At 36.1% G+C, this 144,179-nt stretch overlaps 1 protein-coding gene across 2 annotated transcripts; it reads right to left on the bottom strand.

Moving 5' to 3' along the window:
• Nucleotides 1–10,882: 10,882 nt before the first annotated feature.
• Nucleotides 10,883–72,011, bottom strand: LOC131064660 (peroxisomal membrane protein 11-5). Of its 2 annotated transcripts, none has more exons than XM_057998890.1 (8): nucleotides 71,695–72,011; nucleotides 35,492–35,725; nucleotides 34,865–34,939; nucleotides 34,673–34,747; nucleotides 11,810–11,890; nucleotides 11,605–11,694; nucleotides 11,260–11,433; nucleotides 10,883–11,134 (listed from the first exon to the last, which is right to left on the bottom strand). In XM_057998890.1, the coding sequence occupies exons 2-8, from the start codon at nucleotides 35,681–35,683 to the stop codon at nucleotides 11,099–11,101; spliced, it is 723 nt and encodes a 240-aa protein (XP_057854873.1). In that variant the 5' UTR covers nucleotides 35,684–35,725; nucleotides 71,695–72,011; the 3' UTR covers nucleotides 10,883–11,098. The 2 variants fall into 2 exon arrangements, with proteins under 2 accessions (XP_057854873.1, XP_057854872.1); XM_057998889.1 differs by having other exon boundaries at nucleotides 35,492–35,730.
• Nucleotides 72,012–144,179: the final 72,168 nt, after the last annotated feature.

Raw genomic sequence — 144,179 nt, forward strand, 5'->3', positions numbered from 1 at the left:
TACTAAGAGGGGGGGGTGAATTAGTATGCCAAAACACCTTGCACTAAAACACTTACACAGTCTAGAGATAAACCGGTAAAGCAGTCTGACAATCAAACCGATTATCACACATACAAACCAAAATGCGAATAAACCGTTCACCCACAAAAGCAATACAACCATAACACAAGATATTTGACGTGGAAACCCAACTGGGCAAAACCACGGTGAGATGGAACTCACAAGTCACTATCTGCAGAATAGAAACCAGACCGGTTAAGGTCTTACAATGTTCTTCACCAGAACAGATCCTGTTAGGAATCTCAATCTCTGTTAGGAGATAAGTTCGATTAAAGACTACCTTGTTAGAGGATTTTAGATTGACATGTGTGAACCACCTTGTTAGAGGATTTTACAAAGGCTTTGAGGCCTACCCAATTAAGGGCTACAAACTTGTCAAAGATGTGAGTAATCAACAAGTGTTTGATCTATCTACTAGCACAAACTGCTTGGTTAGATCCAATATTGCTCACAGCTAATGCATTCCAGCATTACTTTAGTCTTCTCTGTCTCACTCTTAGTTACAACTCGATCTTCTCTAATAAGATCGCTCTACTCTTCCACCTTAAACCCTAGCTCAACATAAACCCTATTCGCAGCTCCTTCAACCACCTGAAAACCCTAGACATGATGTCCTTTTAAAGGAATCTGATTTCATGTCGGTCCAATAGGATTACATTACAATTTCCTAGGTTCAGTGAATCTAGACATACTTAGTAACACGACACAAGAATCACCGTCAATGTGTCGGCACCGTCAAACAATCGGTGGATTGGTAACTCATCACAAAATGTCGGTTGGTAACTCATCATAGAGTGTTACCGGTTCATACAATATGTCAGTTGCCGGTTTGACAAAAATGTCGGTTGCCGGTTTGACAAAAATGAAGACTGGTAAGAATGTGTTGTGCCACTTTGCTTCCTCGTACCGCTTGTGATCTGCGAACCGCTTGGGGTCGACATGCCGCTTCAGACCGGGAAACACATTCTGCAAAATCACCACTAGTCAAAAGACTAGAGTACAACATACCAGTTGGAACAAATACCGGTTGAGCATGAGCTCATACATATAAAGGGGATCTCAATACAAGTGTGTGTCCATCAATGACAATCACAACATAAACATCAAAAATTCCAACAGAAAGGAGACCGGGTCCATCATGAGGAGGAGGGATAGGTCTAGCCTTAGGAGGAATATTTTGATGTTTAGGAGGAAGAGTTTTTCTATCTTTGGAAGGAAGAATGGAATCATCCATGGGAGAAGGAATATATTCTTCTTTAGCAAGAAGAATATATTTTTTCTTAGGAGAAAGGATACTGTTCTCTTTAGGAGATAGAATAGGTGCCTCTTTAGGAAGAAGATTATTTTGTTCCTTAGGAGGAAGAATAATCTTATCTTCAAGAAGGGGTATATGATCATCAAGAGGAATGCTAAGTGTTGGATTTATAGGTTTACTCAATGATAAAATCATTTTATTTTTCCAATTTTGATATGATCTAAAGAGAGCATCACTTCTAGGTTGAAGAGGCTTGAATCATTCGGACAAAAAATAATCAAGACAAATATCTCCATGCCTCATTGTAGGTTGAAATATGTTATGATTAACAGTTATTATTTCACCATTATGAGGAAATTTCAAACACTTATGAACAGTAAAAGCGATCACTTTCATGGAAGAGAGCCAAGGATGTCCTAACTTCACACTAAATTGATCGAATGTAGGAATGATAGCAAATTGAACATCTAATCATTTAGTGCCAACATTAATAGGAAGTAGTATCATATATATCAAAATGAATCCATCAAAAACTTTAACTATCACATCAGTATCATCATATATCACTTGATGTAATTGCAAAGTATAAAAAATTCTTCAGTTATCACATTAACCATGCAAGCAGGATCAATAAGCACTCCTCTAGTGGGTATACCTTTGATTTTCACACTTATGTATAATGGGTCATTGGGTGCCTTAATGGTCCCACTAGGATCAAATGCTATGCACAAATCCTGAGGAGGTTATTTTTAATCTACAAGTTTCACCACATTATTAGATTCAAGGGTCACATCATTGGGAGAGTAAGCAAGATGATCAATCTCAATCACATTAGTGGAATGGGATGGTAAAGGATCAGTAAAAATTTCAAGGTTCTGATTAGGAGGAGCTACGAATTTGTTTCCTTTATCATTCACACCTGCCACAGATACAGTGTTTTTATCAATCAAGTATTGAATCTTGCTTCTCAATGAAAAACACTTTTCAGTATCATGACCAAGCCAACGATGATATTGACAAAAAGATTTAGCATCAAAGTAAGGTGAAGTTGTCTTAGATGGATCAATTGGTTTAATTTGGGGAAGTTTTAACACATTCCTTTGTATTAACTGAGACATAATGCTATGCAAATATTCATTCAAAGGAGTAAACTCTTTTTCTCTTTTAAAGAATTTAGACAAATGAGGCATACCTGTAGTGGGTGCTACTTGAGTGTTGTTGTTGATGTCATTAAATTTGATGAATCCTTTGTTTGGTTTGAACTTCGCAAACAGTTGTTGAGCACTATCACCCTTATCACTCGAAGCCATGGAAGGAGATGGTTTTTCCAATTGACTCACAGTCAGTTGATAATTGTGAAGTACTGCGCATAACTGTGGAAAGGAAGTAAACTCAATTAAGAGTAGTTTATCTCTAATATCTTTTTGTAGATTAGCAATGAAAATATTTTGAATATCTTGATCAGGCACAGGAAAAGAAATCTAAGAATACAAATGCTTATATCTACCAATAAAATCAGTCACTTTTTCTTTAACTCCTTATTTACAATGCATCAAATCAGTCAAAGTAACTTTAGGACCAATATTATTGTGAAATTGTTGAATGAAAGCATTAGCCAGTTGTTGAAAAGAATTAATAGAATAAGGAGGCAAAGAACAATACCATTACAAAGTTCTAACCCTTAATGTTCTAGTAAACAATTTTGCTAACAACCTTTGATCATGAGCAAAGTCACTACACAAAGTTTGGAAAGTTTTAAGATGAGTTAAGGGATCGCCTTTTCCATTATAAAGTTCCAATGGAGAGACTTCTACATGTTTAGGAAGGACGACTCTAACAATGTCATTGGATAATGGGCTCATTACATCAAATGTGGGTACATTATACTTGGATTGATTCATAGAAGCTATTTGTTGTTGTAAGGAAGACATTGTTTGGGCTAGACTATTGATTGTCGCTTCGGTGGAAGGATTGAAATTAGACATGTTGGATTAAGAGGGTGGAGTAATATTGTTGAATGAAGAAAGAGATTGAGAATAAGGAGGTGGGACACTATGATAAGTAGGTAATGGAGATGATTGGGTAACACATGGAAGACTCATAGGAGGAATAAAGGAATTTTGATTGAAGGAGTTTCCCCCTTGACTAACATTTGTAGGTGGTGAATGTGATTGGGTAACAAGGGGAACACTCATGGCGGGAGAAATGAAAGAAGAGGTATTGCCCCCATGAGTAAAATTCGTAGGTATAACATTTTGTGTAGAGGTAGCCATGATATTTGATGTGAAAGTAGGAACACTAGTCATAGGAGTTGTCAAAGGAATGGAATGATTAACTTGACGAGGAGATTGTGTATAACCTAGGTTTTTGGCACAACTCTTCATAGGCATGATATTAGAATCTACAATATGAGAAATACCACGCAAGATATCAACACCATGTTTATCACTTTGAATCATTCTTTTTAATCCTTCAATCGATGGGACAGCTTCACTTTCCGGGTATTCTTGACTCATCCATTATTGAAGATTGTCAAATTGATTGTCCATGTTGGCCAATTGGTCAACGGATACTCTAGTAAGTGAATTCTCCTCATTATGAGAATTATCAAGAGGATAAATGGGAATATCTGTAGGATTAGAAGAACCACCAATATCCTCATTGAAAAAGCTAGTCAAATTAGGCTCTATTTCCTCAATAATTAAACCTTGGGCAGCCTTAATTCTACAACTTCTTCTAATAGGGATACTATAGGTAGGACTAATAGTAGTAAAACTCATCAACTAGGAAAAAGAGATTGGAAAGAATAATGAAATCTCCTAGGAATTTTGAATTTTAAATTAGGGCTATGTTAGAATAACCTCTTAATTTTAAAATTTTGACAGGAGGGAAAATCAAAATTCAAATTAGGGTTGTCCAAATCTAACCTCTTAATTAAAATTTTGAGAGTTTGAAATGTTGAAGTATTGAGGAAATCAATTTAATTTTAAAAATTAGGGTATATGTAGTTAATTACTTGATTTTAAAATTTAAATTAAAAATGGAAATGTTAAAATTTAGATTTGTTTTCAATCTTAGGGTGACCTAAAATCAACAAAATTTCATAAATCTCTATAATTGTGCAGTGAAATACAATCAAAATAGGCTCCTGAAATTTGAGCAGAAAGAGTTAGGACCAAGGTGGTAGCAGCACAATCCGAACACACGCTTCAACCAACTTTTTACCAAGTTTTCGGGGAAGCAAGATATTGTGATTTTAATTCAAATTCCAGAAGGAAGGGAACTGGAGATGTCTAGATATTCGAAAATAAGGCTTGAAGGTTGAAATAGGACACACTTAGGATGTTTGATAAAATGATTAATTGAAAGAAGAACAAAAAGGCACACTTAAGGGCCGACTTTTATGATGTTTAGAGGGACAACAAGAGACTTTAGATTTAAATGCTTAAAGGAAAATTTGAATTTGCACAAGATTAATTTTATTTTAAAAATTAGGGTTTGTTGCATAAACCGCTTAATTTAAAAAATTTAATTTGAAAATTTGAACGTCGCAAGGAGGGAAAATGAATTTTGAAATTGAAGCAAGGGCCCAAATCTGAAAATTAATTCAAGATCCGCACAATCCACAAGGTCAATTTTAAACTTAAAAATTAGGGTTTTGTGATTTAACCACTTAAATTGAAGAGTTCTCATATCTAAAACAATCAATCCAATTTAGATAAATGACAAGCTCAATTTTGAATCTAAAAATTAGGGTTTTTGTGAATTCAACCTCTAAATTTTTAAAAATTGCAAGGAAATTAAATTTGTAAATGAAATTTTGAATTTTAAATTGCATACACTCAGATGTGAAAACAAAAATCAGAATTAAGGGTGTAAGGAGTCAAGTTCACCAAAATGTAAAGTGGAAAATTGGGAGCTTAGCAAATTCTCCATGTGGGAAGTGTGGAAAATTCACTAAGCTTAATTTTCACTTGGAAGGGGGACTTTACATTCAAAAGAGGGGGATGAATCTACTAGATCCAATCCCAAAGGATGCAAGGACTGAATACTAAGTAGATTGGTTGTGTTTGGAATGCAATTGACCCTTTTTTGTAAGTTGATTAATTGAATTAAGGAGAAGTGTTGAAAATGAAGACAAAGTATGCGAAAACAACGAGCTACAGATTCGAGATTTAGTCATGCACCTAGATTTGAGAAGTTTGAGATGATTCGGAGCTGCTCTACGAAATTGGGCAAAAGTTGCAGGGATCGTGAGTTTGGACAGGGGCGCCCTCCACTTGGTCCTCTGAACTTTCCACATGTCGAAAAGGGTTTTTCAATCTCTACAAATAAAGCTTAATTCCAGAAGTATAGTTGCGCACCTATTTCCTACACACAGAAAGAAAGGGAAATGTGTTGGGAATAGGGGTTTTCCTTCAGGTCAAACCTCGGTTTTGGAATTAACCAAGTGATTGAAATAATTTAAATGAAATGACTGAAAGTAGAAATCCTCCTCTTCAAGGGGATGTTGAATTGCTTGAAAATCAAATGCTTATACCTCCTTGTGAATTTTTGCTTGCCTCCACATAGAATTATGATTTCATGAAGTAGAATGATGATCTCCTCTCCAATGCTTGAAATCTTGACTTTATTGCTGCTCCAAAGCTTGAAGGAAGACTCAAAATGCTCAATTTCTTTTGAATGCTTGAATGCTTGATGTAATTCCATGATGATGTCAAATGAGAGGAGAAATCCCTCTTATATACTTGCCAGTAGGATCAATTGATTGATTTTCTGACTTGAACCGACATAGGGATATTTTCTTGCTTCAAATTTGAGTTAGGTCAAAGAAATGGGATCAAGATGGGCCCCAATTAAGGGGTCCCAGAGTGCCACACCCTGCTCCTTCCCTATTTTGGGATAGGATCAAGGTGGCCCTGAGTTTATTAATGAATTGCAAGTTGGTTTTGATGTGCATGAGCATATTCAGGTCTCTAATCAAGTCGAGGGGCGCAAACTAAAGCGAAGACCCAAATGCAATAAAAAACTGTGAGGGTGCAATTTTAGGACATTACACCATTGTGGAGGAACCCAAGGAGATGGTTGGTCTGCTCAAGTCATCCAAAATTCAGTTTAATTATGAGAGAGTTAGGAGCCTGATGTTGAAAAAGAGAGGTCCAAGACATCAAGTGTATGCTTCAACTCTTCTTGAGAGTTTTGGATGAAAAATAGGCTATCATTAGCAAAGTGAGAGTTTAGAACAACTTCATTCCCGAGTAGAGAAATACCATGGATAAGATTTTGCCTTTTAGCATAATTCAAAAGATAAACAAGTGCATTTGTTGTGAGAACATAGAGGAATGGTGCTAAAGGACAACCTTGTCTTATGGATCGTTGCAAAGGAAATGTTTGTGTGATTGAGCCCTTAATAACAAGGCAACCATTACCATCAACAAAAAGAAGTTTTACATGTGATATGAGCTTGGGACCAAAGTGTAACCATTTGAGAATTTTAAATATGAACTGCCATCTAAGCCTATCATAGGCTTTATCAAAATCCATTTAGATGAGAAGGAAACATTGACTTGTTTGTTTGGCCCATTCAACAATCTCCCAAACAAGCACCAAATTGACTAAAATGAATCTCTCTCCTATAAATCTAGTTTTCTCTTTCCTTACAATTTCTTGCATTGTGCATTTGATTCTTTTAGCAATATAGATCTGGAAATAATCTTGTAGGAGGTATTAAGGAGAGTGATAGGTCTCCACCCTGAAATGTTGTTCTCATTTTTTCCTTTAGGGATTAATTTTATTAATCCTTTATTTATGGAAGGGCCCAAGGATGCTTTGGTTAAGGCTTCTTCATAGGCTTCATAGAAATAATCCCTAATAAATGACCATAATATTTTTTTAAAAAATACTAGTAAGCCATCAATACCAGGACTATTAGAATTAGCCTTATCTCTCAATTCAGCATCAAACTCTTTAAGGTTGAGCAATCGATTCAAGTAAAGTACTTGTTCTAGATCAATCTTGGTAGGGATTCAAGTGCCAATTGAATCTTCAATTATTTCTTGAAGTTGATCTCCTTCAACTGGTTCTAAAAAGAAAATAGATTTAATATCATTGGGGTTGTCATATTTATTCCCCTCTTGATCATCAATAGCCAATATTCTTTATTTGGAGTGTTTGGTCTTGAAATAGTTGAAAAAAAACTAGGTCCCTTTGTCTCCTTCTTTCATCCAATGCAACCTGGCCCTTAATTGAGCTCCTCTACCTTGATAAAATTCAAATCTTCTGATTTTTTTTCAGCATCAACAACATGATGTTGAAGAGAGTTATCAGTTGGTGTTGAAACAAGAAGGGCTCTATTTTTTCCCAATTGATGTCTTGATATTTTTTCCATTATAGATCTTTTTTTAGCCATTTTTTCCCCATAAGATATTAAGGATGTGCAATGGGTAACAACATCATCCACCATTGGATTGAGCTACCACTTTGGGTAGGTCTAGGCACGTCATTCCAAATTGAAATAAAAAAAGCAAGACAATCAAGTTGATTAAGGTGAGAAATGTTGAGCTTATATGGAAGACTAGAGGAGTGGGAAGAGCAAGGAGAGGTAGTAGCATCCACTTTAACAATTGGGAGGTAATCTAAGAGAGAGGTAGTAGCATCCACTTTAACAAGAGTATTTTGATAAGAGGGAATAATGAAAAGGGAATCATCTTCATAAAATTGATCAACCTAGCTAAGCTTTCGTAGTTCACCCTTTCTAGAATTAGACCATGTAAACCAATGGTGGGAATGAGAGTCTATCTTGTTTGAAATGGGGTCAGAAACCCCCATGGTATTCTTGGTTAGAATCAAAGCAACAAAGTCTTTTTGTGAGAGTTTGAGAGGCTTGAGCCAGCTTCTATCTTGGTGGTGTTCTACCATATTAAAATCACGTCCCCAAACCCACTCTGTCATAGGGAGGTTATTGACCATCCAATCTCATAATTTGGTTTGAGATAAGGAATCATTAGGGGCATAAATGAAAAAAACACCAATAGATCTTACTTGGAAAAGTAGTAAGCACCAAACACAATTATTTTTTTAATTAGATCCTTAAGCAATTATAAATTTAACTAGCCAAGGTGCAATTCCAAGCATAGCACCCCCACTTCCTTTATTATGAAGAGTAGCTTTGAACCAGCCATCTTTCCATAATGATTGAAGGAATAGTTGGAGGTGTGTCTCTCCAATTTTGACTTCCTGTAGGAAAATTGCATCCATATTATGGATTTGCAAAGCCTTCTTTAAATGAACCTTTCTAGTGGGATAGATAGACCCCTAAAATTTCATGAAATTACAGAAAACTTCATTGCACTTTAGGAAGAGAATCCATGTATTCTAAAACCATAACTTTAAACTGATTCCACCATAACGAATCTTACTACTAAATCATAAAAATTTCTCTAGAGAGGTCCTCAACAGGAGATCTAGAACGTTGTCTAAGAGGCCTGGAGAGGGAGACACGGCCCTAGAATTAGTAGATTGAGTTCCATGACTTAAATATTATATCTTTCCTTTCTTTTTTTGACCATCCTCCAACCTTCCTCAAGGATGACTTCCTCGTAAGAAGAATGTTTGTCTAAAGGGGAACTAGGTGTAGGAGAGTGAGGAGGAGAATTGGGTGGATTTGTCCCAAAAGAGGTATGAGAAAATGAGGGGGTGAAGGAGGGTATTTAAGGAGAAGGAGAAGGAGTAGGAGAGGGTTGAGTGGGAGGGGGATAAGAGGAGAAAACATTATTTGTGGAATGGTCACGAGAACGAGGCATAAGATTCGTGGATGAGGAAGAAAGGGAGGATGGGGTTGATGAAGTTTTGGGTTTACGACCAAGGCATTCTTGAATTCAATGTCCTTTGTGACAATAAAAGCAAGCATTGGGTTTGTTAAGGTAGGTAATGAGTTGAGAAAAGTTGAAGCCTAAACCAAAAAGTTGAAGGGAATCGGATAATGTTTGATTCAAGTCTACTTCAATTGAAGGGATCCAACCTAGCTACACATCAACATCCAATACTTTCCCTTCAACTTGAGCACCCAAACTTGGAAGATAAACATCACATTAAATGCAATCAATGATGGAATACCAAGAGATACCTACCTATTGCCTCTTTACTGGTGCCCACTTGGATAATAAATGATGGAAAACCAGGAGATAGATATTGCCTCTTTACAAGTGTCCACTTGGAGAATTCCAACAGTTACTTGTTTGTCCTCTTCACTGTCATTAACCATCATCCCATTGTAGGTGTCCATGTGAGAAAAATAATATTATATATTCATATCTATAAGTCACCTCTACTCTTGGTAGTGTAACCCATCACCCCTTATGAATGTATTTCAAAACAATAGTGAGAATAAATATTACAAATTCATATGTATTTCAAAATAATAGTGAGAATAAATATTACAAATTATTTTATGAATGTATTTTAAAACAATAGTGAGAATAAATATTACAAATTATTTTCCCTTAAAGTGTCTTAAGGACACTTTCCAAAAATGATGGAACCATGCAATATAACTTACGATTTACCTTAACCCTGACAAATATTTCATAAGTGGAAGTGGGGATTATCTTCCAGCCTCATGTAATATTAAAATTTGGAACATCCATTTTGAATGGAATGTAACCATCCCACATAAGTTGTTGAGGACCTATCTTTGGACGTATGCTTTCTCCACGTTGGTGTGAAACGGTTGTGGTTCCAATACAATTTATCTTTTGAAAATATTTATAAAATGAATATATAGCACGTTGGATTTGGACTTAAATTAATCTCTTGTAATAAACCATTTAATTTTTTATGATTATAATCTCTAGTTCTATTGTTTTTTTCATGCATATCCACTTCCATGGATATTACAAAAATTGTTTCATACATGGCTTATCTCACGGTCCTATTGTCATCCCAACATTGAACTTCCGTGAAGAACAAATTGTTTGAGTTGCGCACAGATAATGCCAGTGGAAATTCCCTGTAAGTGACTTCCTTGCCTTTAACTGACAATTAATACCGAAGTAAAAGCCTTATATTCAACATATTTCTACATGAAATGTATGCATAAATCAGACTGCATTTCCATAGGACAGACATTTGGCGCAAGAGAAGATTCTTCAACTTAGGAGATGTGACAAGATATCTTATGAACAGAGTCAAATATTCAAGTTTCCAACTCAGAACTACCCCTATAAAGTAACATTCTGACTAGGACATTAACAAAGAGTATCTTCAATGGTGGAAGGACAAGATGCTCTTAAAAAGCGGCCATTTATTCTGCATCAAGGAATTCACATGCAAATTTGGTTCTAGAATAGGAGAAAACATCGTTAATGAAGGCAATAAGAGAGGAGGTCTTTTGGTTTTGATGCATTGGCTTGCTTTATATTCTTTGGTAAAAATCTACATATGAAAGGTGAAAAAGGAAGGCTCGAAGACACTGAAAAATAGGCTCCTCCTAATCCTGCACTGATTAGAAAAATAAGAAAACAAATCCATGGTGGTTCCATCCCCAATCCATAGCACAGAAAAAAAATATTAAATAGAAGAATTCCAATGTCATTTTATTACATAAGAACTAGTACAACTTAAGCGTAGGTTTCTAAAACCAATTAGCAATGTCTCAAATAGCCATTTTATTACAGTCGAAGCATCTTATCATCATTAACCCAAACAGCCAGCCAACAATCTATCAAACTATGACAAACGAACTTCCCCAAATCCATGAATCCTAACGGTGCTTTCTTTTAGCCTTTAGGTTGTCTTTGCCTTTGCTGGGGGAGGCAGCAACTGCAAAACCAATGCCAGCTATCAGATAATCATGCAGCAGAAAATAGAACTGTCTCTAATGTTCATGAGACTGACAAAAATAGCCAAATTTCTTTCCAATATTATTATGTTGCGGGACACACTACCTGATAGCAAGAGATGAGAGAAGTAATAAATCCAAAGCCTCCTGTTACACGTGGTGTGACTTTCTTGGGTGCCAACTGAAGCAGACCAATTGCCACGATTATATCTATAGAAGCCTTTGCCAGACTTAACTTCCTGGTATTTGACTGCTTGAGCTGTAAAAGACGTTGCTCTTCCTGCATACCAACAGACCATAGAGTATTTAATGCACATTGAATTCACTTCTCTCACATGCCACCCTTTATCTGTCACATATCTTAATAATTTAACTGATTAAACATAGTCAGAATCTAGATACGTGTTATCTTCTTCAACATTTCTTCCGAATGATTGATTTAAATGCTTACCAATTTCGTTTCTTCACCACTATTTTTTACTTTTTTAAGCTCTTTCTCCAGCTTTTTGATAGCTATATTCAGACGACCAATCTCTGAAGTCTGATAACCTCTTGACAAACCAAAATTTAAATCAAATCACAAACTCCCAAATGGATTTATAAGAATAGAAAGAAACGATGGAAGAATACAAAGCTAAGTACTTGAAATAACCAACCTCTACCAATGTAGTGCAAACATTTGCACCAAGGAAACAGTAGAGAGAGATCTTTGAAATCAAATCTGTTCGTTCCTTGTTCTGGAAAAGAGTATCATTAAGATTGGAAACTCGGAAAAAAAAACCTACACTAATTAGCAATTATGTGTAACAAATTTTGAAGGTAGGCATATCAGAAACCATACATGCTGCTTCTTCCAACTAAGACAATTTTGGGGAGAGACGTGTATAAAATTGTAATTAATGATATCAGTAATACGGTATATTACCTATGCATGAGAAAGAAATTTAATGATTGGCTCAAAGGTGTAATTTCAACACAAGCAATACAAATACCATTTACATGGTTGACATTCAGTCCCTATCCAAGTACAATTAATCCTCGTTTTCTTTTTTCCTTTTATGAAAATGCAAACACGAATACTCTTGACTAAAGGGTTTTGCCCCTATGGCTATAAGGAATCATTTTCACATCAAATGGTAGTTACTTTTCTGAACTTGGAGACAGCCATATTAACATTACAGAAAAGTGAAATAAGTCTAGCTTGGTCAGGATTTAAATAATGTTAAGACTGATGTCAATATAATTTTACTAAAATCTTTGACTATGAACATTAAATCTGAACACTTAACATCACAAAAGATGGGTCGTGTAGATTGACTTGCCATTGAATACACAGTTGATTCCCAAGAAATAACATTGAAAATGATACACTACTGAAACACCAAAGACAAAAATTGTTAAAAAAAAAACACATCTTTAGTTAGTAGGTTAGTAGAGTTTTGAATTAATAAATAATTAGTTGGGAAGCTGCATTCCCATAGGTTAGTTGGTTAGTTGGTTGACAGGAAACAAAGGCTTTATAAGCCATTGAATTGTAATGCGAATTCATCCATTTGAATTCCAATCAAATTTATATATTTCAGTTTAATTTTTGCAGACAATGGTTTGATCACATTTTATCTATATGTTGGCTCTATTATTTTCAATTTTGTGCCAAAGCCATTTAATCTCTCTGTGCCTATGATAGCTTTGTGCCATGAAGATGTGTAGTGAAGAAATTGTACAAGGCGTAATGCTAAGAAGAAGTTTGAAGAGTCGATTAAATCTGCAATGGGAGGGCACAGCTTTTGGTAGAAGCATGTGAATTTGGAAGGAGAAGAAAATAAATGGTGCTATTATTTGCTGCTGCGTTAAAGTCTGGCATTTAAATCACATTCCAAATTGGTATTTAAATCATGTTTAAACCCTCTGTTCATACACAGTTTGGTGAAAGATTTTCATTACAGCTTTTGAAGAAGAATGCTGCGTGAATAATTGCAGAGGAGAATAAAAGCATATGGCACCTAGATTAACAGCAAAGTAAGTTGCTGTTTTTGTCTTTGTAAATTTAACATTCCCATTTTATTTCTTGCCGACACCATCTGTAGAATATTGGCATCAAGTGCAGAGGCCTTTTAAAGAAAGTGAATAAGAAAGGAGTAAGCTGAAGGCGTTTATAAAATGCAATGTCACTTGTGTATGTTTTTATCACAGTTGAGATATGATTATGGACTCGTGTGTTCATTCTCACATTCAACCTCATCATGAAATATGATTATTGCAGCAGTTATTTGAGCTTATGCTTATTTATCATGCCGAGCAGTAGTTATTAAGTCTTTTTTGAATCTTTCTTTTGAGACCAAGAAGAATTGCATAAGAAATACACCATTGAAAGGAGTTTATGGTTAAAGTGGGATGAATATTTTTTAAATAAGGGAGACATGTAGTAGAAGTTTTTCGAGGGCCATTTTGAAAAAAAAAAACGTGAAATTACATAACAGTAGACATTATGGTGTTTAACAATTTATGAGTTTTTTGAAGCTATTGTAAGTTGGTTTCTACAAGGTGTAAAAGGCAGATTTAGTGCTCAAGGCTTATGTAATTGTTCTTCATCCATATAACAAGACAGAGAATGGTCATCCAAAATACGTTAAATCTTTTTAGTGTAATGTATGCATTATCGGTTGAATCTGACATCCCTATTTTTATGTCACATTATGCTTGAACTTTTGGGGCCATCATTGCTACACCTGACAAGGCCTACCAATATTTGCATGTGACGTCAAATGGATACAGCATAAAGAAGATCATATCAGAGGTTGTAGAAACTGAAGGCAGGAGGACATCTATCATCCCAAGCTAGCTTCTCACTCAGGGATGATTCATTGCATAAGAAGCACCTTTTCTATTTGTGTTCCTTCAAGGAGCAAGTGGGGGCTAGGCTTTTCTTGTGGGTGCACTTGATGTATCTACATTGGTTGGGGTTTTGTATAGCAGAGGGGGGATTGTTTCACAGCACTGTTGGATGGATTTGACACTTTTGAAGGAGATATGGATCTCAGAGGAGAGTTGTTCTCTCAAGTGTAGCACTGAGGAGATATTTTGACACACTCGAAGCAGATGTGGACTTTTGGAGGAAAGTTGTTCTCTCATTGTGCAGGGAGGATGGGGACACTTTATGTTCTCTCATGTTGTGCAGAGAGTTAGCAGATTCTACAGTCAAGAGATTCATTCACAGAATCAGTTTGGTGTTCCCTGAGAGCGCAAGGAAGATTGGTGAAGGCACTTCATCAAAGTCTCCACAAGGGTTGTTGTGATCAACTCTTATAGTGTTTCGCCCTTTGTTTGGATTAATGTTATAAGGGGGGGTGGGGGGATGTTAGAAAATATTGCATCTTTAGTTAGTAGGTTAGTAGAGTTTTAAGTTGATAGATTAAGTAGTTGGGAAGTTGCATTCTCGTAGGTTAGTTGGTTAGTTAATTGTCAGGAAACAAAGGCTTTATAAGCCACTGAATTGTAATGTGAATTCATCCATTTGAATCCTGATCAAATTAATATATTTCAGTTTAATTTTTGCAGCAATGGTTTGATCACATTTTATCTATGTTGGCTTTATAGTTTTCAGTTAAAATGAAGAGCTGGGGAGCTCCAAAACTGAATGGCTCGTAAGGCACAATACTTGCTAGGGGTTATTTTACAAATGTGGTGGAAAGAAAAGCAGATTTAGTTGGGTTGTGTACTAATTTCATTTAACAAGACCTTTTTAAGGCCGTAAAAACGATTCTTGATCTGTTACTATGTTCTACAAGAACCTCTGTCAAACCCAAACCAATCTGGAGCAGGTATGGATCCGTATCCTCTTCCAACCTGGGTTTGTCCAAGGCTCTACATTGGGCTTGTGGATTCAGCCCAAGAATGTTCAGGCATACCTGGGCTGACTTGACAGGCCCAAGGCAAGTCCCAGGCCAAACCTAGGGAGAAACCACAAGAGGGCAAAAAATGCCATTTTTTAATCAAAGAAAGATCCTAACAGACAGAAATTCACAATCAACAATGAAGGGCGTCAGGTTACTACATAGCACATGCATTTGCAGCCAGTGGGAGTGCCACTACCACTACTTGTGGTTCTAATCATAGTAGCATCATATTCCAAATATTTGCGAATTAATCCCAGTAATCACCACTGTCTCATTAGTTGTGCCATTTCCTGAGCTTTTCAAAAAGTAGTTATGAGTTTTCTTTTTATGTATACCTTCCATTTTTTGTTTAGGGTTAAAGGCTAGAGCACTCTTTTCTTATTGAAAAAATTGGTCCAGTGCAATGAATATGAAAGCAGACTGAATATATTTATCAGAAGAATGCTCTATCTTTGTGTATGAAATCAGTCATTACCTCGTGATGACTGAATAGATTAATTAGAAGAATTCTCACTCTTAGTGAATGTGAAATCAGTCATTGCTGTGCTACTTTGCAACAATGTTTTTGATGTATTTGGCTACAAATTTTAGCTATAAAAACTCAGTGCTATTGATAGAATCTAAAGGAAATGCAAGTTTAGCTTATAAAATCTTTGGATGATCATCAATACAACCAAGACATTTGTTCAAATTCCTTGACAGATAATTTTTTGCAAATACGCCCTAGCCATCTATGGCAACAAATGGTGGAAAGAGTTAATACGTAATGGCTAATTAAAACCACAGCAGCACAATCTCAAATTTATACATGCCAATATATGTATCAACACAGGTAACAACTCTTAATGAAATGAAGCAATAGGATGCACAGAAAAACTTTGTTGGTAAACAGATTTGTAACTGCAGTTCTTTCTCTTAAACTGACCCTGTTCACCCGAAGAGCAATGACAAATGTTCCAACAGTTGGAGAGATTGCGGTGTAGCCACAATCTTCCTCTGCATTTGAGAGGGGCAGCTCCCTCGTATAATAGGATTTTTTGGATTTTTGTGTACTTTTAACCTGAAAGTAGATAAAGGAGAAAAGACAAAAATACTAGGAAAGATGACTAACGAAAACCCCAACAGTAGATATACAAATACCATTGAGATTCACGATGAAAAACGATTACAAAGGGGATTTTAAGCACAAGAAAAGTTTGGATATGCAAAAAAAAAATGAAAGAAAGATAATGAATCTCAACATACGAGGAAACAAGTTATCTTACCACATTCAAACCATGGTACCAGGGTATGATTGTGTTTCATCAATGTCTTTCGAATCAGAAACCAATGGATTTCATAAGCACACAAAGAGATTACCAACTTAACATACAATAAATCAGTAATAATAACTCAGTAACACATTTAGACATACGCACCAAATGCATTCCTTATTATCACTTTGAAAATATACAAGTTCAAAAAGCTTTGTGTACAAAATGTCAAGCCAAAAGTTCCTATACAATTTCTTTGAAAATTTCTGCAGAGTTTCCCCTTCTGTAAAAGTCCCCCCCCTTTTACATTACAAATAGCCTTGTGTTTATAGGCTTTAGAGGATAACTAACTCGATAACTTCTTTCTAACTATCTTTTTGAAAAACAAATGATTTGAAAATAATAAACCTTATTTGGTTAGGATTTTCGTCACTTTTGCGCAAATAAGGTCTATTTTCTAACTTTAAGTTATAATTGTTGAAATTATGTAGCTAGAATTGGATTCTACTTGGTTAAATTTTAATGTTGCCTTTGGCAATTAAAATTTAAATTAATTGTGATAACTTGTGCGATCAATTATAAAATTGGGCTGGGCCCAAATATATTGTAACTTGTAAAAGGGGAAAGCCCAATTTGGGCGATAAAGCAACTTAAATTCAATTTTATGTATTTTAAGCGGCAAAATATATAGCCGACTTGAGAAGATACAAGGCACAAGACTTGTATATAAACAAGACATGTTGATGCCTCTCATATACACATTCAATCAGCGAATTATTCTTCTGCCTTATGCAATCAAGACTTGTGCGAAATTGAGCGAATTCTAGGCAAATTTGTCATCCAAACTGTGCATTCACTAGCAGCGATTTGCCTTATCAATCTGCGCCTCGTCACTTGGAATTCGTGCCACTGCTACTCCTGCGAATTGCATCTTGAAGTCTCTGATTATACATAATTTGAATTGGGTAAAGTTTGTGAAGTTGCTGATCATTATCTACCCTTGATTGATTGCCAAAAAGGTTCTAGATCAGATAAGTTAATCTGAGCTGATTTGTATATGTAGAACTGCTGATAATAAAGAATTGATCTGGATCTTTAGTTGCTGGGTTTTTCCTCCAAGAGGGAGGTTTTTCCAAGGTATTTTGGTGTCTCTTGTGTTGTGTGTGTACTGTGTTTGCATTTCATTTAATTTCTGAGTTTACTTAATTCTGATCACTAAAATTAACATGGTATCAAAGCTTGGTTCGTAAATAGTTGTGATCAGATTTGTCAAACTTTTATTATCCTTCAGTCTAACCTATTGTTCAAAGTTTAGACTACATGGATTCTTCTCTTAGGGCTGAAGAGAGGTTGGGAGGTTCTGTGAATTACACCTCTTGGAAGGTTTGTATGATGATGGCATTAAATGATCTTGCTGAGTATGTCAGCAAGGATGCTAAAGAACCTACCGATGAAAAGGAAAAGGAAGAATGGCAGAAGGACTTTCAAGCTCGAAGGTTGATCATTGATTCCGTCAAAGATCATATTGTCATCTATCTCCAAGATGAAGTCCACTAGAGAAATGTTCAGCACATTAGAGAAGATGTACGAAGTCAACAACACTAGCCGCATTCTTGCCTTGAGGAATTAGCTCACTCACATCCGATTGGAGAAAAGGGAATCCATCACCTCCTACTTCATGAGGATGATTGATCTAAAGGATCAACTCTCGGTAGTTGGGAAAGAAGTTGAAGATAGCGATCTTACTTGACTAGCCTAAATGGTCTTCCTCCAGCTTGGGAACATTTCATTCAAGGAATCAGTGCTAGGATCGAGCTTCCCAAGTTTGAACGATTGAGGGGAGATTGCATCCAAGAAGAATCTCGGCTGGTTGCCAAGGGAGCAATTAGAAGCTCTCATGGAGTAGATCATCACATGCTTGCAGCCCAATCAGTCAAGAAGAAAGGTGGGAATTGGAAGAAAGGCAACTTCAAACGGAATAGAGATTTCAAACCTTCTGCAAGTCATGATTCAAGGAAGAAGCCAAGAGATCTCTCATGTATTCGTTGCTTCAGATGTGACAAGTTTGGTCACTATGCGAAGGAATGTCAAAATCAGCCTAAGAAAAGAGAAGCAAACCTGAATGAAGTTGCAAAACCAAAGGATCATGAAGACTTCCTCTTCATTTTTGCCTTATCAAGCAATGTGCCGACTGACAGCAACACTTGGTTAATAGATAGTGGCGCACCTAGGCACATCATGGCATACCGAGAACACCTCTCAAATTTGATAGAGAAAGAGTCTAACCTTCGTGTGGTAATTGGTGATGATGCTCGGTATTCAGTAAGAGGTTTCGGTAATACTTCTTTAAATTTAGATCCTGGTTTTTCTATGCATCTCAGTGATATCTTATTTGTACCTAGAATTAAAAGGAATCTTATCTCCATTTCTACATTAAAAGATAAGGGTTATCAAGTAGAATTCTCTGAGGGTAGAGTACTCGCATGGCATAAGAAATCTAGTTTTAAATTTGCTCGTGTTATTGGTAATAGATATGATAGTTTATACAAGCTTTCAGCTCGTACTATTCAAGCCCTCATTCATGAGGCTCTCAAGTCCAGCGAACTATGGCACAGAAGGCTTGGTCACCAACACTTTCAAGCACTTCCCTCACTTGAGAAGATGGTCAAAGGTATGCCTAAACTTAGTCACCTTAATGATGATACTTGCAAAGGTTGTGCTTTAGGTAAGAATACTAAAAGTCCATTTCATAAAAGTGAAAATAGAGCTAAAGAAAAGTTAGCACTTGTTCATTCTAATTTATGTGGACCAATGTCTATTGCTTCACCTAGTGGATTCTTATATTATGTAATCTTCATAGATGATTTCTCTAGAAAGACTTGGATTTACTTTCTGAAAATTAAAGAATTTGATGAAGTATTAAGTAGGTTCAAAGAATTTAAGGCTCTAGTTGAAAATCTATCTAGAAAAAGAATAAAATGTTAAGATCTGATAATGGAGGTTAATACACCTCAAGTAGTTTTCATGAATTTTGTGTACAGACAAGGATTAAGAGGGAGTTTTGTGTTCACTACAATCCTCAACAAAATGGAGTGGTTGAAAGGAAGAATAGATCCATTGTTGAAGCAGCTAAAGCAATGATTCATGATCAGGATCTGCAAACCTTCTTGTGGGTTGAGGCATCTAAGACTGTAGTATATATTCAGAATAGATGCCCTCATCGAGCATTGAAGAACATGACTCCTGAAGAAGCCTTCACTGGAGTCAAACCTGACATCAATCACCTAAGGATTTTTGGAAGCCCTGTCTATGTTCATGTGCCAAAGGAAAAGAGAACTAAGCTAGAGCCATCCAGGAAGAAAGGTATTCTTGTTGGATACAGTGAGTCTTCCAAAGCATTCTGAGTCTACATTCCAGGGCAAAAGTATATTGAGGTAAGTAGAGATGTTACTTTTGAGGAAAATATTGCTTTTCAGAAATCTAAAGGTTCCCTTACTGATAATGATAAAGAAGTTAATGGTAATCAAGATATGGATGTTGATACTAACCCTGAGATTCAAAGGGAGTCTATTGAGCTTCCTAAACCTATTGAGCATGGTGATCCTTCTGAGCCTCTGGATACAACTGATGGACCCAGAGATATTGCAGTTAGCAAGAAGAGACCACTTTGGGTTAGGAACACAATTCAAGAAACTAAAAAAGTTTGCAGCTCCCCAAGGAACATTTAGAAAAAGCAGGAGACCTCAGAAGTTCTCAAACTATGTTGCAATGATGTGCAACATTATTGAGACTGAACCATCAAGTGTAGAAGAAACTATGAACCAAAAAGCCTGGAAGTTAGCCATGGACGAAGAATATCAATCCATCATCAAGAATGATGTCTGGGATATTGTGCCTAGACCTAAAGGTAAGTCTATTGTATCCTCTAAATGGTTGTTTAAAATTAAACAAACTGATAATGGAAGTATTGAGAAATATAAAGCTAGATTTGTAGCTCGTGGTTTTTCTCTAAAGGAAGGCATAGATTATGAGGAAACATTTGCACATGTTGCTAGATATACTTCTATTAGAACTATTATAGCTATTGCTGCAGCTAAGGGTTGGAAGTTACATCAGATGGATGTAAAGATTGCTTTCCTAATGGTGTCATTGAGGAAGAAGTCTATATTGAGCAACCAGAAGGATATGAGATTCATAACAGAGAATCTCACGTGTGTGGATTGAAGAAAGCTCTTTACGGCCTCAAGCAGGCCCCTTGAGTTTGGTATGAAAGAATTGATAGGTATATGGTTAGTTTAGGATTTTGTAAGAATGATGTTGATTCTAACCTTTACTTTAAAGTATTTGATGGTAAAATGCTAATTCTGGTTTTGTATGTGGATGATTTATTTCTAACTAGTGAAGATAATCTCATCATTAGATGTAAGAAAGAATTAGCTACAAAATTTGAAATGAAGGATCTAGGCCTAATGCACTACTTTCTAGGTTTAGAAGTATGGCAAAGATCTAATGAAATTATCCTTAGTCTAGTCAAAGAAAATATACTATTGATATATTGAAAAGATCTGGAATGATGGATTGCAAACCTAAGTCCACTCCTATGGAAACTAACTTGAAGAAATTGAGTTTATCTGCAGCTAACTCTGATTTTGCAGATCCATCGGAGTACAGGCAGTTGATTGGATCCTTGATGTATCTGGTTAACACTAGACCAGATATTTGTTATGCAGTGAGTGCCCTCAGCCAGTTCATGAACAAACCGAAGCATGTTCATCTTGTTGCAGCCAAGCATATCCTAAGATATTTGCAAGGCACAGTTGGCTATGGGCTGAAGTATCCAATCAACACTGTCATCACCCTGGAAGGCTACTCTGATTCTAATTGGGCAGGAAGTGTAACTGATAGGAAGAGTACTTCAAGGATTTGCTTCAGTTTGGGTTCTGTTGTGATCTCCTCGGCCAGCAGGAAGCAATCCTCAGTTGCTTTGAGTACTGCAGAAGCTGAGTACAATGCATCAAGTATGGCGTCAAGAGAAGCAGTATGGCTTCGCAAGCTCCTTGCTGGGTTGTTTGGACAACCTTGGGAACCCACAGGCATTCATTGTGACAATCAGAGTTGCATTAAGATGTATGTTAATCATGTGTTTCATGACAGGTCAAAACATGTGAAAACTCATTATCACTATGTTCGTGATATGGTACAAAGAGGTGACATTCAGCTGAAATATGTTAGCACTAATGAGCAGACTGCAAATGTTCTCACCAAGCCTCTTGCTCAATTGAAGTTTGAGTACTTCAGAGAGAGACTTGGAGTTGTTGAGAACACAGCTTTGGCTGAGAGGGAATCTCAATCCCAGTGATGCACTAAGTTGTATCTTCCACCCTCTGCTAGCAATGCAAGGTGGAGTCACCCTCTGCGAGCAATGCAAGGTGACATTAAATCCTTCACGGGGAGAAGGTTGAGGTGAAAGACCTCCTCCACCCTCTGCGGGCAATGCAAGATGGATATCATGGAAAGGTCCATGATGTTTTGTTATCACAATATGACTTGGTTATTTAGAATTCTCCCTAGCTAAGAGGGAGTGTTGAAATTATGTAGCTAGAATCGGATTCTAATTGGTTAAATTTTAATGTTGCCTTTGGCAATTAAAATTTAAATTAATTGTGATAACTTGTGCGATCAATTATGAAATTGGGCTAGGCCCAAAAATATTGTAACTTGTAAAAGGGGTAGGCCCAATTTGGGCGATAAAGCAAATTAAATTCAATTTTATGTATTTTAAGCGGCAAAATATATAGCCGACTTGAGAAGATACAAGGCACAAGCCTTGTATATAAACAAGACATGTTGATGCCTCTCATATACACATTCAATCAGCGAATTATTCTTCTGCCTTATGCAATCAAGACTTGTGCGAAATTGAGCGAATTCTGGGCAAATTTGTCATCCAAACTGTGCATTCACTAGCAGCGATTTGCCTTATCAATCTGCGCCTCATCACTTGGAATTCGTGCCACTTCTACTCTTGCGAATTGCATCTTGAAGTCTCTGATTATACATGATTTGAATTGGGCGAAGTTTGTGAAGTTGCTGATCATTATCTACCCTTGATTGATCGCCAAAAAGGTTCTAGATCAGATAAGTTAATCTGAGCTGATTTGTATATGTAGAACTGTTGATAATAAAGAATTGATCTGGATCTTCTGTTGCTGGGTTTTTCCTCCAAGAGGGACGTTTTCCCAAGGTATTTTGGTGTCTCTTGTGTTGTGTGTGTTTACATTTCATTTAATTTCTGAGTTTACTTAATTCTGATCACTAAAATTAACAATAATAAGTAACATAAGTCACTTTTACAAAAGGCAACTTAAGAACTATAATGAAAGAAGAAGTCGTCAATTTTGTTAGAATGAATACTTTTCCTTTGTCCAATCTATCAATCAACACTTTGTGATCTTCCAATCTATAATCACATGTTCACGAGCAAGCTTGTCTTTGAGGATACACATTCCAATGGCTCCATATTTGTCACCGATAAATGAGACCAAAATGCGTCTACCAATGTCTTTACTGTAGCTTGGTATTTGATTCTTCTATTATCAGATTGATCTTCTCCAAATTTTGATGAAAACCTTTATTGTCACCCTCCATTTCCACATAATGATGCCGATGAATCTTCAACTGCTTGATGCAATCTTCAAAACTTAAAGTTCTCATTACTCACAATAGGCCATCACCAATTCACAGTTCCAATGCTTTTCTAAATCAAAATGTGTGACATTGGATTATAAATTTGTCCAAGGGAACTCAAAAAATTATTCATTCTACTGCTTTTTCAATGTCCCTATCTTATTTGAAAGCTCCTTTCTAGATATTGGCATGAATGATGCTTGCAAAAGGCTATGGAATTTTAACTCTTCATCTTGGTGCTTGGTTCTACACCTGCAAACTGCATTTTATAGAAAGATTTTAAGTGTTTTCAACACCTCTTTCTCATCATTATTGCCTCCCAACTGTGTTTCTTTAAAGCTTCTAAAATCTTTTCAAGAAATCTATTTTATACATAGCGACAATCATGAGCTCTCATCCTGGCATGATCTGGGACAATGTTGATAGTTGTTATTGGATCTGGCTTTAGACTTGCCAATTGGTTTTGCTTGAAAATTAAAAAGCCTTGTCCGTAAATCTATTCTAGTGCATAGACTGCAATTATTGCATTCTTCGAGATTGACATCTCTTAATGTTCCGTCAAGCTGCTTATACGGCTTTTGTCTATGCTTCCATACTTTGCATGTATGTTTATTGTTTAACAATGCATTTCCAGCTACAATGCTTGACAAAAGCTTCCATTCTATTATGCTCTAGTGGCAGCCCTTTCATTAATGGTTAAAATTTGATACAGTGCACATTATCATAGCACAAGCCTATTTTTCTGATTGTCTCTTTTAGTATCAGAATAGTCTTCACAAAAACATTGTTTGTGCTCAAAACATTAGGAATGGTTCACATCTCTGAAAACGGTTACTCTTCTTATTTTCAAGATTTCATTTAGTGCATTTCAAATAATCATTGCATTCCACGCGATGAAATATCTTTGATGCATTTTGTCAAACAATTACTATGCTTTGACTGTGCATCCGCATCATGCTTACATCTCCAAGCTCTGTCCCAAAACTTCCATTTTTGTATGAAATTTTCTAAAGGTCTTTTTAACAAATCTATTTGTGTATGGCTTACAAACCTTGCAACCATTACATTTGTTGAGATGACATTTCTGAGCAGTTCTGCAAAAACAATTCACATGCCTTCTCTACACTTCCTTCTTTTGCATGCATATCTACCAGAGCATTTTCAACTATAAAGCCTCTTATTTTTGCTTTGATGGGTGCACATACTCCGTTTCAAAGAATCTATATTGGCACGAGCAGGAAGAACTCGTGCTTTATGCATGTTAATTGTGTTTGTTTCAAAATTCTTAAAGCTGTTTCAACATTCTATTTTCTGCGAACCTGGCAATCAGCCAATCACATTTTATTGAAATTTTTTGAAGTCTTTTTAGCATGTCCATCTTGTGCGAGCTCATCATCAACTATAAATTGGGTGCGATAAAAACAGCTCATGCAATTGAAATATGTACAGCACTCATCCACCGCTTAGAACATGAACAAAACTTATAATGTTTGGATACATTTACAAAGTACTTTACTATTTCAAAGCTTTTGAGAGCTTCCTCACGAAATCCATTTCGTGCACATTCTGTAATCATTGCGACCCATGTGCTGCTGTCTCCTTGAGGCACATGTTGAACTGTCTGGGGTTTCATTCATATATGATTCTGCATCTGGCACGCATGTCTATCATCATATACAGTTCTCATACCTTGTATATGATTCCACATTTCACATGATGTTTACCACGGCATCTTCATCATGTGACTCGTGAGGTCAAATTTATGCGAGCATATTGTCAAACGGTTCATCTGCCCTGTTGCTGCCTTGCACATTTCACATGCATGCCTTTCGCTTTGCGAGTTTCTATAGACTTCTCAACAAATAAATTTTGCACAATCTCGCAATCATTGACCACTGTATGATGATGACCTCTATTCGAGGCATTCTGGCAAACAGCTCCAACGCATCCTTACTTACACTTCCACACTTTGCTCACATTTCTATCAAAGCGTTTCAATCATGATATTTGATAAAAACTATCCTTCCACCACTATGTTTCGATGCATGTCAACACTCTGTTCAAAGCTCACGTTTTGGTGCATGCTGAGAGGATGTTGGCAAAGGCTTTGGAATTGACTTCACACATGCCCATTTGTGAGAGTTTTTCAGGTTTATAATACTTGACAAAGATCTCCCTTCACTATAGTTTGATGGATTCATGCCAACCGTAGCTGCTTGAACGATTCCTAAGCTTTGATAAACAAATATGTTTTATATAAAATGTGCAATCATTATATTCCATGAGGTGACGCCTGTTTTAAGGAATTTTGTCAATCATTTCGTGTTGCTTAATGAAGTCCATACTCTGCTCCAGTGCTCCCATTTCAGTATGTTCAGGCATCAATGTGCCTGTGTGAAGTTTTCAAAAGCTATTCTACAACTTTATCTGTGTATTCATGCATTCATCACATTCCATATGGCCCTGTATCTTCAGTCAAACAGTTCGCTGCGTTGTCAAACAATTTAGGTGCCTTGTAATTTCTCCTCCTATAGTTTGCACAAGGAACACTAGCTATTTTCATTTGCTTAAAAGTTTCTAAAATCCATTCACAAATCCATTTCCTGCACACACAGCAATCATTTCATTTCAATTACTTGAGATGACTTCTTGAAATATCCCCTGTACTGATATAACTGAAAACAAGGAATATCTGACTGTTCGAACTGCGTGTTACACTGTTTGAGATTTGCGTGTTATGCTGACAGAGTGTCTCAGGAATTTTCAGTCTGATATGGAGGTCTTCAAACACTTACTTCTCATGAATAATCAACAATGAATAACTCCTAATGAATTGGACAATCACAAAGATGCATTTGATACCAAAAATATAGAGTTCTATGCTACTTTAGACACACTAATATACACCAACAGCTTGCTGTCATTTTAACAAACAGTTGGCATGAGTCCTCAGACAAGCATGATTTATGAATGTAACCTAATTTTCTTTCCTTTCATTTAAAGGAGGTTTCAATAAGTCCTTACAATGATAACACAATGTCCCAGGTTCAACTTATTATTGACTCGTAATTTTCTGTGTACAAGACAGCCATGATTGCATACATAAATATCATCAAATGCTCATTGAAAGACAACACTAAAAGAACCTGGTAGAGACGCCTTGATGCAGGGATGAAGAAGCAATCAATATCCATTTTGTTGAGCCCACAACATCACCACATTGAAGTGTTTCCAAAATCGCCCCTGCTGTTCATGGTAGTCTGAAAATAAATGAAGGATCAGCTGCAAGTCTTCAATGCTCTTCTCCAAAATGTTCGTTTTCCCTTCACAATTATAGCACTATCTTCCTTGATATGGTTTGATGCCAATGTGGATGGCTATGTGCAAAATCGTGGGTACCTGTCAGTCTTGTTCGGACTGTCTCAGACCTGAAATGGATATCAAACTCAACTTATTTCTCCTTCAATCTCATCCCAAAAGAATCGCCTTTACCTCCTGTTGACGTGTATTTTGTACACAATCATACACAGAATAAAATACCTAAAGGTACCTTATCCTCTCTTGAGTAAAGCCTCTGATTGCTGAAGATGTCGCGAAAAAGGATCAATCAGGATGACTCCAAGGTTCTTTGATGTAGGGTCTCTACGTGTGGATAAGCTCCAGTGGTATGATGTGATTTGCTGGAATCACAAGGGGACTTACATTTGATGATTGAACTTCTGATCTGCTTTGCTGGAACACAGGCTCTTACTAGCTTAGATTTGAAAAAATGGAAAAAGGATGAGGGCGAAGAGAGGATCTAATCCTAATACTAAAAATGTAGGAGCAATGATTGATCTTTGATGAAACTCTAACTAGGTCTTGTTTTGACATCGCAGGACCATCTCCACAAGGCTAGTGCGATCTTCAAAGGGAAGCTTTATGATGTTCAAATCATCACTGCAGGCATAGACACCATCAGGTTGATGCATATCAATGAAGAAGCCACAATTGAAGTTAAGCTTAAGCTGAATGATTCCAGTTGACTACACAAGGCAAGTTTGCAATCAACAAACTGCTAGTAGTATGGATGTACGAATTCCACCATCAATCAAGCACATTTCTTCCACTCATCTAATAACATGAAATCAAATATGAGAAATATAAAGACCATGCAAATTGTCGAATCGACCCATAAATTTCACCATTTCTTCAATGAAGTTACAAGTCTTTTACAACAACCTCTTGGCAACAATCTTTGCCTTCTCTCTCTACTCTACTCTAATTGCTTCCAACTATTCCTAACTATTCTAACTATTTCCTCCCTATTGCTAATTGCCTTTACAAAATGAAATGCCAGGGCTTATATAGTGCCCACAATACAATTCGATGGCTAAGATCAATTCGAGATCGATGGCCAAGATTTTACAATGAAAACCCTAATTAGGGTTTGTTACAACCATTACATAACATTTAATGCTCGACCAATGAAATAATTGTATTGCTTGGACACATGTCCTCTCTAGAAAATTCGACCAATGAATAGCCGAGGTAGGTACATAGAAGTTTGTGCCACCTTCCATGAGTTAGGTCCATTGAATCTGGAAATGCTGAGGTGGACCACACTGACTGGATGAGCGATGACTGGGATGCCACCTCATCTGACACTTGTAACTTGGTAGATATTCAACTTGATGTTGTTGAGAAGCTAGCTTTAATTAACTCTTCTGGAACTATTTGCTTCTTCAACGAACCCTTTGCTTTGACTTCTTGTGTCCTTGATTTGCAGGATGATGATGTACCTCGCCTTGTAATACTGGATTGGAGAAGGTCGCCCTTGATGACGTTAGTCCAAAGAAGGCCGTCCTTGTCGATGCTAGATCGTCCTTGATCTGGCTTGATTTTCCTTGATGAGATCTCCATTTGATGCCTACACAACATTTCAAAATTAGTAACATGATTTTGCAATGAATAACTAGATTTAGAGATTAAATTTAGGAAACTTCATGATAAGTCCTCGAGTTATCATTTCCTAAAAAACGATTGAGCTATCGCAATTCAAAATTTCAAAATTCAAACTTTAAGGCTATGACGATCAAAATTTAAAATTAAAACAAGGGATCTTGCCATACCTTACTTGAGAGCTAACTCAAAAAATGCAAAATGAAGAAAATCGCCTAGGCAAAAATTAATGTTTGAAACTTTCAACGTGATCTCCTTCAAACGAGCGATCCTCTTTAGTAATTTGCCACCTTTGGGGGGGGGTCTTCAATGTAGTCTTTGGCAAGTTCGCCCCACTTTAACTTCAAGTTCGCACTCCCTTTGCTAAATTCGCACTTCTCCTTTATGAAATTCACTCCTTGTAAATACAAATCGCACCTCTCTTTGTCTTCTCCGAATCGCATATGAATGAAGGTGAAATGATGATTTGAAAATGAAATTATCACCTTCCCTTTATAGGCGCTTACCCCATGCATTACCTTAGGCCGACTTTTGCAAAATAAGGTGATTAAAAGCAATTTTAAAATAAAACCAAAGGCCGACTTTGTAAGAATAAAACAAGTAAATCCAAGCGCTCCAAGTTTTCATTTAAAATAATAATTAATTAATTAAATGCCATCGTTTTTAATTAATTCGTTTTTTTTTTAAATAGGCAAAATTAATCAATTAAATGCTCATGCGTTAAATTTTAAATGCTATCAATTGAATATTCCAATTTATCGATTTTTCTAGCATTCAATAAAATTCAAAAAAATGTTTTAACGCCAAAACTTGGAGATGGTGGAAAGATACAAACCATTATCGCCCTGGTCCCTGACTGAGGGACAGGAGCGAACTTCCATTTTAGCCTTTGATTTTCGCCTTTGACGTTCAAAATCTCCATCTTTACGTTGAAACTGGCATTTTCGCTAAGAACCTCGAGCTTGATTGATTTGATTTTGTGGATGAGTGCCTCCTGAGGTTGATATCGCCCTGGTCCCTTGGTGAGGGACAGGAGCGAACTTGCCCTTTTCCTTGGGTCTTTGTCTCTTTAATCACCAATTTATATCGCAAGGCAGGTAACAATGTTATCCACTCATTCCATGCATACTTTACTCGTCCTTTACAATGCAAATTTGATATTTGAGTGAATATCGCCCTGGTCCCTTGGTGAGGGATAGGAGCGAACCTTTGTTCCTTGTGCTCATCCTTGTTTATATCAACTTGCAACTGTCTTCACGGTGTAAAATGATGTTCCTTACTCCCTTTTGAACACTTGAAATGTGAGTGGCAACTTAAACTTGGACACACTTGAACATTTCGCTCTGGTCCCTTGGAGAGGGACAGGAGCGAACTTGGGCATTTAGTGCAAATCCTTCATCTTTGGCGATCTTTGTAACTTCATTCTTTGTCGAGGCGCTCCAGACATCAATGCTTCCTTGTACCCTGACTTGGAGTGATTTAAGCTTGGAGGGAATATTAAATAACCTTGAGTTCGCCCTGGTCCCTGGCTGAGGGACAGGAGCGAACTTTCACTTGTAGGCTCAATCATGCTTTGCTAACTTTTAAAACCATCTTCAATGGATCCGCTATGCTCCCCTTCACTCATCCTTGACATGTAATTTGCTTCATCTTGGCGAGAGATTTGTCTAAGGAAGAAATCACTCTGGTCCCTGGGAGAGGGACAGGAGCGCCTAGGACAATATGGGCTTCACTTGGCGTTTTTGCAATCTTCAAATTATCTTCAACGGACTCGTTACGCCTCCTTTGCTTGCCTTAAACTTAACACTTACTTGATCTTCGCCCAAAACCTGTCTTATAGGGAAAATCGCTCTGGTCCCTGAGAGAGGGACGGGAGCTATCACTTAAATTCGCCCTGGTCCCTGGCAGAGGGACAAGAGCGATTTTGCTTCTAGGGTCAATTTTCCTCATGATTGTGCTTTCAAGTTAAATTCAACTGATAAAATGTATCTCCTTTGATCTTCTCAATTCGCGAAATCGTTCAAATCTTTCGAGGACAAGGCAATTTTGGATTTCAAGCTCCGGTCCTTCAGTGAGGGACAGGAGCGATTTTTGCCCTCCAGGCCCAAATGCTTCACTTTTCACCATGAAATGTCTTTGCTAGGGAAGATATCATCCTGCCTCATGCTATGAATAAAAGTTAATGTCCAAACAAGGTCTAAAAATGTGTATATGAATAAAATCGCTCTGGTCCCTTGGTGAGGGACAGGAGCGAATTTACCTTTCTAGACAAATACTTCATCATTTCATCGTCCTTAATCAAGTCTGGATGCTCTATCACGTTCATTTTGTCCTCCATCATGCCTTTGATGTCTCAATTTGTCCAAACAAGGTCAGGAATGACTCCACATAAGCTTTTTCGCTCTGGACCCTTGGTGAGGGACAGGAGCGCTTCGCCTTGGTCCTCCTGGGAGGGACAGGAGCGAAATTCGCTCTGGATCCTCAGTGAAGGACAGGAGCGAAATTTGACTTTTCGAACTCTCTATCAGGACAATTTTAATGGAATATAACATTTAAGTATTCTTTCTTATACTTTAAGTTATATTCCATATATACTTTCAGGATGTTTGAGAGTTGGTTTCGGACCTCCAGGAGTTATATTGCAAAATCTAGTTTTTTGAGGTTTTTCAGTTTCCAGACTTAGTCAAATTTCAGGATCAGGACATTCCAGACTTAGCCAAATTTTCAGGACCTACTATCCTATTGATCTCCCCGACAGCACTCAAAATGCAAAGGCTAACTAACAAAACCCTAAAAGACCAAAAAACAAACCCTAAAAAGCAAAAAAAAGCAAGGGTCCCCATTTGCAATGGGGCGATGTGTGAAATGGTCACAACACCTCCTAAAACCAGCGCTGTCCTTCAAGGTAATCTTCAATGCTCAAACAAGGGTATAAAGGCAAAATCAAGGGCTTGTAGGAAGGAGACTATTTTTTCTCAGATTTGTAATAAGCAGCTACCTCCTAGTTTCCTCTTTCAAAATGACCCTCATGAAGTCGCCTTCCTTCACCAATGCTGTTGCTGCCTTCTTGAGAATGATTTGTGGCCTGAATGAGGTAGTATGACCAAATCGTGACTTAGGAGCAGAAAATACAATTTGGCTAAGTCTGAAAATCTGATCAGCATGCTCCCAAATGATCTTCAATAAAAATCGGCTTCTTCCCCAATAGAAACCAATGGGTTTAAGGCACTTCAAGGATAAGTCTGAAAACTTCATTAACCCCAACCACCATGATCATGTAGCAACTCAATAAGCTCTATATGGAAGACTGAGTATCTTCCACTCTCAGCTGCAACCCCTCGGAAGGTCTTCCACTCCCTCAGTTATGCAATCTATGGGAGTTTTCGTTCCCAAAGACCAAAGTCCGTAGACACCTCTTGGTTCTACAAAACCCAATCAAAATCAATATCCAAATCCAAACTACTTTAAAGCTTCAACTTGATCTCCTTTAATACTTTTTTCACCCCAACGTCCAAAAGCTTCTAGAAGTGACTTTATGAAATAATATTTAATTAGTCACTTTATTAAATTAATTAAATATAAAGTCATCTATTACTTTTTAATTTATTTGATAACTTTATAAATAATTAACTTAATATTTTTAATTAAAATAATTAATTAAGCTATCCATGAAAAATAATAATTATTTGGACAACTTAACTAATTAAATTAATTAATTAATTCTTCTCCAAAAATGGGGACATTACACTTCTCCTGCGGCATGTTATCAAACAATGCACGCACTATGTCTTTGATTCCTCATTTTGCAGGCTTGTTTACCTGCACAATAGCAACCCATCTGACAAACCCCTCTATTACCTTTGCTCAATGGATAGACATAACTATCTTTCAGATACTTAAACAAAGGTTAGAAAGTTAAGATTATTAAGCAAGTGAGCACAAAGGTTAGAAAGTTAGGATTTCTGAGCAACTGAGCATATTGCTTTGAAAAGTCAAAAACCTAACCTTTAGAAGGTTAAGATTGCTCAAAATTTGAGCATTTCTAAACTTTTGAAGTTAGAAATTGTAAATTTTTTAGCAACAAAACGAATTGAGTGTACGATTACTTGCAAGTTGGGGCTCGGGATATGAAGAGAAATATCTTGGATACAGATAAAGATTTTTCAATTGTTTTTCGTCCCGACATGATCACAATGGGAAATATATAGAAATCAATTAAAAATATGAAAACTATTTTTGAAAAATAATTTAAATATTTCCCATTAAAATTCAGTACCCAGATTTACAAAAAATGACCATAACTTTCAACTAGAAATGAGTTAAGCTCCGAAATTTGAACTATATGTTGGTGGTAGGCAAATGAGCATAACCCAATGTCCGGTCCTCATGACGAAACCTGGGACGAGAGATTTTCATATTTTTCGAGTAGGGAATGTCAAAAATTGAAAGATTAAAATCTCTTAAACCATCAACTGGGTTTGGACGAAAACTAGACACATGGCTCAAAATGATGCTTAGGACATGTTCATGAAGTGATTTCCCTCAATGCCTTGTAATCTTCAAGATTCATCCATTTTTGTGTTTTGACCAACATACTTTAGGCCCGATCGTGATAAGGTTTGAAAATGATGACTTTGGACCGAAATGACATATGCACACATCTTAAAAACTCTTGAAAACACACATCACGACTTTATATGACATTAGCTTCAATGCAAAGTTCAAATTTTGGATGTTTCAAAATAAGGGCAACAATCTTATAATGTCTTCAGCCTTGAAGGGGGTACTTATATCTAGTTAGTATGCCACTACACAACAGGTGTAAGCCACTCTCAAAGAAAAAGAAAAATCTGAAAAAATCAGAAATTGACTTGGCAGGTACATTTCATAAGAGTCTCACAAGTCCCATGTGACTTGGCAATTATGAGAATGTTACTTGACACCATGTCAACAAAAAGAGTCATTGGGGTCAAAAAAAACTAGACAACTACAGTTCATTTTGTGATTTTGTGAACTCAATCCTGAACCCAATAAGCTTTGGACATTGTTAGACAAGATTTTACATATATTGTCACGAATTGTCATTTTCATACCAAGGGATTGGATTTGCATCGAAGATTTCTATCATTTAATTTCCCTCTTTTTAATATTTTCTGAAAGTCTACAAATAAAGCTCAAACAAGTATCTGAGCAAACTAATACAAATACTTAGCTCCTTACAAGCAATAGAATACAGCTCGTTAGGAGCAACAACTTAAAAATTACTACTAGAAGCCAAACAGTGGCAGAGCAAGATTCAACACTTAAAATTCCACCTTATACTTCACTTTGGGGATTTGAACTTGGGTATCCACAATGAGAACCCAACCCTTTGACCACTTGATCTCAACCCCTTGGAATCATTTTCTTGTTTCAAAAACATAATCCCATTAATAATCACCATAGGAATTAATTTGAGTAGTTAATCTCAACTCTCAGCAATGTAATTTTTTCAGTCAATTTCAAGGAATCTTTGAAGTTTCAAGCATGTAATTGTTTTTTTTTTTGTTTCCATTTCTTATTTATGCTAGTCTATTTTTATTTTTGCTAAACTAAATTCTCAATAGCTATAGCATAGACTAGGTTTTTTTCTATATTTTTCTAGTGCTTGCCCCTCATTATATTTCACTTGCCCTTGATCAAAAAATGGATCATTAGAAAAGATCTCTGACATGGAATTATTACACTCCATTTCCCTCTGGTAAAGTAATCAGGTTATATACAGTTATGCTGGCATGACTCAAAAATCATAAATTAACTGAAGGACCACCTTGCAAGATTAAAAGGCCAAAACTTGAGTCCATGCCCAACGTTGAAGCAGAACTTGAGTCTATCACTAATGTTGAAGCAGAGGCAATGATAGACATGAATGCAATTTTTAACACCTTCCAAGGAAAAGTGCATAAGACAAGATCCAGATTATACATTAAGAGCATCCTCAAGACTATCAGTCCCACAATTCAAAAAGGTCCTTCTACACCTTCCTACACCAGATTAGCATCAAATTTGTTTGTACCCCATTATATTCCCACCAATAAAGCCTTTTGTAAGTTTCGGTTGGAACAGGACAAAAACATTATTGAGGAAAGATATTAGCCATCTTTTTATTTTTTCTGGGTTTTCCATTCAAGTGTCAAGGCCTCCATATTGGTCAGTGATGATTGATGCCGCTGTGATTTATGGTGTTGGGCTTGAAGTCCCTTATTGTTGATGCCATTGTTGGATGAACCCACACCAGACATCATTGAGCTAATTGATCAATGGTCATGTGTTTCTATATCACAACATGAATATGTCAGGAATAGTGCCAAAAGCACTAAATATTCACTGTTCGGATCAACGGTTGACCAAGCTATCCATTTGACTTTCATAGTAGATTCCAGCTGGAGACTGCCATCTTTGAACGGAATGAGAAGAAAAGAAGGAAGCTCAGTACAGGCCCCTGATTATTCCACCAGAAAAATTCTCCTCGGGGCTGACAATTAAATCAAACTAAGTTCATAATTTGTGATACATTCCCACAGGGCATGTTTCACTGACCTCATCCATCAATATGATATAGTGTTTCCAATGCTCAAAGCTGGAAGAAACATCCTCAAAATATCATGTTAAAAAACATCTAGTGCTGATAATAGCTGATAAGAGTATTTATTCATTAAAAGTTAAAAAAGCCAAGCGATGCTACTTCTGAATAATCACATACCTTGTAGATGCCGGTCCTTCCTGCCCAAACAATTTGATCCAAGAACAAAAATGTTCCCAGCAAAGCATTTTTTGACTGCAGATAGAAACAAATTAAAAAGTTCAGACTGCTCAAAACTCACAAACTACTGATTTTCTGCAGAAAAATTGCAAACCAAACCCAGCAAAAGATCATTGGCACACAATTGCATACCTTCCCGAGAAGTATAATAGGAAGTGGAGTTGATTTTGGAGATGGAGAAAGAAGACCATGCAATTCGTTGACATACTACAAGAATGGAATGGTGTTAAATCATCTTCTAGAAATCAAATCTTGAAAACATATAGAGGAAATGCAAAAATGATTGGCATGATTGTAGATGGCACAAATACTCACATTACATAAGCTATATGATTATATTCTCCAAATTATAATAAATGTCCTCCATGATATAGATAAAGAAAGAATATGTTCTACTCATTGATGATTGAATATAGTCACTATTTATGCTTATAAGAGTTACATGACTTGGATCAACAGGTTGCAATCTAAGCATTGCTAGTGGAAATAATATGGCACTTCTGCAAGCACAAAACAATGCAGGGCATTTAAATATACAGTTATTTGCAGAATCCTTCTTTAGTGTCAAATGCATTATCCCACGAGAAAAAGACACCCAAATACTTCCATTTTTGTTAATGCTTAACAATATTGTGTCAGAAATAGGAAATATTTTTGTGAAATGTAATGATCACATAATGTAAAGGAAAGATGATAAATGGGTCATAAGAAAGAAAAAGATCTCTTTCCTTGACCTGGATGCAACTTTTTTAAATTCACCTTTAAAAGTCGAAAAACTTTCCTTGCCAGGCTTGTAGTTTTGTCAACATTTTGTGCAGGACCAGGCTCACCATTGCTGATAAACTTAGAGCCATATTGAATAGCCCTACAAATCTTGTCTCTTGCTTCAGCTTTGCTCAAATACAACACTAGCAATGCTAGTTCTGCTCTGGTTGTATCGAGAGAACTCATGATTGTTTTTTTAAGAACTAAATCGCACTTGCGAACCAAAAGCTGACCTAAAGAAGAAATGCACAGCAATAGTTTAATTAAAGTTTGTTTAATTCCTAACAGTCAATATTTAAATGCATACACAGCTATTTAAAAAGATAAATGTCATCGTGCATATTTAAGGACAAGACATGAATAGATATTTCTCTAAAATATTTTGAAACAAAAGCAATGAATGTGAGAATATAGAAAACCTAAACTTATAGAGCTAACCTCTAGGCCATGCACAAGGCAAGGATGCCCATGGAAAACGTAACAAGGTAATTACGCAAGGCACAAGTAAGGAAGGATAACAACGGAGACAAATAGAAGAATTGGATCTTAGTATCTTACATATTAAATGCTAGAGTACTAATATAAAGTTGCAAAAAAACTAATGAGCTGGAAAAAAGGAACAACAAAAATCTCAACACAAACAGACATGATCAAGAGTAATAGAAAATACATGTATATGTAGCATATTGAAAAAGGAGCATGCATGACATCTTGATTCTCGTGTCTAGTGGTAAAAGCCCACAACAATAATATCAACCAACAATTAAAAATTGTAATAGCTGACAAGCCTGCAAGTGGTTTGTGCTCTAAATCTTATAAACTGATAGAAAATGAAATATAACACATTCAAATAACTAATATCAAATATTATCAATCCCTGGGCCATCCAAACTCATCAAAGGTTCTCATCAAATTATTTCCCTTCCAAGGTAATCATCTAAAGCTGGAGTTTGGACAAATGACAAGGTCTTGTGTGCACAGAAATGCAAATCACATATCATCTCTACTTTAGAGGTGACTATTCTCTTAACATCCAACACCAAACATCATCCATGGTTACAAAGGAAATAATAATGAAGTTATAATTTTGAGGTCCAAGTCATTCCATGGTAACATAGCAAATTTGGTATTTATAAAGTGTTGATCATAAATATGAGGCCATAAAATAATAGAGCAACAAATCAATGACATTTAAATGAGATGGAAGAAGATATAGGGTATCACAATTGTTAAAATTTTCAAAAGCCAATAATATCAATATTTCACTTTCGCAATACACCAATCAACAAGAAAGAAGATGTTCCTCTAACTCCTACTTTGCCTCCAATAAGCATTTGTATAAAAAGCCGACTCCAATAACAAAAAGTTTAACCTCCCTGCAATGCTGATGAGAGCATATCATTTGTCATAATAAAGGAGACTTTTAAATTCTACCATATAGCATATGGGGGGATAAATGTAGGAGAAAAACCATGAAGAGGTTCCAATGTGGTCAAAGAACTTTGCTAACTAGAGATATGATTACCAATGCCTCAATCTTATCAATCTCTTTCTCAAAAAAGCACAATGATACCAAATCATATATTTGAGACAGGAGAACTCAGTGTTCCAACATCACCCATCTCTAATCAAGAAATGGCTTTCAAACTCTGTGAAATACAACAGATGTATATGGATACCTAGCACTTCCACATAAATCAGAGAGCATTCGTGACTAGTGCCATTTGTAAATATGAAATAATCTTGAAATCCCTGGCATAAAGGATGCACACCAAACATTTGGAGAACCATTCACTTACAATAGATGATCTGAGAAATTAAAGTCTGCACCATCTGCATTAAAATTCACTCTTAAAGTAACAAGCTCAATTCTATAGCTTTTCATCAAAAGAAAACAGTGGTTCTCACAATTTCATCAAGTGGTTGTTTGGATACTTTCTTATGTGATTTTTACATATGCCTTGGTTCATGAAGTGAAGTTGTTCTTTCTTATGACTTACCCTTCAATGTTTAAGTGAACATCTTCAAACTTTGTCTATTAAAGTGACTCAAGCTCATAAGTTATGCTAGGAGGTGTATGGTTCCTAGATTGATACAAAAGAATTTAAGTTGCAGTTTCTAAGTGTATGTGAGGTTGCTGAGTTCAGACGCAACATTGAAAATATATGCAGTCTTCCTCATCAATCCTGCAAATCCATTTTTTTACGAAGCATTGGGGTTGCAGAATTCCTTAGCAGCTACACACAAATAATGCTAACTATTGTTGTGCCTGCCTCCTTTAAGTCCATGGAATATAAAGTATGGAGACACCAATACTTTGGCATGCCGGCTTGTGCTACATAGGCACAAGTATCCTAAATTTTCTGATTGCTTGCCCACTCCCATGCCCCACAGATCTGCATATCACAAAGCAAGGAGAACAAACCAATGCAGCACGCACACAAACTCCTAATTTGCAATTTGCCTCCTTGCTTCCACACTCCACAGCCTTGTTTCTTTCCTTACCTACTAAACTAAGACTCTCCTCTACAAGTCATGCACACATAACTCATAACCCCACAAAAGCAGGCAAAACCTCAAAAATCAAAGGCGTTCAATCCATGCACATGTGCACATGGGTTTTATAAAGACAACCTTTTGACTTCATTTTCACACCTATTCACACATATTTGTGCTTGATAAACACTCATCTGCTCCCGAAAAAGCCAGTTCTTATTGGAAACTACAGCAATCCTTATGTAATATCTTTTGGTTGTAGATTCACAATCACACACATATATTTACTCCTTCAATCAAGACACCATGCTCACTCAAACTAGGGCACCATGAAATCAAGTTTCTTAGCTTCATCGACCAATTTGGGTTCACAAGTATCCCTTGCCTTGGATTTTTGAATAATCTTCTAGTACTTTTATGTATTCAAGGTAAACATATTCATAGTCATGGCATCGAGGATTTGAAGGTTTTCCATGTTACAAACAATTCTACACTATGCAGAAACCATTGAGTGTGCTTTCTCTAGTTGAGTCTATAGCTAACACTAGCAAGGTATATTACACATTCATGTGGGGTTTTCATTTGATTCTTGTATGCAATCATATCCCTTGGCTTCATCTTGCATTCATCTTTCTCACAGACCCTAAGACATGAGCCACAAACCTTCCTTTGCATGCAAATTGCAAATTGTCTCCCATTACCTGCTTCCTACGACTAAAAAGCCTATGGAGTCCCAAAGCCTGCATGCATATAAACAAAACTTGCTCACTACTAAATTGATTCCACAATTTGCAAACCCACAATACTCATAATCTCCAAGTTTGCTGACTTCCTGAGCATATAAGCAAAAGCTTTCAAATTGCTATTCAACTCCTGCATTTTGAAATCCCACCAAACTATTGCAAATTTGATTTCCTACACCATCCTTTTCAATTCTCTTCCTTAACAAAGATTCTCACATGACATCCCCAAAGTCTAAAGAGATGAAGTATGAGTTTAAGGGAGTCGATCCTTCTTCCAAGACTACATCTGTACTAAATCAACTACTAGACACAAGCTTAGGTCATGTGGGCATGGCAGACTTTTAAAAAAGGATGCATGTAAAAGATAGAACAACACAAGCCAGATGTATTGCAGTTAGTGGGATTGTTACAGAAACCACATTCTCTATATCATTCCAGTCCCCTAAACTGGTTATAACCTATGCCAAATATTATGACTCCCAAACTAGGAAAGGTGGAAAACCATTGATCTGGCAAATGAGGTGTTCCTAGACATCAATCAAAGAACATTAAGCAGAACTTCCAGATCCCTAAGCAACAAAAATACGCTATACTGATTGTCACCTCTACCATGGAAGTTCAACAAAGATCCTAATTTGTGTTCTGAAGTTGTGAATAGCCTGAATAAGAATTGCCTAATTAAGGCAAGAATATTTGCCTCTAGACTGCCTAAGACACTCTTTAGAAATGATTTTAAAACAAAAATAATTGATCTGATCACTCTACTAATAGGTCCATAGGCAATAAAGAATTTCAGCCATAGATGTTCAGGTTTGTTACTACTATGCTAGAAAATAAATTCAAGATTGACTGGTCAACCCCCATTAGTAACAATTTGCACAAGCAATTATTAGAGGTCCAGGTGACCAAGAAATTTTTCGTCTTCTTATCTAATATACTTGATGGCAAGAAAAGCATTTTTTCTATAATTACCTTCAAGATCGCGAGTCGTCCAGAATATGCCACACCATCACCTCTGCTACAGAATTATTCAAAAAAGATCCCAATTTGTGTTCTGAATTCATAAATAGTAATGGCTAATCAAGGCAAGAATATTTGCCTCAAGACTGCCTAAAACACTCTTTATTAGAAGTGATTTTCAAATGGAAATAAATAATCTGATCACTAACTCTACTAAATAGAGCTATAGGCAATCAAAATACCAAAGATTTTCAACCATGGATGTTCAAGTTTATTTTTACTATTTTGGAAAATAAAGTTGAGATTGACTGATCAACCTCCATTAGCAACAATTTGCTTTGGTAGTTATTTGCTGTCCAGGCAACCAAGAAGTTTTATATGACTTCTTAGCTAATATACTTGATGGCAAGAAAGGTAGTATTTCCAAAATTAACTAGAATTGGAGTGATAGACATGGTTTAACAAAAGGTTTATGAACATCATCCCCAATTAGAACTCACAAAAAGTAAAGAATTTCAAAAGAGTTGATGATGGTGCTACTATAACTCACTAGGCAACTCTATGAAATTCTGAAGGTCCTATCCAACAAGAAAAAGCCAAGTGTTCAATTCCCCATCACTATTAGCTCATATTTTTTGTTAAGATCCCCAAACATAATAATTACAATACTATATTGTACAATAGAGATCACACACCACACGAGATGTTTGTGGGCCAAGATGCTCTAATATCCAATATATGTCAAAATAGAATAAACCCTTGAGCTAGGGTAACAGCATACAATACTCATTGTGGAAGAAGCCACTCCATACTATATCTCCAAGATCTATCCCGAATACAATATCCTTACAATGATAATCAACTCATTTATATAGACCTCCTAATGATATAATGGAGTTATATCCCAACGAGGTGAAGAGCACACGGTTATACTGAGAGGGGAGGGGTGTGAATCAGTATAACAATGAATTTCACCAACTTAAACTTTTTCAACTTTAATCACAAGTATATAACTTATCTCATTAACACATTCATTGCATACCAACATTCATATGTAATTTCACTCGTATGAAAACAAGTAGAACACAAGATTTATACGTGGAAACCCTTGCGGGAGAAAACCACGGCAAATTAATGCTTTTATATATTTCTTCTTTTACAATATTTGACATTTGTAGGCACCAACCCCTAACTCTATTTGTGAGCACCAACCCACAGGAAGCACCAACTCCCCAAACTGTTTTGTGAGCTCCAACCCACAGGAAGCACCAACTCCCCAAATCTGATTTTGTGAGCACCAACCCACTGGAAGCACCAACTCCCACTTCTGAATTTGTGAGCACCACCCCACTAGAAGCACCAACTCCCCAATCCAGAATTAGTGAGCACCAACCCACTTCATATAAATCTAAATTTCCATCTTGACAATGTTGCTATCTCAACTGATGATGGACAGTTTAATCTTTTGCATATATTCCTTCCTCACAAGCATATATTCTTCTTCATAAAACTATTATATTATCTTCCACAAATCTGTTATGATCTCTTCATAAATCTGCCATAATTCTTCTTCAAAATCTGCATTTAAATCTTTCTTATATCTGCTGTAAATTCTTCCTTAAATCTGCTATCATAATAATCTTCAATGTTGTCCCATACACAACATACACTCTATATCTTTTGCACAACTTCTGACCATGTAAGTATTTACAAATCTGCTGCATACTTCATTACAGACCTGCAAAACCAGTCTTTTCTTCAATTCTGATATAATATCCTCATAGGTCACCCTCTCTACTTCTGAAGCATAATCATATAGACTTTAAACAAGTTTCTTTTTATTTCTGCAGCATATTCTTCTTCATCAAAACTATCTGGAATATTACTTCAGAAAATATCACCCACTGTTCAGAAATCATTTATACAGTCTAAAAATTATTTCAGAAATATATTCTCTTTCAAATCTGCATCTGGAATGATATTCATGTACCTGCTTGTTGACGTGTATTTTGTACACCATCATACACAGAATAAAATACCTAAAGGCATCTTATCCTCTCTTGAGAAAATAGTCTCTAACTGCTGAAGATTCGCGTAAAGGATCAGTTAGGTAGACTCCAAGGTTCTTTTGGTAGGGTCTCTACATGTGGATAAGCTCGCCGTGGTGTGATGTGATTTGCTGGAATCACAAGGGGACTTACATTTGGTGTTTGAACTTCCGATCTGCTTTGCTGGGACACAGGCTCTGACTAACTTAGAATTGAAAAATGGAAAAAAGGATAAGGGCGAAGAGAAGATCTAATCCTAATACTAAGAATGTAGGAGTAATGATTTGATTTTTGATGAAACTCTAACTAGATCTTGTTTTGACATCAATGGAACATCTACACAAGGCTAGTGCGATCTTCTAGGGAAGCTTTATGATGTTCAAATCATCACCGCAGGCATAGACACCATCCAAGTTGATGCATATCAATAAAGAAGCGACAAATTGAAATTGAGCTTAAGCTAAATGATTCCAGTTGACTACACAAGGCGAGTCTGCAATCAACAAACTGCTAGTAGTATGCATATACGAATTCCACCATCAATCAATCACATTTCCTCCATTCATCTAATCATCTACCATCTAAGATTGAAAACTCAACAAGAAACCATGCAAATTGCAAGAAACGACACACTTCACCATTACTTCAATGAAAATGGAGTTTGTTTACAATCAATGGCAACAATTTCTTGCCTTGTCCTCCTATTCTACTCTAATTACTATTCTATCAATTATATTCTAACTCTTCCAACTATTTACATACTATCTCTAACTTATTGCTAATTAAAAATTTACAAATGAAATGCCTGGGCTTATATAGTACCCACAATACAATTTGATGACTTAGATCAATTCAAGATCAATGGCCAAGATTTTACAATGAAAACCCTAATTAGGGTTTGTTACAACCATTACATAACATTTAATGCTTGACTAATGAAATAATTGTATTGCTTGGACACATGTCCTCTCTAGAAAAATCGACCAATGGATAGCCGGGGTAGGTACATCGGAGTTTGTGCCACCTTCCATGAGTTAGGTACATTGAATCTGGACATGCTGAGGTGGACCACACTGACTGGAGGAGTGATGACTGGGATGCCACCTCATCTAACACTTGTAGCTTGCTAGATATTCAATTTGATGTCGTTGAGAGGCTATCTTTAATTAACTCTTGTTCTAACTCCTTTTTGTCCTTGATGTGCAAGATGATGATGTACCTCGCCTTGGAACGCTGGATTGAAAGAGGTCGCCCCTGTCCTAGCTTGATCGTCCCGGCGAAGACCGTCCTTAATCCGGCTTGATTTTCCTTGATGAGATCTCCATTTGATGCCTACACAACATTTCAAAATTAGTAACATGATTTTGCAATACATAACATAAATTAGAGAGCAAATTTTAGGAAACTTAATGATAAGTCCTTTATTAATCATTTCCTAAAAACGACTATTGAGCTATTAGAATTCAAAATTTCAAAATTCAAAATTTGAAGCTATGACGATCTAAAATTCAAAATCAAAACAATAAATCCATATCGCCATACCTCACTTGAGAGCTAACTCTAGAATGCAAAACAAGGAATTTGCCTAGGCAAAATCAAAATTAGAAGCCTTTGACTTGATCTTGAAGGATAATGAACGTCCTCTTTATCAATTCGCCACCCTTGGAGTCCTTGATGTGTTCTTCAATACTTTTGGCAAGTTAGCCTAACTTGAAACTAAGCTCACACTCCTTTGATGATGTCTGCGCCCTCCTCTTGAATGACAATTTCGCACCTCCTTTGTATTCTCCAAATCGCATGCTAATGAAGGATGTTAAATGATGATTTGAAATGAATAAACCACCTTCCCTTTATAGGCGCTTACCTCTCATCATTATTTAGGCCGACTTTGTGAAAATAAAGCAAATTAAACGATTTTTTTGATAAATAACAAGGCCGACTTTGGTAAATAAGACAAATTTAAAATAAACTTAAAAGGCCGACCCTTGTAAAATAAAACAAATTTTAAATCAAGCGCCCCATTTGATTTTTTATTAATTAATAATTAATTATTAAATGCCTTTATTATTTAAATTAATAAATTTCGATTTTTATAAAGGCAAAAATAATTAATAAATATCAAGCGCAAATTTTAAATGCCATTTTTAATTAAATTTGCAATCCATCGATTTTAGCATTTAAAATAAATTTAAAGAAATGTGTTTGAGCACCAAATTTTTGAAAATGAAATAATACGTACCTCATCGCCCTGGTCCCTGACTGAGGGACAGGAGCGATCCATCAATTTGGTCTTGATCCTTGCATTTTCGACGTCCAAAATCTTGATCCTTACGTTCAAATCGGCATTTTAGCTGGGTCCTTCAAGTTTGATTGACTTGTTTGTGCGAAGGAATGTCTTTAAGATGTGATATCGCCCTGGTCCCTTGGAGAGGGACAGGAGCGATCCATGTGTTCTAGCTAGAATTTGCCACCTTTCAACCTTTGTTCCTCGTTCATTATCTTTCAAATGGCGTCCTCGATCTTGCCCACCCTTGCATTGTCTTGATTTTGAAGGAGCATGAGTGTTTTAATAGAAATCGCTTTGGTCCTTGTCCAAAGGACAGGAGCGATATAGGCTTCTTGGCTTAATTGATAGCATTTTGACGTTTGGAACTTTTGTAAATCACCTTCAAATGACACCTTAGACCTTGTGTAATCCCGAAAAACCTTGACTTGGCATGAATTTGAAGAAAAATGAAGGATCCTAAGCAAATCGCCCTGGTCCCTTGAAGAGGGCAGGAGCGATATAGCCTCTGTGTTCACTTTGATGATCATTTTACGTTTGAAGTCCTTGTATATCACCCTCTAATCATGCCTTGGACCTCTTACGACCTTGCAAAACCTTGAACCCACGTGATTTTTGCATGAATTGGCCAATATAATAAACATCGCTCTGGTCCCTTGGAGAGGGACAGGAGCGAACTTCAACACTTTGAGCTTATGCTTGCGTTCTCTAACTTGCCATCACTTTCATCGCGTAGAATGAAGTCCCTTTGATCCCCTTGGATACTTGATGTTTGATAAACTTTCAAAATTTAGAGCCTTATACAAATTTCGCTCTGGTCCCTTCCTGAGGGACAGGAGCGAACTGGGGATTTGAGTGCAAATTCCTTCAACGTGACGACCTTTGTAACTTCGTGCTTGATTGAAATGCCTTGAAACGCCTTTGCCACCTTGTTCCTCGTCTTGGAATGCCTTGAACTTGAATAAGAAGCAATATAACCATCATATCGCCCTGGTCCCTTGGAGAGGGACAGGAGCGATTCTAGCTCTGTAGGCCTTATTTCACTTCGTCATCTCCAAAATTTATATTCAACGGATTCGTCATGTTCCATTCCATTCATCTATGCCTTGAGGCCGGTTGCAATTTAGCAAGAAAATCATCTATAACAAAAATCGCTCTGGTCCCTTGGAGAGGGACAGGAGCGAACTAGGCATTTTGGGACCCTTGTTGACGTTTCAAAATCTTCAATTTGTCTTCAATGGGTTCAATTCATCTCCTTTCTTACCTTCAAACATAAAACTTGCTTGATCTTTGCCCAGATCGTACCTTATGAAGAATTTCGCTCTGGTCCTTCAGTGAGGGACAGGAGCGAATTTGACCCTCTAGGCAAAAACTTCATCATTCCATTGTTTTTGATTAAGTCTGGATGTTCTATCATGCTCATTTCGTCCTTCACCATGCCTTTGATGTCTCGATTCGTCCAAACAAGGTCAGGAATGGCTCAACTAAGCATTTTCGCTCTGGACCCTTGGTGAGGGACACGAGCGATTCGCCTTGGTCCCTTGGAGAGGGACAGGAGCGCTTTTCGCTCTGGACCCTTGGAGAAGGACACGAGCGAAATTTGACTTTTCGCACTCTCTATCAGGATAATTTTTATGGAATATAACATTTAAGTATAAGAAAGAGGAAACATAGAAGATATACTTTCAGGATGTTTGAGAGTGGTTTCAGACCTCCAGGAGTTATATTGCAAAATCTAGTTTTTTGAGGTTTTTCAGTTTCCAGACTTAGTCAAATTTCAGGATCAGGACATTCCAGACTTAGCCAAATTTCAGGATCAGGACCTCACTCAAGCCGGACTTACTTATCCATGTGATCCCCTGGGCGACGTTCAAAATGCAAAGGCTAGCTAACAAAACCCTAAAAAACCTAAAGAACAAACCCTAAAAAGCAAAAAAAACATGGGTCCCCATTTGCAATGGGGCGATGTGTGAAAACGTCACAACACTGCTGTAATAGGCATGCTCTCCTCTTCTTTAAAACTGAAAGATATTCTACTAAAGATCTCTTTATTCACTCTACACGTACACCACTCTCACACAAAGATCTTCTTTTATTATACACACACTTGGTGTATATCTTTGATCTGCCTTTCTTTTCAAACTCCATATACCATACACACTTGTAGATAATCTTCTCACAATTTTCAGTCCAATCTGCTGTTAATTTCCATATAAACTCTTCTTGTGGTTGATCTGTATATGTTCAGTCTGATGCACACCACGAAACAGTATTACCTTCTTTTCTGATTATTCTTCAGCATCTAACATCTCACTTCACTCTAATATTTTCTCAGTCTGAAATAATTTCAGTATTATTATTCTTCACTCGCTCTCCACATTCTGGATTTTTCTCACTCTAATATCTTGCATTTAACCTAGAAAGGTATAGCTTTTTACAAATGATATGACTCTTCATTAAACAATTATTTGTTTTAAAGATAAAACATTTCCTTAAGAAATCGCACCACTTCATGATCTAATTGCTCTTAAATTAATTCGCATCTTCTCCTTGACAAATCACTGACTTTGTAATACATATAAACAAATGGTATAACTTTATCATAATACGTATAAATAAAGTCGCACCTCTTAGTAATACGTATAGATGATAATTCGCATCTCTTAGTGATACATATGTGTATATTAGTCATTGGTCACTAATAATATTAAAGTCGACTTGCTGTATAATAGAGGCTTCTTGTATAAACAAAGTCTCTGTATTAGGAATGATTCTCTGTTCTTCAACATAATCGATCTTTTAATAAATCTTGATTTTGACTGCTCTCTCTTTTATTTATTCTTGAAATCCCATATACAGTGATTGAAGACGTCAGCCATATCATGAGTAATACGCCCATCACTGAGGTTGATCATATCGTATCAACAATGTCTTTTATATTGTAGTACTTGCTGTCTAGCATTGCATCGCCCAGCCATCTCCATTATTTTTCTTTTATCAAATCACATCCCTCAAATTCGCTGCTCTTTAATTACCAATGCCTTCTTTGTTGGTTTTGTATTAACATTTAATCTTCGATTGAATTGCTGAAGTATTATGCTAAGGAGATCTCTGAATATATATTTTTAATTATTGTCCTTCGTAAAGTTGCCAACTGTAGAAGAATTAAAAACCAAATTGCCAAATGGATATTCCTTGTTATCGCTGCATATTGTGCTGACTTCTGTTTACTTTAGTATCGCTACTCTTAAACAAGCTTTAATTTCTGCTTTAATTATTGTAAAATACAAGTGTTGCTTACTGTGTTTGTTACTCCTTATGCAGATCACAATCTCTACACATAAGTCACTGCCTTTGTGAATGATGCTTGTTCTTGTGCCACGTTTTTTTTTTATTTTGAATTTATTTAATAATCACTGCCTTTTAAATTGCTTCCTTATCACCTTTTTTACGTAGGATTATTTTGTCTTTATTGGGACTGTATTATAAGGAGGTGGGCCCCATAAATATTGTCTTTTTCTGCTTTTTTTATTTTATTCCAATAACTTTGTCTTATGTGGTTTGCTGTCTTCCTTTTTGAACTAACCAATCGCTGGTCTTTCACAATGTGTCTTTTCTTTAAGAGATCAGCAAATTACTAACCAATCACTGGTCCTTTATTATTTGTCTTTATTATATGTCATTGTATATTCACTGTTCTTTCATAGATATGTATACGTTTGTTACCTTTGCATAATTCTGGGTACTATATCAAGAAAATATGAATATACCAAGTGCAGGCTGTAGTATTCCAAGCTTCTGATATGCTGATGCTGTCATCTACTCTTCATATATAAATCTGAATCAGGACCGAAATTACTCTTAGACTTTATTATCATATATCTCTATTTCTTAACATCTTGCCATTAAGATCTAATCAATGCTTCTTTGTTACTTATGCATAACTGACATGAACTATGCCTTAATACAATAATAAACATGTTCATTCTTCCTCATATACACTGTCCCCTTTATCAATGACAATCTTGTTTTGGCCTTTAACATCAATGACAATATTTCCATCACGAAGGCCTGCCCATCAGCTGATATAATTAACTGCACAAGTTGCCCAGATGACCCAATATAGCTAAATTAAGGGATGTGTCCTACATGTTGTCATCTTCATCCACCTACATACATTATAATATCATATCCCTATGTACCTAACATTATTGTACCTCCCTATTACATGCAAAGAGCTCTGAAGCTGAAATATTGAAATATCTAAGATTAATTTAAGCATACATGATAAGAGGTCTAGGTTTGACCCAATGGGATTGGAAAAACATGAAGGATCGTTGTACAAACATCAGCCTAGCTTAGAAGATTTTTGGACTGATTGTGATGAGGAGCATGAAGTCAAGAAGAAAAGTTATTCAAGGCTTCTTGCCTTTCAGATTAAAGCATTTGGAATTGCAAGTGCCCAAAAGTATTTTTAATGAGGGGGGATGTTTTAGACTTAATTAAAATAAAAGGGATATTCAACCTACTTATCCCCAAGATGAATTGGTCTATAGAAAAGAAGAACTCGTTCAAAGTCATAAGTAAACAGGTTATTGATAGAAGTTTGACATGGTTGAAGAATGAGCTTAAGGGCCCAAATTTTGGCAAAATGGCGGTGCCAAAGAACGATAACATTGTGAAACCTCCTCCTAAGTAGGAACAAGTTACATCAACTCAAGAACAATCATCAACATAGGAGGTTAATTTTCCTACCGTAAATATATTAAATCCTAATCAAGAATAGCACGAACAAGAAGAAGAAGAAGATGTCCAAAAGGTTAAAAAAATCCAAATTCATTTTCAAGGTTGGAGAACACTAGAGATGAATGCAAAAACAAATCTTCTAAAGATCCTATTCCCTCACAATTCATCCTTCTTCCCTTTGAGGACCCAACTCAAGGAAATCCCCTAGTACTCTGCATAAATCTTCCCATTTGAGAGAGATTGTTTTCCCACAAAGGTCACTTCAAAAGGAGCAAACTCCCAAAAAAATTGTTCCTAAAGGTCAAACTTCATCTGATCCTAAGAGATCACCTTCTCCTCTCTTGCCTTCACCTCCTCCTCCTCTCCTTTTGCAACCCAATGCATAAGATATTCAGGATACACAAAAGCAAGGGCAAACATCAAAACAAGTAATTTCATATCTTCTCAAGGCCCTTACATGTCTTGATAATATCATATCACTATAAAGAAAAGGAAAAGAGTTTCTAAGCCCCTTGTAGATGATTTCATTGCTATCTACTCGGTGCTTGAGAAGCCTTCTCCCCACAAAAAAAAGATAGTCATCTCTTCTATTTTCACAAATGATTAAGGATCTAGGATTGCAAAGATTGCTCTTCCTATTGTGGATAAGGATGAATGGAATCTTCAAGTCTCTGATTATCAAGTTTCCAAGGTTGACTTGGGCAAACAAACAAGACAAGCTGAGATTGAAAATGTGCAATCATTTATAACTACGATTGCTTCCAAGATGGGTAAAGATTACAAGACCAAACAACAATTAACAGAGTAGATCAAGCAGCTAACTTCTTACATAAAGCACTTAGTTGTGCCACTCCAATCTTAATGAGTGTCAATTGCCCCACCTATCACAATATCTAATGAAGATGCTTCCGTCATTGAAGAAATGAAGTGTTGCTATGGCAACAAAACAATAGATAGATGATCTGCTAATACAGAAGTCAAAGATCATTGATGATGCAATGGCTCTACACAATAGGTTCAATGAGAATTTAGATTTATTGAAAGAGCTTATAGAAAAATTTAAAATAGACTTACAAATTCATCAGTACAACTTCCCTTAGATCAAAGAGATGATAAGAAATGATTTTGAAGTACTTGTAAATGAAAGTATTTTTGACAGAGTAAATCATGCTTTACTAGTGCAATGGTAGGAAGCCACGAAGTTATTGATCTTCTAGAGGAAGTAGCAAAGAAACTTAAGGACACATGTGATTCAAATACAAATTTATTTAATTTAATGATGGGCATCTGCAATCTTATTGGAAAAACATTGGGCCATTTTTATAGTGAAGATAAATGAATTAAACCTCCCATTGCAATTAAAAATCATCTTGCAAAAGTTGTTAAATAAGAATTAACTCAGCCTTCCAGTTTTAGTTCTTTGTTTTTAGACAAACTCATGGGTATTAAGTTTCTATTCAAATAGTTTGGGAAGCACTTCAACAAAAATCGCAAAATTGCTCATCAAATTTCAAACACAGAGATTTTGTTACATTGAAGACTCAAATCATAGCACAATTAAAGAAGTATCCAGTCAATTTCATTATTATAAACGGCAAGTTCATGAGAAGGCAATAAAAGATACAATTACTATTGAAGAAAACAACTCAAGCAAAGAATAGATTTCATAAGGATGTATTGATAGCTATATGAACATCAAATTTGGGATGAGAAATAATATTTTAATATGTTAGTTATGCCCTAATGTTTAAAGTTTAAACTTGATATTTTAAAAGTAACTTCAGAAGTAAATTTGTATTTTAATATTATTATTTTACTTCGTCACACTTCGTAGTTATGAAAGTTGGCCTATATAGATAGGAAAAATATCATTGTACAAGCTATTAAATTTTAGCAAAAAAATTGGAATATCGTACAAAGAAAATGAAAGACTGAGTTTTCTCATCTTGGAAATAATAAAGCTACAAATCAGAACTTTTATCTCTTTTATGCTTGATAAAATAGTTATTTATAGAATTTTTCTTTGGCTATCTATAAATTTAATCATTAGTTCAATTTACATTTTAAACTATCTTCTCATTTTGGGTTGATAAAACTTTGATTTCTATTTGATTGAACCTATATTTCTAAGTCTATTTTCCCATTTCGAAAGCATTTCATTTATAATTTTTTGCAAAACTCTTAAAAAGCCCAAATGCAAAAGTGTAGTGTGTAGTCTTTATATGGTCTTTAGTTTTGGCTTACAATACAATACGGCAGCCTCATTGTCTTGAGGGGTTTCTACCTTAGCAATTGTTGGTGAATCAACACATACCAATTCACTCACCCACACGATGACAGTTCAACAAGCATCAACAAACTATAGGAGGCCAATGCAAAAAGCTTGCCTCGTCACTCTGAACCAACTTTCTAATGCATTTCCTAGCTTCCAATCGACAAGCAAATTTGTCAAGACATCTTCCTTGTTAGTATGAGGGGAAAGATTATGCTCAGTGCTCCCAAGGGACATATCCCTATGGCTTTAGCCTCATCCCCAAAATGCCCCCCCCCCCCCAAACGAACTCCTCGTCTCCTATCAACCCCAACAATCAGGAATGTCACCAAAACACACAAGAAAAGGCAAGGTACGAAAGGGGACAGCTAGCCGTTCCCTACGACCCAGCCATATCATCAAATCCACTACATTAGAGGTAAGTTCTTCATCTTACTTTTGTTTTTTCAATCAATTTTGCATATTTCAAGGTTTTTTCAAAAATTTTAACACACAAAAAAGGCATTGTAAGTTTATTTTTCCTTTTATTTGAACTTCCAGCTTGCTTTGAAATTCTTAACCAACAAAAATCATAAGCAGCAGTGAGAGTAGTGATAGTGAGGAAGTTGAGATTCAAATGGAAGAAAGAACTAGAACTCATAGAAGTATAGCAGCCACTAGAGGTTCTTCAAGGAGTGGGAGTGTACTAGGGCCAGGAAGTTCAAACCGATTTGTATGTCCTTCTGAACTCCTTAAAGTTAAAATCTATGCAAAAGGCCCATTTAACCCCAAGAAACTTATATTGCAATTTGCAACACAAATTGATAAGAATAAGAAAAAAAATTAAAGGGGTAGTGTTGATGTGTTTTTTATGCACATGCGAACACAGAATAAAATACCTAAAGGTACCTTATCCTCTCTTGAATAAAGCTCCCGAATGTTGAAGATATCGCAGAAGGATCAATTGAAGAAGCTTCAAGGTTCTGTTATGTAGGATCTCTACTCGTGGATAAGCTCTTCGTGGTATGATGTGATTTGCTAGAATCACAAGGGGACTTACACTCGATGACCTGAACGTCTGATTTGCTGGAATCACAAGTCCTATTTACTAACTGGAAGACAAACAAATGGTAAAAGATGCAGGGTTTAGGAAGTCTACTCTACTACCTAGAATGCGAGAAGATGGATGAACGACTAGGTGGAGTCCTACTGGGCTGGGTCTCACCATCAGGCTTGAACGATCCGACACCAACTCAGTGCGATCTTCTAAGGGATGCTTCCAATACGTTCAAATCGTACAACATCAGACACTGATCACCATTCAAGATAATGCATGAACAATAGACGTGTAACGACTTAAGATTAAGCTCATTTTATGCCAGTTGACCACGCAGGGCGCACTTACAATCAGTAAGAGGCTAGTGGTATGGACTAGACAGATTCCACACAAGTGCATTCAACAACTTCTTTCATTCAATTTAATTATCTATCATCTAAAATGAAGATTCAACAAGAGACCATGCATATTGCAATGAAACAACACACTTCACCATAACTTCAATGAAATTGGAGTTTGTTTACAATCACTGGCAACAAATTCTTGCCTTGTCCTCCTAATTTACTCTAATTGCTATTCTATCAGCTGACTATTCACTATTATCTAGCTATTCACCCACTATCAACTATTGACTAACTACTCCCCTTTACAAATTCTTGCCTTGTCCTCCTAATTTACTCTAATTGCTATTCTATCAACTGACTATTCACTATTATATAACTATTCACCCACTATCAACTATTGACTAACTATTCCCCTTTACAAATGAGGAGCCAGGGCTTATATAGTGCTCTCAATACAATTCAATGGCTCAGATCAATTTGATATCAATGGCTAAGATTTTACAATGAAAACCCTAATTAGGGTTTGTTAAAACAAACTCAATCCTAGCCAATGAAATAATTGCATTATTTGGACACATGTCTTCTCTGGAATATTCGACCAATGGATAACCGGGGTAGGTACATTGAAGTTTGTGTCATCCCCGATGAGTCAGGTACATTGAATCTGGACACGCTGAGGTGGACCAATCCAACTGGAGGAATGATGATTGGGACGCCACCCTGTCTGACACTTGTAACTTGGTTGATGTTTCAATTTGATGATGTTGAGAAGATAACTTTAATTAACCCTTCTGAAACTATTGGTGTCTTCAACGGATCCTTGCTTTAACCTCCTTTGTCTTTGATGTGCAGGATGGATGGTGTACCTTTCCTTGAAATGCTGGACTGGAAGAGGTCGTCCTTGATGAATGCTGGACTGGAAAAGGTCGTCCCTGATGATGCTGGACTGGAGGAGGTCGTCCTTGATGATGTTGGGTTGGAGAAGGTCGTCCTTGATGATGCTGGACTGGAGAAGGTCGTCCCTGTCCTGGCTTGGTATTCTTTCATCTGCAACACAAACCAAAAGATGATTAAGGACACATAGTAAATTCATTTCAACATAGTATTTTACAACTTAAATCATCAACAAAAGATATTAAAACAAAGCTTGCTCAAGATTCTCCCCAGGGACAGGCCCTATAGGAATTTCGCCCTGGACCCTCTGAAAGGGTCAGGAGCGAAATTTGCATTCCTGGCCAATTTAGACCTCTTTTCAACATTACCTCACAACCAGCTCTTCGCCTGGCCCAAACAAGGTGAAAAATAGGAGTTTCAAAAGATTTCGCCCTAGACCCCTCTGGAAGGGTCAGGAGCGAATTTTGTATTCCAGGATGATTATATCACTTGTTTACTCCAAAACTCCTCCCAAGGCAAACATATGATAGTTTTCCTTCCTCCAGAGCCCAGGGATCCACGCCTTGACCTCTATCATGAGCAATTTGAGTGAAATTGGGAATTTCGCTCTGGACCCTCAAGAAGGGTCAGGAGCGAAATTCAAGTTTTAGGTCTCAATTCCTCATCTCCTTCACTTCAATTCATCTTGCAGGGCAAAGTAACATCATTTCAACCTCAACCATGCCTTAGGACTCAAAGTCTCGACTTGACACAAGGAGGAAATAGGTAGATTGAAGAATTTCGCTCTGGACCCTTTGGAAGGGTCAGGAGCGAAATTCTCTTTTTAGCTCAAAATTTGCATTTTTAATGATCAAAAATCTTTCCAAGGCATTCCAAATAGCTTCTCTCACCCTAGTCTAGGCCTGACTTTATTCAAAATTTGGAGAAAAGGATGGTTTTAGTGTTTTTCGCTCTGGACCCTTCGGAAGGGTCAGGAGCGAATTTCTTGTTTTGAGCTCATTTCTTCATATTTGATGACTCTTGGCAATTCAAGGACATGCCTAAGGACACCTTTAATCTTGATCCACACTAGACTTGGAATAAAATTGAGGGAAAAGCTAGGTTTTGCACAATTTTGCCCTGGACCCTCTGGAAGGGTTAGGAGCGAATTTCATGATTTGCTTGTTTATCCTCATTCAATTCCATTCTTTTCACTTTGTTTGCTTGGACTCTCATCCTTGGATCCCTCTCCCATGCTTGCAACATTTTGCTTGACCTCAAAATGACTAGAAAAGAGAATTTCGCTAGAAATCATGGCCAGGGACAGGACCTATAATGAATTTCGCCCTGGACCCTCTGGAAGGGTCAGGAGCGAAATTCTTCCTCTAGCCCAAAATCATCATTTCTGGAGACAAAAATCCATTCAAGGGCAATCTCAAGGGCTTCTATCATCTTTGTCTAGGCCTGGCTTGGCACAAATGTGAAAGGAATAGGTGGATTTTAGAATTTCGCTCTAGACCCTTTGGAAGGGTCAGGAGCGAAATTCTTGATTTGGCTCAATTCCTTCAATTTCAATGATTCCTAGCAACTTGAAGTTACTCCTAAGGACCTCTCCCATCCCAATTCACTTTAGTTTGCAATTGTCTTGGCATAAAATTGAGGAAAAAAGGGGGTTTGGTGAAATTTCGCCCTGGACCCTCTAGAAGGGTCAGGAGCGAATTTCCATTTCTAGACTTGATTCTTCGTCCTTTCGATCCCAATCTTCATTGCAAGGTAAAATTTCATCCTTCTTCACCCAAGGAACAAGGTTTTAAGCCTAAGCAAGGTCAACAAGTAGGTATGCAAGGAATTTCGCTCTGGACCCTTTGGAAGGGTCAGGAGCGAAATTTCCTTTCTTGGCTAAAGCCTTCACTCTTCAACGCTTTCAAACACTCCCAAAGGCAACAACATGTCCATTCTTCCTTTCAAGATGCCTTGCAAATCAAAATTTGGTCAAACTAGGGAGGAAATGAGCCTTAGGAGGATTTTCGCTCTGGACCCTTTGGAAGGGTCAGGAGCGAAAATCATGATTTAGGCTTTGATTGCTCATTTTTTCCAACTTCAATCTTGTTTGGGAGGCAAACATAGATCATTTTCCACTTGAGGAACCAGGTTTTAAGCCCATTCAAGGTAGCAAATGAGGTTTATAGTGAATTTCACTCTGGACCCTTTGGAAGGGTCAAGAGCGAAATTCATCTCTTAGGCAAAATCTTGATCATCCAAAGCATCCAACTCCCTCTCAAGGCAAGAACATACTCATTCATCCTCCATCATGTCAACACCTAGTCAAAACAAGGAAGAAATCAAGAGCTATAAGGATTTTCGCTCTGGACCCTTTGGAAGGGTCAGGAGCGAAAATCATGCTTTGACCTTGATTCTTGATTTTTCAAACTCTAGTCTTCCTTGGGAGGCAAACATAGACTACTCTCCTTTCATTTCCACCTTGGTCCTGACTTTGGCTAAAGGAAAAATGAGTGTTTTCAAGAATTTCGCTCTGGACCCTTTGGAAGGGTCAGGAGCGAAATTCATTTTCTTGGCTAAAATTCTTCATCTCCTCCACCTCAAGTCGCTTCCTAAGACTAGAACATGTCAAAACACCTATATACATGACTAAGGAACTATGAACTTGGTCTTGACAAGTGAGAAATTGAGGTGTATAAGGATTTTTGCTTTGGACCCTTTGGAAGGGTCGGGAGAGAAATTCCTAATCTTGGCCAAAATCCTTCACATTTTCACATCCCATCACCTCAAAACTAGAACGTTGGTCAAACAAGAGAAAATGAGGTTTACGAGGATTTTCGCTCTGGACCCTTTGGAAGGGTCAGGAGCGAAATCCCCTTTTCAGGTTGATTTTGCACTTGATTCATCCAATTTCCTTCTCAAACTTGATCAATTTCAAGGTCCCGTCATCATATCCAAGGCAATCCATCATCCAACTAACCCCAGGCAAGGTCAAACTAGATCCTAAGGCCAAAAAAGAAGGCCAAATGGAGGATTTCGCTCTGGACCCTTTGGAAGGGTTGGGAGTGAAATTCCTCTCCCAGGTTGATTTCCATTATTTCAAAGTCTTAAACCTCCTCCCCATGCATCAAAACCTACCAAACCATGCCTTAGAAGTTCCAAACTTGGTCAAGTTGAGGAGCAAAATAGGGGAAATATGAATTTCACTCTGGACCCTTTGGAAGGGTCAGGAGCGAAAATCATGATTGGGCTCAAATCCTGACTTCATCTCCAACCTTTCCTTATCAAAACAAGAATTTTGCTTTCAAAAATGCCTAGGACAAGGATTAGTTCATGGTTTTGGGCAAGGTAGAATGCCTTATGGGAAAATTCGCTCTAGACCCTTCGAAAGGGTCAGGAGCAAAATTTCTCTTCCAGGCTCAATTCACCTCAAATTTGACTTGACTGTGCCTCATACTTGATCCTAGATCCATTTCTTCCACATCTTAGCCAAACTTGCTCAACCACTCACTGACTTCCTTGAACTCAAACAGGACACCACTAGCAAAACCAAGCCTAAAGAAGACCTTGAAGGCAACCCTAACCCGGAGCATCCACTGACTCACCCTAGCTCAAGCAGAGCCTGCTCTCCAGCGATCCCTCTGACAGCACTCATCATGCAAAGGCTAACAAGCAAAAACCCTAAAAAACCTAGAAAACAAACCCCAGAAAGCAAAAAAGTAGGGGTCCCCATTTGCAATGGGGCGATGTGTGAATACGTCACAACAGGTAGCAAAGAATGGCTTTGCCATTTGTGCCACAAAGGATATAGGGGCAGCTATAGGAGAGTTTATTGTCATCTTTTATGGATAGGTGGCAAAGGGGTGAAAGGTTGTGAAGCTATAACTCAAGCTGAGAAGACTGAAGAAACTAGATTGCATTTGGAGTGGGAGGCAAAAAAGCAAACAATTCCATTTGAGAGTTAGCAGCCTAGTGTGTCATTGCCTACACGATCTATGCATGTTGGATTTCATGGGGGAGAGGGTTATACTTCTACTAATACTAGAGGAAAGAAGAAAACTAATACTATTGCAACTATGTTCAACACATAATTATGAGATGTGGCTGATTCCTCTATTGCTAAGTTTTTTTATGCTCATGCCATACCATTTCATGTGGCATGTTCACCATATTTTAAAGAAATGTTCAAAGATGTGATATCTGTCAATCCTTCATTTGTTCCACCTAGAGAACATCAGCTACACCACCCTCAATATAGAATATTCCAAGGTGAGCCTATTGGTGGAAGATATGAGACAAACTCGGATAAGGGATTGATGCTCCACCATCATGGATGGGTGGACTGTTATCAAACATCGGCCAATCATCAATATTATTCCCACAAGTTCAGATGGCTCTTATTCTCTTAGAACTATTGATTGTTCAGGGAAAAGAAATGATGCAACCTTCCAATTTCAAATTTTGAAAGATGCCATAGAAGAGGTCGGAGGCTCTAATGTTGTATAAATAGTGACAGATTCAGCCCATGTGTGTAAGTAAGTTGGCTTTGATGGTGGAGGGTGCTTATAAGCACATTTTTTGCGCCAAATGTTGTGTTCATTCATTGAACAATACTTTGAAGGACATTGGGAAGATATATTGGGTGAAGGCAGTGGCGTCAAAGGCTAGAGCTCACTATGTTCATTTGCAACCATCACACTTCACTTGCTTTGTTCAAGACATTTTCAAGGAAGGAATTCATCAATACCATGGACACTAGATATGTCAGCTATTTCATTTTGTTATAGAGGATGCTTGAGGTCCAAGAGGCTTTATAATTAATGGCAGTCAATGCAGAGTGGGGTAGATGGCAAGAGGCAAGCACATCGGAAGGAAGAAATGTGAAACAAAAAATCCTTGATGATATCTGGTGGTTCACAATGAGGTGAGAAAATTGCTGAATTTATTATTTAATTTTAAAATGTTAATCTAATAATTTATAAATGTTTCTAACTTGTACAATATTTCCATTCTTTTTGAAGATTTTAATTTTTGTAACTTGTTTGCACTTGTAGATATGTTTGCTCCTTCATTAAGCCTATTATGCAAGTGATTAGATATGCTGACACTGGCTCTCCTAGCCTTATAGAAACTTATGAGACCTTTGATAGCATGCTTGGGCTAGATCAAGCAAGTAATTCATAGCAGGGACCCTACTTTGGATTTTATGAAGAGCATCTTAGGCCCATTGTGATGCAACAATGGAACACAATAACCACCTCGCTTCATATGGCACCCTATGCACTCAATCCCAAATAGTATGCAACAAGACCTAGGAAAGTGCCTCCATCTCATGATGAAGAATTGAAAGGCTTCATGAAGGCCCTTGGGAAAATGTATACTGAAGAGGGATCTACTTTAATTCGCACACAATGGCTTGCATTTGTCAATCACCATGGCCTAACCTTTAACAAACTGGAGGCAAGGTCGGATAGAGCTACATTAGCTCAAACCAAACCTATTGGATGGTAGACGTAGCATGGCAAGGATGCACCAAAGTTGAGGTCACTTGTCGTTCGTCTTCTTTCACAGGTTGCCAATTCCTCTACTGCTTCATCTAATTAGTCAAGAGAAACAACCTTACCTCTAGACAATCTGAAAAGTTGGTACTTATGCACAATGCTTTGTGGCTACAAGATCAACGGACTCGTAAGTATCATCAAACTCAAGCCTTTGGTATGTTGACCCCGAAGATGCTATACATATCGATGAGGAAGATACATATGAGGGATTGGTTGGGGTTCCATCGCCTAAAGCCAAGCTTGCAAGACTCATAGAAAACTCACCCAAAAACTCGGTAGAGTCCACAACAAAAACTCAGCTGTCAAAAAATAAAACGCCCAAGGACGTTAAAATGTTCATTTCATTTGGTTTTTTTTCATTCTCTTTGCTCCTCCAACCAAGAAAAACCCTTGGGACATGTTTGCAGCCTGATTGCAGCTATTTTGCACCAAAGATTGGAGATTTGAAAGAGGATTATGCGTGAATTTGAAGAGCAAATTGGATTTCCAGGTAGGTTTTCTCATTTTTTTTTTCTTTATTTTTAAACATTTTGCTTTGTTTTTCTACTTCTAGGTTTAAGAAAAAACATCAAAGCCATTAGGTAAACCCTCTAAATCAGATTTAGATTGCAAAGACCAAGATTTTCCACCATTTTTTGACAATTTTTTTCTGATTTTTTCATTGTTTTCACAGTTTTTTCAAACCCTACCAATTTTTTTTGTTTGAATCCTTTCTTTTTTTAAATGTTTAAAATCTTAGATTAGATTTTTATTTTACTGATTTCAACTAATCTATAATAATGTAAACTAATTTAGTTTGTTTGTTAAATTTGTAATTAAAAATATTAACAACTTGTGCTTTCACTTTATATGTGTAGGTTAATATATAATAGCAAATAGAGAAGGTTCGTCTAGTTCAGCTTCAAGGACGATGCCTCCACCATCATTTGTAGGCACTCGTCCTAAAGGAGCTAGAGACCCTACTTGGAAGTATGCTTATCAAGGACCGGAACCTAGTTTAGTTTTTTGCATAAAATATGAAAGAATATTTCATGGAGGCATAAACCACCTCAAATACCACCTTGCAGGCATCAATAAGCATGATGCCACGAGTTTTCCTAAGACCACTGAGGAAATAAAATGAGAAACGAATGCAATAATTGCAGCTGCGGAAGAGAAAAAATTAATAACTGCTTCTCAGGGTGCTCCAGTCGACCTTGAAGCAAGTAGAGAAGCACTTCAAAGCATAGTGAGCTCTCTTCATGACCCTCATATCCGCAAATCCACCACCACCACAAGCACCACTTCAGCTTCTTCTAGTAGAGCATTAACATCAGCACCACTACCAACGTCATCTCCTATACATATTATTTTGTGCCCAGAAACACACCTAGAGCGCAACCATCACTAGAGGCAACTAGGTGGAATAGGGAGGCACATGAGAATGTAGACATTACATGCGTTGATTTTTGGTACTTTAATAACATCCCTTTCAATGTGGCAGATAATCCTTATTGGCATAACTGGTTACCACATTAATAGTTGCAGGAAAAGGCTACAAGGTGCCTTCTCGAATAGACTTGGATGGGAGGTTAGTTCAATTGATCTAAATTTTTTGATAACTTATGTTGAGTTTTAGAATTTAGACTAAATTTATGTTAATTTATTTATAGTAATTTATGTTGAATTTAAGTTATTTTTCTTTAAAAATTAAAAATGTGTACTTAATAATTTTGCTTCGTACTTGTAGGTTGCTCGTGAGTGCAATTGATAGGGCAAGAGAAGTGGTGGAAGAGCAAATAAATGATTGGAAAAAATATGGCTGCACTATTCTTTCTAATGGGTGGATAGATAGGAGAAACCGCACCATAATTAATTTTTTGGTTGCTTGCAAAAATACTGTGGTTTTCTTGAAATCAGTGGATGCCTCCAACAAAGTGAAAAATGCAGAAAAATTGGCTCTAATGTTGGAGGAAGTTGTCATGGAGGTGAGAGTTGAAAATGTGGTGCAAATAATCACTGATAATGCAGTAGCATATGTGGGTTGATAATGCAGTAGCATATGTGGGTTGTTAGCACAATTGGAACTTGTTTGAGGCCATCCCCACAACGAGGAGTAAATTAGATCAAAAACACCTTAATGACCTTGTCTTTGTGCAATATAATCTTCAATTGTGAATAAGGAAGCTAGAGGAAACATCAGCCTAGGTGGTCCAATTGATTTGGATGATATAGATCCTTACAATGATTGGATAGTGCAGGAGCAACCTTCATTTTTACCGGTGATGAGATCTATGATTTGGAGAGGGAGGCAATGGAGGAGGGGGTGGATTTAAATTCACATTGAATGACATTGAGGAGGATGAGGAAGTTGACAATGATGATGAGGAGTCTTTGCCGATGCCAACAACATCTACATCCAAGATGGAGGTTGAGCCATAGCCTATCATGCAGAGTGAGGCGACACAGCCACAGCGGACTCCTCAGACTAGAGATACCTATCCCCTAGTTTTTACTAGAGCTAAGAAGAGGAAGATGTAAAAAGTTTTGACGTAGTGTTAACTTTTAGTTTTACAAACAATTTACTATTTTTATTTTATTTCAGACTATCAAACATTGGCATTCGACATGAGAATGCCATTTTGTACCCAATTTGGATTTATATGAATCAAATATAACTAGACTCGGCTTGTTTTTTTTATGTACTCATTTATTGACTCGTTGGATGCATCTCCTCATTGAATTTTGCAAAAAAATGAGTTTCTAATGAAATTTAAGCAATTTTTTAAGTTGCAAGTTTTTGCCGAGTTGCATTTTCGAGCCTTACTGAGTTTTTTCCAAGTCCAAGTATTTCAACTTTGCCTAAGGCAACCCCTTATACTGCCAATGACCCAGACTCAAGCTTTAATTTTCATTTAGACCTACTAGTTGCATTTGCTGATTAGGGACAGCCATATATTTTCTATGTTTTTGTCAATTTAATGTTGAAACTTGGAGCTTTTGGGCATTTTGTTATAATTCTTATATAATATTTATGCACATTGACAATGAAGGCATTTGAATATTGTTAATTTGTTTGTCAATTCTCATGTGAAATCTCAATTCAAGTCTAATGTTATGTATTAAGCTTCTACAATGTCAATGATGAATGCTTTATCAATGTTATGATATCAATATTTGAAATTTCTCTATATTTATTTCCCTATTTTTTAATAGCTGTCCACTGTCATCCCCTAAAAGAAGGCCCAAAAGTACCCCTGTACAGAAAACACTTCTGGTTGTCCCTTGCCATCCCAGTCCCCAAAACTTGGGGGAGCATAGATTATACTTCATTGTTATAAAGACAATTTCCAATAGTTGTAATCCCCTATTGGATTGAGATCAAACCTTCAGCATGTGATGTGTTCCTTCTATCTCTTTAAAAGACATTTTTTACATGTGCAATTTTATTTTTGATTATTTTTGCAAACAGAGCCCCTCGCGTGTTGTTGTCAATAATGATCATCCCATTCAAATGGTCTATTAACCTCCCTCTAACAATGTTGTATGGAATAATAATTGAACTTGTCTATCCTTGGCTATTTAATTCTAGAATATTTATTAGTTTTTAGTAGAAGGTTCTTCAATTATGTATTGTATTTACAATTATCATAAAATTACCTTCTATCTAAACGTTGTAATGTTTTTACATTCACAAACCCTTTGACCAAGCAAATGTCTCCACAATTTGATCACATTATATGTACTAGGTAGCAAATTTTGAAATGTTGTTGCCATCAAGTTTCCATGTTCATCTCGGGTAATGCATCCCACCCCAAAGGCCCCAAAGTTACCTCACAAAGCTCTACCAAAGTTCATGCTCGATAAACTACCCAAAGGGGTGGCATTTGATTCTTGTGTTATCAAAGCTTCTTTGCAATTACTTTTACATACCCCTTGTTGGGGGATTTAATTAATTTACATTTCCGCACATTTTCTTCATCCCATTTTGTTGAGGCCTGGGCTTTTAATAATTGCTTTTAAATTCAGAATATTTGCCTCAAGAATTCTAGATATCCTATGGCTCCCAATACCCGCTCGGCTCCTCCTCCTGTTCAAACGGCTCTATTGTCCTCCACTCCCCTTTCGGCGCTCAAGATAGGAGCTGCCAATGGCTTGGGTGCATCCAAATCGGCCAATGGTTTAGCTGTTAATAAGCCTTTCCTTGTTGCGGCTTCAAGGTCAGCCCTTGTTTCTTTCTCTGTGCCTAATGATCCCGAATCTAGGCTTTGGAAATCTCTTGCGGGCGAGATTCTAAAAGTGCCTCTGACATCACATCCTCCAACCAATCATCTAAAGCACGCTCTCTCAGCCAACAGGGTTCCTGCCAGAGACCCTGCTTCGGCTTTGATTGGTGCCTCCTCCAAATATCGAGTCCCAGTTCAATTGATGCACGATTTGATGGACATGGAGCCAATAGCTCTGCCAATCTCGTCCCTGGCGGCAAGAGTAATATTCATAGAGGTGATACAAATTTTGCCTCTCTTTTTAAGGAGAGATCTCAGGGTGGGATTTCGATCTCTGGGAAGGGTTTTCATTCTAAACAAGTCCTTGGGGCAAATGAGGGGTTTGTGTCTGCAGGGAAATTTGACCGTGGAGTATCTAATGATTTAATGTTGCCCCTCATTCGGGAAGATTTGGCTTCTGTTAGGCCAATGGTGAACTTTGATGCCGAGATATCCGAAGAGGTGAAGGAGAATGAACTGTATTTTGCAGAGATGGGATTGATTGGGCGGTTTCAAGGGTTTCGGCCAAGTTTGGCTGATTTAAACAAATGGATTACAGAATGCTAGAAACCCTTTTTGACAAGGGATGTCCAGATTTACCCTAGTGCTCAAGGTTTTTTCGTGGTGGTCTTTGACAGCGCACAGGACAAGAAGAGAATCCTCCGTGAGCAGCTCTGGAGCTAGGAAGAGAAGTATATTCTGCTCCTGAAACCCTAGTATCCTGCTTTTAACCCTTCTACTGAGTCTTTTGATAAAATCCCAGTATGGGTAAGGATACCTAATTTGCCTTTACAATTCTGGTTCGAAGCTTGTTTTAAAGCAAAAGGTAATGCTTTAGAGGGAAGTTTTTGGGAGTGGATCAGGGTTCTTTGGATTATTTCCATACTACTTATGCGCGTATTCTAGTTGAGATGGATTTTTCCAAAGCTCCTCCTACTGAGTTGTCTTTGAAGCTTGCAAAGGGGTCATGGGTGCAGCCATTAGATTTTGAAAACATTCCTTTTAGATGTAGAAGATGTTTTCAAACTGGTCATTTGGCATCTAATTGTGTCAAGAAAAATCAAAGGATGTGGCCACCTAGTGGAAGGAGGTCTCTCCTAACCATTATGTAGTGGAAAAGGAGAATGCCATCACTCAGCTGGGGGGGACCGCGAAGGATTCTGCAAAAACTGTTAAGGGTAAGGATTCTAGAAAATCTTTTAAGGATAAACTGAGCCAGAATGCAGCAAAGGCAGTTGCTGATAAATCTGGGGAAAAAAAGTTGAGCAAGGTGGCTAAGAATTCAGGGGAATCAATGCCTATAATAAAAAATAATGTGAGCGGTGGTTCTATTGAGGGTAGTGGTCTTGATGAGACACTTCGTGAGAGGAAAGGAAATATGGATTCCTCTTAAGAATTTGGCAGGGCATCTCAGGATGTTATTGAGAATGAGGATGGGTGGATAGAGGTGCTTGGGAAGAAGAACAAGCGATCAATGAAGGGGGATTCACTCATTCAATCAATTTGTCCCCTTGTCTCATGTAGAGTTGGAGGACGACCTGAATCTGATCTATGAATAGGTTTCTAACTTTTGGAGCTTTATAATTTGGGGAGGTGGCTCCTTGATTGTAGTCCCACCTAGTTCGGGCCAAGATTAAATCCCGAAATATTTTATATAAAATTCAAATATCGGCTATGGCCTTTTATCAAGCAAAAAAAAAAATAATTGGTTTTAAATTCTTGACATGTCAACTTCACTTATAGCAGTTTCTATTTTCTTTATGATTTCCCCGATTAGGAGAGCTTGTTGTAATGTCCTCTACTTGGAGGCTGCCAATTCCCAATGATTAACATACATCACCATGCATTATTATGTCTTCAATCAGATTATTAAAACTAAGAAACAATTAGGATTTATAATACATTTGATAGTTACTATACTTATCCTTACTTCTTTCCTAATCATCAACCCTGACAGAGGATGGAGAATTACTTGTCATAAGGCGCTTAAAAACCAGTCTACAAGTAGGCTCCCTCAAGGTTTCAGGACTCCATCCATATCCCATTATGGGCTTACCTATCTTGTGAGCTATTACTCTGCCTCTCCCTAACAAAATCAACCTATCCTCATGAGGGGCAATAGCAAATGATTAAGGAATGGACTATGAGTACACTATTAAAGAATGGGCTATGAGTACACTAACTTCTAATGCATAATGAATAAATATGTAAACAATTAAAATTAAGTATGACTGTCATACATATTGCAGTCTATATTAATATTACTATTAAATTTTGCATAAGAACATTATCAAGCTTCATATATTAAGCATACATATTAAGCACATCCCCATGCATACCACCAAGAATAAGGCTGTTACTGCCTATAACTTAATAACAGTTCTTATCTGATCTGATTGATGGTGATGTCACTGTATGCTTTTGATTCCTTTCCTTTGTATCTCTCAATGTGAGGGAGAGGTTACACCTCTTCATCATGTATGCCCTTTGGGAAGAGACACACCCTTTCACCATTAGCATCCTTTGAAAGAGTGCAACTCTTCATTATTTCTGCCCTTTGAGAGGGACACAACCTTCCACAATCAGATCTGCACTTCTTATTTAAATAATTAAATCAGATCTGCACTTCTGATTCCTAAATTATCCCCCCTTCAAATGAGCTCTCTTCTCCCTTTTATACCTCATATTTGGGGAAGTCACAGCTTATCATTCCATGCCTTTTGACCATTCATTAACTTTAATCAAATTTTAAAATTATATTTAATTATTCTTTTATATTTTAATTTAATATTTATTTTTATTCATTTGTATTTTAAATTTTAGTATTATTATTTATTATTAAATTATATTTCAAAGTGGGAACATTACACTTGTTCTGAAAAGATTCTTCAATTCCTCTCCTTCAAGATGGACCAGATCACCATTAAAATATTTGTTATTCGTATGCTCTCAAAACACTATTTATTCTTGATCCTCAGCCAACTTTTAAATCATTCAATTGTCTTGTTTGGAAGGCACCTAACCAACTTAAATTGTCCACAAATCCGATTGTAAGCATTGTTTGGCAAAGGGGTAATTTAATAAGAGATGATTTGTTGTTTCTTTTGCTTTGCCAAAAATGCGGCACCACAAAAAGCCATTTATGCCAGTGTTTTTGGTCTATCTCTTATCAAAATATCATTATTAATTGCATGAATACCCTTGCTCTCAGCAAACAAAATTTACTCCAGCATAGATCTATCGATCAATCAAGGTCTATGTCAAGCTACGAAAGAATTCTACATCTAAGTCTTAGTAAATAGTCACCCAATTTGGCACCAACCCATTTGATTCAATCCTCCTTTTCATTGATGAATATTTTCCTTGTCTTGAGTTCCTCTTTTAGCTCATTCCTTTGGATATTTGAAAGTTATGTGTTACCCATGTTTTTCCACCTCCATTCTCCCCATGCTTGATTAGTGTATTTTTGTATGTAATCACATACTTTCTTTCTCCAAGCCTTGGTGAGAATCTCCTTGATACCTACAAATTCTTGTTTTTTTTGCTAAAGGAGGATATCCAAAATAAAGTTTTCTCTCCCACTGCCAAATTCCCAAGTGAGATGATTAGTTATTAGCAACTTGCATTGCAGCATGAATTTTCATATGTGCAAAACCCCCAAGTGGGTTGGCTGTCGTGAGGATTCATATAGAATTTTTTGAGTCTAGGCAAAAAAAAATTAAAATTTGGCTCCATTTAGAAGGGCAGGTTGTCATAAATTCTCCATATTAATTGTTCCCGAAGAGCCATGTTTTGATTATCAATAGTCTACAAATCCTTACACCCAAATGGATTTGGCATTGCATGTTATTTTCCATGCAATCAATGGGATTCTTTTTGTCATCATCCTTGCCATGGGAATTCTTTCATTGTGCTTTTCAAACTTTTGTTGGTTTCTTGTAAGATGTATGCATGACATCATGTAGATTAGTGTTGATGTGTTTTTAACGCACATGCAAACACAGAATAAAATACCCAAAGTATCTTATCCTCTCTTGAATAAAATCTCACGGATGCTGAAGATTAGCTTAAGGATCAGTCGAAAAGACTCCAAGGTTCATGAATGTAGGGTCACTACGTGTGGATAAGCTATGTTGGTTGATGTGATTGCTGGTATCACAAGGGAACGTACATTAGAATGCTTGAATGCTTGATTTGTTGGACTTAGATCATCTGATATTTCAATCTTGCGATGCTTTTTGTCCTAAACTAACTTGAATTGGAAAAAAAGGGGCAAAAGGAAAGGGTTGAGAGAGTCTATTCTAAGACCTAGAATGTAAGAAGATAGTTGAATGATTAGCTGGAATCCTACTGGGCGAGGTCTCACCATCAACTTGAACAATTTGACACAAGCTCAGTTCAATCTTCTAAGGACATTTCAAAGATGTTCAAATCATTACCATCGAACGCTACTCACCATTCAAGTTAATGCATAAACAATGGATGTATAGCGATTTGAAGTTAATCTTATATTACTCCAGTTGACCACACGAGGCACACTTACAATCAGCAAGAGGCTAGTGGGACGAAACGGATTCCACGCAAATGCACTCAACAAATTCTTCCATTCAATCTTAATATTTACCATCTAACACGAAGATCCAACAAGAAACCATCACATTGTAAAGAAACAACACAGTTCACCATAACTTCAATGAAAATGGGGTTCATTTACAACATAGGCAACAATTTATGCCTTCTCCTACTCTACTCTAATTGCTATTCTATTTTTCTCCTAATTCTCTGCTACTAACTATTCACTATTCACTATTAACTAACTATTAACCTTTACAAATGAATAGCTTGAGCTTTATATAGAAAGCTCATTTACAATGAACAGCTAGGATTGAATCTCCATCAATGGCCAAGATTTTACAATGAAACCCTAATTAGGGTTTATTACAACAAACTCTTCTTAGCCAATGAGAAAATTACATTTAGAGGATGTGGGCCAATAGATATTGAGGGTAGGTACATCGGAGTTTGTGCATCACTGGTGAGTCGGGTTCATTGAATTAATACATGTTGAGGTGGACCCCTCGGATTGGTGGAAGGGATGACTTGGCTGCCACTTCAATAACCTCCATCCACCAAATAGGACCACTGCATTGACTTATCTTCCAAATAGCTCAGCCCAGATGACAAAGAGTAAGGGAGAGAGAGGATCTTCCTATAAGAGCTCGCTTGTAGATTCAAAGAAGCAAGTTGGGCTATCATTGACCAAGATAGAGCATATAAGGTTAAAGATTCATTCCAACCATTGTTTTTTGAAACCAAACTTCTCAAGAATAAGAAACAAGAATCTTCAACAAACTCGATTGTATGCTCTACTTATGTCCAATTTGACTCACATTTTTTATTTAGAAGAGACTATGGAGCGGTTGGTTTCGTGAGCCATGATTATTCCATCAATGATTAATCTCTCCAAGGTGAAACCATTATGTTCCTCCACTATCATCATAGGAAGTAATAACTTTAGCCTGTTTGTGATTACTTTGAAGATAATTTTGTTCGTAGTATTGCAAAAATAGACAAGATTAAAGTCTCCAAACATTACCATGTTTGACTTTTTGAGGATCAATGTAATGTTCATTGAATCCACTTCCCATGAGATCTTTCTAGATTTTATCAAATCCTCTACAACCTTCCATATATCTTACTCAACAATGCCCCAACACTTGTGGAAGAGAAAGTTGTAGAGAAATCAGCAAGGCCCAAAGCCCTATCCAAATGGGACTAGGAGAAAACCAATTCACCTATTCCTCTATCATGGAGCCATCAAAATGTTATATTCTCATATGATGTTAGGCAAGGGATGTACTCAAGGAGGGCCTCTTGGTTTAATAGATCTGATGTAGCAAGGCTATATAGAAGCTCTTCAAAGAATTCAATAGCCTCCATCTAGATATCCCCTAGAATCCTACATACAACAATGGTCTTCCACCCCTTGCTTTTATGGAGTAATTTAAGTCTCCTACTTCTAGCCAAGATTCTTTGAACTTGGGTTTCCAATATATTTCATCTTTTAAAGTAGTTTTTCATTTGTGTTAAGTGCTTTGTCTTTGTGATATCATTCCTTATACACACCTTGAATAATTACTTTTTGAACTAAGATCTCCATTTCATTTTCAACCTTTTCTTTTTCTATGAAGATATTTTTTTAGAGATGCTTTGTTCCATTCTTTTTAGGCAACTCTTAATTTGGCTTAAGTTTCTTTGCAACTATGAACATCTTGGAGCCCTTGGGTTCATTTGCATTTGACCACCATGCTTCTATCAAATTGAAGAAATTTTCTTCATCAAATCACATTCCTTTGAATTTGAATGGGGGCATCTAAGCAAGAGAGACTATGATATGGCAAGAGAAACCAAGAAATGATTAGACCCAAAAATTGGTAAGATAGTTGATTCAAGGGCATGGGAGGAGTTTAGCCATAAACCATTGTGTATGAATCTATCAAGCCTTTCTGCAAGGTAACTAAAACCCAAAGTTTGGTCTATCTAAATATATCACTTAATCTTTAATCTAATGTCAACTAGTTTTGTATTGCTAACAAACTTTTGAGAATCCTTGTGATATTGGATTGCCCTAGATATGCCTTCCCATTTGTCCATTTGACAAGATCGCATTAAAATCCCCTCTTAGTGTGATTGGGATGATTGGTAGGGATTGGATATGTGACGAGATCTCATTCCATGCCACTACATTGTCCCCTGATCTAGTAGGCCCATAGACATTGTACAAAAATAAGTTTAGATTCCAAAAAGAACTTATATTTTTGTATTCTCTCCCAATTTTACTCATGGTTAATTCTCTATTGTCACTAATCTTGGAGTGCATAGGACGTCGAGTCCCCCAACAATGTCATCTCATCTACAAAAATTCCTTCCCATCCTTTGCACAATGTGATGAATAACCTTGCATCTTCTAGACTAAGTTTAGTCTTCAATAGCAAAATCACATGAGCTAGGATAAAGTCTATTTAGCATTTCACTATGCAACGATTCTTAAAAAAATTTAAGCACTTAATATTCCACGATAGGTGTATTTTGTCCCCTACCCTCATTTAAATTCCTAGCTTAAAATGAACATGGACAACCTCAACTCTAGTTAATCCTCAATTCAATGTATATCGAGTTAAGTATTCCTACAAATGAAATTGTGCATCCACAATTTCACCCAACTGTAATTGTAATCATTAAAATCAAAAAACAAGAAATATATACAATTTGAAAGCAAAAGATGAAAATTAAGTTGAAATCCTAATCTCAGATGCGAGCCTCAAAATCAATGCACTTTGATTTTATTGATGATTGATTTTAATAGACTAGATTTGCATAAATGTGATTGCATGAAAATGTTGAATAATTCCTCAAGCACATTCTTTTTCTTCAAAACCACTTCCTACACCTCTTTACTACACTTCTACTTTTCTCATGCCCCCTTATTCACTCTTACCCCACTTTCCCACGACACTTTGATTTGCTCTTCTGAACTGACCAAGGAGAATAGGCCATTCAACAAGACCCTTCTTACCTTTCCCCATCTCTATTGTATTCCCCCTAATTCCTTCTCTTTCTAACCTTAACCCTAAGTGTATTCCTTTTTCTCTATTTTATTCCCTTCCCTTATCTCATATATTCTCAAATACACTCTCATTTGAACCTCCTCCATTATGCAATCTTTTCGCTTTAGTCATCTTCCCTTTCCCTTATAATTCCATTTCTGACTTTATTCCTAAAATTCTCTAGTATACCACCATTTCATCCAACATTTACAATTTCCTTCACCCCTTTAGCCATTTTTTAACCTACCCACCCAGCCTTCTCTTGTCCTTTTAATCCCCATGGCTTCTCCTATTCCACTTGATCCATAATTTCGTCAAACCCATAGCTAGGAAACTACAAATCACTAAAAAAAATGGATGTCGTTCTCTCTAGGACTATCAAAACTAGGGTCGCATATCGCCTAGTCCCCGCCATTGCAACATGTGAAAAAGTAAATAAATGGATAGATTAAAAAGAATAAATCAACCCAGAATTTTATTTTATTTTTTCAAATAGTCCGGATACAGTGGGTAACCCATTTCAGGTAACCCAAATGAACATTTTGCACTGTGGGAATGAACAAATATATAAATAGATAGATAGCAAAGAATACGTAGTCACCCCTGTTGACGAGGGTTGCATTTGCAGGGCTACTAAATTACAGAGAATACTAATGCAGAAGTGTGCCGACAGCACGCAAAGCAGAATACAAGACCAATAAAGAGTGAACAAAATAAAATATAAATGAACTATGACTTCTTCGCTTGCCTTTTACACTAAATTCGAAAGTGAAAACCGAAGCTTGCGAGGAATTTTGTCATCTTGCTTTTGAATGAATTTAACAAAAAGGAAAACCGAATATATCTCCTATTTTCAAAGTCAATTACAGGATAAAAAGAAATATAAACAAAAAAAATTAAGGAAGAAAAAAAACAAATAGTACCTCTTATCTAGAGCAAAAATAGCACAAATAAGGTTAGAGGAAAAAAATAATAATAATCACCGAACACAATCGCTGCGCTCAAAGATTCTTGAGCAGGATCGACGAAAACCGGTTTTCTGTTTCCACTTATCTGTCGCTGCAAACCCACTTCTGCTTTTCTTTTACCTTAACGAAATTGACTAATGATTACTTTGTAGTCACTACGAATACGGATCTCCAAAAACAGCAACAAGGTTTTTATACGCAGTGCCTTCGGATGGTATTTCTGAAAACCCGGTTTCCCAGATATACTCCAGAAACACGGTATGAAACTTGTTGGATCATTTGTATAAACAACACATCGGCCTTGTTGACAAGGGCTATGTTAGCAAGGGTTCCAGCTGACCTTCCTACGTGGCATTGATGGCTATATACATATATTTAAAGATTTTTACTGGAAAATGTAAAATGTTTGATTGCACATTAATAAATTTAATTTATTATCAAACCCTAACTAGTAATTATTATTATTATTATTATTATTATTATTATTATTAATAAATTGAGTTTTTATCAATTTGAAGATTTTATTTATTTATTTTTTTGATGAATAAGCATTTCCATTAAAATATATATTAAAAAGTACACTATTCACAACAAAAAGGGAGGAAAAAATCACTCCTGATAGTCATTAGGGCGAAGCCCAGGAACAACGAAAAAATCTACTCAAAACACAGGCACAACCTGAAAATCCAGAAACAACATAAAAAGTCTAAGCGGCTAGAGCAGTAGCAACAGAAGGAGGTGGATCCATGTCATCCTTTTTACCCCATACGTTAGCGAGGTCAAAGCGGGGGGGGTTTGGAAGAGACCACCCATCCTTGGCAACCTCTTCTTCATAATCTTTATCCTTTCTCATCAAAGAAATAGCCAAAGCAAGCCAGGGAAACCCTTTAGAAGAACTAGGCCACCTAGAATCTGACCAACCAAAACCACTAGGGGCCAAAGAGGCACCGCCACCCACAGGCCACCCAAAGGTAGAGGCACCCCGAGGTGGAGAGGCTAAGCGGTGATGTGGAAAGTCTCTCCCTCCACCAAAATGGCGGCGAGGAGCCTAGAAGTAAGTTGTGTGAGAACTGTTGATGGAAGAGTTGCAGCCACGTCAACGGGAGAATGGTCACCGAAGGCAGAAGGGTCCAGAAGAATCCCGGCAACCGTACAAAGGGCATTACCCCAATGATCAAGTAGCACTTGCAAGTGGGCCACCTCAAAAGCCACTTTATTCACTTGAACTTGAATTTGTAACATCACATTGTTGCATATACAAGATTTAGCATACAAAGAAACATGAGTATCAAGAGAGTTGTGAGAAAATAAAACAGCATTTTTGTCTTTCCATAAACTGGAGAGGATTTGTAGTGTCCACCCTTGACTTGACTTGTTTTGATTAGAGTTGACTTTTATTCCATGTGTGATAGACTTATCTCAACTATTTATGATGATTTGGATGATGATTATTCGTGTGATTTGATGGATACTATATGCTTACTATGTGAAAGATTATATTGATCATGGATTTTATGTTGATTATGATTACACTAACCCTATTTCATGATCACATTTGATGAGATGCTTATGAGATGTGTTTGACTATTGTTTGACTATTGTTTGACTGTCTTCGTGGAGAATCAGCATCACATCACTCATTGCGAGCGGGATGTGTCGTTGCATAATTCTACCACTTGTCTATTATATATGCATATATACATGTATCATTGTTGGTGGTTGCGGGACTTGCAGGTACTGGACATTTATTCCTCCTGGAATCCCCAGGTGCGAGTGTGTCCTTATCCCAATGGTAATATGTGGTTTCAGAGTTGACATGGGTTTTCTTCACATACTCTAGATTTAAGTTGTTACTAGGCACAATTGGTCATGTCAGTTGTCAGCTTGCCTCTTTCAGTTTTGGGAGTATGCTAGCATTGGTTAACTCTTTTGGTACGAGGATGGTTGATTTTATTGTCACGTGGTTATTTATGTGGCATTGGATTATTTGTCTATTTGTTGAGAGATTTGATAGTTAGTATTATTTATTTTTTATTATTTGATTTAAGCTATTTGAGCTTTTGATTATTTGATTTATGATTTTTAGAATTATAGTATTTATTTGATTAATAATTTTGTAAAGATTATTTAATTAATTATTGATTGTTGCTTATAGTCTAAATATTAATTAATATTTAATATTGGAAGTAATAAATTATTTAATGGTTGATTTATTTAATTATGTTTTCTATTGGTGAAGTATTTAATTAAAAATAACTATAGTTCATAATGTATTAAATAATAATTCATATAGGGCTATAGTTTAAATACTAATATTTATTAGGTGGTATGATAATTATACCTTGGGATATTAAAATATATTTATCCCACTTACTTATAATATATGTTAGTATTTCCTACCTACCATATTCTCCTATTAGAGGATTTATTTTATTTTGGGGAAAATATTCCAAAATGGAATTACCCTATTGGTTGGTTTTCTAGGGTTTCTTGTTTATTGTTTCCTTTTAATGGATTCCCTGTGATTGTTCACGGGTTCCATTCTTTGGCTTTGGATTCTCGGTGGATTGCTTGGACTGGGTTTGGAAGAGATTTGGGTTTGGATTTGGATTGCAAACTTGTGGGCTCTCCTTCAGCGACCTACCATCACACGGGTTGCAAGTTGGAGGCCATACCCTTGTTGTTTATCTTTGTTTGCAAGTGTTTACTCTGTGAATGTTTGATGTGGGGAATAAGGAAATAGTTCATTTCATTCTCTCTGTTCTTAATGGAAATGATTGGGAATTCCATGGGTTATGAAATCCTTATTTGGATGAAAGTTTGGAAGTTATCTTTTATGTGGTTGTCATAAATACACGACATGGGATTTATATGTATTGAGATTTCTTCCATTTATGATGTGATTGTATTTGATTATTGTTGTTTTTGAGATTTCTTTCATGTTGTTAAATATTTAAGGGAGTTTGTGGAGTTAAGAAGAGAGATCCTTGTGAGCTTCTAGTTTGGCCTTGTCATGAGGAAGACTCATGCGACTCATCTCCTTCTGAGACATTTTATATTTCCCTTGTTTTAATGTTTTTTTATGTTTGGAATAAGTTTATTGTTTGTATTTATATGTGTGACGAATCTGTTTCATGATTTGGATTCAAGATTTGGTGTTTGATGGTTTTCTGAACTTGCTGGAGATGTTTTTCCCTCCTAAAGTCTGCATTATGTTTTCAATTGGAGCTCCTTGGGTGAATTTTATTATTTTATTGTGTTTGCATATTCTTATAGTTTATTTCGTGGCGATTCCAACGAGTATAAATACGTCATATTTGGCTCATTATTTTCGAGCAGTTTTGATCCCGCACTTAAGCAATTTTCTGCCAAAATTTACACTTTATTCCTGAGCGCTAAAATAATCACCATATGTGCTAAAATAATCACCATATGCACTAAAATAATCACCATTTGTAGTAAAAGATCACCCAGATGCGCTAAAGTATCAGTCATATGCGCCACTTCAGAGAATGTATGCGCCATTCTGTGTATTTTTAGGGTTTTGTCCAGTTTGAAGTCTATTTGATGTCAGTTGGATTTTGGATCGTACTAGAGGCTTTTTGAGGGAATTTATGATGTTGTCTAATGTTGATTTATGATTGGTGATGTCTTCATGTGATTTATTTGTGATTTTTGTATGTATTTTATGCCATTTGAGTTGTTTTCACTTCCTCTCTTGTTGATGCGCCAAGAGAGATATTAAGATTCTTGTGATTTTGCACCGACAAGTGAATTGGCCTTGCTGAGACTATTTGATGACTCATTTTATATTTTTATGGATTTTCTTATGGCCCTTATGACATTTCTTTGGCCAAGAGGCTCACTGGTTTTGGTTCTCATTTGTGACCTTTCACATGTTTCATGCTTATGAGATGAGATTGTTGGTTGCGTATGGATTGCTTATGATTTCAGATTCATGTGTGTTCTCAGTTTTGATTATGGTTTTGGAGCCTCTTGTGATTATTGTTGTTTGGACCCATGTTAGGGGGATTGGTCTTCCTTGTGATGACTGGGGTCACGAGAGATAGGCTTGCATGAGGTTCCTTGTACAGATGTATGAAGTCTAGACCACCAGGGCATATTGGAGTTTACCTTGATTTGTAAATAAGTGATAACCTAATAATTGATGGGTTGGGTAGCTAGATTCATTAATAAGATAATATATTGATTTGAGCCTCATGACTTAGTCCTAGGGAGGATGTTTTAGGATAAGTATGAGAAGGCCATGAAGACGGTAAGCTAATCTCCCTTAGTCTCTCATAGGTTGAGATGCCTCCACATGTTCATCGAGATGGTGCCTTATGTTATTATGTTATTTAGGATGGCATGTGATGACACTCCACTCCTACATGTGATTCCCTTAATGATTTATGATTATGCCTTGTTGGATTCATTTCATGTCTTGTTGAATTGTACGCCTCTGGGAGTTTATTCTCGTTGTATTGTGTGAGTTCTTTCATGAGAGTCCTTGTGTGGTTAGTCTCTTTGGTTAGGGTGCCAGCTTAGGTTTAGAGTGTGTGTTGGGACCTTGTGTCATCTCCTAGCATGGGGGGTGGTTCCTTTGGTTCCACATGGTTGGGTGGTTGGTGCTTTTTAGCCATTGGGATGTTTTCTTGGATTCTTCTTGTGTGGATGTGGATTCTCATTCTTGATGGATTATGGATGTGCCTTGTAGCGGATTTATGTAATGAATATGATGGAATGCATGGATGTAGTATCTTGTATGTAGTAGATGGAATCATGTAAAAGGAAGAGATATGTTCATGATATATTGTTATGTAAATGTATTTGTAAGTAGTTCATAAATGGTAGCTAGGACATGTCATGATTTGTAAAAGTGGCAATGAGATCTATGGATATGTTCTTGTTAAATTAAGGGAATGATTTCATGTACCCAAATTTGGCAATGGAGTTGTAATTGAACTAGATGTGATTTATAATATGATCTTCTTACATTGGTTAGAAAGGAATTTTATGGCTATTCTTTAGGTTGTGATTTAACATGTGAAAGAACCTTGAGAAATGGAATAATCTCAAATGTGAGTATTGAGGATGTTAGATGATATGGATAAGGTTTAGATGATGACATCTCTATGTGTATGCATTGGAAATTAGGAAAAGTATGCATAGAATGCAAAAAGGATTACTGAAAGAAAAATATTAGGAGTCTTGCATTATGCTTTGGGGTTATTGTCAAATGAAATGACCATGTTAGGAAAGGGGTTGCATGTGTAATTGGATTAGGAAAGGAAACTATTGCTATTGGACTTGTGGATATGCTTGTGGTGCTATGTAAAAACAATGATGTTGTGAAGGAATTATAATTGTGAATAGATCATGTTGCTAATAGGTAAATCATGATGGAGGAGACATATATGACCATGTGAGAATTTTAATGTAAAAGAAAATTGGGATTAAAAGGTATCGAGGCTTTAGAATGAAGCTAATATGAAATGGATTGATTTGCATAGTAAAGGAATGTATATCATGCTAGATAAATAGTAAATGACTTGTATATGATGTAAGCCATGTACTTGTAATGAAGTTAATGTATTTATATTGTTATATGTTTGTAAGCCAATAAATGAACTTTATGATTGAAGGATTAGTGTGATGTTGTGCTTGGATAAAGAAATAAAGGAATTAATTTATCATATGGATTGAAGAACAAATTATGGTTTATACTTTATGAGGAGATAATCACGATAAATGGAATGAGATCATGTTAGTATTAGAAGCGATTGAAGTATGTTTAAATGGATTATCAAAGATGGATTTCACCTATGCATTAGGGTTGAATCATCATGGAAAAGGAAAAGAGCATGTAGATAGGAGATGTTGGGTTAAAACACATTTGGATTTGGTGCATAAAACGAATGTAGGATTATGGGGTTGTCTTGCATTTTAAAATAAGGAATGTAATATGCTAGTAAAATGGTATAATGGTATGCATTTCATAATGGATAGATAGGCTAGTGGGTTGCATATCTCATGATTAGGAAATTAAATATGATGCATTAATTCAAGATGGAATATGTTTATCATCTGAGTAGGTTGTCATTATGGAAGTTAAATGAGTAATGACGTTGAAGTACCCTATGGAATGGTTAATGATGTTATGTTATTTCCGCTTGCGTAAATTAGTGAATTTCGAGATGATGTATATTCATAATGTTTAAATGGTTAATGAATGTAGTTATATGGAGATGTTATGTATTACATTAGTTGTTATTAAAAATTAATTAAATAATAATAATATCAATTAGTATGATAGATGATTAGTTTTCTCTAGGGTATTTTGGTGGGCATTACAGGATTTCCATCCTAAAAGCATGTCATATCTACGTGAATTTAAAGGGGAGTCGCAAGGAATCTACCAACAAAACCATATGCCAAGAAAAGGGCTCGAGTAAAAAAGGCTTAAAAAAATCATGTATCCATGCCCACGACTGTTGAGCTCTTCTACAAAACCAAAAGAGATGCATCAAGGTCTTAGGCAACCCACAAAAGGGACAACAAGCATCTGGCACCCCCAGATGCCTAAGAGGAGAACCCACAGGCAAGCCTTGGAAAAGAATACACCAAGCAAAATGATCCACTTTAGGATTAGCAATAGCAGACCAGAGAGTAAGAAATCATTGACTTTGGGTGCTCTGTGAAGACTGCAAGTGCCATTGAAGATTCAAAGTGGGAACCATAGGCAAATGAGGCACAAGCCAATGATAACGCATTCTGGGTTTATAATTACAGAAATAGGTGTTGAGAAACCAACGCCAGTCTTTCCACCAAGGCCTCATAGAATGAATGTCAAGCTTGTGTAGCATATTCAGAGGCAAAGCAAAAATCACAAGCTCAAATGTTTGTCGATCTAGTTGAGTGAGAGGAAATTGGGTTTACAAATCTTCCCGAGAACGGAGATTCATAGTGGCATATGAAAAAAAATCTCGAGGAGTACAAATGTCGCATTTGTGAAAATGCAAAGTATGAATTCCAAGAATATGGGCAAGAGGAAGCCCCTGGACTTGTATGAGAGGCAACCACCAAAATTGTGTTGGTTGAAAAAAAGGCCATCATGGAAACCCGAGCCATCCCAGTGAATCCAAGGCTTAATAGATTCCCAAGCCCACCAAAAACTTTTGGAAACAAAAGTGCCCAGAATGTGCACAACATCTTTCATCATGAGAAGGGTTTGAAAGCTAATCCCTTTCCTAGTCGGTCCATTGACTGGGTGCCTAGAGGAAATACAATTTCGAAGTAAATTTTTATAAGCTTCATTGTCAAAAATAGCTTTAATAACCCATTTGGTGCACTAAGAAACACCTTGTTTCTGGGTAGATAAGAGGCCAAGCCCTCCAGAATCACATGGGAGACAACAAAAATCCCAGGGGACTCTATGAAAACCATGATGATTGGCTCCATTAACCCACAGAAAGTCCTGCTGAAGTTTCTCAAGCTTGTTATAAGAGGCTTTGGAAGGATCCCAACAAGAAGAGTAATAAACATGTGTGGCCACCAACACTTTGGAGCAAATTCCGAATTTACCAACCAAAGAGAGAGGTTTGGTAATCCAGTAAGCAATCTTCTTCTCAATCCTAGCTAACACAATGTTCCAAAGGGCAACAAAAGACCCTTAGAAAGCAAAAGGAATGCCCCAAAACCCAAAAATATCCCCATGTTGGATCCATTTCCAACCATACTGAAGAATCCAAGGTGGAGCGGGAAGGAAAGACTACCTATAGCACGAGTCTCATGCCATTGGATAGTCAACCCAGATGCCAAACAAAAAGTGTGTAAGCAATGAAGCGCCTCCTTAACATTATTTTCCTCTTCAATGAGAGTGAGAAAGGAATCATCTGCAAAATGGTCATTGACAAGCTGAAAAGGTGACTCGAGTAGCGAAATCCACCTTGACACATCCAACCAAAATGGAAGAAGCAAGTAAATACCCAAAGCCTTCAGAAACAAGCATGTGTACAAAGAGGGGGCAAGAGGACAACCCTGGATTTTGGTTTATCTAGTTCCTTGGATCAAACTATATCAAAGTATTTGGATTTCATAAAGTACCCTTCATCTTAAGATGTCGCAGTGATAAAATAATCATGATCGATTTTGCAAGGAAAATAAGTGAAATACATCAAAAATTGGTAGCAAGGCATAAGACATGTGTTGAAGATCCCTTTCACCTAGTTATTTATGAGTGTCCTTTAATTTAGGCAGGTAAAACAACAATAATGTTATAAGAATTCAATTTGAAGCCTTATGTGACTGGAGATAGCTTTTATCTAGTTGAAAAATTGAAGGTGGTCTTTCCTACAAGATTTCTAGATCATGAGCCATCATTAGTTGGAGTATTTTGAGACTTTAGATGAGGATGAGTTTTCTTTAGAAGTTCCTAATTCTTCTTCGAAGATAGTTGATCCACCTTCACTTCCATTGGCTCCTTATCCAAAGTCAATTGAGACTTCCATCATTTTTATCAATGGAAACATCATTGTCTTTTAGATTTGGTTGAAGGACACATTATGATCGATTCATTGCACGAGGTATTTATTCCTCTTTATGATTGGGATTCTCATTTGATAGATATTAGTTCATTGTGGAGTCTAACATTTCAGATTTGGAGGACATATTTAGGGGTTATCTCTCCTCTTTGACAATAGCAATTGCATTCCTATTGTCACATCATATTTGCCTTTGGAGATTGTTCTACATCAGTTTCTCCAGAGTTCCATCTTTTCACTTTCTTCTTTGATTGGACATGTACCTGATTTGATTGTGGCATCATCATCCTTCGTGGAAAAGGAAACACATGAGCTATTTTTTGAGACATCATCATACATCTGGATTTTGCTTCCTAGAAATTCCTATCCAAAATAGGAAGCATACCTACATCTCTACATGGTTTTGTTTCTTCCTAAGTGGAGACAAGTTGTCATATGTATTGGAGCATGTTTTTGCCTTCAAACACTTATCATTCTCACATGAGAATGTTTATTATGGAGGAGCTATTGATTTTATTTTCATGAGTGATATAGTTCTTGGGAAGTATTGGTCTTAAGACCTCCATACATTACTTCATCTTTCACTTGCATATGATTTGCATTATCTCATTTTTGGAGAGGAGTTTTGTCCCATGAGGTTTTCTCCTTTTCTATGTTTGTAAGATGTTAGTTGCATGATTAGTTGTAAATGGTTACCTAACATGACCTAGTTGTCAAGACCCATCATCATATCACATTGCATTTTACATAATAGTTTGTAATCGACATAAATGCCTGTTGTTGTGTTTGATAATATCTGTTATCTACCAATGTATTAAGTGGGTTGTCACTCTCAGGTAGTTAATGTGTTGGTTGGTTGATGATTGTGTACCTCTCAGCAATCGTTGGGCCCTTAAAATATGTTGTGTACCGCCAAGGAAGGTAGTATGATATAGTCAGGTGAATTGTAATCCTTGGTCGACCATCTTTGGTCTTCTTCTTTGTAATAATTGCATGTGGCAATAAAGATATAATTTACTGTTGTGTCTATTATGCATTGTCGTGTACGTTATTATTCCTATATTTAATTTATTAGTTTTAGCATTAAACATTTTGGTGTCGTTGTCCTCTTCAAGATGTATGGTGGTGTTGGCAATTTGAGTTCACCATACAACAACCTTATTATACCGTACGAGTACGAGCCATAGAAAAGATCTTCCACACCATATGGGAACACCTTCCTACCTCGTAGTTTGGCAATGTACAAGTATGTCTTCCTTGTTCATGGCATATTGTACAACATCTTCAAGGGCAATCCATACATTGACTCATTTGCATCGCATGACTTCTTAGTTATTCAGTACAAGAACAAGTTGCAAGATTAATATGGCAATCTTATGCAAATTTTGTATGGCAACTTTTAGTACGGCTATCAATTCTAAGGTGGAGAGTACGACTTGGTCAGAAAGTTGACATCATATGTTCGTTAAACACTACCAAATCGTCATTTTCTGCCTTCATCATAATTGCTTCTGACGTATTAAAAAATCAAAAAATTAATATACATCGTAGAGTTCTATGTGGTTTGAAGGTCTAAATTTGGTGTTGGCTGCCTCAGAACCCTGCGAGGGGTGCTGCCCCTTGAATCCATTGGGGGTGTTTCCCCCAAACCCCCACGAGGGGTGCTACCCCTCGACCCCGTTGGGGGCGTTGCCGCCAAACCCCGATTTAAATTTGTAGGTACATTACAAGTTGGGGTTTTGGATTACAAGTCATTGCCTACACTATTTTTATTAGTCTTTCTAGATATTACTTGATGTTTACTTGTCTTTTAAAGATGACTTTTTTCTTTTGGGGGGGATGACGTAGTCAGCATAAAATGCTTGTTGTTATGTTTCATAATATTTTTTATATGTCAATGTATTAATTTTTTCTATTAAGTGGGTTGTCACTCTCGGGTAGTTAATGTGTCGGTTGGTTGACAGTTGTGTACCTCTCGGCAACCGTCAGGCCCTTTAAATATGTTGTGTACCATCAAGGAAGGTAGTACAGTATAGTCAAGTGAATTGTAATCCTTGGCCGACCATCTCTGGTCTTCTTCACTGTAATAATTGCATGTGCAAATAAAGATATAATTTATTGTTATGTCTATTATGCATTGTCCCGTACGTTACTATTCTCATTTTTAATTTATTGGTTGTAGCAATAAAAATAGTTCTTCTCCCTAAGTTGCACTTTAGGGGTGGTGTTAGAGTAAATATCATTTTGTCTTTCTTAAGTTCATTTAGGCATCATAATTAGTTAGTTAGATAAATATTATTTATTAATGTTTTATCTTGCATTGATATTTGTACTTGGGTAGTTTTCAATCGTAGTCGTACCTACCCTTCCTACTCTCGCATATGATTGGAACACGTCACTTTTTTTGTTGTCCAATGTCTAGCCTTCTACCTATTTAAGAAAGGCATTTGTACATTGTAAAGTATCTTAGCTCAATACATCATAAGCTAGTGATTAATATTATCTCCCTCTGTAGAAGTTCTTGCATATGTGAACCTATCTCGAGAGCATACCTCCAACATAGGCAAGATAAATTTAGAATCGTAAACAAGGGAATTTGGAGTGGCACCTATAGGTGTGTGAATGTTGACTTTTTAGGCGTGTAGGGAAAGATTGAGTTGGATGTGCCAATAATGACCAGCTTCATTGTCAGCCTTTTTGAGTAATTTTAGTATGGTTTTGTTAGATGCCTCAACTTGAGTATTACATTGAGGGTAATATGGAGTGGAGAATAAATTTTAGATGTGAAATTTATAACAAAGTTCACAAACATCCTAATTTTGAAAGAACGGTCGTTATCTGTGACAATGGACCATACCGACAATTGATGTAATTCAAGATAAATTTGGCAAAAAAAATTGGTAATGTGTGTGAGTGGAATGGCTTCAATCCACTCTGTAAAGTACTCAGTGGTGGTGATGATTAACTTGTGTCCATTAGATGAAGGGGAGTGAATATTTCTTACAAGGTTGAGTCCCCATTAAGAAAAGGGTCATGGAGTAGTAACGGTTGAAGTTATCGTCCCTAGGCATGAATGAGATCTCCATGTATTATTCATTTGTGACACTTATTGACAAAACTATAAGTATCACGCTCCATGGTGAGCCAATAGTAATCAACTCACATTAACTTCTTAGCTAAGGTAGGGCCACTAGAATGAGCCCCACATATACTATCATGTAAAAGTGTAAGGTAACGCATCTAGACATCTAAGGAGGGTACTATCAAGACTCATTCGGTATAGGGTATCACAGATGATAACATAGAAAGAGGTTTGGAGAATAAAGGTTTTTATTTGATTAGTGGATAGGTCAGGTAGAAGAATATGATCATGAAACTGATTATATTTATTTGTACAAGGGTGAATCAGTATTAATAAGTTTGTACATGACTTCAATATCGAGAACATCAAATGTAGGGATCAAAAGTTGTTCTACTAAGAACATGCATTGTTACACATTATGTAACATATCTAGAAGAGATCCAATACTAGTCACGCCATTAACTACTTTGTTATTCACTTTGGGTATCAGCTCAAATACAATGGAAGTTAAATACTGCTTGAAGTTGTCAACCATTTTATTGTGGGAATTGAGTTTTCCATCCATCATAAGGTATTCATTTGTAATGTAGGAAAATGACATCTAAGCCTAAAATCCAAACAAGAGACTTATTCAATCACTATTTCTAACATTCATCGAGGAATAATCAATTAGGCCCAACTTTAGTCCTTTAGGAAAGCTAAGCACCATGATTAATTATTCTTTTTTTTATAATTGATGATTGGATAATGATTTAGATATGAAAATGCAAAGAACCAAGTAGAATGTTAGGAAATTTTTGAAGGGTAAATGATGTTTTTACCATGGCTTTGGTCAGAGAACTGCAAGGGTACCCTGAGAGGAGAATATCCCCAGAAGTTGCTCAACTGATCAACAAGTATGGGAGCTATTTCATCCAATTCCTTATCTTTACCTATATTTGGATAGGAGGTTTTAATGGTTTCTCTCTCAAAATCCAAAGGTATGAACAAGATAAATGGGTCTCGATTGAACTCTGCATGAAAAATTATGAAGTTAATAAAAGATGTTTTGAGATCAGTAAGAAAACAATTTAGTATCCTATTTGTTTTGGGTTATACACTTGCAAATCTCAATCAAAAGCATTGAATTGTGTAGTTGGTTTAGGAAAGTATGTCACTAAAGAATATGAGGATCTTAGGCCATATTATGGTAGTAAATCTTTTGTCAAGGATACCTTACAATTGGGTCCCTCATATAATCGCTTTCCCCAATTAGAAGACTATTGGGAGGACTATGTTGATGGTTTCGAAGGTAGAAGAAGAGAGTGGTCAAGAATGACCTTACAACAAATAATTGGTTTCCATTTAGGTTGGTATGTCTCTGGTGTGGTTGAAGATGGTTCAGATTTACTCGAACCTACTTATATTTCAAGTATACAAGGGCAGTTTTTGGAACCTATTGATTGGGATCAGGAAGAAGATGATGACCTTGATAGAGTAACTGCACCTGTTATTGAAAGGATCAAAATATGGATAATGAAGAATAAAGGAGAAGGTGCAAAGGCCACTCCTCCTAAGACTATTAAAAATACTACTACGGGCATTTCTACTTCAATTAGTATAGTTGCTTTAGCTCTTGCCACATCTTCCACACCTTTGGCAATATTGCAAAGTGATGGAGGAGGAGGAGAGCTACCTGAGAGAAATAAGCTACTAGAAAAGACTTGTGGCAAAGGATCAAAACCCGATACCAAGGGATAAAAGGGAAAGGAAAAGGAAAGTGTGGAAGAGCTTAGAGCTGGAAGTGAAGTTCCCATGAATGTTGATTCACTTGATTATCTTCCTCCTGGCATCCAAACAACAATGAGTCCTCGTAAAGGTAAATCAAGTAAACCCTTTTCCTTTGATTTGCAAAGTATTGGTAAGACCACTCCAGTTAAAAGAGTTCTCCACCTCACCCCAGAGGTAATGTAGAGCACCTCCAAGACCTTGGCCTCTCCTTCGTGGCTTGAAGTTTCCATTTCAAACAAAAGAAGGAGAGAATCCATCAAAGAGTGGGCTAGTAGTGCCATTCCTTGAGTATTGCAATCCCCTCCCCCTCCTAAAAGTAAAAAGTTGAAAACCACCCATGGTTTGATTTAAGATGAGGATTCAAGCCATCTATTTATAGAAATTTCTTACCCCACCACAATTTAAAAATATCCAAATTAGTCCACTACCACAAACTTCAATCGCACTCGCATTGAGATGGGTCCCCCTAGTATGGTTGCAAATTTACACAATTTTTAGATCACAAATACTAGGGTAATGGAAAGAGTAGAGAAAGAAAAAATGAATAAAAATGGTGATGAATAGGATACTATTCTACAAACTCCCCAATAGACAATACTTGTTGATTTGTCAACTTGACCTTAGAAACCCTCAAAGTTTTCTAGTCCTCTCCCTCACCAAAGAACTCAAATTTGGATTACCAACTCAATCAATCAAAGTAATATCATCTAGGGTCTTCACATGCCCTAACCAACTTGTCTTAACAACCAACACATACCCATTTGCTTGGTTTACACAAAACCCTCTTACCCGGGTGCAACCTAGGCCTTATCCTAGTAGCCCTCCCAGATCGGTTTTTCAGACTTAATTCAAATTTTTCCCAAAACACTAAAAACAAAATTTAGACTTCCAGATACCATTTTGGAAGTTACATAACATGTGTGAAAATAAACTATGGGTATCATGGATGAAATACTCAGACCAACACCCTATTGCACACTAACTAGGCCCAATTAGCCCTCTTTTCCAAAGAAAGTACTGACAAATGGTACGACCACAACTCAAAAACAAAAACAAAAAAGTCTTGAAAAATATTTCAAAACAATGGATTTTCTAGGTTTCAAGGAAAGACACACTCATTTGAGAGGTTAGATACTAAACCCTCCTTTTTAGGCCTTCTAACCTAGGGCTTTCTCAAAACCACTCCTCCATTCACTTAAAGACTCAACCAAGGGTCATTTAACCTTGTATTTAACCCCCCAAAACATATTCCACCATAAAAACACCACCTTGTTAAGCTACTTCTTCTGTTGTTATACCCATGCCTCCATTTTCATGCTTTTTCTCACACAAACAGTCACTTTTCTTGATGATCATCTATTCAATCTCTTTTCCCTACATTCTTGTCATTGGGTTAGTTAAAAATAAATTGATAGGGTCTCATTACTCAAGGATAAACAACGACATAAAGAGGAATGAGCCCTAACTTCTCATTTTGACACCAAAATAACACAAAATGTGCACCTACAACAGTGTTCTTTGGGATAGTCAAAATAAATAATTCAAAACAGATGTAAAAACCTTCAAAATGGATTCAAATTCTCATCAATACCCAAATGAATCACCTAAAATCCATTTCCAATAAAAAATGAAAGAAAACAATACAAAACTAGCAAGTAGTTTCCAGATTTTTGTATTAAAAAAGAGTGCAGTCCGTACAATACAATAATGATTCCTTCCCAAACTTCAATCTTGCTTCTCCAATTCACGTAGAATGAGTTGCAGAGCAACATAAACCTTCCCAAACCAAACATAACCACCTTTCCCCTTAAAAAACATCTAAACCTCTTGTTTGGATAACTAACTGTTGGGTTTCAAATTTGAATTTGGCAATTTTAGACATAATACTCTTAAACCCAATTTATCAACACCAAAGGCTTTATTTGAGCCTTATTACATAAAAATGACTCAACACAACCTAATTAAAATTATAGGTATCCTTTGTGCCTTTTTTACATATTTAGACTTATTGACCCCTATTAGGTCCATTTGCACTCATAACTCATTTCATTATTCCTATTACATTCAAATGCCTTAATAGGTTTTATTACATCATTTTTAGGTCCTTTAGAACCTTGACTCCATGTTTTATACCAAAATGTCTTAATGTGCCTCCATTTCATAGGAAGTGCTCCTGCACCATACTCCCCCTATGAAAAATCTCGTCACAAGAGAATAGGGGTCTTGTCTGTACTCCATGCATCCTTCTAGAAAGCCACCTGCACCTTTGGAAACCTACAACAAACTCTTGCAAATTATTAGATAAAAATAAATTATTGGATCTCTAATTTAGACAGTCACGTATGGACTGTTGCTGCCCCATTTTCCTTGCCTTTGTGAGGTCCAAATGACCCCAACTCCATTCATCCTTGAAGGACTATCATTGTCCTTAATCTACATACTTAGAGGGCACTCAATAGTCCCTATCATCACACCAGTCTACTCCTTCCTTTTGTTGTCAGCAATAGAATGTTGTTGCCCTTTTGATTTCTTTCCAAAACCCTGATCACTGCCTTGTGTTTCCTTCACCTTAGAAACCTGCATACTCGCATACTCCTTCCTATGAAACCATATTACACTGGACTCAAAGAGTTGATTATTCTTTAAAGGAGTTAATCTAAATCTCTTACCATCTTTGTGAACAACATTTGTGTTCAAGAACCCATCATGCAATGTCCTTCTTTGATATTGCCAAGGCCTTCCCAAGAGTACATGATAACATGTCATAGGAATAATGTCACACAATACCCTATCTTGATAATCACCAATGGTAAACTCTACATATGCTTGCTCTTGGACTACTAGATTTTGTCCATCTATTATCCAAGTGGATTTGTAAGGTCTATTATGTGGTATTCTTACTAAATTTAACTTGTCAACCATCTCTTGAGAAACCAAGTTATCAAAAGAACCTAAATCAATGATCATCCTACATACTTTACCATGGCTCAAGCATTGAGTTCTAAAAATGGATACCCGAGGTTGTACCTGCTACAACCTTTGTCCTCTTCCAAAGATCAAAAAGTCACCCTCAAGTTCTGGAGCAACAATACCAATCTTCTCTTCTGTTGGTTGTTCTTCCCTTTGGGCCAACTGAATTCTTTCCTCAGTCTTCTTGCCACCTTGTTCATTCATTGGACACTTGAAGGAAGTGCGCCCAACTTCATTGCATGTGAAGCACCTTCCCATGAAGACTCCTGATCCTCTACCTGATCCAAATCTGCCTCCACCTCTGTATCCACCTCTCTGATCAGAAAATGACTCCTTACCCTTATCATTGTTGCCTTGTCCTTGTCCTTCATTGTTAGGCCTGCTGCCCCTTCCTCTATTTGCATTACCTCTGCCACTTCCTCCTTGTCTCTCTTGATTCCTCTTTACCTTTTCTTCAACCCTTATAGTCAACTGAAAACACTCCCCCAGTGTCTTTGGTATACTCAAACCGATCTCATCTTGCAAGTTGTATCTAAGCCCATTAAGATATCTTGCAACCTTCTCATCCTCATCTTCCAATCCACCCCTTATACTCAACTTGTGGAATTGCTCAGTGTAGGTCATCACATCCATGTATTTTTGTTTCAGATTTTGTCTCAACCTCTTTGTTTGAATAGCATAATTAGATGGAAGGAATTGATCCTTCATCATGGTCTTCATCCTACTCCATGTGGTGATCTTAGACATCCCTCTTTCCACTCTCTCTATCTGCACACTACTCCACCATGTTAGAGCAGTACCTCTTAACTTTGTCTTAGCAAACTTCACCTTCTTGTCCTCATTCATGTCTTCATACTCAAAGTAATTTTCAAGGGCATCAATCCACCCCAATACCTCTTCATTATGCATCTTCCCATGATAGATAGGCAAATAAATAGTTGTCTTACTGCCACCTCCTTGTACTACCTTCAATAACCTCACCATCCTTCTCTCTTCAGGGTCTAGTTCCCCTTCTCCATTCCCTTCATTCTGATTCTCATCTGCTCCATCATTTGCTTCAGCATCTTCATCCTCACTCTCTCTTTGTGGTCCTCTTCTAGATCCTCTCTCCAAGGCTTCCAAACTTGCTTGCAATGTTGCATTCTCCCTTATCATTTGTCTCATCTCTCTATCCCTTGTTACTTATTGTTCTCTCCTTTCTCTCCTTTCCATATCCAAGGTTTCTTTCAACTCTTGGTTTTCCCTAGCTATTTGTTGTTTAGGAGGCATCTTGTATATACCCCAGCTAGTACACAACGTCTCCCTCTTCCTTACTTCCCTCAAGAACCTACTAGTGGCTCTGATACCACTACGATTTAGAGGATATTGATCTACAAATTCCCCAATAGACAATACTTGTTGATTTGTCAACTTGACCTTAGAAACCCTTAAGGTTTTCTAGTCCTCTCCCTCACCAAAGAACTCAAATTTGGATTACCAACTCAATCAATCAAACTAACATCATCTAGGGTATTCACATGCCCCAAAAAACTTGTCTCAGCAACCAACACATACCCATTTTCTTGGTTTACACAAAACCCTCTTACCCGGGTGCAACCTAGGCCTTATCCTAGTAGCCCTTCTAGATCGGTTTTTCAGACTTAATTCATATTTTTCCCAAAACACTTACAAAATAAATTATACTTATAAATACCCTTTTGAAATTTACATAACATGTGTGAAAATAAACTATGGGTCTTTTGGACGAAATACTCATACCAACACCCTATTGCACACTAACTAGGCCCAATTAGCCCTCTTTTCCAAAGAAAGTAACAACAAATGGTATGACCACAACTCCAAACAAAAAAAAAGTCTTGAAAAATGTTTCAAAACAATGTATTTTCTATTTTTCAAGGCAAGACACACTCATTTTATAGGTTAGATACTAAACCCTCCTTTTTAGGCCTTCTAACTTAGGGCTTTCTCAAAACCACTCCTCCATTCACTTACAGACTCAACCAAGGGTCATTTAACCTTTTTTTAAACCCCCAAAAACATATTCTAGCATAAAAACACCACCTTGTTAAGATACTTTTCTGCTGCTATACCCATGCCTCCATTTTCATGCTTTTTCTCACACAAACAATCATTTTTCTTGATGATCATCTATTCAATCTCTTTTCCCTGCATTCTTGTCATTTGGTTAGTTAAAAATACATTTATAGGGTCTCATTACTCAAGGAAAATCAATTAAATAAAGAGGAATGAGCCCTAACTTCTTATTTTGACACCAAAATAACACAAAATGTGCACCTACAACACTGTTCTTTGGGACAGTCAGAATAAATGATTCAAAACAGATGTAAAAACCTTCAAAATGGATTCAAATTCTCATCAATACCCAAAGGAATCACCTACAATCCATTTCCAATAAAACATGAAAGAAAATAATACAAAACTAGCAAGTAGGTTCCAAATTTTTGTATTAAAAAAGAGTGCAGTCTGTACAATGCAATAATGATTCCTTCCCAAACTTCAATCTTACTTTTTCAGTTTGTGTAGAATGAGTTATATACGAACATAAACCTTCCCAAACCAACCATAACCACCTTTCCCCTTAACAAACATCTAAACCTCTTGTTTGGCTAACTTATCGTTGGGTTTCAAATTTGAATTTGGCAATTTTAGACATAATACTCTTAAACCCAATTTATCAACACCAAAGGCTTTATTTGAGCCTTATTACATGAAAATGACTCAACACAACCTAATTAAACTCACTAGGCATCCTTTTTGCCATTTTTACATATTTAGACTTATTGACCTCTAATAGGTCCATTTGCACTCATAACTCATTTCATTCTTCCTATTACATTCAAATGCCTTAATAGGCTTTATTACATCATTTTTAGGTCCTTTAGAACCTTGACTCCATGTTTTATACCAAAATGGCTTAATGTGCCTCCATGTCACAGGAAGTGCTCCTGCACCAGATGGGTTAAATACTCTTGTGGAGTCATTGTTTGAATGTTTCTCTATTCAATATATCATCACAAGAGTCTTATGCATCCATGGACATAGTAGACCCTCAATCTAATGCAAACAAAGAAAAAATATCCAAATTGAAAAAGAAAAGCCATGTGGGTCAAATTACCCAAGAATGGTTTTAGCAGATTAGAAATAAAGGGCTTCCTTTCATTGAAAACATGAAGAACGCCTATGATGAAGTGGTGCTTGCTAGAAATAGTGTGAACACTGAAATCAACAACTCTAAGTTGGAAGAGTGTACACACTTCAAGGTCATCGAGGGGTTACAGGAAATTGTGAATATGGGGTTAGATGTGGCTGCCAAAGAAGGTATAATATCAAATGCTACCTACATGCCATGTGAAGGTTGGATAGCTAACATAAAATGAAAATGTATCTTTATGCAATGAAATATAAAGGACCAGAACAATTTGATAATTGAATCCAATGACATGATTGTTGTCCTCATTTTTATTTTGTGTGAAAACAGAACAACCCCTACGAATTTTTCATAATTTGTCCTCCTTTCTTTCAAAGTCAAGAAAACGAGACACTTTAGTCATCTCACTTGTCCTCAAATATGTGTTATTCAATGTTGAAATTCCCTCATTGAGTTAATATTTCAAAATCTTAACTTAAAAAGTTAACTTTCCTATTTTGGTGCAGAATATAGTTTTATCTCTAATTTTGCATCAATTTATGGTCATTAAGTTTAAAATCAGGTTTTAACCCTAATTATACATTTATTAATCAATCTTATATGTTGTGAAGTGTTTCTTTCAAATCGGGTTTCTTTACCCATTTATTCTTTGATTATAGCCCTAATTTTTCATTATCATTTTCTTGGAGGATTGAAGAGATCGATTTTCCTAAAGCTTCATTCATAGAAATCGTGGTATGTATCCATTTCTTAAAGCTTTAAGCTTCTAATTTTTATCTTGTTGTCCCCTAGTTTTTTCTGCCTGAGTAGAGATCAGATTTGAAACCCGAAACATATCAAGAATTATCTTGATATGTATTGAATTACAAATCTGACTCAATTCTTATTTTCCAAGTTTTGTTTCATGGTGGAGACAGGACTGTGTGTTTGTCTCACACCATGGCATACTTCATGGTTTTTAACAGGCACACCCCCCACCATCTTTACCTTTCATTATTGCCTGTAGTGATAATGCTTGGGTGGGGGTATCACCCCGATCCTCATCATAGTCTATAACTATGGTGGTGGTCAGGGCCGTATCCTCGTCCTACCCTTTGTTCTTCCTTTCGTTGCAGTGATGGTGGTTGGGTCTATATCCCTGACACCCACCACTATCTCTGTAGTGATAGTGGTCAGAGTTACAAACCCGACCACCATGATATTTTGGTTAGAGCTATTTGCTAAGTGTCAGATGGTTTTACAACCCCGCCCGACAATATTTTTTATTTTCTTTGTATAAGTGTCGGTCAGGGTTATAACCCCTCTCGACATGATTTAGTTTGGCTATCCTTTTTGAAGTGTCGATCGGAGTTGTAACCCCGTCCGACACTCATTGATGACTTTCCCTATATATTGGATGTAGATCGGACTTTTAAGTCTAATATACACTTAACTTAGTTACATTAAACTAGTGCATATCGGAGTTACAACTTTGATTTGCACTACTTTGTGAGTTTTTCCATAATGTAAATCGGAGTTATAACTCCGATATACATTACTTTTTGATATTTATTTATATGAAGGGAAAATCGAACTTCTAAGTCCGATATGCACTTAGTCATGATTTTAACACTATATTTAAGAGCAAATCAGATTTATAAGTCCGATTTGCACCCAATGCACACACATACAAATTGATGATTTTTGATCAATTTGTGCTTGATTGATGGACTTTTCTTATCAAATGAATATTTTTATGAAGGATAATCATTTTAAATAATGATCTTTTCATTGCAAATATCATGACTCTCGCCAAGCAAAAAATCAATGAAGTTCAAGAAGCAAGAAATATATCCAGTGTTTCCTCCTTCTTCTGTGTCATCAAATATTGACAATATTAGGGACATGGAGATCGACCATGTTGATCTTGAAGAATTTTTGAAGAGGGTAAGAGAACCACCCATTTCTTACAAGATGGAGCACACCATAAACAATGAAATTCATCTGGTGGCTGCCTTTCCCATGTCGACTCAAAATCTAGAATTTGTGTTGGCTCTTTCCAATAAATATGATCCTATCACCAAATCATCAAATGATGTTGATGGAAAGAAAACACTCATTAAGCTTGATGAGGATTTATTTGATACAATTTTCAAGTGTTCTCCTATAGATCAATATCATGATATTGACATGGAATCAACAATAGCTTATTTTGATAAGAATTCAAAGAAATGCAGGAAAAATATGAATGATAATTGGCTAAAAACACCTAGGCCTACAATTTATAGATGGCCAAAAACTCTTCCCCGTAGCGACTTCATTGAAGAGGTCAACGATCTAATTACTCTTCTCAACAGAGTAAAAGGCATTCCAACTTCAAATACTTATGACAAATAGATGTATCAATACACTTGTGTCATCAAACATAATAAGAAGAATATCTTCTAAGGGGAAGCAAATTGCAGATGCCCTATGTGAATAATTGACCAAGGTGCCTACCACCTTGAAATTATATATGACTTCTTATCTTGTCTATGTAGCCGCCTCTATGAGACATTTTCCAAGTCTATCTACCATAGGTAACAGGAGTCAAGTTCTTGTTTATAAGTACTTCACTCAATTAACTCTCTCAGAGAATTTACACCATTTCAAGAGGGTAAATGATGCTTTCTTTGCTCATTACATGTGTTTATTTTATAAGGACCTTCAAAATAAAAGAGTATCAGATGAGGCATGGAAGGTGGTGAGTGAATATGGTTGCATTTTTCTTCATTTCCCCACATTCACATATATAAGGATTGGATGCTTTGATAGAGAACCCTTCATGCTCCCAAGGTATCCATCTGATAAGATCATCATTATGGATATGGCTCTCCAAATGATTTTTATCCATGATCGTCAATTTGGAGCTCATAAGATAGGTCTCAAGTTCTCCATCACTATAAGGAGATATTCCATCAATTCGATCTATAAGGCCCATGCCATGGAGGATGAGATGAGAAGGGTGATTATGAGGTTCTTCAAAGTCATAAATGTTTTTTACTATAAGGGCATGAAGAATAAGGTTAAGATGAACTACACACATATCCATCGAATTGAAGACGTGTGGGTAGATTGTAGGACAAAAGAAGATGTTTGAAGAATAGATTATTGTCGTTTGACAGTAGAACAAATTGAAAAATTTAATCTTGTTGATGTTCGTGAAGATCTTGAAGAATATGGTGATATCCTTGATCCTGCATATGAAAGAAACAAAGTTGATCCATTACCCATGCCTCTCATATAATGGTCCCAAAAGGAGAACACTTCTATAAGGGTTAGGTTTCAAAAGATCCTTGATAATACCATTGTTTGGTTGAACCTACATGGTTTACAGATGAAGCCTTTCCAAACTAAGTCATTTGAAGATGATGTTGAAGGCCCTAAGGGAAAGAAATTTGAATTAAGAACCAAGAATAGGCAAGATACCGCGACTCCTAAGGGTCCTAAATTCAAATTCATTGTTCGAAAGGGTAAAACTCAAGGTGAGTCTTCGACTCAAGAAATTCAAGCTCAAGAAGAGATTGATGAAGGAGAACAGAAAGAAAATGAAGATGAACCAAAGAATGAACAAGAATGAGAAGAAGGAGAATTCGATGAGGAGGGAACACCTAAAATCCAAAGTACTTCCAATTCTCAAGAAATGCATGAAGGTATTCCTCCTACATCATTTGATATCACAAGTACTACTTCAATCTTTGTTACTGATACTATTCCTTTGGGTTCTACTGTGTCATTTTCATCCCAAGATTTTGAAATACTTGTCATTCCTTCCACCTCCACAAGTGAATCAGCCCTACATACACCTCATGACAACCTTGATACTGTGTTCCTTCCTAATTTGTCTGAGGTTACTTCTTCCTTGTTGGAATATTTTGAAATTTTCATGTCATAAACCCAAGTTCCTCCACAGGTTTCTACCATCTCAAATACACCTATCATTGTTACTTTCTCTTCACCCATTGTTACTATTGGAGTTGAGGAAAAATCAACTCTACAGTTCCCAAAGATCACCTGCATGCAAACCTGTCATAGAAGGAGAGAAGCCAAAAAGTTATGGAGGCCAGAATTCAGAGATCCATAAAAGAGGAGTCATATTGATTGTGCAAGAAGAACGCAATTCAATAATTAGAGTTGTTATGAGAATACAAAGAGAGAATCCTTATAAGAGGATACTCAAAACCCTAAAGGAGAAAAACCCTAAATAACTATAAGATTCCTAAGTTTAGCTTAATAATAGAGTATAATAGACTAATAATTAAATAAATAATTACTAGCTAATAAAAGATTACTCTAACACCCCCCTTAAGATGAACTTAGGGAGTAGCTAAAAAATAACTAAGGACTAAAAAAACATGTAAAAAATGTAGGAAAGCAACAATGGGTCCCGACAACTAGGCCTGATGAGGTACCCAAGTACAATAAAATCTATGTAAAGTGGAGAAAAAGGAAAAAACCCAGTCGGAACAAAACTCTTCTCCAAGAAGAGATGAAAGCTCAAGTGAAGGAGTAAGAAGCTTCCAAACAAGAGTGTTCCATAAGATAGGGAAAAAAAAGAGCATGAAGAACACCATTGAATCATGAAATGGCTGCAAACATTGTCGAAGAGTAACTGTTGATCTAAAGAACCTCCATTGAAATAGAACATGACCAGGTAGAGAAGACTATAATCTGCATGAGTGTCTTCAAATGACACTACTCGAATCAGATGGCAAACAAAGGCAAATAACTGTACTCGAAGATATAGATGGCATGAAACACCAAAGCCTAAAGAGTTGATCAATTGAACCAGGAAGCATTAGAAAACCAAGACAAACCTCCCCATAATGCTGAAAAGGGAGAGGGATAGGTACACTGAAAAGAACGGCCAACAAGAACTGCATGACGAAGAACCATGGACATCGAAGGTGCAGAGAAAGAACACAATGTCGTGGAAGGAACACTCACTTAACACACATCATGAGGCTAATATTGTGGAAGGAACACTCATGTGACAAAGGTAGATGGTAAACAAAGGCAAACATCAACCCCCCCCATGGCACTTTATATGTAGTGCATGTACAATAAGGCACAATATGTGCAAAATCCCAAGTATACAATGCATAGTGCCGCTTTATCTCAACGCGTTTGCATAAATAAAATGCTACAATGATAAAAAAAAAGATAGAAGACTGGAAATATAGAAAGAACAACCAAAGACGAGACATCCTACTTAAAGAAACAGATCCCAGGACCTGAAATATCCAAGGTATTCACCAGAATGCTGAAAAACAAATAAATGAATAAAATATACTGGGAGCAGAATCTGGAAAGAAAAATCATATGAATGGAAAGAACACAGAACAATCTTTCCAACGATATAAAGTTTTTGAAAAACGGAGGTTGTATGCTCAAGTTATGTCTCTCGGAGTGCAAAAAGAACCTCTGGCTTTGACAGAAAAAAAACACCATAAAAAAAGAAAAATAAAAAATTCAAACCTCCAGATCTGGATAGAGCTGGGAAAGAGGTTTGTGACGATATAAGGTTTTTGAAAAAGCGCCTCTTTATGATCAAGCTATGGAGAAAAGAAAAAAAACCCCTCTTTTAGGGCATAAAAAGGGTAACAAATTTTTTTTAAAATTATGAAAAAATCTATGACGCATTTGCAGGTACAACCGTATGGATTTTTGTGCCTCAAAAAACGTGCCAATAAAAAATCATGTCCCAGATGCCCCTGTCACCGAAAATAGGCAAATTATATATCAAAATTCATGGAATCAACCTTTTGATTCCATCTGTGGAGTCCTTTTGGCACCGAAATGTACCAAAAAATCAGCTACCCCCATAAATGAAAAAAAGCAACTGCACAAACCCCCGAATACACAGATCTGAAGAACAAGGCCCAAAATCTCTCATGAAGAGAACAGGGGCATGCAGATCTGGAGCTTTGATACCATATTGGAGTTGAGGAAAAATCAACTATACAACTCCCAAAGATCACCTGCATGCAAACCTATCATAGAAGGAGAGAAGCAAAAAATCTATGGAGGCCAGAATTTAGAGATCCAAAAAAGAGGAGTCATATTGATTGTGCAAGAAAAATGCAATTCAATAATTATAGTTGTTATGAAAATACAAAGAGAGAATCCTTATAAGAGGATACTCGTAACCCTAAAGGAGAAAAACCCTAAAGAATTATAAGATTCCTAAGTTTAGCTTAAGCATAGAGTATAATAGACCTATAATTAAATAAATAATTTTTAGCTAATAAAAGATTACTCTAACAGTTACTACTAGTGTTCAGTCACATGAGTTGGCTACACAAGTTTTGACTACTGGAGTAGATGAAAATTCATCATTGTCACCTTGGTTAGTATCTTACACTCCCAAGAGGAAGAAGCAAGCCGTATCTCCAGATGATTTTAATTTTAATCAATTGGTGCATGTTAGTCCCAAAGGTAATAAAAAGGCTTAAACTTTATCTAGGTTGAAGATAGATGAATCAAAGAACAAGTATGTGGAGATGGTTATTCCTCCTTTGGATAAAGATCTTGATAAAGTGCAATAAACTAATTATATCATCAAAAGAATTTATTTGGGCAAACAAACACATGATGGGCAGTTGAAGGGGCTCAAGCTTCTTTCCAACATCCTATAGCCATGTTCAATGAAGAAAAGGTAAAGAAAGACAAGTTAAAGAAATAGGTTGATCAACTCACAAAAGTTTTGATCAAGATTACCAAATCATCAGAGGTAATTGAGTCGGTTACTTCTTCCATGGACGAACAAGTTGTTAAACAAGTTGAACAAGTAAATTCTCGAGGGAGAAAAGTGGGTGAATGGATGGATAGATTGGTGAGTCAAGGAACTCCCCTTCTATGTTCAACAATTACTCTTGTCAATAAATTGGAGGAGATAAAGGTTGAAATTGATAAGACTTTGAATTTATTTTCAAATGAATTAGAAATTCATGAAAAGGACTTTGACTCTTGGTTGAAGTTAGAGGATTTCCAGTTGGATGTTCTGGTTGATAATGGAGTGATCCCATGAAGGGATATATACATTGAACAATGAGAAATACTAGAACATCAGATGAACGCACTTGAGGTGCTTATCAAAGATTTGAGGAAAACACAAAAAGAATGTAATGATAAAGGCAAAGACATCATCGAAAAGATTTAATCTCTTCCTTTCACTTTCCTTGACGAGAACTAAAAGCCCCTTCACGAAGATGCCACCATCAAAGATTTCAGTCTGCTAATTGGTGAAGAGGTTGATAAGCAATCTTTCTCATTATCCTCTATCGATAAGCTAGTGGATCTCCAAGTGAATCTAGATGATCTAGCTTCGCTTTTAAAGAAACACAAAAAATGCTACATGAGCCTCGAAGATTCTATCACCCTGGTCAAGGTCATCACAAGTCACACTAAAGGACTTGATCAAGAACATATGAAAGTAACTTTGCAAAAGTTCAAGAAATTCATGAAGCATGATCAGAATGGAGTGTCTGGTGACACTTGTAGTTTTCATAGTAGATGCATTTTTGAATAAGACATTGACACCTTAAGTGTCAATTTTCTATTTAGTTTTTGCACTTAGGCAATGCACATGTCCTAAGTCAAATCGAACTCTACCTTCGACTTGGTCACAAATTAGTTGTAGTTTTTAGTTTTATGTTGCACCTCTCTCCTATATATATGAGGTTTGTCGTTGTGATTTGCATCTATTATCTTTAATCTATGTGCCAAAACTCTGTTGAAGTGAAGAACAAAAGTGAAACTTTGTGTTCCTCTTGTGATTTTGCAAATTTGATGAAATAAGAAGAAAGCTTTGGCATCCAGACTTTGTGTTGTATTGATTTGTGTATATGGTGAGAATGTTCTTATGTCATTTTCATTTTAAATTCTTATTTACTCAAGTAAAGACGTGTTGAGAGAATATCATTAAAGTGTAGAGGCAATTGTTAACTTGTGAACTTCGTGTCATATCTTGACTATTGTTGTTAGAATAAGAAATTGGTGATCGTAATATCATTTTGAATACTTTGTGCTTCATTTTGGTATTTCTAAGATAAAAATAGATGATTTTAATATTAAGGTTTCACTTTGAAGACTTTGTGCTTGATTGTGTAATCTTGGAAAAGGAAACGGTAACTTGAAGACTTTGAGCTTCATATTATTATTTCACAAAAGCAATATCAAAGGTGAAGCTAAGAATAATTTTAAATACTTTGAGCTTTATTTTTATTTTATTGGTTAACTCTTTGGGTTACAAAAGACTTTGAGCTTAAACACTCTTTCCATTCCTGGAGAAGCAACGGAGGACTTTGCACCTTTATGGAAACTTTGCTTCTTTTCTTATCTATATTTTTTTTTTGATCAATAAAAGGCCGAAGCCGCATTTTATTTCTTTTGTGAAATTTTTACAACTCCATTCAGTGTGGGCACCGGTAGGAAAGAATGGAGCTAAGAAAACCTCCGGTCTAGCCTAGATCCCTTAAGGGATCAGATATCAGAACAACTGAAATTTTTTTACAATTCCTCATCTGAGGGAGATGACTGTCTTAATAAGATATTTTAAGTTTCTTTTTGTGCATAAAATCTCGCACCACTCTCTAGATGTACCCGTCTTCACAAAAAAGGAGAAACCACTAATACTCCGAGCTTTAACTTTAGGACCTGAATCCCGCATCTGCAAAAACCTTATTGCAACATACTTTGCCAAACTATTAGTAGCATAGTAAACATGATAATATGAAAAAATCCTTCAATGAATAATCTTTTCTTATCTATATTACATTGTTCTTGCTTTCCAAGTTAATTTGTAACAAAGAAATTGTAAGAATAATTGTTGCTTTATATTGTAAATTATTTCCTAAAAAGACAGGAAGAGAATAACATCTATCTTGAAAAAAGAGGATAGGATGATGTACCGTCCATGTTAGAATAGGAGTTAGAAATTTATCTTATTTTATTAAGATAGAGTAGTGAATCACAAGGGGAGCCTTCCCTTTATAATTAGGAGAGATTTAATCTCATGTTGTTGTGGTTGAAACCATAATTTTGTAAACTCTTATCGAGTTGACAAAATTTTCAACCAACAATGATCACACAAATCACACAGGAAATCAAGGGTATTGGATGCCATATCAAAAAGGTGGATAATTCAAGAATTGCCACAATGGAAGATCTTAAGGTTGAATACATCTAGAATATAGACACACGATGTCTAATCCTGAGGCATCTAATACAACTAAATAGGAAGAATTAGAAAAGATAAACGCTTCTTTAGTTTTGTGTGTCAATCATTACAAGACATTCTTAGCCAATTGCGACATTATTAACAAAAAGAGGACCCAATGGGCATCTATAACCTACAACATCATCATTCCACAAGCCACTGAGATCCCAACTATCCTAAAAGTTCTACAAAAACATAGGGAAAGAAAAGCTCAGCAACAAGTGACACCACCAGGATACACTGTGACTTCTTGACTTCCTATATTCAAGGCATTCCCCGCGTTTGTCTTATCTTTCTTAGTTAGCTTTTCCTTTTCTTAGTAGGAATTTAGTTTGGTAGAAACTAAACCATTTCTTAAAGTTTAAGAACCATTTTTCAAGATTTCTAAAATAATTATGTTATGAACTCTTTAAGTATGGAGATAACTGATCTTTGAAGGGGTCAACAAATTTTTGGTTCCCCCTGTGCTTTGAAATATGAGTGAGACTCAACCAAGATTTGAAGATAATTTTGTTTCTAGTTATTTTATTATGATCTGGGATAGTTTTATGCTTGAAAACATGAATATGAATGGAAAACATCTGATTTCTGTAGTGATTCTATGAGTTTATGCAGTGTTTGATGAAATATCCTGTGCGACATGATGTTTATGTTGGTATTATGAATGTGTTGCATTGGTTTTGTCATTGATATCAACACTTATCAATACTTATGAATATTTATCAGCATTGAAGATCTTTGGTTATGTTCACCGGCATGTTCAGTGACTTATGCACAGTCATCGGTATCTGGTTCACCGACAAGTTATATTGTTCACCGGCATTGAGGATGATCTGTTGTCATCTAGAGATTACCTGGTTATGTCGAAGACATTGTTTGGACACTTGGTCTAATCGAGTTTGCATATTTGTTGTTACCGACAAATAGGTCTAGGTTATGGACCGACAAGCGTTATCTATTCGAGATCAACACGACACGTTATGGAGATGTTTTATTGATTGGTTATTATTGTAAATGCATTAAGATGGCATGATGCATTGCATATTGATTCATTTGTAATTGATTTAATTGTAATATTCTTAGTGAGCCGACCTACACATTTGGTCTTAGGTTTTGGTATATATGTAAGATCTCATTTATGAGATTAGCGGATAAGGTGTGAAAGGGATTGTAATAGGGTATATGTGAATATAAGTAGAGCTATGCACGTAGACATCATTTAAAGATTCAGGGAAGGTATGAAGAATATAATCAGAGCTTAACCGGTACTGAATCCAACATATGAAGATGCTATTTTGAGCAGTACATTATCATTGGATCTAACCATCCAATTGTAGTCAGTGTGACTCCCATTTTGTGATTGAGCAGTGAGCTCTAGGTAGTTGGCCTTTCTGCATGTGCAGATCCCATTTGTACACACATACTATCTGCAGTAGTATCATCTGATTGTGGGTAAGGTTTCCCACCATGTTTTTTCCCCTTACAGGGTTTCCACGTACAAATATCTGTGTTATGTGTTGTGGATGTTATTTATCTTTCTGTTTCATGCATTAAACCTTACCGGTACTGTTATTAACTGTTAAATTGTCTACCAACATTAAGTTTGGTTTACCAGTATTATGCACTAAGTTTGGTTAAGTTATATTTGGGTTGAAATTAATAGACAATCGATTCACCCCCCCCTCCCCTCTCAGTTGCCTCCGGGTCCTAACAATTTATGTTGTATGCTTCTTTCATATCTATTATATAATCATACTTGTAGTCATAATCATATAATTTATTTTAATTTAGAATTATCATGATATCCTTTGTGTTATCATCCAAAATTTCATTCTAAATCTGCATTTGTCTTATAGTGATGAACAAATGTTTTCTTGCCCTTCTTGCTTTCTGGTGAAAAACATATCCCCAAAATCTAATTATATCATAAGAGGGAGTTGTACCTCCAAATTTATAGGAAAATTATTGATTCAATGAGTAATTTCTCCAATTGTTAGTTACAAATCTATCTTTATTTGGACTTAAAGAGTTGTTTTCAAGATTATTTGTGAAAGACAAATCTGTTAACTAACACACATTAATCTCCTGAAATTTTAGCCAAAAAGTATCACACACCTCTAACTTTTGAATAGTGTCCCAACAAAATAGGCCCCTCTTTTACAGGAGAAGGAACACTAAAGCAAGGGTCCAAAAGAGGAGTGCGAAATTGTAAGGGGTTACAATTTACAACATTACATCATCATTGTCTTGTTTTACAAACAATTGTAAGTCACGCCAAGGTAGGATAGATGATGTTATGCTAGCAGAGCTTCTAATGTTGATGATGTAGCTGAGATGTATAAAATCGATGGTTTTTGTTCAATAGGCGGCATGAGTAGTTGTGGTGATAATAAATAATGCTTTAATTTTTTAAAGGATTCCCAACTATTAGAATCTCATATGAATGGAGCACAACTGTGTAGAAAATGTTGAAAAGGATGACACTTATTAGCTAACTGAGAGATGAATATGGGAATTGACTGTAATTTCTCTTTTAGACTACATATCTGGCTCACATTGGCAAGAGGAGGCATGTCTATTATTGCTCTGACATTTGCTAGATCTACTTCTATGCCACTATAGGAAATAATGCAACCAAGGAGTTTAATTGAATTTACCCCAAAGACACATTTCTTTAGATTCAATCTGACATTATATTTTCCCAAGCTCGTGACGATGTTTGCTAGTAAATTAAGATGACCTTATCTTTCAAATGATTTTTATGATGAGTCATCAACATAGTCCTCCATGAGAGAATCCATCATGTCACAAAATATAGTAGTCATAGCTTTTTGATAGGTAGCCCTGACATTCTTTAGACCAAAGGGCATTACATTCCAACACTAAGTTCCCCAAGGAAATGTCAAATTTATCTAATGTTGATCTTCGGATGTAATTTTGATTTGATTATATCTTAAAAAATTATCCATCACTGAGAAATATCATGGCCAACTGTGAGATCTATCGTTATGTCAATGTTTGCTAATGGAGAGTCATCTTTAAGAAAATCTTTGTTAAGATATTTAAAATCAATGCAAATGAGAATGCCCACAATGAACTTGGTGGCTAGCATTAAATTTGAAATCCATTCTACATAATTAGCAAGTCTAATGAATCCAACATCTAATAACTTCTAAAGTTCTTGACTTTGATTAGTAATTTAGTTTGGGGATGAAGTTTTCTTTTTTTGTTTGATAGATTTGGCACTTGGAGAGGTTATGAGATTATGTAATACTAGCTCAGGATCAAGTCTAGGCATGTCAACATATGACCAAGCAAAATTGATCTTTCTCTCTATGAATAATTTAATGAAGTCATCTTTTTAATTTTTTAAAAATGTTGCTGAGTTTATGATCCTTGGATTCTCTGATGTTTTATATGGATCTCTTTTGATTTCTCAATAAGAAGTGGCAATCTCTCTTTATTATTTGGTATTATGTCATTTTTTCCATCATCAGGCACCTCAAAATAAAAATTCATCCTTAAATACATCCTTTATTTTAACTATTTCATTGTCTAGAAGTATCTTTCCATTTTCATTAGGAGACCTAATTTTTTTTTTTAACAACTGGAAGGATTGGCACACTCTTCAAGGTATGTTGTAGCATCAAGATCTATTATGAATCCAACTTTGTGATCCCCTAATGGTATACATTCTTTAATTTTCATAAACCCAACAATAACTTGATTGTTTTTTAATAAATCGAACTCAAAGGTCCTCGTTGGTCCCAATCGATGTGTTGTGGGTGGATTAAAGGAAGGTTATCATCATTTTGTTTAAAGGAAATAGATGTGGTGGTTAGGGTGAATATGGAGGAATATTCAAGTTCCTATAATATTTTTATGTGTGTAGAGTATTTTGCATAAGTACCCTCATTATCTATTTTGACTATAGGAGAAGCGTTAACTTCCTTACTAAGGATTAACTTAGTACTAAGGGACATACACCCAAGACCTTTATACTTGGTATCCCCATTAGATTGAATATGTTCTTTTATACCTTTTTTTCTCAAGTCCAATTTTATGCTATGGCAATCACATCCCTTTTGTTCCATTATTTTGAACCCTTTGCCATATTTATCAATAGAAGGCTTGACAAGTTGTTGATCTTCTTCGTCTTTGTATAGCCATTGGGATATGTCCTCTTCTATAGTTTGTTTATGTAGATGACTCTAATTTTTGAAAGTAGTGGGTTTACATTTTATAACAACCTTTGGATCTTGATGTGTTGGGCGAGGTTTCCCATAAGATATAGGTGATGGTGGTAGCTTCTCAATGAAAGAGAACTCACTAATGTCATATTGGCCATACACTTTATCATGGACTTGGACCTTGACCTTATGAATGGAAGTGGATGCAATGAATTATTTAGATAATAAAGTTGGGTCGATGTAAGTAGATGAAGAAGAGGGTGAAGATTCATTTATGGTAACTTGGCATGTAGGATTTCCTCTCAAATTACTATAATATTGTAAGGGACAGGATCACCTAGTATTGTAATCTCTATTCCATTTGAGGGGAACTTAAGGCATTAGTGTAATATGGAAGGAATGACCTTCATAGCATGTATCCATGGATGAATAAGGAGAAAGTTATATGTAATATCAAGATCCAACACTTGGCACACTATATCTTGCACTATTGAACGAACTCGAATGGGAAGCATGGTTACACCTTTGGAAGGGTGCTTTGCATCATCATATGCTTTTATGCCAATCTCTTTTTAGTATTGTTGCCAAAAAAATGGTATATAGACACCATTCCAAAGATGTGTAACTATAAAATTAAAATAAGGTTCCAAAATATGTAACTTAGAGGATAAGATATGAATTAGGGTTATTATCTAGGGGCCATGCCGCCTTTATGAGATAGATTTATTCACCAGAATAAAGTGATAGATAGAAGATATATAGATAAAAATGAGATCTATAAGGAATGTATTGGTTATAATTTGATATATTAATAAAAAGACATCTAATTTTGGGTCTAATATATGTATATGATATTTCATTTTAATTTACTACTTAATTAGGATGCATAATACTTTCATTGATGCCTCAATAAGACTGAGTCTATAGTAGAAAGACTAAAATTAATAAAATCATTTGGGTACATAACTCTAGTCTATATCCCTCAGATTTCTCAAGGCTAACATCGATTTCGTTGTCGGGACCCTAGTTAGGTTCTGTAGCGTCGTAAATTGTACACCCCTTGTATACCTGAAATGAGGGCTAGCCAATAAACACCATAGGCAAGAAAGTATACCGATGAAAAATAACAAAACAAATATCTAAATTATAAAACAAACTAAATCATCCATCTCCTAAGATTGTTCCATTGTTCTCTATCTCCAAGGTTCCTTCAAATCAAGGTGGCTCTCAGCTTGGATGAGCACTTGATCTCTAGGATGACTACCCAAAGAATGAGGGATATGTGATCAAAGACCTAAATATAAAGCAACTAAGATCGTAGAATGATTTTGATATGAAACTAGATAATGATATATTGCAAGGATGATGATATTGATATGAAGTTAAATTAGCATGAAAATGATATTAAGATGATATTAAGCTAGCATGGAAATGAAACTAACATGACACATTACTAACATGATATAAAAACATGATAAATCTATGTTATGATGCTAATAAATGATCTAATTACTATTATCAAAGAGAGGCTAAAATGCTTGATGAAATGAGACTATAACTTAGATGCATGAAGACTTGGATTGATCAATAATGAAGGAAATGAAACCTGTTTATAAAAGAAATAAGCAATTGGAGGGTTAAGATTGAGTAATCTTAATAAGGGTTAGGATTGAATGATCTTCAATCCTTGTGAGATTTTCAACCCAATCCCGTGCTGACAAGTGTCACCATGAGGAGGCTTGAGAGGAGATGTAAGAGGCATTAAATGCCTGAGAAGACATGATGGTTACCGTAGGAGGTAAGGTTAGGGTTGAGTTATTGGATAATGCTTTTACCCAAAGGATAAACCCTTGTGCAAGAGTTAATGGATAACAACCATGGTCAAAGCAATGAATGCTTGAAGAGACCCATGGGTTAGATAAGGGTTAAGTTAGAGAGAAAGTCTCTAACCAAGGGTTGAGGTTGAGTTAACCATTAATGGTTTTTGAAGACTTTGAGGGTTTGAGAAGTGACTTGTTTTTGCTTAGGAATGTGACAATGTTTAGGATAGGATTAGATTTAATTAAGTGGGATTTAGGAGGTTCTAAAAGAATGATCAGGATGCAAGTGGATCTTGTAGGAGGATGTGAGTGGGAGAAAATAGGATTTTAATAAAATAAAATGTTTTATTTCAACTAAAAATGGATGCAACTTGCATTTGTAGGAAAATGCAAGTGGGGGTTTTTTATAAATAAATATTGATTTATTTATATGCAAGAAAGAATTTTAATTAAATATAAACTTAATTAAATGTAGAAAGTAGATTTAATCAAATAAAGTGAATTTATTTAATTAATAGAAAAAATAGGAATTAATCAAATGTTGAATTTGATTAATGGCTAGATAGAAAAAAGGGGATATTAATAAACAGGTGGATAAATGATAATTAAACATGATGAACTTGAAAAGCACTAAGAGGGGGGGGGGGGGGGGGGCGCGGGGGCTGAATCAGTGACACCAAATAAAACACTACTTCAAACACTAACCGGTAGATGAACTTAACCAAGCATTTAAACAAAATACATGCTATCCAAAATGATATAACAACATCCACAAAAAGTAAAGCATCCACCATAACACAAGTGTTTATACGTGGAAAACCCAAATAGGTAAAAACCACGGTGAGATGGAACTCACAAGTTAACTATTTGCAGTAATAGATAACTAACCGGTTAAGGTCTACAAAGTGCTTTGCTAGGAGCGAATCTTGATAGAGATCCCAAAGCTTGATTATAAGCTTATACCCTGTTAGGAGTAACCTTGTTGGAGGATTTGAGAATCCAAACTAATGGATCACCTTGTTAGAGGATTTGTACAATGAAGCTTGATAGAGCTTACCCGGTTAGGGGATTTGATTCTGTTGTAATGATTAGAAAACAACAAGAATGGTTTGATCTGTTCTGAGTAGCACAATACTTGCTTGATCAGATCCTTCTAAGTACATTCAACACTACTCTTCATCTTAACACTTATCTCTCTTCAACAAAATCTTTCACTCTTGATGCATATCAGTATTCACATAACATCATAACCATACTCATTCTCTATATATATCAAATGATTCACTAAGGTGTCTTAAAATAGACATTCAAATCTTATGTCGGCCTAAGGAAATCAAAACACAATTTCCTAGGTGCAGTGTATCTAGACAAGTGATCAAAACTCATCACAAAAATGCCCGCCAAGAAGTCGGTGTTGGTAATTCATCACAAAATCAGATATAGGTTAGAACAGTCAATACCGGTTGGAATAAAACATGTGAACCGTTGTCCTGGAATCTTCCGCTTGATCTCCATCTTCATCTTCATCTTCATTTTGATGCTGACTTATTGTAGCCACAGCTTGTCTCTTATGCACATACCGGTTGACACAAAGTACTGATTAGAGATAAACCTTAAACATACCAGTTGACAGTGTAAACCAATTGAAGTTACACTGGTAGTCAATGTAATCATATGTGTGTGTGAGAGTGTTTAATCAATGACAACAAGTGATGAATCATTACAATCATCATCAAGCCAACAAAACAAATAAAATTTATTTAATTTATTGTGCAGATTTAGGTGTCTATATTTTTCCCCTCTTTGAAGTGACGTGTGACTCCATGTTGATTCAAATAAAAATCGCTCGATATGTTACCAAATTTTTTGATATGGTGCCCCAGATATTGATTTTAGATACTGATACTGATATGATGTCGATATGATAATTATGCCCCCTCAGGAGGTGAATTGAGAAAAAATTGATGATTAAGTCGATTTTGTTGTTGTTTGACGATTTTTTGTGGAATTTTTTAAAATTTTGTGATTTTTTGGGATTTTTTAAAAAAAATTTCGATTTTTTGGATTTTAAATTTTTTTGATATTGATCTGCCGATAAAAGTTATTTAAATTTGGTGAAAATACGATGTGAGCATAGGACGTGCATACCCCACACGTCCATCTAGGCAACACACCCAAGGTGACATCACCATTGACCATATAAGCCCCTAGGGCTTTCTTTCTAGCTCATTTGTGCACTTGTCATTTGGAGATTGGAGCTTTGGAGAAGAGAAGAAGGAGCAAATGGTGCCACCTCATCATCGCCACCGATTCAAGCATGTTCGTCAATTTGAGAGGGCAGCAGTATATGGACCTCTGGTAAGTGGATTTTGAATCTCTCGTGTGATTTTTCAAGCTTTTTAGGTAGATTTTGAAGATTTTTTTTTTTGGCATGTTTTCCACATTTTTTATGCCCTAGTTTTTTTAGGTTTCTTTATAGGGCATAGGTCTTTTTGTGAAGTGCATATGAATCGTTTTGTGGCGCATATAAAATATATTTTAGTGCATGATTTGTTTAATAGTGGATTTGATTGATATGTTAGTGCATATGAATACTTTTGTAGCGCATATGATTAATCTTATAGCGCATAAGATGAATGTTGTAGTGCATATGATGAATGGTGTAGTGCATATGACAAATGTTGTAGCGCATACAAAAATTGTTGTAGCACATATGACACAACGTTGATTTTTTTATATTTTGTGTTTTTTTAAGTTGACAAATTTGATAGTGAGAATGTAGATGATGTTTGATACTTAGTTTGATGACCGTTTTGTCATGATTTCATTTGATTTCTCAAGAATGTTGAATTTTGATATTGATAGGACTTGGTTTTGTGTCAGTTTGTGTTTGGATAGATAGAGTTTATGATCGAAACTCTAGATTGATAGAGTGACTTGCATCACTGATAGGAGAGGTCTGCTTAAACGTGTATGATCGACACTCCAAGTGCTTTGATAGGTTCAATGTCTAGGTCACTGATAGGATAGGCTGAGATGAACCTTCTAAAGTTGATAAGAGTTTAAGATCAAAACTCTAGAATGATAGTGTGACTTTCGTCACTGATATGGGTCAACTTTATTTCGATATGGGACAACTTGATTTTGATATAGGATAACTTGATTTTCATACTTGATTTCGATATGGGATAACTTGATTTGTTATGGGATAACTTGATGTCGATATGAGATAACTTGATTTTGATATGAGATAATTTGATTTCGATATGGGATAACTTGATTTTGATAGTGTGACTACGTCATTGATATGGGTCAACTTGATTTGATAGGATAGGCTAAGATGAACCTACCTGGATTTTATGATCCAAACTCCATGATTGATAGTGTGACTGTCGTCACTGATAGGTGCTCAATGAGATTGATTAGAATCTCACATTGAGCAAAAAATAGAAACTTGTTTGATTTGATCGTGATGATCGATCCACTTGATAGATAAAACTGATATGGTGTTGATATTTTGGTGCAGGTTGCATTTGGTGTGTTGATGCATCGGGAGCGACACCTGAAGAATTTGGCTATGTGGGGAGCGCTTACTGATGGTGACAGAGCTGTGATTGTTGCATATGGTTTATCTCACATCCTATTCATGCCTTCCTACCAAAAGAGTAGGGCCCTATTAACTGCATTAGCCGAGAGATGGCATAGCGATTATAACACCTTTCACTTATCGACTAGAGAGATGACAGTTACACCAAAGGATGTGTAGAGGATTTTGCGGATCCCAATTACTGGAGAGTTGGTGCGGTATGATGTGGAGGAGCAGGGTGGTACCATAGCATTACGAGAGGTGTTTTTTTGACCCGCAACGTAGTGGATATTCAATTGCATGGTAGTACATGGTGGATCAATATGCCCCACTTCCCTCAGTGCTAGTAGGTTTGATTGGTGGCTTCCTCTGTCTGGACAAGAGGTCACATAGATTCTCAGTGAGATGGGGCCAGATATTGCAACAAATGGTGAGGCAAAGGAGTTGATATGCATGGGGGATCTGTGCGTTGGTCCACCTATACCACGAGTTGCACCTAGTAGTATATGATGAGGCAGCGAGTTTAGCAGCCAGAGTAACACTTTTGTAGATCTGGGCCTGGGAGCACATAGCAGTGACTTGTCCAGTGGTAGAGAGGTCACAACCAACCAAGCTACCATTTTACTGATGTATCGACAGTCAGCTACCCAGCCCATGCTCGGGAAGTTGGAGTATTGGAGGCGGATCTTGGATGATATGGATTTCGTGGTATGGAGACCATATGTGGATTGTGAGGCCTGGTCAAAGGATGTTACATAGATTCTCATTTTATTTTAGAGAAGGTATTTGATAGGGTGGACCCCCTATGTTGTGGAGAGATTCATTTTGACTCATGTGTATTGGCGGTTTGGTCATACCCAGGGGATGCCTCAGGGTTTGGCCATATATGCTCGAGTGCACGAACAAAGGGCAGATTGGGGCATGACCTTGGATTTTGATACAACACAGGCAAAGTTTGATGCACTTCCATGAGAATGGTAGGATATGCGTTTAGGAGTATTGGATGTGGGGACGACTGCACAATATACTCAATATTTTGCAGAGCATACATTCCCGTGATTGACAGGGCCAGGAGAGCCAGTACCACTTTTGGAGGAGGATGGCGATGATGATGATAATGTTGGCATTATAGTAAGAAAGATTGTTTGCATTTCAATATCAGGAGATTGTTGATATTCAATAAGGATATTGAGAAGGTTGTTGAAGATTATTGATATAACTGAAGAAGGATGATAACTATCTTTATAACATTATTTTGTCATTGATGTCAAGAGATTGATTATTTGATTCAGTATGATGTTGCCATATCTTGAGAAGATTGATTATAAGAGAATTAAGATGTCGGTAAAAGACACAGAAAGAATGTGACGAATAAAGGGAGGAATAAGTTATTCAATGGGCAACTATTACCGAGTTAGACAATGATGAGATGATGATGTTTAGATTGTTTTGATATTCTACATATGTTGTTGATTGTAAGGTTTATACTATACTATGTCACCGAGCAAAGAACCTAGTCGGTAAACCCTAAGGTTATCGATATTGATTAATGAAGGTGGAATGTCTACCGAGTAAAGTTTAGTATTTACCGAGTTGCAACCGAGTTACAACAGTGCGCATGGGATGGATAAAAGCATTATTTAATGAAGGACAATGATTAGCTGGAAATGTATAAATTATCAGAATGTCATGCATGAAGTTTGTTAAGGATCTATGGCAAAGGAAAATCAACAGGAAGATCTACAGCGCAGATTGAACTGCATTAACCTTGTGCAAGTTCCAAGAAAGGACTGCAAGTCCCGAGGTAAGGTAAAACGTTTTCAGATCGAAGGATACATTGAACCTGGTCAAGTTTGAAGATCTAATGGTGAAGATTGATCATGGGAAATGTGATCAAGGAGATTGAGTGGTTAGCAATTGTTTATAAATAAGAATTTGTTGATAAACAATGTATGCGGGCAAGTGTATGCACAGGGATGCTACATAGTGATTACCGAGCACAAAAGCTTGAAGACCTGTTTGAATAACAGACTAGAAAGCCCAACAGAGGGACAAGATAAGTCCTATGACTAGATTGTTTTGAGCAAATAAGAATCTGCTTTAGCATTTTAGATGTGAAGTTGCAGATAGATTTGTATTACTGTTATTTTGTAAGTGACAGAAAATCTCTTAACCGGGTGGACTTAATAGTCTTATATGTAAACCCTCTAGCAAGGTAACATTCTAAATGAGTGTTTGAAATCCTTTGACAAGGTCACTTCTAACAAAGTGAAGATCCTAACAGATCTAAGGGAAATCCCTTAACCGGGTCACATCTAGCAATGTGTTTGTAATCTTTAACAGGATTTGCTTTTAACCGAGCATACTTTAGAAGAGTGTATTTCTTAGTGGGTCCGAAATCCCACAGTGGTTTTTCCCTATTTAGGTTTCCATGTTAAATATGGTGTTATGAGTGTTATGATGATTATATACTTATGAGTTTGCATGTTTGGCAGTTTTGGTTATATTGCCGAAGTATAAGTTACCGAGGTTGATCTATTATTTTTATGGAAGTTTAAGTTTGTATGATTCACCCCCCCTCTCATCTTGTTAGCTTTTGGCATCTGTACTTACATTAAGTATCAGAACTATCAGATAATGAGGGAGGGCTAGGAGGATAGAGGGGTGGTAGGAAAGGTTGAGGAGGAGGTAGGATTTTAGTTAGGGCTAAGGGTCAGATTGGTCGAGGCAGGGATGGTGGTGGGGATGGCGGAGGTGATGCAGGTTGAGGATGCAGAGTGATGGGGAGAGGGGGAGGTTGGAGAGAATCTTTAGGCTAAGGAGGGCCATTGGAGATATGAGATGAGGAGGAAGAGGAGGGGTCATTAGAGGGGAAAAAGTTAGGAGAGGAGGTGATGGGTGGGATGGGGGGATTTGAGGAGGAGGAGTCGGGAGAGGAGGTGACGGGTGGGATGGAGGGATTTGAGGAGGAGGAGGAGGATCCACAACCACTTGTTAGGTAGAGGAGGACAAATATGCCACCACCCTCGGTCCCATTACAGGTCAGCTCAGCACAAGTATAGGTAGCTCAGGATCCACAGTCGTCTCAGAGGCAAGTGTTACAGATTACAGTGCCTTCCCACCATCAACAAGCACATATAGCCACCTTGAAGTCCATGGTGCAGGGTTTACAGGGATAGTTGGCATAGGCCCAGACATACATTTCCCAGCTATAGGGACAAGTCGCTTAGCTGACAGTTGAGCGTGATGCAGAGAGAGAGGAGGGGTCACACAGAGCAGCTCATGTAAATGATCTAGCAGACTGTTGCATAGGGCCTGACTCAGGATACCATGAGGGATATCATGTGTCATTCTGAGAGGGCAGAGAATTATAGGATCTTGTACCATCAGGCTATGCCGCTAGAACGATGAGCGCCATCATTTGTATTGAGTTAGCAGCGTGGGGGGTCCCAGAGACAAGAGGGCAGTCAGGGGGTTATGGGACCTAGGAGAGATCTTGGTGGTGATGATACAGGTGCAGGTCATATAGGCAGAGGTGGTTCAGGTTCTAGGCCAACAGATTCAGGTGGCAGCCACTCTTAGATTTCCCCTTTACGATTGTATTTTTGATCACTTGATGATACGATGTACATACTAATATTCTTTTGAGCAGTTTGATATGATGTTTTATACACACTGATACATTTTTGATAGTGATGATTCTGATCTCCTTGTGATGTAATTTTTATTGTTGATATGATATCCAAGGACGTTGGACAACTATTCTTTCTTTTGATTCATTCTGGCATATATTAGTGATTTTCCTTTAGATCGACATGGGTCACACATGCATGATGATATGATGTTAGATATTATTATACATGCTATGGATGCATTTACTTTAATGATCATGATTTTATGTGTATGATTTTGTATTATGATGTAGATGATATCTGTGTGATGTGTGTGATGATACAATTTTATGATGATGTGATGTATATGTTTTGAAGGTGATATATGCCTGTGTGATGATTTTCTTGATATGCAGATGTGTGCAATGCATATGGATATGTGATAAATGAATGTTTTATCCCACTTATGTGATGTAATGCATGCTTGGATGAAATGAATGTAATGCATGTGTGATGTTGATATGAAAATGTCTCTACATGCTCCTTAATGTTTTTGATGATGATATGATATGAGAAATGCTTGGATATGTGCCTACAAGAGACTAATGTGTCTTGTATGATAATGTAAATGACAGGAAGTGAATGGATCCATGATATGCAATTACTTAAAATGTTTAAATGATAATGAGATAAATGATACTAAATACAACTACATACACATTGAAATGATATGATAATGATATGAACTAAATGATACTAAAATGATCACCGATATTAAATATTGATTTCAAATGATAATGCACTTGAATGTACTCTTTTAAATTATACGAATGATAATTTAACTAATGCAAAGTTATGATATTAAAAGGATAATGAAACTAAATAAAAAGGCAACTAAATATACTTAAATGATATGATAATGTAGCTAAATGCACTTAAATGATATGATAATGCACCAAAAATAATATGAGAATGCAACTAAATGCACTTTAAATGATATGAAAATGTACCCTTTGAGATAGTCATCCTTTCGATCAAATTTGCAGTGCTTCCTTTTTATCATCATTGAGATTTTTAAATGATGAAAGTTAATACAAGTAGCATGGTATATTTGAGCCATGATGACCTCAGTATAACTTAAATGGATTTTGATATTGCAAGATGACACAAGCGTCGAGGTATAATTGAACCAAGATGACCTGAATGTTTCTTGCATAAAATAGACAAGAGTTAATCTTCATCCTATACAAATTTGAAATGTCCTTAGTGATATGTGTCTTGATTGCGTCTTAAGACATATTTGCATAGTAATAAAGTTTCACTCACAAATAGTAGACTAAGAAAATATCCAACTCCTTCCTTGTGTCTCTAGTCGCGAGACATCCTTGAGTCGCTTAGGAGATATGATCACAAAAATAAAAAGCTACCAAGATAGACATGCATGTTGTCCTATGTAGTTATCAGATAAAACATCTTGCAAATGCATCCTTGTTTTCATTGCATAAATTAGTTGTGTGTTCAATTCTCATTTTTTCATTGATAGTTTTGATCTTTGTTTTCGTTCAAGTGTCTTCAAGTGTAAAATGACTTCAAGCACAACACGCTAATCCTAAGGAAGTTGGTTGAGAGAAAAAACTTTTGCTTGCAAGCTTAGGTACACACCCAATAGCTAATCAGAATATGGCCGTTGAGTCTCACGTAATAGATTCTCAACGTCGTATTAGCTGATGCCAAATGCTAATGGGGCACGATATGGCAAGTATCCTAGGAGAGTTACTATCTCTCTTGCACAAAGATTATCCCCCTTTCGAAGGTGAATCGGGTAGCTTCTATCCTAGAGTTCTTAGTAAGGGTTTCCATTTGAAGTTACCCCTTGAAGTCGCGCAAGCACGATTGAGGCCTATAGCCCAACAAGGTACCAAACAAGATGTAGTCACGCAAGCATGATTGAGACCGCAAGGCCCTACAAAATGCCCAATATGAGAAATCTCAAAGAGAAAACTCAAATAACTCCATCCTCTAAGACTTTAATCTCAAAGAGGCCTATTTATTATAGTGAGTTAGAATGCTTGGGTCTAGCTATACTCACTTGGGTCATTCTCACAGTGTGATTACTTTTTCCCACTATGATAGGCGCGCTAAAGGAACACAAATATCAAACTAGAAAATCTTCAAGGGCTTGTCTGTGTAGACAAGAGCATACTCTCCTACCTTTTAGACTTTTCAAAAACATGAAAAACAAATTTGTCTATTTACCACATCGCAATTTAGGTGCCTAGAAAACAATTAAGAATACACAATTTGCTTGAATCTCCTTAGGCAATCTACAAAAACAACTAATCGGTAGTCATACTGTTTTTGAGCAATAGATTCTTTGACAAGCATAAATTTGAGCGACAGATTCTCTCACGAGCGTTCTGCAAAAACTTGTTAGGCTATCCAAAATATCAGATAAATAGAGAACATAGAAGGGTCAGCGTTAGCATCAACAAATTCACGTCAAAAAACCCCTAAAAACCTCTATGTTTTTCATACAAGAGAGTAGAAAATTGTACGAGTTTTCTCACCTAACCATACAATAATTCTCACCAAACCATACGACAAAAGATAAATACTCGTATGATAGCTTACATAAATTCGTACGAACTTTTGCAGAGAATTTCAGGGATGAAATCTGAAAAATGAAAATAAAATGATATGCAAGGCCAAAAATTGAATTTTCCTACCCCATGGTGGGTGCCAAAAATGTGTGTGTGGAATTTGGAATCTGTATCTGAAACACGAACACTCAATAAGTCATTGCATGCATGGTTAGTTGATCAAAATCAATGAATGTAAAACCATAACAAATCGACCTATTGCCTCCTAAAAGATGCGAGTATAGATTTGCTCTCAGATTTATCTAAGCAATACTAGTGACTAGACTACACCAAGAAGGAGGATTTAATATATATGAATGCAGGATTAAGCTATATGAAATCTAGATGCTAACATTATTAAGTTAATATGCAATAAGCTAAGATACAATATTTTCAATGATTCTAGAACAAAACCAGCATGATAACAATAAAATCTCTAGAATTCTTTGATTGAGAGATGAGAGCCTGAATTTATAGAAAATACAGAGAGAAAGCGACTGTCGAGATTGATTGTTGACGAACGGTCAAGACTCTCCCAGAAGTAGCACAATCCAGGTGTTTTGATGTGATTGGTTGCTTTCTTCAAATTTGAAGGAAATAAGATTGAGCTAAAATCAAGATAAAATTGAGAAAAACTGATTTATTCCATTTTCCTTTCTTAAAGCAAGCTTTCTTTGATTTATTCTCTTTTATTCAATTTTGCTCATTTTTTGAAATTTATTTTTCAAATTATATCAAGCTGATTTCTTTTTCAAAATAGTTCTTTTTTTATGATTAATTCCTTTTTTTTTCAAATACTTTCCTTTTTTATGATTAATTTTTTTTTTCAAATTAATTCCTTTTTTGACGATTAATTCTTTTTTTGATGATTAATTCCTTTTTTGATGATTAATTCTTTTTTTGATGATTAATTCCTTTTTTTTCAAATTAATTCCCTTTTTGATTATTTAATGGCAAATTGATTTATTGATTAAATATGCTAGGATATTTAATTAAATCAAGATATTTAATTAAATAAATAAGATAATTGATTAAAGAGATTTTGATGATATATTTAATTGAAAAGATTAATTTGTCCATGTGACATTGATGATTTAGGAATTAATTAATTAGGCGCTCAAAATTGATTTCATTGCCTTTGGTTAGGACCTTGGTGATGTAGTCGAGATTAGGGGCTCATGGTTTGGATGACCATTTTTAGGGTATTACATTTGCCCCTCTTTAGATTGATGTGCGAGCAACACATTGATTTAAAGAACAGTTGATGTCTTAAGAGATACCGGTTCTGAACTTGATGGATCATGAATCGATGAAAAGCGAGATATTTAGCTTGATTTGAAGCGATGAAACTGAACAGATTGATCAAAGTGATATTGATCCCAAACTTGATTAAACTAGGGCTGATGAAGAGCGAAGATACCGATCTTGAACTTGATGGATCAAGAAGCGGGTACCAATCTAGAACTTGATTGAACTAGAATTGGTTGAGTGAAGAGATAATACTGATTCTAAACTTGATGGTGTAGTGCCATAAAATTGTGACCCTTGCAATTTGCGACCACATTAAGGTCTTCACGTTGGCGATTCAAATCCCCAAGCCTGATTGGAGCCCTGAGACTTGCTCATCCTCGGAAACTGCACTTTTTCTGCCCTCTACACTGCTTTAACCTACTTCATGTCCTAAGACAAGGGTAGGACAGGGGCATGGCACCCCTGTCCCTGCCCTATTTTGGGGCCCCCTCTGTCCTATCTTTGCATTGGGCTTTCACTTAAAGCGAGAAAACTTTCCCTGTGTCGGCCTATGGCAGAAAATCAATCAACTAACCCTAATTGACGAAAATATAAGTCGCATTTGCCCTCCCATTTGCATAATTTCAATAAGCGATAAGGTGGGCATCGGTTCAATCAGTCAAGAGCATTCAAACATTCTTTTCCAGTATTGAGCATTCTCAAGTCTCCATTCAAGGCTAGGTGTTGTACTCAAGTCAAGGATTCAACCATTGAAGAGGAGATCCCTTTCAACGTTCAATTTCATACAAGAAAATCTACCTACATTCTATGTACAACCTCCCTTGAGATGAATTACATTTCAGTCTTTCATTTACATTTACTTGCAAGTACTTTCTTTCATCATTTGGTTAATTCCAAAACTGGGGTTTGACTTGATGGCAAACCCCCAAGCTCAGCCCTTTTTCCTCTCTTTTTTGTGTGTACGTTGCAGGTACGCAGTTGTGTTTGCATATTCAGACTCCATTTGTAGAGGCAAAAAAACCCTTTTCATTTCATGGATTCTTCGGGGGACCATGTGCACTTTCAGCACGGTCTCGACAACTTTTCTCAAATTTGTAGGGTGGCTTCATCTCGACATATTATAACCAGATCCAGGTGCACAACTTTATCCCACACTTCTATTTCAAGTTATAATTAGTTCTTTACTACTTTTACACTTAGTCTCAAAGCACATAATTCAACCATCTTACATTCTAAAAGAGGGGTTAGCTTGTCATTCTAACACCATTATCAATTCATTTAGTATTCAATCTCTTCCCTGAGAGATTGGATCTAGTGAATTTCCCCCCTCTTTTAATGTAATGTGGATAAAGTGTTTGAAGAGAAATCCGTAGTGAAACTTTCATCTCTCCTCAGAGGGAAGAAAAGCTTTCCTCTTGATCTCTCCATCATTCACTTTTCCCCACATCACAGATGGAACAAAAACCGATTAGCATAAAAGAATGTCCAACTTGATTTTATTTGATGAAACTGAATGCCTATTTGGATTGAGCATGTGATCATTGTCAAAAAGACCCTTTAAACCCTTGATTAGGTTTAAAAGAATAACCAGCTTGATGAGGTGCTATGAAATTGATTACCATTAAGAGACTGATTCAGATGAAGACAATATTAGCTTGATTTGGTGCGATGAAACTAATAATGCCCCTAGAGATTGATTTGATTTTAATAACCTCAACTTGATATGATGCACTGAAGTTGAGATGCCCCTAGCAATGAGGTCTTGTTCGATTAATCTTTGATTGAAAAGATTTTTGTTGCTTGGCTTTTGATGAAGATTTGAAAAAAAATTCTCGACTTTTGATGATGTAATCACTAATAATGATGATGTAATAAGTGTGCCCCCTCAGGAGGGAAATCGAAAGATGGCGAGATACCACAATGATTTTAGGCAATTGGAGTGATAAAAAGAATTAGCGATGATAATTTGAGCATGAAGAATGATTTAAGAATTGATTTGAGAAATTTAAGGAATTCTGATTTAATTGGAAAAGATTTGAATGCAGAGTGATGCAAAGATTGACCTGAAGATGAATGTGCCAAGTGGTCAACATTGTGAGAATTTGACTAGAAAAGTGATGTCAGATTTCGATTTCGATCCCGAAAATGGACTCAGGATGGTCAATTTAGCTAGGGGTACAAATTTTGTGTCGAAAAGAGCAAGTTTGAAAATTAGGGTTTTGCCTATATAACAGATTGAAGGGGTCATTTTCAATTCATTTTTACCTCTCAAATTCAAAATGTCAAGAAAAAGTAAAGTTATCATTCATGAAATTCTTTGAAATGCACAAAGCTTAGTATGAATGCAACCCAAGACTTTAGTAACTGGATTTGTTATGCTATTTATCATCACTGAGCATTTTAAAATGTTGGAGATAGACATAAGCACCAAGGCACAAAGAGACAAGATGACCTGAATGTTATGTTCTTTTGATTTAGCAAGCGAACATAAGCACTAAGACATAAAGAGTTAGGATGACTTGAATGTTTCTTACGTGCAAACACACTAGACAAAGCAAAGTTCCTTTTTTTTAACTATGCAATAGTGATTATCTTGTCCACAATGACCCTTTTATCGTCCATATGCTAGGACAGATTAAGCATGAATTCAGATTGTATAATAAAGAAAAGTTACCCAAAATAGATAAGGAAATAGTTCCAACCTCCCTATAGCATACAAATAAATGGAGTCGAGGTATTTGTGGCAATTTTACCTTGATGTGAAGGCACTTATCACAGACACCCAGTTTATGAGATGTTTCCAGATCATCAGAATCATTACTTCAAGCAGAAAATAAAGAAAAATATTATGCCCCCAATCCTTGTTACTCTTAGTCAAGATAGACTTCCTTGAGTTACTTAGAGGGAATAATAAGCGAAAACCAATTTAAAAGACAACATGCAAAGAAAATGTCAATCATAGCTCAAACAATTTTAGTAATTGTTTTAATTGTTCTTGCTTTGTGCGTTTGGTGAGATGTCAGTGGCAAAACCTTGCAATGGTTAGGAGATAGGTAACTGACTCGAATTGGATGACCTGATACTACCAACATAAATATGACTTGGTTAAACTCCTCAAGACATTTAGATTGATTAGTTGATTGCCCTAAGACTAAGACATTGATTGGTTTCAAGCCATGACGGTTCCAAGAAGAACCAAGGTGTCACAAAAGCGATTGAAGGATATGTACAAGCTAAAGCAAAGATGCAGGAAATCAGGAAATAAAGCAGGAAACATTAGATTTGCGTTTACAGATGGAGCACTTTACTACAAGAGGCGCTTGTTTACCAGGTTTCCACCAAGGAATTTGATTTTTATTTTTTATTTTTTTTTAAAGGACTTTTTAGGATTTTTATCAGGACTTTTTAGCTGTATAGATTGTTGGAGCAGAGAATGCTAAGTGTAGAATCTCTTCAAGTGGATGGTGTTGATCAGTTCATAGAGTTGTTCTCCTTCTAGTGTTGAGAGTTGGTAAGCGCCAGAGCCAAAGACTGCAGTAACAATGTAGGGACCCAACCAATTGGGTTCAAATTTCCCTTTTTATTCCTGATACTGTTGATTTTTAGGATTATCTCTCAAAACAAGGTCACCAACCTGAAATTCTTTGTGTCAAACTTTCTTGTTATAGCCTCTAGACATTATCTTCTGGTAAGATCTCAGATGATCGAACACTACTTGTCGACATTCATCCAACAATTCAAGTTCCTGCAATCTAGATATTTTGTGATCTTCATCAGTGATAAGACCTTGCAAAGAAACTCTCAAAGAAGGAATTTCAACCTCAATAGGCAAGACTACTTTGGCCCCATACACCAAAGCAAAAGGTGTATCCCCAATAGGTGTTTTGATGCTTGTTCTGTAAGCCCATAGCGTCAAATTGAGCTGTAGATGCCAATCCTTTCCAGATTTGTTGACTCCTCTATGCAGGATGGTCATCAAAGTTTTGTTAGATGCTTCATCCTATCCATTACCTCGAGGGTAGTATATGGAAGACCAATATTATTTGATTTTGAACTTGTTGTAGAGGTCATCTATATCCTTGTTTTTGAACTGCCCCCATTGTCAATTACAATTGAGGAGGGGATTCTATACCTACAGATGATGTAGTTAAGAATGAACATAGCAACTTGTTTGTCGATTGCTTTGATTAGCAGAACTGCTTCAACCTACTTAGTGAAGTATTCGGTGGCAGTTATGATAAACTTATGTCCATTGGATGATGAAGGATAGATTTGGCCAATGATGTCAAGCACCCATTGTTGAAAAGGCTAATGTGTGATAAAAGGTATGAGCTCTCTTGCTAGAGTATGTATGAGATTGCCATGCAACTGGCATTTTTGACAAGTTTTAACAAATTTTACAGCATCTTTTTCCATATCTGGCCAATAGTAGCCAACCCTTAGTAGTTTTCAAGCTAGAGTTAGACCATTTTAGTGAGATCCACAAATACCTTCATGGAATTCAGATAACACATGTTGAAAATCTTCAATTTCTAGACACCTAAGCAAAGTACTATCTAAACCTTGCCTATATAGATCATTAGCGATGATGACATACCGTGAAGCATTACGGATCAAGTTTCTTTTCTCATTGCGAGTAAGGTTATCAGGGATGATTTGGTCACATAAGTAGGAGTAGATATGGTTATAGCAAGATGAGTCATACCCAATGATAGGACAAACCATCTAGGAATCAGGGGAATCATAAGCAAGATAATGAAGCTCTTCCACCAAGAACTCATAGCGGAACTCTGTTTCTTATAATTGTGGTATAGATGCCAATGTAGCCATAGCATTTGTTGCTATGTTTGCTGATCTAGGAATCTGTTGAAATGAAATAAAGACAAAGTCTTTTTTAAAGTCATCAACCATTCTTTTATAGGGCATCATTTTTTCATCCCGAGTTTGATACACATCGTTGATCTGGTTGATTATCAGCTGAGAGTCACCATAGATGTATAGCTTAATAACTTTCCATTCAATAGCCAGTTTGATTCCATTCACCAAGGCTTCATATTCTACAATATTGTTGGTACAAGGAAAGAGGATCTTGTACGCCTTTGGAATTGAGTATCTCTGAGGAATGATAAAAAGAATCCCAACACCAGAACCTTGTTGAGTAAAAGATTCGTTAAAGAATATTTTCCAGGATCACTCAGTAAGATGCATTATGGATTCATCTGGAAATTCTATGTTCAGAGGTTGATTATCTTCAAGCGGAGTGCCAACAAGTTGATCTGCAATGACTTGTCCTTTTATAGCTTTGCGTTCTACATACTCAATGTCAAATTCTGTGAGTATCATAACCCATTTAGCCAATCTCCTTGTTGAAGAAGTTGAGGAAATACAACTTCAGAGATCCCAAGAACACCTGCATGCAAATACCTGTCACAAGAGAAGAATGGAGGCACATAAAGCAAAAAAATCATAAATGCTCTGAAGAAGAAAATTATCATTCAGAAAGGGAATCAATTTAATGAACAAGTACAATACAATCCTAATAGCAACCCTAAAGAAACACTAAAGGGATAATGTGTATTTAATAATTAGAATAATTATTAAATACCTACAATATTTATTAAATGCCTAAGTTTAGCTTAAGCGTAGAGTTTAATAGACTAATAATTAAATAAATAATTATTAGCTAATACAAGATAACTCTAACACCCCCCCTTAAGATGAACTTAGGGAGTAGCTAAAAAACTAAATGCATGAAGCAAAAAATGCAACTACATGATGAAGGCAAATTTCGGTCCCGGCAACAAGGCCTGATGAGGTACCCAATCATAACCAAATCTCTATGAACTGGAGAAATAGAGAAAACCACATGGGAAAAAACTCTACTCCAAAAAGAGATGGAAAAGCAAGAAGAACACCACTAAAGTAGGAAATAGCTGCAAACAATGCCGAAGAGTAACTACTGATCTGAAGAACCTCCATTGAAATAGAACATGACCAGGTAGAGAAGACTGTAATCTGCATGAGTACCCTCAAATGGCACTACTCGAATCAGATGGCAAACAAAGGCAAACAACTGAACTCGAAGATACAGATGGTATGAGACACCAAAGCCTAAAGAGCTGATCAATCAAACCAAGGAAGCATTAGAACCAACAGGACAAACCTCCCAATAATGCTGAAAAGGGAGAGGGATAGGTACACTGAAAAGAACGGCCAACAAGAACTACATGATGAAGAAATAGGAACATCGAAGGTGCAGAGAAAGTACATGGTATCGTGGAAGGAACACTCACTTGACACACATCATGAGGCGAATGTCGTGGAAGGAACACTCATTGGACAACGGTAGATGGCAAACAAGGCAAACATCAACCCCCCCATGGCACTTTATAAGTAGTGCATGGACAATAAGGCACAAGAGGTGCAAGATTCCATGTAAACAATGCATGATGACACTTTCTCTCAGTGAGTTTGCATAAATACAAGCTACAATGATAAGAAGACTCGAAATAGAAATGAGAACCAAAATAGAGACATCCTACCCAGAGAAGAGATCCTAGGACCTGAAACAACCAAGATATCCACCAGAGTGCTGAAAAGAAAAAAATTGAATAAAATATGCATGGAGCAGAATCTGGAAATAAAACTCATATGGCTGGAAAGTTCACAGAACAAGCTTTCCAACGATATAAAGTTTTCGAAAAACGAAGTTCAGATGCTCATTCTATGGCTCCCAGAGTGCAAAAAAAAGACCCCACTTTCATTGGAAAAAAACACTGTCAAACAGCAAAATTGAAAAAATTACCAACATGATGAGGTCTGGCTCAGAATCAGCTTTCCAACGCCTATTCGTTTTCGAAAAAACGACTCCGTATGCCCAAGATATGACCAAAAGAAAAAAACCCCTCTTTTTGGGCATAAAAAGGGTAAAAAAATTTTTAAAAGACGAAAATTTTCTGACGCATTAGCAGGTACAGCCGTACGGATTTTTGTGTCTCGTAAAGCGTGTCAATGAAAAAATCATGGTCCAGATGCACTTGTCACCGAAATAGGTTGAATTATATATCAAAATGAATGGAAACGCCCTTTGAAAGCCAACGATGAAGTCTGTTTTGGCCCAAACTGCTCTGATTTTTTTAATGATTTTTTGATGAATTTCTTGAAATTCGTGCCAAAAAAAGGCAAAACCAAAGAAAAAATTTCAAAACCCAAATTTATCAAAAATTGACAAATTTTAGATGGAAATGGGGGTTTTGGGGCATTCTGAGCTCAACGGTGAGGTCCGTTTGAGCCCAAAATGATCAAAAACAAAACAAATACCCCAAATCCAATAAAAAACTCTAAAAAAACTTGAAACCCTCCTCCAAAAAATCTTCTGAAAAATCAGGAACAAGCAGCAGTAGATGTAGGCTCTGATACCATGAAGAAGTTGAGGAAATACAACTTCAGAGATCCCAAGAACATTTGCATGCAAATACCTGTCACAAGAGAAGAATGGAGGCACACAAAGCAAAAAAAGTATAAATGCTTGGATACCATGAAGAAGTTGAGGAAATACAACTTTAGAGATCCCAAGAACACCTGCATGCAAATACCTACCACAAGAGAAGAATGGAGGCACATAAAGCAAAAAAAACATAAATGCTCTGAAGAAGAAAATTATCATTCAGAAAGAGAATCAATTTAATGAACAAGTACAATACAATCCTTATAAAAGGATAATAGCAACCCTAAAGGGATAATGTGTATTTAATAATTAGAATAATTATTAAATACCTACAATATTTATTAAATGCCTAAGTTTAGCTTAAACGTAGAGTTTAATAGACTAATAATTAAATAAATAATTATTAGCTAATACAAGATAACTCTAACACCTGTGAGTGTTCCTTTTCTTAGAAGATATTTTAGAGGGTCAATCTTAGCAACCAGTTTGATGGAATGTGCCAGCATGTAATGTCTCAATTTCTGTGAAGCAAAGACCACTGCTAAACAAGATTTCTCAATGATAGTGTAATTCATCTAATAGGACACCAATGCCCTACTTATATAGCATATAGCTCGTTCCTTGTTGTTCTCATCTTGTTGAGCCAAAAGTGACCCTAGTGATGTGTCAGTAGCTGATATATAGAGAATCAAAGGTTTGCCTTGAATCAGTGGCATCAAAATAGGTGGATTGGAAAGATATTCCTTGATATGTTTCAGGTGTTGTTCACATTCTTTATCCCGGTTGCATGTAACTCCTTTCTGTAAGTTTTTGTGAACGGTTGAGCCTTATCTGGTAGCTAAGAAATGAAGTGCCTTACTGATTGGAGCGGCCCTTGTAGAGTTCTCATTTGACTTACATTCTTTAGAGGTGGCATTTCTATTATAACTTTAAATTTTTATGGATCAACTTCAATCCCTTTTGTTGAAACAATGTATCCTAGCAGTTTGCCAAATGTGACTCCGAATGCACATTTCTTAGGATTTAGTTTGAGTTTAAAATTTTCCATTATGTCTAAGATTAGACCCAATTATGAGAGATGTGTCGATCTTTTCATAGATTTGACAAGGGTATCATCTACATAGTCTTCCATGTTTTTGTGCATCATGTTATGAAAGATTGTAGTTACAACTCTTTGATAGGTAGCACCTGCATTGTTTAAGCCAAAGGGCATGACATTCCAGTAGAAAGTTCCCCAAGCATATGTGAACGTTGTTTTCTGTTGATCTTCAGGTGCGATTTTGATTTGGTTGTAGCCAGAAAAGCCATCCATTAGAGAGTACATTTCATAACCAGCAGTCATGTCCACTATCATGTCAATGTTAGGTAGTGAAAAATGATCTCTTGGACATGCCTTGTTTAAGTCTTTGAAGTCTGTGCAAACACAAATTGATTTATCAGGTTTGAAAACAAGGACAATGTTGGATATCCACTCAGCATAATCAATTGCTCAGATGAATCCTGCTTTGAGTAATTTCTCTTGCTCAACTTTAACAAGCAATGCAACATGAGGATATATTTTTTCGGAGTTTTTGTTTGACAGGTTTGAGTTCAGGAGGAATAGAAAGATGATGCATTATAAGGTCAGGATCCAGACCCATCATATCAAAATATGTCCATGCGAAGTTGATCTTTTTCTCTATGAAGAAATCAATAAACTCTTTCAATTCTTCTGCTGATAAGGATTGAGCCACATGTATTATATGTTGAATTTCCTTTATTCCAATATTCAATGGTTGTGTAGGTTCAATCAGTACTGATGATCTCTCTTGAAAGTGATTAGGCAAAATATCAAGCATCTCATCTTCAGGTGCCTCAGGGAGGTTTTCACCATCAGATATGTCATTTATTTTTACTTTTTTTGGTTTTGATACCACCAGAGTGTGATTTTCACCATTGGAACACTTGTTTTTCTTCTTTTGATATTTGAGACTAAGATACTTGATATCCGCTTTTGTCGTGTTCACACTCTGTTCGTTGATGGAAGAGTTCATGGGTTCAACTGCATTAAGATAACATGCTAAGGCATAGTCATTGGAAAAAGTAGGGATATCCATGGGTTGGTCTTGTAGGGAAATGACTACACAGCGGACAAAATGACCCACCCCATGCCATGCCATGCCATGCCATGCCCCCATGCGATGATGTGACCGTCCAATCAAACCGTCTGTGCCATCTCCAGTCCTTTTCGAACATTTTTCATTTTTTTGACAAGTCCGTGGGGGTGGAAGAAAGTTTTTTTTTAAATGTATGATTATATTTTTAAATTGAAATAATTTATTTTAATATTTTTTAATATTTTTTTATTTTTATTTTGTTATATTTGTAAAATAATAAATATAATAAATTAATAATTAATAATGTATTTACAGTTTTTAAATAATAAGTTGTGTGTTTTTTTTATGTTTGATTATATTTTTTAAATTGAAATAATTTATTTTTTATATTTTTTTCATTATTTTTTATTTATTATATTTTTCTATTTTTTAAGCTATATTTGTAAAATAATAAATATAATAAATTAATATTTAATTATAATATTAAATTTTAAGTTAAAAAATTAAAAATTATTAAGTTTATTAAGTTTTATTATTAATTTTTAATATTTTTAACTTACATTATTAAGTTATAATATTTTTAAGTTTTATTAATTGTTTTTTTTTAAGTTTTTATAATTTAATTAATAAAACTTACTTGGTATATTTTCTTTGTATGTTTTTAAGTTTTTATAGTTTGAATTAAATTTTTACTTAAAGAATGACATCTTCTAAAGTTCAATCTTCCTTCATTCTTAATAATTTTAGAATAATTAAACATATAATATATGATACATAAGTAAAATTGTACATAAGTAAAAATTTAATTCAAACTATAACTTATTGTTCAAATTTACAAAATAAAATGTATATAAATTACACACAAGTAAAAAAATTAAATTCAAACTATGTAAATATTGTATCTAGATTGGCAATTTAAAATATATATATTCAAAATTTCATTTGATAGGTGTATTTTAGATTAATGTTTAATATTGCATATCAAAAAAATTGTTAAAATGTTGATTATTTGATTAAATTTATATATTATTCCATGAAATAATAATAATAAACATACAAAGAAAATATACTAAGTAAATTTTATTAATTAAATTATAAAAACTTAAATAAATAAACAATTAATAAAACTTAAAATCATTATAACTTAATAATGTAAGTTAAAAAGATTAAAAACTAATAATAAAAATTAACAAACCTAATAATTTTTAATGTTTTTAACTTAAAATTTAATATTATAATTAACTATTAATTTATTATATTTGTTATTTCACAAATATAGCTTAAAAAATAGAAAAAATATAATAAATAAAAAATTCTGAAAAAATATTAAAATAAATTATTTCAATTTTAAAAATATAATCAAACATAAAAGAAAACACATAAATTATTATTTAAAAACTTTAAATTAATTATTAATTATTAATTTATTATTTTACAAATATAACCAAATAAATAAAAAATTATAAAAAAAATTAAAAAAAATTATTTCAATTTAAAAATATAATCATACATTTAAAAAAAAAACTTTCCTCCACCCCCACGGACTTGTCAAAAAAATGAAAAAATGTTTGAAAAGGGTTGGAGATGGCACAGACGGATTGATTGGACCGTTTGATTAGACGGTCGCGTCATCGCATGGGGTCATGGCATGGCACGGGGCAAGTCATTTAGTCCACTGCGTAGCCATTGTCGTCTTGTAGAGTATGAGCAATAAGCTCAGGGTATACCAGGGATAAATATTCAATGGGTTCAAGGAAATTCATTATATTGTCATCACAACCGTGGACCGTCAAGTTGAGTTCTAGAAGACTACCTTGCATTAGCATCTTGAGATCGGGAAGAGTCATAACATGATTATCGAAGCCTACGTTAGCGTTTAGAGAATCTAACCCAATAGACCTTTCTCCTACTTCAGACTGGACTATGTATTCTGGTTCAACGACAATAGCTTCTTCAGACAAAGTTTCAACATTCATGACAAAGTACTCATAGTTTGGTGTTGAATAGGTAATATCATAAATGGAGCCCATTTCAAGGTGATCAAAGTTAGAAGATGAAGCATCTGACTCCTCTTCAAGCAACTCAGTAAAAGCATGTATGGTATCAATATAAACATATTTTATGCTGCAAGTTCCTTCTTGTTCTGGTTTAGTGATAACCTGTAGTTGACATACCTGTTCACATAGCCTTGATGACTCTGCGAGTTTCTGTCTTCTTTCCCATTCAGCTTCTTCTGGACTTATGACCGGTCCTGCTTGACTAGCCTCTAGTTCTTCAGTTTTGTTCTCATACTTGATTTGTTTTGTCTCATTAGATGGAGATATAATAGGTGAGTGATTTTTCTGTGCCTTCTCTTTTCTTAGTTGTTTCTCATAAGCTTCTTGTCTTTTTACTTTAACTTCCTCTTGTTTTCGTTGTAGCTTCATGTGTGCTATTTCTTGTGCTTCATCTATAGTATCATTAGATTCTTCAGTAGATGCATCTGATAGAGGTTCTTGACCCCATTCATACTCATTTGAGTTTGTTTCTGAATCTTCTTCTAGCATCATTCCTGTATATGTGACAGGAATTATTAAAGGTGCAAACATTTCTTTGATTCTTTCCACCTGTTCTATCATTTCTTATGTAATTTCTACTTATGGTCTTTTTCATGTTGGTACCTTTGGAACTTGGTTATAAGTTTCTTCTTCTCTTTTGATTGCCATCTCTTATTGTTCTTTCTCATATTCTTCCTGAGTTTGTTGTCTATTTACTTCCTATGGTGTTTGATGTGGCTGATAAGATTGTTGCTTTTGACTTGATGGTTTATCTAGATGGTACCCAAGTTTGGTTTTGTCCTTTGTAGACTTGGTTTGCAGCTTGATGGGTTCGGTAATTCCTTCTCGATGCTTTCCCAGAGGACCTGTACCTGAATACCCCATGCATTGGATTACCTAATAGCCTTTACCATATTGTTCAGGGGAAATTTCAAAACGTTGTACTTCTCTATCTTCATTTTCTCCTTTGTAAAGGCATTCGAGAATAACTGCCTCTTCTGTTTCATTTGCAAAGGAAGCAGGGGATTGCACAAAACTACCATAATAGATGACATTTGTAGGTGAAGTTTGTGGTTTCATAGCTTCAGACGGTTTTACAGACTGTCTAGGTGATGAGGGAAGAGACACCAGTGAAAGTATAGGTTCTATCTTGTATCCGCCCATGCCGGCTTCTGTGATTTTCAGTTTCTTTTCTAAGTCCATCATAGCTTCTGAACTCTCAACTATAGAGGCTGCTCTGTTGTGAGGAACAAGAGTATCAACACATTGTTTTAATGCATTGCAAGCGTAGCTGGTATCAGCAGGAACACTGACCTCAACTCAATTATAGGGAAAATTCAAGCACTTATTGGTATGTAGATGGCACTGCTTGCATATCATGAATCCATGGTCTGCCTAGCAAAATGTTGTAAGATAGAGGAAGGTCAAGCACCTGATAGATAACATCTCTTTCCATGGGTCCTACCCTGATTGGTAATAGCACCAGATGCTTATAGGTTCTCTCTTCTTCATCATAAGATTTTATTGTTATCTTGTTTCTTGGATCTATATCATTCTCAGAAAATCCCAATTGTATGAGTAGATTGTAAGTACAAATGTTCATCCCAATGCCTCCATCTATCAAAACACATTTGACTCAGTTTTAGTGGATCATGGCTTCAATGTGTAATGGCTGATTATGTGGATGGTTAAAGGAATTATCATCTTCTTCAGAGAATGAAAGGTAGTGAGGTGAGGTTAGGTGACCCACCATAGATTGAAACCGATCTAGATCTAAGTCTTTGGGGACGTTGGTAGCAAGCAAAGATCTGTCTAGGATCTCACTATGAGCAGGAGAGATCTTAAGCAGTTCCAGAATAGAGATTTGAGCAGTAGTTCATTTTAGTTGTTCAACAACGGTTTAACTGGAAGAAGATGGTGAAACAATCTATTTAGATGGAGAAGGCTTAGCAGTGATTGTAGCTGGTTGTTTGTTTGAAGATGTCGGCAATTTCGATGATGTCGATGGATCGGAAGATGAGGAACCAACTCCTTTGAGAGTAACTTTTCCTTGAGCACGGGTCACAACATTTACAACTCTCGATTTGTTTTTCTCTTCTTTGACTATTATTACATTGCAATGCTCTGATTGAGAATGTTAAAGCATGTTGATGAGGTTAATATCGTTGGTGTAGCTGTAATTTATCTTGGCACCTCCCTTGGATTTAGAGGAATCTCCCTGCTCATAAGTACGCAAGGGATCTTTGAAAGCTTTGTGATCAGAGTTGGTTGCATGATTCCCAACAACATTTTTTCCATTATTGATAACGTCTCGAATCTCATGTTTGTGTTTCATGCAGTTATTAGTTGTGTGACCCTTGTTTTGGTGATATTCATAGTAATCATTTTCCCTCCACCATTTGGGTTTGACTTCAGTATCATATGGTTTGGAGTTGTCAAGCAATGCGATCAGATCATTTTCCAACAGAGTCTTAAGAGCTATTTCATAGGATTCCCCCAAAGGAGTGAAATCACGTTTAGGCTTTGAAATCCAAGGCTTATCTTTAAACCACTCTTTCTATTTCTTAGGAGGGTTTTCCACAACACTTTCTGCAGCTTTGAGGGCATGTGTGCCACTAGTCAAATTAAATACTGATGGTTTTGGTTTTGGTTTAACAGTATCAACTACTCCACCATTCACAACATTTCTATTATTATCTTTGCCATATTTTCAGTATTTGTTTTTCTCTTTAGAACTAGAGCCATGTTGTGTTTCCTTATAAAGTGAGATTTCTCCTTTCTTCACAAGCACATCTTCTATTTTGAGACAATTGTCCACCATCTTATTAAATGAAGGATGTACTTGCATTTGAACATTATATTATAACTTAGGAATCATATTGTTGACAAAGATGTCCATCTTTTCAGAATCAGGAATGGGTCGTGAATATATAGAGAACATCTTTCTCCAGTGTTGAAGGAAAGTGAGGAAAGGTTCTCCTGTTTTTTGTTTTGTATTACAAAGATCAATCATGGTGACTGGATGATAGATGTTGTAGGAGTATTGTTGGAGAAATAGTTCGACAAGCTCCTCAAAAGATTTAATTCCCATAGGCAGCTTTGAAAACCATTCCATAGCTTTTCCTCCTAGACTTCTTGGGAAGAGACGCATAAGATATGTTTGTTCATGCATAAATTCTATACATAGAGCACATAATTCTTGGACATGATCTTAAGGATCTGAGTTGCCATCATATTTGTCAAATTTAAGAATTTATATTCTTGAAGGAAATGGAGGCATGTGAAGATTCTTGTCGAATGAAAACAAACAGATTGTGTCCAAGGAATATTGCACAAAAGATTTATCTTTGCCTTTCATTTCTTTGATCTCAGTTTGCAATGTTTGCAGTTGCTTGGTTACCAATGATAGTGGTGTCTCTTCTTCTTTAATGATAATATTTTCAACGTTGTAGTCAGCGGGAAGTCTAGCTCCTTGTTTAGCTAATTGTAGAAAATATTCTTGTTTTTTCCTGGCCATGATAATTTTAATCATTTTTCTGAAATCCTTGTCCTTTTGACATTTAACTATAGTATCTTCTTCAAGTTCATAAGGTTCATAATCACTAGATGAGGTGTCACTATCATTAGTTTGAGTGCTAATGTTATCTCGAGCACTGCGTTTAGAAGCCTCTCTTTCTTGTCTTTCCCCATACATATTGGAAGATAAAGGTTGATTAAAAATTGGTTGGCTTGATGATGAAGGTTTGTCAGAGGTTGGTTGTTCTTGAAAGAATTGATTAGTTTACAATGAGTAAGATTGCCTCTTAATTTCATCAGAATTATTAGAAGAGATCCTGGTTCAAACATGCATTTATAATTGATGTGACCGAGAGCTAGAAGTGATATAGATGTCAAGATTAAATCAAAGCTAGATGTTTGTTTGAGGTGATGATTGGATGAAGAGATTGAGACCAAGTCTAGGTTTAGGAACGATCTATCATGTATAAGACATGATCTAAGCGGATCAGATTGATCAGATTGATGGATGATTGATTGAACCAGCTAGGATATAATCAACAAAATCATGTAACACAATGACAGGGGTATACTTTCAAGATGCTATGCTCAGGATGAAAAAGACTACATATATGCTCACTGGGATGTATCAAGACTGACTAGGAAAGTATCACAGAGGTTTGAAAGGGTACACAAAAACACAGGTTTCTAGACTGATGAAAGCAGATATTTGTACGACAAAAGACAAGCACTATATGACAATGAATAGGTTACCAGATGACAAATTGGAATACTCGTACGAGATGTTGTTTTAAGTTGTCAAAAGTTACAGTAAATGGCGCAGACTCTTACAAAAATTTAGGTATAATCAGACGACAATTCTCACAAGACAGTACGACAAACTAGCAAAAATAGAACCTTAGGATTCAGACTCGTACGACACAAGACTGGACAAAGGACGAGTTTTTGACAGGAATAGGGTTTTTGACCATTGGGTTTTGATGTTTTGATTGTTTTTGCAGTTTCAGTTGATTGTTCAGGGTTTCAGTTTCAGTTTCAAGGACAAAGACACAACAAACATGCAAGATGTAAAGTGACTGTAAGCACAACATGCAAGATGTAAAGTGACTTCAAGCACAACACACTAATCCTAAGGAAGTTGGTTGAGATAGAAAAACTTTGCTTGCAAGATTTAATACACACCCAATAGCTAATCAGAGTACGACTGTTGAGTATTACACAATGGATTCTTTACACCGTATTAGCCGACTCAAAATACTAATGGGAGCATGATATGACAAGTATCTTGGGAGAGTTACTATATATCTTGCACAAAGATTATCCTCCTTTCAGAGGTGAATTGGGTAGCTTCTATCCTAGAATTCTTAGTAAGGGTTTTCGTTCGAAGTTACCCCTTGAAGTCGCACAAGCACGATTGAGGCCTATAACCCAACAAGGTACTAAGAAAGATGTAGTCACGCAAGCGTGATTGAGACTGCAAGGCCCTACAAAATGCCCAATATGAGAAATCTCAAAGAGAAAACTCAAATAACTTTGTGCTCTAATACTTTAATCTCAAACAGGCCTATTTATTATAGTGAGTCGGAATGCTTGGGTCTAGCTGTACTCACTTGGGTCTTTCTCACAGGGTGATTACTTTTTCCCACTATGACAGGCCTACTAAAGGAACACAAATCTCAAACTAGAAAAGCTTCAAGGGTCTGAATTTCTAATTGTTTGTGTAGACAAGACCATACTCTCCTACCTTTGAGACTTTTCTCAAACATGAAAAATAGATTTATTTATTTACCACATCGTGATTTAGATGCCTAGAAAACAAGTAAGAATACACAAAGTTTTCTTGAATCTCCTTAGGCAAGCTGCAAAAATAATGAATCAATAGTCATATTGTTTCTGAGCAATAGATTCTTTGACAAGCGTAAGTTTGAGTGACCCTTTGATGAGCGTTCTGCAAAAACTTGTTAGGTTGTCCAAAATATTAGATAAATAGAGATCATAGAAGGGTTAGCATTAGCATCAACAAATTCACAACAGAAAACCCCTAAAAACCTCTTTGGTTTTTATACGAGAGAGTAGAAAATCGTACGAGTTTTCTCACCTGAGCATACGATAATTCTCACCAGACCACTTGACAAAAGTTGAATACTCATACGACAACTTACATAAATTCGTACGAACTTTTGTAGAGAATTGTACGGACAAAATCCGAAAAATGAAAATAAAGTGATATGCGAGGCCAAAAATTGAATTTTCCTGCCCCACTGTGGGCGCCAAAAATGTGTGTATGAAATTTGGAATCTGTATCAGAAACACAAACACTCAATAAGCCATTGCATGCATGGTTAGTTGATCAAAATAAATGAATGTAAAACCATAACAAATTGACCTATTGTCTCCTAAAAGATGCGAGTATAGATTTGCTCTTAGATTTATCTAAGCAATACCAGTGACTAGACTACACCAAGACGAAGGATTTAATCTATATGAATGCAGGATTAAGCTATATGAAATCTAGATGCTAACATGATTAAGCTAATATGCAATAAGATAAGATATAATATTTTCAATGATTCTAGAACAAAACCAACATGATAACAATAAAATCTCTAGAATTCTTTGATTGAGAGATGAGAGCTTGAATTTATAGAAAATACAGAGAGAAAGCGACGGTCGAGATTGATTGTTGATGAACGGTCAAGACTCTCCCAGAAGTAGCACAATCCAGGTGTTTTGATGTAATTGGTTGCTTTCTTCAAATTTGAAGGAAATAAGATTGAGCTAAAATCAAGATAAAATCGAGAAAAACTGATTTATTCCATTTTCCTTTCTCAAAGCAAGCTTTCTTTGATTTATTCTCTTTTATTCAATTTTGCTCATTTTTTGAAATTTATTTTTCAAATTATATCAAGCTGATTTCTTTTTCAAAATAGTTCTTTTTTTAGGATTAATTCCTTTTTTTTTCAAATTATTTCCTTTTTTATGATTAATTCCTTTTTTGACGATTAATTCTTTTTTTGATGATTAATTCCTTTTTTGATGATTAATTCTTTTTTTGATGATTAATTCCTTTTTTTTCAAATTAATTCCCTTTTTGATTATTTAATGGCGAATTGATTTATTAATTAAATATGCTAGGATATTTAATTAAATCAAGATATTTAATTAAATAAATAAGATAATTGATTAAAGAGATTTTGATGATATATTTAATTGAAAAGATTAATTTGCCCATGTGACATTGATGATTTAGAAATTAATTAATTAGGCGCTCAAAATTGATTTCATTGCCTTTGGTTAGGACCTTGGTGATGTAGTCGAGATTAGGGGCCCATGGTTTAGATGACCATTTTTAGGGTATTACATTTGCCCCTCTTTAAATTGATGTGCGAGCAATGCACTGATTTAAAGAACAGTTGATGTCTTAAGAGATACCGGTTCTGAACTTGATGGATCACAAATGGATGAAAAACGAGATATTTAGCTTGATCATAATAGCTTAATCATGTTATCATCTAGATTCTATATAGCTTAATCCTGCATTCATATAGATTAAATCCTTCGTCTTGGTGTAGTCTAGTCACTGGTATTGCTTAGATAAATCTGAGAGCAAATCTATACTCGCATCTTTTAGGAGACAATAGGTCAATTTGTTATGGTTTTACATTCATTTATTTTGATTTTAGAGAAAAACCAACATGATAACAATAAATCTCTAGAATTCTTTGATTGAGAGATGAGAGCCTGAATTTATAGAAAATCCAGAGAGAAAGCGACGATCGAGACTGATTGTTGATGAGCGGTCAAGATTTTCCTAGAAGTAGCACAATCCAGGTGATTTGATGTGATTGGTTGCTTTCTTTAGATTTGAAGGAAGTAAGATTGAGCTAAAATTAAGAAAAAATCTAGAAAAACTGATTTATTCCATTTTCCTTTCTTAAAGCAAGCTTTCTTTGATTTATTCTCTTTTATTCAATTTTGCTCCTTTTTTGAATTTTTTTTCAAATTATCTCAAGTTGATTTCTTTTTAAAAAAAATTCCTTTTTTATGATTAATTTCCTTTTTTCAAATTAATTCTTTTTTTGATGATTAATTCCTTTTTGTTTTCAAATTAATTCATTTTTTGATGATTTAATGGCAAATTGATTTATTAATTAAATATGCTAGGATATTTAATAAAATAAATAGGATAATTGATTAAAGAGATTTTGATGATATATTTAATTGAAAAGATTAATTTGCCAGGTGACATTGATGATTTAGGAATTAATTAATTAGGTTCTCAAAATTGATTTAATTGGCTTTGGTTAGGACCTTCATGATGTAGTCGAGATTAGGGGTCCATGGTTTAGATAACCATTTTTAGGGTATTATAGCGGGCAGCTTGACGAATAAAGTTGCGCTTTTGGTTTCTGGATAGATCCGGTGGAAGGACATTGTCTTTAAGGTAGGCATAGATCTTTCCATAGAGGAGTGAGTCAGAATTGAATATGTGGCATATGACTTGGGATTCATAATTGTTGTAGGCAGGGGAAAACAATTGTTCCACTAGGAACTCATAATGAGTCTGTTTGTCTGGTATCTGCAGGAGTGAGGCAATGGTTGCCATGACATCGACATCTTTATTGTCCAACTTTGGAATCTTCTCAAATTTGATATAGACAAAGTACTTCTTGAAGTCGTCTATCATGCGCTTGTAGGCCATCAACTTGTCATCCTTTGTTTGATAGTCATTGTTAACCCGATTAATGACTAATTGAGGGTCTCCAAAGACTTTCAACTCTATGATCTTTCACTCTACAACCACTTTGATGCCTGTTACAAGAGATTCTTACTCAACTATGTTATTTGTGCAAGGAAACATCAATCTGTAAGATCTTGGAATAGTGTGTCCTTCTAGAGTGACCAATAGGATGCTAACACCTGATCTATGTGTGTGTATGATTCATCAAAGTATAAGACCCATGGTTTTGTCGTTACTGTGAGAATATCTGTGTCTGTAAATTCAACATGGATTGGATGATTGTCTTGTAATGGTGCTTTCGCTAGTTGATCTACAATAGCTTGACCTTTGATAGCCTTTATGTCTGTGTACTAGATGTTGAACTCGCTTAGAATCATCACCCATTTAGATAGCTTTCCTGTGAGAGCGGCTTTGTTGAGAAGATATTTTAATGGGTCAATTTTTGCTACTAACTTGATTGTGTGAACTAGCATATAGTGTGGAAACTTTTGAGAAGTGAACACCACAACTAAACAAGCTTTTTCAATGAATGTGTAGTTGAGCTTGTGTCCATTTATTGCCCTGTTGATGTAGTAAATTTCCCTTTCCTTGCCTGCTGAATCCTCTCGTGCTAATAATGCTCCTAGTGATACTTTTGTAGTTGATATGTAGAGAATAAGAGTTTTATCGACTATTGGTGGTACCAAGATAGGTGGGTTAATCAAATATTGATTGAGTTGGTGGAATGATTTTGCACATCTATCCTTCCACCTAAAAGGAACATTCTTGTGGAGTAGATGAGTGAATGAAAGATACTTGTCAGCTAGTTGAGCAATGAATCTTCTTATGGATTTTAGTTGTCCCTGTAGAGATCTTAATTGACTAATATTTCTAGGAGGTGCAATCTCCATGATTTCTTGTACCTTTGCGGGGTCCACCTCGATTCCCTTTTTTGATACTATTTATCCCAAGAGGTTGTTAGATGTTACACTGAAAATACACTTTTTAGCGTTTAATCAGACATTGAATCGCTCTAGACGTTGAAAGATTTTTTCTAAAATTTCTAAATGTCCCTCTCTTGTAAATGATTTGACCAATAGGTCATCTACAGAGTCTTCTATGAATGTATGCATCATGTCATAAAATATTGTGGTCATTGCTCGTTGATAGGTTGCTCCTGCATTCTTCAAGCCAAAAGGCATGACATTCCAGCAGTAAGTACCCCATGGACATGTAAATGTTGTTTTATCTTGGTCTTTTGGTTCTAATTTGATTTGATTGTATCTTGAGAAACTGTCCATGAGTGATAACATAGAATGTCCCATTGTTAGATCTACAATTATGTCAATGTTGGGTAAAGGAAAGTCATCCTTTGAACAAGCTTTGTTGAGGTCCCTGAAATATGTACAAATTATGATGCTTCTATTTGGTTTGGATACAGGTACAATGTTAGACATCCATTACACATAATCTATGGGTCGGATAAATCCTACATCAAGTAGCTTCTTCAATTCTTCTTTAACCAAGAGTGCGACATGTGGGTTCCTTTTTCTTAGTTTTTGCTTGACTGGCTTAGCTCCTGGAGCTATAGATAAATTGCGCATGATCACTAGATCTACCCCTGGCATATATGCATAGGACCAAGCAAAATTTATTTTCTTTTCTTTGGAAAAATTGGTGAAGTTAGGTCATTCTAGTTTCGTTAATGGTTATGCCAGGTATATGATCTTTGTTGCTACTCAGTGCCGATGTTGATTGATTGAGTTGGTTTAATCCAAATTGGTGATCTCTCTTGGTAATGTTCAAGAAGAGTGTCAATTCTCTCATCCTTTGGCGCCTCAAAGAGGTTGTCACCATTGGATACATCCTTTGTTTTTATTTTTTTATGATCTAATACTGTCATTAAATGGTTTTCACCATTAGATCGATTTTTTATTTTACTTATTTTGCGACTAAGAGACTTGGCACTCTCATGATTGAGAACTTAGCTATGAGATTCACTGGTGGAACATGTTTCCAAGTTTACTAAACAAAGGTAATGAACAATGGCTTCATCATCTTGAAAGATAGGAATATTGAGTGGCTCTGTTTGTTCCCAATCAATGAGTTCTGGATATATTAATGGTAAGGGATTGTCTGCCAGGTTAAGGTGCATAACAATAAGGGTCATGATGGATATATTGTCAAAGTTGGTAGTATTGAAGTCAAGGTCCATGATGATACTCTCTTCAGAATCTATTGCGTTCTGAACATGATCATCCTCACTAGAGTCATCGATATGTTGTGATCCAAATTCAAATGGTCTAGCTCTCAAGCTTTGTCCCTCATAGGGTATTGGCGTATATCTTTGGATGATAATGATCTCTTTCTCGTCACAAGATATTTCATCAAAGGAATTCCATTCCCACTCATGTGAGTCAGTCTCAGAATTAGCTTGTATCTTATGGATATGTTTATATAAATTTTGAGTGGCCTCCTCCTTTTTGATAGCAAGCTCTTCTTGTTGGCGTTCATACTCTTCTTCATGTTGTTTGTGGATTGCTTCTTCTATTGTTTGTTGTCGTATCAATTCTTGTGATGATTGTTGTTGTCGTGTTGATTCTTTATTTGGTTGATGATATTGTTGGTGATCCTGTGGTTGATTATGTGATCCATAGCCTAGGCCTGATTTGTCCTTGGTTTGCTGTGAATGAGGTTGAATCAGTTTTGTGATAGCTTCCCGACACTTGCCAATAGGATCTTTTCCCTTGCATCCCATTTGTTGCATGATCCTAAATCCATTGCCATACTATTCTGTTGGGATTGTGATATCAACGGTTGTTGCTCTAGTTTCTTCTTCATCTTTGTATAACCAATTTAGGACTTCCTTGTTCTCTATTTCATCTGTGAGTGTGCCTGCTTGGATAAATGCGCCATCAAAAATTTCGATGGGTTAAGAATATTTTTGCTTTGATGTTGATAGTTGTCCATGAGACCTTGGTGATACGGGTAACTGTGATAGACATATGGATTCAAAAGAGTATTCCCCCATGCCCTTGTCTTTTAGTTGTATCTTTTTTCCAACATCTATGGATAAAGACTCGAGTTGATCCAGATTGCTTGATGATGTGGATTCAAGTGCTTCCCACATTATGTGGTACTAGGTCATTCTGAGCTTCTTTCATATTGTTGCAATACTGAAAAGGATTTGTGTCTGCTGATACTGATATTTCTTGCCCATTGTATGGAAACTTGAGACATTGGTGATATGTTGATGGTACTGCTTGCATCTCATGAATCCAAGGATGACCCAAGAGTATGTTATAAGATAAGTCTATATCCAAGACTTGATAGATGGTATCCTTTTGAATTGGTCCCACTTGTATGGGAAACACCACCGATCCTTTTGTTTCTCTTTCTTCATCATCATATGCTTCAATGGTTTTCTTTTTAGGATCAATAGCTTTTTCTGAGAAGCCCAATGCACGAATAAGTTTTAGAGTATATATATTTAGACCGACTCCTCCATCTATTAGTACATATTTTATCTGATGTTTATGAACCAAAGCTTTGATATTGAGTGGGGTATTGTGCGAATGATTAAAAGAAACATAATCATGCTCTGAGAATGATACGTTATAAGGTACGGTAAAATGTCCCACCATATCTTGGAATCAATTAATGTCCAGGTCATTTGGAATTGTAGTGTCCATAAGATCTCTCTCTAAGATATCCTTGTGTACCGGTGAAATTTTGAGTAGCTCTAGTATCGATATCTAGGCCAGTGTTTTCTATAGTTGATCTACCAAACTGTATTGATTTCTAGGAGGTGTTGTTGTTTTGGAGGTGCTCCCCTTCAACATATATTTGGATTGGGATCTCATTGTCACAATTATCAGGATATGTTTTTGTTTGTCTTTGATCGTGATGACATTCACTTGATTATCACATACTGATATGTGATTGATGGTATTGTCATAAAGATGGTTTATGCAAGCCCCCCCTTTGTTATTTGATGCTCCCCCTTGTCATAATTAGGGAGGGGATTTTTGAATTCTTCATGACCATTGTTGGCTTTATTGTCTTCTACAGTTATGTCACCCTTGTGTAGTAAGTCTTGGACCAAGTTTTTCAACCTTAGGCAATCATTTGTGTGATTCCCTGTGTTTCTATGATACTCACAGTAGTGCATGTCATTCCACCATGAGGGTTTGACTTGTGGTTCAAATCCCTTATTTTTGGCAAAGTAATAAATTTGTTTGCCAACAATTCTTAAAATGTTAATTCAATAGATTGTCCTAAAAGTGTGAACTTCTGTCAATATGGTGCAGGTTTGGCGTTACTGTTGTTCCCTTGATAGTTGTTTCATTTGTTGTTGGTTCCTTGATTGTTGATCCCTTGATTGTTGTTTCCTTTATGGGTGTTTCCTTGATAGTTGTTTGTTGGAGTAGCACCTGATAAGTTTAGCAATGGTTGTTTTTATTTAACATGGTTAGTGTCAACTACACCATCATTGACGACATTCTTGTTCCTTGTCCAAAATTTGGATTTGTCTGAGTTGTTGTTGTTTGATGAACTCGCACCTTAGAAAATTTTAGAGTTTCCTTTTTTATTAGGGCCTCTTCTATCTGGATGTCATTGTCAATCAACTTTTGAAAACTAGGTAGACATTGTAGTTTAAGTTGATAACTCATCTCATCATTTAGATTGTCTACAAAGATTTCCATTTTCTCCTTTTTAGGTACAGTTTGGTGATATCTAAAGATCAATTATCTCCATCTTTGCAAGAAAATCATGAATGGTTCAATGCTCTTTTGTTTTGTGTTGCAAAGATCAAGCCCGATGACCTCATGATGAATGTTATAAGATTATTGTGAAACAAACTTGTTCACCAACTCTTCAAATGATCTAATGGGAGGTGTGAGTTTTGAAAGCCATTCCATCATTTGTCCTCCTAGGATTCTTGGATATAACCTCATCATGTAGGTATCATTGTGGGCAAACTCTAAGCTCATTGTGCAAAATTCCCTTATATGACCACGGGGATCATGTTTACCATTGTATTGGTCATACTTTGGTATTTCAGAGTTTGGTGGGAATGGCACCATGTTTAAACTTCTATCAAATGGATAGGGACAAATATCCTCTAAAGAGTATCTTGTTGTGGTCCCTTGTTGCATGTCTTGCATTTTTTGTTGAAGCGCTTGTAGTTGTTATGTAAGTGTAGTAAGGGGATTGTTTTCATTATCGGTACCACAATTGTTGGTGTTATCTTGATCATTAGTGTTGTCTTGGTCATTGGTATTGTTATGATCATTTGTATTGTCATGGTTAGTGTTGTAGGTGTATGTTCTTGATTTCATCCTTTTTTATGCTATCAATTTGTTTCGACTGATCCGTGTCAAAATCCTCAAGGATCTTAACACCTTTGCTAGATAGTAGGAGGAAGTATTTTTGTTTGTCTGTTTCGATGAGTTTCTCCAAGAGTTTTTGTAGGCCAGGGTCTTGTTGGGCCTCTTCGATAACGTCATCTGTTATATCTTCCTCATCTATATTTAGGTACTTTTTCCAAGTATTAGTTTCTCTATGTCCCATGCTTGATTCAATTTTTGCGTCCCACTCATTGTTTCTATGGGATCATGTCAAAACTAACATGTTAGTGATTTGTTTCAATAAGTGATTAGATCTTTAGGTAGATAAGCTAAGCCGATCTTTCCTTCTTTGTTAAGATGTTGAGAGAATGTCGACTTTTGTTCGAAAGCACGTGCTTGTAAGGTTTCCTTGTCAAACTCAGTTCCTTTACCACGTAGATAGATATTAAAGTGATGCAAGAAAGTGCGACATTTTAGGAAGGGTTCACGGTTTATGTAAAGAAACTTCCTTCTCTTTAATATTTTCTCTTGGCTAGGTTTCTTTCTCTTCAAATCAGTTTTCGGACAAAGATTCGTCCTCTTTAAGTTTTGAGGAGTGTTCATACAATTGATCGAAGTTAATGTTGTTGATAGGTTGATTTGATAACAAATACCTTGTTTGGATACTCAAGCTCACTAAGTTGAATAGAGGGATTGATATGCCCCCTATTGATGTGACTAAGTGTGTCAAATGATATAATAAAGTTCCCTAATTTTGGAAACTAAATTGATTTGACTAACTTGGATACCTAGACTAAGTATCTGATGTTGATATTGGTTGAAATTGTGAAACTTGGATCACTAAATGATATTCCTCTGTGTGAGATTTTGCCAAGATCAAGAGGCAATGGAAACCAAAAATAAGAGAGAACAAAATAGATGATAGAAATAAACTATATTCTATCAAGATGAAAATACTGATCAACTGGATCATCAAGGGTTCATTTTATACAATGAATATGAGCCTGCTTATATAGGCAAGGCTATATGGATATGTGAGCACACAAACATGACATGTGGCTCAATAAGAAACAAGGGTAGGTAGGAAATAGATGTGGGTAGGTAGGAGAAACAATAAAATATTCCACATGAGGTGGATCACCCATTGAATGTGTAATGTAACAACAAGATAAGTCCACAAAAGGTGGAAATTCTTCTACACACACTATCCAAATGTGGCACAAACACCCAAGTGTCTCATACCCAAACTACTATGAAATGCATTTCCTAAGTAAACTTAAGTAAGAAGTAATAATATCCATGATGAATAATTATTTACACCAACACCCCCCCTTAAGTGCAACTTAGGGGAATGCACTTAAGTCGACAATGCAACTAAGCAATGCAATATGGGTCTCGGCTACTAGGCCATGTTAGGTACCCATGTACAAATGCAAATGCATGCAAACCAATGCAATGAAATCTT

This window comes from Cryptomeria japonica, chromosome 9 (assembly GCF_030272615.1).
Source record: "Cryptomeria japonica chromosome 9, Sugi_1.0, whole genome shotgun sequence".
NCBI classification, from domain to species: domain Eukaryota; kingdom Viridiplantae; phylum Streptophyta; class Pinopsida; order Cupressales; family Cupressaceae; genus Cryptomeria; species Cryptomeria japonica.

Excerpts from the sequence above, each read along its gene's own strand:
- LOC131064660 (XM_057998890.1), bottom strand. The coding sequence starts at position 35,683 with ATGAGTTCTCTCGATACAACCAGAGCAGAACTAGCATTGCTAGTGTTG. Across the intron at positions 34,940-35,491 it reads AAGTTTTTCGACTTTTAAAG|TATGTCAACGAATTGCATGG; the intron begins GTGAATTTAAAA and ends CCATTCTTGTAG. Across the intron at positions 11,434-11,604 it reads GTGGTGAAGAAACGAAATTG|GAAGAGCAACGTCTTTTACA; the intron begins GTAAGCATTTAA and ends GTTGGTATGCAG.